This window comes from Hippopotamus amphibius, chromosome 2 (genome assembly GCF_030028045.1).
Source record: "Hippopotamus amphibius kiboko isolate mHipAmp2 chromosome 2, mHipAmp2.hap2, whole genome shotgun sequence".
Taxonomy (NCBI): domain Eukaryota; kingdom Metazoa; phylum Chordata; class Mammalia; order Artiodactyla; family Hippopotamidae; genus Hippopotamus; species Hippopotamus amphibius.
In genome coordinates this window covers 207,866,356-207,990,168 of record NC_080187.1, presented here as the reverse complement: position 1 = coordinate 207,990,168, position 123,813 = coordinate 207,866,356, and the positions used below count along the sequence as shown (strand labels likewise).

Below are 123,813 nucleotides of genomic sequence, written 5' to 3'. Positions count from 1 at the left end.
TCTCTGTAAACAGGCCTCCGAGTCCCAGAGGGTGACCAACACCAGACCGCAGCTGCGAACTGTCTCCAAGAGTTTGCCCAAGCTGCTCACAATTCTATCATATGTCTCCCCATCACCACCAAAACCAGGAAAAAAGTTAGCCCAAAGTTTTCACTCTAAGTCAGAGAGAGACCAAATCTTCACATGAAGAAAACTGAGGTCTTCCCAGGGATCTCACAGACCATTCATTCGAGCAAACACATATGCCCAAGTTGGGGCTTGCTGCATGTCAGTGTTACCTCACTGACACCACACACAAGCCTGTGAGGAACATGCCATTACTTTCCCCATCTGACAGATGGAAGAACTACCCCTCAGAGAGGTTAAGTGACTTGCGTAAGGTCACACAGCTGGGAGTAGCAGGGCCAGGATTTAAAACCAGGTCTGTCTGACTCTACATCTGCTCTTTATGCTTCCTTCCTGTGGACTGAGGGAGAAAGGGGAGTATTTTGTGCTTCAGGAACCCAGGAACCTGAGAGATGGAGTCTGCCAACAAGCGGTGGGCAGGGGAGCAAGGGCCTTTGCACCTGCTGTTTGCTTTATCTAAAAAGCCTTCCCCTGGAAAATTGCCCTGCTCACTCCCACACTGCACTCAGCTCTCAGTTCAGAGGGCACTTGACCAAGAAGGCCTTCCTTCAAGGACCCCTGAGTCTATATAGAACAACTCCTCCCACGCTCCTTAGCCCATCATAGTCACACCTGTCACTGCCTGAAGCACTATCTTATCTGATGTGAATATTCATTTATTGTTTGCTTGTTTGTCTCCTCCGAGAATGTAAGATTTTATCTGTCTTAATCATGACTCTAACCCAAAGCCTAACACAGCACGAGTAGGTGTTCAATCCGTATTTGCTGAGGGAAGGCACGAGCCACTGAGTGCCTTTTCCCCTAATAAATGAAAGAAAACGGAGCAGCTCTTATCTGCTAGGCATAGAGGAGAGTGGCCCCGCGCACAACGCAGTCACCCCTAGCTGCTGACCCATTTCACGGATGGGGGAACTGAGGCTCCCTCCAGCATCAAGGACCCACGGAGGACGGAAGGATGAGGCATGGCAGTTGAAGGAGTCCGTTGGGGTGGGGATGCCCGACCCCAGGAGTCTGGCTTCGAGCCCAGTGCTCTTTGTGAGAGTGGGGACAGCGCCCAGAAAGGGGAAGGGGTGACGACGCCCCCCCCCCCCCCCCCCCCCCCAGCTCTCGCAGCGCACTCTGGGCTGGGCCATGCGCCCGGGGCCCTGGCCTGGCGTTGGGGCCGCACCCTGGGCCGAGCCGCCCGCATTCCTCCCCTCCCACCCCCTCGCTGGCGCCTCCCGCCGCCCCCCGCCCCCCCCCCTCCGCGAGCCCCCGCTCCTTCCCCCCCGGCCGGGCGGCGGGTGGTGAGGATGGGCCAACCCGGCCGGGGCGCTCGTGCTCCCCCAGGGTCCCCCGGCCGGCCCGCCCCGGGCCCCCAGACTCGGGGCGCCCGCAGGCCCCGCGGGTCAGCGGGAACCGGCAATTTCCCGGCCGCCCGCCCCGCCGCCCGCTCTGTACTTAGGCTGATGACGGGTTCCCGCGGCCCTGGTGGCGGGGCGGGCGGCGGGTTCAGGGCGGGCGAAGCCGGCCCAGCCGGTCCCGTGCTCGGCTCTCAGGCGGCCGCCGGGCCTGTGTCATCCACCAGGAATTTCTGTTTTCCCCTCCGCGGGGCTGGAAGAAAAAACAATAATTAGGTCACTGGGCAGGCGGCAGAGAGGGTGTGGGACAGGCCAGTGGCGCCCTGTTGGGCAGGGAAAGGGTCTGGGAGGATGACGGGGACGGAGAGGCCCCCGCAGTGCTCCCTTCCCCCTTCCTGCCCTCCCCAGGATGCTGGCTGATGGAGGCGAAGGCATCCCGCACGACGGCCACCCGTTCCCGCGTGGGCCCATTCGTTCCCTGAGCATTTATTGGGCACCGCTTGTTCGCCAAATTCTGCGCTAGATGCTGGGGACCGAGCACTGAACAAAAGAGAAGGAAGACCTTGGTAGAAAAGACCCACAAGCAGCCACGCAAAAATACACAGCCATTGCTCCTGTGCGGGGGGCTGGGGGGTTGGTTCCAGGACCCCCACTGACACCAAAATGCAGGGGTGCTCAAGGCCCTTATATAAGATGGGATAGTAGTTACATATAACCAAAGCACATCCTCCCCTATACTTTAAATCATCTCTAGATTACTCATAATACCTAATACAACCCCATGTAAATGCCATGTAAATGGTTGTAAATACAATGTAAATGCTATGTAAGTAGTTGCCGGGCCAGCAGCAAATTCAGGTTGTGCTTTTTAGAACTTTCTGGATTTTTTTTCTGAACATTTTCCATCCTGGGTTAATTGAATTGCAGGGACGGGGAAGGGCTGACTGTACAGTGGAAGGCCCGCTGCTACACTGACAGAGGAGCTTCAGGGGAGCCTGCTTGCTCAGAAAAGGGGGGTGGGAGTTAGGGAAGGCTTCCCTGAAGAAGTGGTACCTGCACAGAGACCTGAAAGAGGAAGGAGGATGGGCCAAGCCAATGGGAGCGGGAGGTAGGAAGGGTAGGGGCTTGGTGGCGAAAGGAACAGCATGTGCAAAGGCTTGGAGGTAGGAGGCAGTTACAAGGACTGGGAGTACAGGAGAGAAGAATCAATGAACATTTCACTCTGAATGTGATACTGATGAAAGACACATACTTTTGGTCCCATGAGGCCCCTAAACACAAGCTATTTTATCTGGTGCTCAACTGAAGATATAGCCACCTGTTTCTACACTGGAGGAAACCTGTTTTGGACTTGCCTGAGAGGTACTAGGTCTGGATACTGTACCTACGGGCAGTTTGAGGGATTTTCAAGGGTCATTTGGACTTACTACATTTCTCACTTATTTTTAACTCTGTTTTTTTTTTCTCACCTTCTACTCTGACCTTAGGACAAGTCCCTGGGAAAGACGGAATGCCAGAGTAACTGGCTGTATAGTTCAAAGCCTGAGCGATAAGACTAGGGAGGTGGTCAGGACTGAAGCATGAAGGGTCCTAGGGAGGTTAGATGTTATCTTAAGGGAATTCAGGAGCAATGGTTTAAAGCAGGATGGGAGGGGACAGGACCTGATTTCTGAAAACTTATAGCTGATAATATCCACCATTTATTTAGCTCCTATTAGGTGTACAGGGCTAAGTGTACAAAGCTTTCTGAGAACCTTTTGAGAATGTTTGTTAGCCCTATCTTATAGAACAGGCAACAGGCCAGGGAGGTCATCGCCCCAGGTCACCTGCTACTGAGGGGCAGAACCAGAACTGAAATGTGCTAGGCCCTGTTCTGGGAGCTGTAGGAAGAAAGAGGGAAGCTCTGGCCCTACTTTCAAGGAGCTTGTTATCTGCTTGGGGACACGTGCGTGTGATGTATTGGAGCCGTGGCAGAGTGGAGTTTACTTCTTTCTTCTATGATGACCTAGGGGTAGATTGTCTAGGACTGGAACAGTGATCCTAGCCCATGAGCTTGTCCAGGCACTCAGGCCCCTGCCACCTTGCTGCTCTGCCCTCTTGATATGTCCAAGTTAGCTCCCCCACCCCCTACATCCACATTCTGGGCAGAGGGAAGAGGAGGGAGGGAGCATGTCCTTTCTCCTTAGGGAACATCACTGCTACATCTTCATCTGTATCTATACCTGCAGCTATATCTATTCAAATCCACATCCACATGTGAATCTATATCTACATTGATAGATTCACCAGTTACCTAGTATCCAAAGCATTAGGTTTAAGACGTTTTAGTGCCAAAAAGGTAAAATACAATGATGGATAAAGCCAGCCCCTAGTGGCAAAGCATGGAAACAGAAAACATTACAGCACAGAGAATGATTTCATTTCCTATGGATGTCCTATTGGTAGTTTCCTTAACAAAACTATTTCTGCATATAATACTTGATCATCTGAACAAAATAAAATACTTTTTGGTATGGTTTTGATAAAAGGAAATTAATTTTTCCCCTAAATGTTACCTTATAAAATTGTGGAATGTCATAGTATCTGTGGGTTTTAGAGGTCCGAAATAGTTGCAAAGATGAACTCGACAGGGCACTGCCCTCTGTGGTTCTTTCAACCACACCCCACTCCCTCAGAAGAAATGGTGCCTAGATAAGCACTCAGGATGTGGCGAATTGCCCTTGGTCTATGCTTTGGGGGCCCATCAGGAGAGTGATGTGGGAGACAGAGAGTCTAGAGCACTGGTTCCCAAAGTGTGGTCCTCCGCGAGCCACATCTGGCACCACCTGAAACTTGTCAGAAATGCACATTCTCAGGCCCCACCCAGGCCTACAGAATTGGAAACCCCGAGGGTGGGGCCCGGCCGTCTGGGTTTTGACAAGCCCTCCAGATGATTCTGATGCAAACTAAAGTTTGAGAACCACTGGTCTAGGGCCCTGCACACTGGGCTGAGAGTTGGAAAACCTGGTTCTAATCCTGGACCTGGCAGTCCCAAGTGACCTTGGGCAAGTCAGTTTCTGTGGGTCAGGAGCCTGGGCAGAGCCTAGCTGGCCCTCTGCCTTGTGGTCTCTCACAGGCTGCAGTCAAGCTGACCGTCAAGCCTGCAGTCCTCTGAGCTCAACTGGGGATGGCTCCGTGTCCAAGCTCACTCACGTGCTTGCTGGCAGGATTTGGTGCCTCGTGGGTTGCTGGACTGCAGACCTCAGTCCCTTGCTGGCCTCGCTGGTCCTGCGGGCTGCTGGCTGCAGCCCTGCTGCATGGGCCTCTCTGTGGGGCAGCTCACAATATGGCAGCGGGCTTCCGTGAGAGAAAGCAAAAGTATGTCCCACGTGAAAGGCGTGGTCCTTTTGTAAACTGAGATCAGAAGTGACACTCCATTACTTTGCTGTCCTCTGTCAGGAGCGGTCACTCGGTCTAGCCCACACTGAAGGAGAGGGGATTATACAGGCCACTGGTGCCAGGGGTCGGGGTCATCTTAGTAGCCTCTACCGCATCTGCAAAGGCTTGTTCCAAGCAAGCCCTAAGATGGAGGGAACTCCAAATGGAGGAGATCCTGGGAGAGGCCAGAGCAATGTGCCTGGTAGGGGAGGGCTCCCAAGACAGGGTCCCCCCTGCCTGCCCACCCTGATTTTTATCTTCACTGCAGGGCCCGTCTGATGGTGGGGGGTATTTGCCGCCAGCAGGAGCCGCATTCCAGGGCTGGGTACTTAACATTCCAGAGGAGCTCTCAGCTAATTATTGCCTTGCCCGTCCCAGGCCTGGACCACCCGGCTACCCTGAGCTCCCATGGCTTGGCCAGAGGACTCTGGTGGCTTTGTTCTTGGGTCACATTGACCAGAGATGGGCCAGCCTAAACCAGGGGCACACAGCAATGAGTTGGCAGCCACAACAGGGCTGGAGCTCAGGCCCTTTGACCCACAGCTGGTGGGCCAGGGGCTGATGCAGCCGGAATCTTGGGGCTGAGCCGCCTGGGGGTGAAGTGGATTAAAGCAGACCTCAGGCAAATGACTGCTCTGAGCCTCCATTTCCTTACCTGTGAAACGGGGAATTGTCCCAAGATCCCATAACATGTGACAAAGTCTCTCCTTGACCAAACTTCAGACAGGCTCCTCTGAGCCCTCTTTTCAACAAGGCCTTGTCCTTGGGCCTTGTCTTTGGCCTGCCTCACCCAGTTTTAGCAAGAATCCTGCTAAATCAGCTTACTGAGAATCCTCAACCCCCCCCCCCCCATATCTGATCACCCTGGCCTGTCTTCAGCAAGAATCCTGTTACGTTGGTTTAGTAAGAATTGCCCCCACCCTTGGTGTCTCCTCTTAGTAATTTTCCATCCACTGACCCCTCGTTCTGCTTGTTGGCTATAAACCCTGGCTTCTTTGCTGTATCCAGAGTTGATTCTCATCTGTCCCCACTACTGTGATAGTCTTGACACCTATTGCAATGGTCCTAAATAAAGCCTACCTTCCTTACTGTTTCAACCCTTTTAGCAAGTGGCAGAATAACTTTCCTTTAACCATGCATCCTACTATATACATGTTCCAGTCCCTTCCCCATGCAAACGGGTCCCAGGAGGCATGAAATTCCCACTGCTTCTCGGGTAGTACAAGGGGAGCGTGGGCTTGGGGTGGGCAGCCCTTTGTCCCAACAAAGGAACAAGCAAAGGGCTTGGGCAGCAGGAAGCCTTGGGCCTGAGAAAGGCCAGCGGGGCCAAAATCTCTAGATGCCCTTCCCTCCTTTTCCTGCTCTCACAGTTGGGCCGGCTCAGCCCTGAGGCCTTTGGCACAAACACTGAGGGCCTCAGGGAGCAAGATGGCGAGAGGGAGGCCTCTGACCGGGGATCAGGAGAACACTGGGGCAGAGGCAGGGATTGGGCAGGTGCAGGACACCACACCTGAAAAAGGGGGCAGGGCGTTTCCAGTGAAGTGGGTGGCGTGAGATGCTGCAGGGCCCAGAGGATGTGACATTGAATAAGTGAGAGATGCCTGTGCTGCTGAGGATTCTGGGAGGCAGCTGTCCCCCTCTGCTGCCACAGGGCTCAAGGTCAGGGTCCTCCAGCAAGAGTTGCAGGCAGGCGGCCCAGACTCCTCCTCCACCCAGGGGCAATGTTCCCCTGCTTCTCCCCTCTTTCCTCAGCACCCAACTCCTGAGATTTCCTCAATCTCCTCCAAAGACTGGGTGCTCTATTATAAATCTAAATCAAGTAATTTGTTAAATAGAGTCACATATGCAAGGCACAAACTCAAAAACTCTCCCTCCCTCTCCGTCCCCCCAGCTTTCCCTTCCTCTCTCCTGAGGCAACCTTTGCTACTACAAGTATACATGCTTTTTTTCTTACACAAATAGTAAGGAGCTCACTGCATTCACTTATTGTTATACTTGGATTATTTCGTACCAACCCAAGTCATTCTTTTGATACCTGCAGAGTGTTCTATTATATGAACATACCAACGTGTATTTAACTAGTCTCCACAGTGGCAGCGGACCCATACTGGCACCTAACCCTTTGGCAGTAAACACATGAAGAATGTCTACTATGGCTCAGGCCCTTGAAATGTCCTAGAGACACAGGGATGGTTGCAACCTGGTCCCTGTGAACTGGAGCTCCCAGGCTCATCAACTCCATCGGTTGTTGGGAGACACAACATCCGATGTTGTATCTCATCGCAGAGTGGGATAACAGCCCCAGGGCCATTCCAGGAAAGCATGCTTCTTCCTTGGGCTGTGATAGAGGTAGGCCTTTGAGCACATAGTGGGCTTTCTTTGAAGGATAAGTTGGATTTTACTGACAGGAAAGGGCGAGGTGGCTTTCTAGGTCAAGGGAACTGTGTGAGCAGATTGGAGGATGGGGGTGACCCATGTATGTCTGTAATGAATGAGGGTCCAGGGAGTGTGGGCAGAGGTGGAACGAGGCTGTTTGCAGCATGCGTCTGGGGAAGCCTTGAACCTCAGGGAGACGGCTGTGGCCTGATTCCTGCCGTTGTCCCAGAGCCTCCCTGCGGCCACCTCCTCTGGGAAAGGAGGCTTAGGGGAGGGGGTGGAAGGAAAAGGAGACAGGGCAGAGGCAGCTCTAGGCCGGGTGGAGTAGTGGTTTGGCAGGATTGAGATCTGCCCTGTGCTGGACATTGTATTTAATTCAATTTTGCTACATTTGAGAGTTAGCTGAAGACATCATCATATTCTCCCCTAAGTATTTCAGCAACTATCTCTTCAGAATGAGGACATTTCCCTACAACATCCCTATATGGTGATGACACTAGGAAATTTAACATTGCCATACTATTACCTAACGTAATCTCCACATGCAAATTCGTCCGGCTGTCTCAGTAATGCCCTTCGTAGCTTCCCCATCCTACTCACGATCCAATCAAGGATCACCTTTTGCTTCTCCTTTAATCTAGAATAGTTCTCCAGACTTTTTCATTCTTCCTTCTTTTCATGCCACTGGAATTTTTTGAAAAGTCCAGGCCAGGTGCCATGCAGCGTGTCACCCTATTTGATGTGTCTGACGTTTCCTCAAGACTAAATCCAGGGTCAGGGTTTCCAGCAGGAACCTTGGTGCTGTGTGCTTCTCGGGTGGGTTTGCCCCATTACTGGTTGTATTAAATTTGATCACTGGGTGGCGACCACCAGGTTTTTCCATTGTAATACGTTAGGCTCTTAATGTTCACTTCCTCTTCATCTTGTAGATGACTAGCCTGAAGCTCAGAGACGGCAAGTGACCTGCCTCCTACACGCACGCGCACACGCACGCACGCACGCACACGCACACGCGCGCGCGCACACACACACACAGGCACACACGGCTAAAATGAGGGAGGGCTAGGATGGGAACCCCGTTCTGACTCACAAACACTGCACCATGCGGCCTCTCCACAAGCAATACATAAGGATGATAGAAAAATTAGCACAGAAAAGCTGAAAGAAAAAAGAAGAAATCCACTAGGATTCTATTACCTGGAGATTGCTTTTGTTAACTTTTTAGGTGTCTATCTTTGTAGATTTCCCCTCGTGTGAATACACACATATCAATTCATATTTATTTTTACAAAAAGGGGGTCATCTTGTTGTCTAAGCTGCTGTTCTCATTTAATGATACAACCTGGGTGGGGAAGGCACACGGCCATGTTTATCGTCTCTTCTCCCTGTCACCCCCCTCAAGGCTGCCGCAGAAGTGACAGAAACTCAACGTGGCTTAAAGGACCCAGGGAGGGAGAGGACTTGGGAGATTGGGCTTGTCCAGAGGGTGGCTCCCAGGACGCTTGGCTACAGGGACCCTAAGGGGACAGCGAGCGGAGGGTCGGGAACACAGGGCCAGCCCCACAGCCCCGTGCCCTGGGCGGCCTGGGTATCTTCCCTCAGTTGTCTCTCTCTAGTTACCCAACGTCACAACTCAACACTCTTCATGCTTCCAGCACCTCCTGGATGCCATAAGGCAAAACCCAGGCTAAGCTGTCACCTGGGGAGGTGGGAAGGGCCCCACACAGGGTGAGTAGAGACCTGGGCTCTGGTCTCGGCTCTGCCACTGACCTCAGAGTGGCCTTGGACAGGTCAGCTCCTCTGCTTTCCTCATTCATTCACTCCACAACCTATTCTGCACACCCGGCCAGGACTGGGCTAGGTGCTGGGGACTCACAGTGGCGTGGTGACTAAAATCTGGAAGGGAAGAGCTGAGCTGGCGTCAGAAGAGGGTTCAGGGGTGGGGGCCTGAGGCTTCTACAGCTCAAGGGCTGTTTTAAGAACAAGATTACCAGGCTTCCCTGGTGGCGCAGTGGTTAAGAATCCGCCCGCCAATGCAGGGGACACGGGTTCGATCCCTGGTTCGGGAAGATCCCACATGACACGGAGCAACTAAGCCCGAGAGCTACAACTACCGAGCCCACACATCGCAACTACTGAAGCCCGCGCACCTAAAGCCCATGCTCCACGACAAGAGAAGCCACCAAAATAAGAAGCCTGCGCACTGCAATGAAGAGTAGCCCCCGCTCTCTGCAACTACAGAAAGCCCGCACACAGCAATGAAAACCCAACGCAGCCAATATATAAAATAAATAAATAAAATTAAAAAAAAAAAGAACAAGAATACCAAATTAGGAATATAGACTTGGCTACAGAGTCTTGGAAGGGCTGCTGTGAGTGAGGAGCCCTGAGGTTGAAACTGCTTTAGCTTTGGGGTAAATTCACCTCTGGCAGAAGGGACTCCAGAGAGAGGAAGGCCCAGAGGCCACTGGCACGAGCTCCTCCACCACTGCCCTTGGGCCCCACTCACCTCCACTCTACCTGGGCTTCTAGTTGGGACACCATGGAGAACAGTTGTGGGCTGGACCCTGAAGCTTTGTCTGCTGTGGACTTAAACGAGGATGCCTTTAATACACCTGCCCCTCTGTTTGCTGTTGGGGTCTGGTAAATACTTCTGGCCGTGTTTAGGATTCTTTCTCACTGCTTTATCAGGAAGGGCTGCCAGTCAACACGCGAACCTTTTCTACTATCTGCTGAGAGAATCACACGGTTTCCCTCCACTATCCATCAGTGTCATGGACACTGTTGGCAGAGTTCCCAATAGTGACCATTCTTGCATCCCCGAAATAAACTCCTAGTGGGTCACAAGGTATTATTCTTTTAATTGGCTATAGTGCTAGATTTCTTTTGCTAATATTTCACTTAGAATTCTTTTATCTACTTTCACAATGAAACCAGTTTTGAGTTTTCTTCAAGCTGTCCATTCTATAACAGGAATGATATAGACCTCTGTTCATTTGTAAAGATGTCCATTATCTACTGATAGATAGATGGATATAAAACATATTGTATGATCCCATTTCCTTTGAAAACTATACATTTACAGAATTCAAATGAGCAAGTTTTAAAGATTTTTAAAGGGTGGGAGCAGCTGGTCTTTTTCTCTGTCTCCACCTGCCTGCACACAGTCAGGTCCATCCCTGAGCCTCCTGGAGCTGCCAGGTCCCCTGCTGTTTCTTCCAGGACCCCGTGGCTTCCCATGGCCCAGCCAGTGCTGGGTCTTCTCTCTCTGTCTCCAAGGACAATCATCCCTCCCCCACCCCCGGGTGGGGGCAGGGGCCAAAATTATCCCAGGTGTCAGCTTTGACTCTTCAGCAGGAGAACCCAGCCAAGGGCTCCAGAGTCCTGAGATGGGACCCCGGCAAAATGAGAGTCAGAGAGAATGGAGGAGAGAAGGTCATAGCCACCTGGGCCCTGGAAGGCCTCCTGGAGGGCGTGACTTAGGTTTGGGGTCTAGGGGAAGACCATCCGCCCCAGGCTGGCCGGCCCACCACTCAGAGGCGGGACTCAAAGCTGCGGCAAGACATGGTATCAGAATCCTCAGCAGGCCTGGTCCAGGGGCTCCCCAAGGAGGCCACCTCCAGCCTAGTACTGAAAACTTAAAGCCCAACCAGCTCGGCCCTTTCTCAAGATGCACAAAACCTATTTAACAGAACAGAGTCGAATAAGCCCAGAGAAACACAGGCTCGGCAGGAGGCCCAACAAAACCCCCAGCCCAGTGACTTTCAAATGCAACCTCCTCCAGCAGGGAGGATAAGAGCACGGGAGGACTCCTACTCAGCCTCTAGAATCAGCTGGCCCAGATTCATTCCTATCAGCTGTTTGACTCTGGGCACGTTGCTTAGGTTCTCTGGGCCTCAGTGTTCTCATCTGCCAAATGGAAATAATAACAATACCTACCTCACAGAGTCATAAGGATTTAATGAAATAATGCAGGTGAAGCAGCTGACTCAGTGAGTGGCAGTCATAGAAAAACAGGTCTTATTGTACTTTTCTTTATATCAGGTGGGATTATTTTAGTAAAAGCACAAACTCACCTAAACTAGCTACAGCAAGAAAAGGAAGATACTGAGGCGGGGCGTGGAAGTTATTGAAAGGAGCCTGGGGTACTTCCTGGAATCCCAGACTAGGACCCAGTCGATCTCAGGAAAGGGTGCAGTCAGAGCTGAGAGCCCTGTGGGTGCCCAGTGGGGCTCCCCTCTTCTCCCACCTTGCTGCTCTCGGCCGTCTTCATCCTCCTCACAGCTCCGGCTCCATCCACCTCTCCAGCCAGGAGTAGAAAGCACGGCTCTCAACAGCCCCTAGGGCCTCTAGATGTGAAGACAGCCAGCCTTAGCTGAAGTCTTTTGGTTCTGATTCCAAGTTCTCCGCAGAAGTCAGACATTGGCTCAGCGTGGGTCAGGAGATCCCCACCCGGGGAAAATCAATCCGGCAGATCCCGCTGGAAACCTGTGGTCAGTGAGGACGGGGAGCAGCTCCCGCAAGGGGGCAACACTGAGCAAAGAAAACAATAGGCATCTCTTACATGCTCTGGGTTCTACCCCCCCACTCAGACGCAGGACCCCCAGCCCACCTCCATCACAGAAGCAAAGCAGGTGGGCACTGCTCTCTTCCAGGTTGGCTCATGTTACTGGTTTTTTGTTTTTTGTTTTTTGTTTTTTGTTTTTTTTTTAAAAAAGGCCTCGCTGTTCCCTAATATATACAGAGCAGACATTTGTGATTGGGAATCCAGATCCCAAAGCCTCTGACCTGCAGTGCTGCCTTTTAGTGCTGGTGCTTTGAGTACAGTGTATAAAAACACTTCCTTTGAGCTGGGTGGGCACACCCTCCCCCAATTTCAAACAAGCTGCCTGCCACCCCCCTAAGCCACTTTCCACATGGGTTGCCTGCCTAGTCCCTGTGGGCATGTGAGCGATGAGTCCTCGCTGCATATTCACTCTAGTACCGGGGTTTTCTAGCCACCAGGCCTGAGTCTCCAGGCTCTTGGAAGATGGCCTGGGAGCGGGGCCTGGGCTGCGGGCTCCAGTCTGGTTTAGAGCCCTGACCCGAGGCCTGCTGGAGCCAGAGGTTATGAAAGGCTAGGAGGTGAGGGCACAGGCGGTCAAGGGCAACTCCCTGAGAAGCCGAGGCCCCAGCTGGGCCCTGGAGGCCAGGCAATCCTGCCTTGTTGAAAGCCCAGGCCTGTGGGAGGCCCTTTTTCCAGAAGTCTCCATGGTAACGGGTACTGTGCACAGCCCCTGAGCTCTCACACAGGCCTTTTCCATCCATCATCTGGAACCCTCATCCTGCCCTGGAGGAGCAGGCTGCCACTTTACAGATGGGACAACTGAGGTTTCAAGTCGCCCAGTGTGTCCAAGGCAGAACTGGAGTTCCACGCCAAGACCTGTGCAGGGTGGATCTCCCAGACCTCCAAGACCAGAGGGGACTTGGTGAGGGAGGGGAGCTGTGTTTCCCTTCGTCCACTCCCAGATCCCATCCTCTGTGGCTCCCAATCTTCTCCAACAGCAATGACTCCACAACCCCAGCCTGCCACAGCCAGCATATCTGTGTAATGTGACCTATAGGTGCACAAGCTCTCGTCCCTCAAGCATCCAGCCCATCAGGCCTCAAGCCCCCAGGACTAGCAGGAAAGCTCTCCTTAAGGCCCCCCTAAGTGCCTTAAGAGCCACCTCTTGGCCTTTCTTTACAGCATTCCCCTGGCCAGGGGCCCTTCAGCTATCCATCCCAGCTGTCCAGACCTAGGTCAGAAGCACGAGGAGAGGTTGGGCTCTTCTCCCTGTGGCCCCTCCATTCACAGCTTCACCTCCTCAGTGACTACAAGCTTCTCCAGGTATCTCAGTTTCTCCTGTGGACACACTGGGTAGGAGGGAGCCGGCTGAGCAACAGGAGAGCTGGGAGTGCGACGTGTCTGCCTGGCAAGAAGCTGATCTAAAGGCAAGTCCATGGAAGTGGCCATGGTGGAGCAGTGAATGCCTCAGGAGAGGCGTGAAGATCCTTGAAGGTCCTATGGAGACAGTACCAGTCATGTGCTTCATGTACACAGGCCTTACATATGCTGTTCCTTCTAGTAGGAATCCTTTCCTATCATCTGCCCTCTATGTGGCAGACTTGGCCAGTTATGACCTCCGGTGTCTGTTCCCCAAGTCTGCCTTAGTAATGGAACCCCCAAGTCTTAGCTAGCTGGGCACGTGGCCACTCAGAATAAAGAATGTTTCTCCCTTGCAGTTAGATTGGCCATGGGATGAGGCTTGGACAACGGTTTCTAAGTGCAATGTACAACTTCCAGGAACGTCCTTAAACAGACACAGTTGCTGGAGCTCCGGCAGCCACCTTGCACCAGGAGGAGAGCATGGGCTAGAGGCCAAGCATGTGGAAAAAGAAGATAGGAGCAACCTGGGTGCCTGTCACCGTGGAGCACCCTATGAACCTTGGGCCTCCCACCACCAGATTTCTATTTGAGTCAGACATAAGCTTCTATCTGGTTTAAGCCACTGTTATTTTTCTCTTTTTGTTTTTATTCAGAGCCAAGTGTAAACCTATTTTCTGATAAAGCCAGAAAACTTGTCAGTCTTTAAAACCCAGCTCAAATGTCACCTCCTTCAGGAAGACTTCCTAATTCTCAGGTACCATAAACCCCTCCCAGACTTGACCATGTTCCTATTTTTATTTTTATCCCTCTGTATTACAACTTTCCTGTTTAGGTGTCAGCTATGTTTCTCCAGAACACTGAAATATCCAGCTCAGAATCCCTGGAACTTAGTAACACTGATAGTAGTGAAACAATAGGTATTTATTGAGGGCTTACAACCAGTCAGGCACTATTTTAAGAGTTTGTGTACATTATCTCATTTAATCCTCGTCGGAACTCTATGAGATAGGCATGAGCATTAACCTCATTTTACAGATGAAAAAACTAAGGCACAGAGAGGGTAGGTAAATTGCCCGAGGTCGCACAGCTAGAAATTGGCAGAGCTGGGACTTAAATCTCAGGAGTCTGACCGCAGAGTTCAAGTTCTTAGCCTGTCATTCTTGTCATAGGAGCTCCATTATCTTGTCATAGGCACGCCTTAGGTGACCTCAGATGGGATGTTGGGAACCACATGACTCCCCTTACCTTCCTTAGAAAGAGTAAAACGGAGGAAAGCCCTCACCATTTGCCAGCAAACCATGGCAACCAGGGCTCAGGGCTCTGGAGAGGGTTAGAAGTCCCAGGGACTCATAGAACCCAGGCATCCACCAGGCCACCTGGTTCAGTTATCTCTGCTGTGTAACAAACCACCCCATAGCTTAGTGGCTTGAAATAGTAATTTACTAATTCGCACAGTCTGTGGGGCAGCTGGGTGGATGCCATGCCCACATGGGGTCAGCACGGCTGTGTCCAGCTGGGAGCTCAGCTGGGCTGAAACGTTCACGAGGCTTCCCTCGTCCACCTGTGCTGGGGCACCTCAGCTGCCCTCCACGTGGCCTTTCTTCCCACATGGCTCCCGTCACTCTCCAGTTTTTCTAGGCTGCTGTGCGTGGCAGCTGGTCTCCGAAAGGGAGAGAAAGAGGAAGGCCTAGGACATTTAAGGCTAGATCTGGAAGTCTCAGAGTCACTTCTGCCATTTTCTCTCTCTTTCTTTCTATCTCTTTTTTTTCTTTGGCTGCGTTGGGTCTTCGTGGCTGCATGTGGGCCTTTCTATAGTTGCAGCGAGCAGGGGCTGCTCTTCATTGTGGTGCACAGGCTTCTCATTGTGGTGGCTTCTCTTGTTGCGGAGCATGGGCTCTGGGCATGTGGTCTTCAATAGTTGCAGCATGCAGGCTCAGCAGTTGTGGCACACGGGCTTAGTTGCTCCGTGGCATGTGGGATCTTCCTGGGCCAGGGATTGAACCCGTGTCCCCTGCATTAGCAGGCAGATTCTTAACCACTGTGCAACAAGGGAAGTCCCATATTCTGTTTGTCAAAGAAAGTCACAGGGCCAGTGGAGATTCAAGGCATGGGGGGAACAGGCCCTCATCTTTCTGGGAGGAGCATCCTATGTTGTCAGGTAGGGAGCAATTCTTGGCAACTGGTTTGAGAAAATGTACCGTCCTACCTCATAGGATTTTAGGAAGGGGTCCCAGAAGGGCATGGCACCTTGGACTGAAAGACATTCTAGCTCTGTGACCCTGAGAAGGTCACCCCATCTCTCTGAGCCTCTAAGTCTCAGGGATACGAGCTTCCCAGGGTGTAGTGAGGATTGAAGGCAGTGAGGGCTAGGAGAGCTTTGAGAGGGAGCATGACTTCCTCAGTACCTGGCAACATGGCTTTGGAACTCAGGTAGTCTCAGGCTCCAAAAGTCATGCCCTCCCCAGCTGCAAAGGCCTGTCCTAGAGGAGCTTCAAAAACGAGTTCCTTGACTTTGATGCTAGGAAAGGCTCTAGTGAAATGCAAGTTCTAATTATCCTTTTTCTAGGGAAGGACTGTTGGGGTCGGTCTTGGGGAGGATGAGCAAGAGCCCCACTGAGAAGGTCAGAATCAGGGCAGGGAGGTGGGGGTGGGGCACAAAGGATGGACCAAACATGCAGGACTTGGCACCTGAATAGAGGGGCAAAACAAAGGAACAAGTGTCAACCTCCCTGTCTGAGTTCGAGCTGCTGTAACAAAGTATCACAGATGGGGTGATTTACAAACAACAGAGAAGTTTATGTCTCTCAGTTCTAGGGGGTGGAAGATCTGGGTGCTAGCATGACCCAGTTCTGGTGACAGCCTTCTTCAGGGTTGCAGATGGCCAACTTCTCATTGTGTCCCCATACGGCAGAAAGACAGCGAGAGTTCTCTGCTGCAGTCTTTTGTAAGGCACCAATCCCATTCATGAGGGCTCATCTGTCATGACATAATCACCTCCCCAATGTTCTACCTCCTAATATGATCATGTTGGGGGGCTAGGATTTCAACATATGAATTTTGAGGGGACACAAACATTCAGTCCATTGCACTCCCTCACAGCTTGTCAACCTTCCTTGGCTCCCTATTGTCCACTTAGAGACTTTGGCATTCAGTGTTTGCCACCATTGGGCTCTTTGATGGAGCAGTCCAGGCTCACTTCCCACATTGCCCTACATGTGCCAACCACACTGGGTGACTTGCCCTTCCCCAAACACATCTTGTAGTTCTACACCTTGTGTCTGTGCCTGTTTTATCTGCCTGTGCCACCTTCTTACTTCTTCAAGATTCAGCTTTGTGTTACTCTTCTATGACTTGTGCCCTGACCCCTCAGCTCAGAATTCATCATTCCTCCCCTGCTTTTTGCAGACTCCGCAGGGCCCTTAGCACCTGCATCTACAGTCAAACTTGCCGCATACACGTCTGCATCTGTCAGTGACTGCCACAGTAATGCCGCATAACAAACAACCCAGAACCTCAGTGGCAAACATTCTCTCAGCTCATGAGTTAGTTCATTCATTTAGCTCAGTTGATCCTGGCCTGGGTCAGCTGCTGACCTACAATGGCCTTGGTTGGGATGATGGGGTGACTTGGCCCAGGGCCACACGTCTTAGTCACTCAGCAAGCTAGCTGGCATGTTCTCATGACCACGTAGATGAGAAAGAGCAAAAGAGGAAACTTGCGAGTGCTTTGTCAAGCCTCTGCATCAAGTGGGCTAACATCCTATCAGTCAAAGCAAGTCACAGAGCTGAGCCCAGCATCAAAGATTGGGCAGAACATTCTATCCCTGATTGAAGGGCATTGCGGAGTTACTGGGTGAAGGATGTGGATACGGGGAGGGGTGAAGAATGGTGGGACCATGAATACAGTTGATCTTCCACAATGTCCATCTTCCCTACTAGACCATGCGTTCATCCCTAAAGGGATAATTTCTCTTCACTGGGCTAAAAATTCTGTCCTAGGTTGATTGGACTTTGGTAGAATGAGAAGGACCAGGGAGCTCAGCTATTGTATCTGTGACCTTGAGAAAAACATTTGACTCTGGCAAAATCTCAGTTTCCTCATTTGTGGAAAAGGAAGAGGGAAGCCTGCCCTCCTAGGGCACAGAATTAGGGGGAACAATTGAGATCCGGGCTCTGCCCAGGTTCCTCTTCTGTAAATGGAGGTAATGATGGCTCCCACCCCATAGGGATATGGCAAGGACCCAGTAAGTCAACATCAAGGGCTTAGGGCCCTGCCAGGAATGTAGTGAGTACGAGCCTTCAGGAGGAGTTGGTCTTTGCTATGCAGTTGCAATATCCTGTCTCTTCCTTCCTGGCACCTGTTAAGTGCTGTAACTTTGTACTGATGCATGTGGCTATTTGTTTAAGGTCTTTCTCCCCCACGTGGAGTGGGACTCCATGAGGGCAGGCACCATGCTCAGTGCTGTATCCCAGCGCAGGACACGGAGGGAGTGCCGCAGAAGCATTTGTGGAATGAGTAGCTGCGTGAATGAAGAGATGGATGAGGACAAGGATGAGGAAGGGCATGGTTTAGCAGGGGTAGAAAAGCCTGCATGAAGGGGCCCAGGTGGCCTATTTCAAGGTCCATTACCACCTCCAATCTCTATCCTTCCACAAATCTCAGATTTACCGAGAACCTGCCCCACCCACTCCTAGACCCTGTGCTGGGGCGGCACCCTTCCCCTAGGGGGTAATTCCTGAGGGTAGTTGCCTGCTCTGCATTCCCATTCCTTGGTGCCCTGAAGCCTGAGGTGCCCCCTGCCCGGTGGGAAGGATCACATAACCAAACCCACTGACAGCTCTCCCTATCCCTCACAATACCCCGCCAGGAAGACGCCATGCCTGCTGTTCCCATTTCACAGAGGAGGAAACCGACGTTGCCAAGTGACCTAGCAAGTCAGTTCTGCACCACACAGAAAAAGGCAAGTAACCAGCCCAGAGCACCCCAGGTGAGTGGACACTGAGCAGAAGCAAAGCCTGGGGACCCATGCCCTGCCTGAGCTTCCACCCCTGGAAAGAGCCTCAGGCTGGAAGGGCCGGCAGAGCTGATCTCAGCCCTGGTTTCTGCCCTTAAGAGTCAGGATGGCCAAGCATCCACAGCGTTCAAAGTGTCTGCCCTGGACCATCATTCCAACTGGGAGGTGCTACGCTCAGGCCACCAACTGGCTTCCTCAGCCCGGACCATCGCCACCCTCAGAGGGTGTCTCAGTTATCTTTCCTGACTACAGTGCCGATGGGCAGTTAGGATGGTCTCGGATTATTTAGCTATGGGAAAGGAGGATTGAATCAATGTCATTTGGGAGTAACACCAACCTGCCTCTATGAGCCTCTGCTAGCACATTTCATGCACATCTTAGAGCTCCTCTGAGGTGAGGCTCAGTATTTCTCCTGAGCAAATGAGAATCTGAGGCTGGAGATATTAAATTATTGGCCCAAAGTTACCCAACTAGTGGTGGAAGCTGGGGTGTCTTAACGGGCAGTGACTTTGGAATCATTTCCCACTCATTTGTGCAAACTCAGTTGCTTGGTCTGCCCTGTGGGAGGGGGAGCGGGGATCATTCCCTTTCAATGGAATTTTTCTTCAACGATTTGTACGGCAAACATAAAGCTTTGAAAATATGTGATCGCACTGGGGTGGGGGATGTAGAATGGTTCCTTGGTGGATGTCCAGCTCTCATTCAGGGCTCGTCTCCCCTCTAAGGGGCCCTGGCCTTTGCTCCATCTTCTCGTATCAGGGAGCCCACCACCTCCGAGGTCACACCAGGATGGTCTGGCCGAGCACGCTGGACTTGCCCTCCCTGGGGCTCCCAGACACCGTCCTAAGTGTCCTCCAGAGCTAGTGACCTCCAACTTGTCTCCTTTCTAAGGCCGGTCGCCTCTCTTCTCCCAGGGAGATCATATGTGCTCACGTAATGGAGCTGTGGTTTCCACTCCAGGCTCTGAAGCCAAACTCCACGGAGTTTCAAATATCCCCAAGGCCTCAGAGGAGGAAGGCCACCAAGCATGGCCCAGGAAAGGGCTGCATCTGGTCTGCGTTACCCAGTAGCCGCCACTGCCTTGAACCCTGTCGAGGAGCAGGGCCGGATGGTGCGGGGGGCCTGCAAGAGAGGGCTCAGCTCCCTGCCAGCTTCCCCTCCATCCGTCCCAGCCCTTCCCTTAGGACCACAGAGCTAGAAGGCCCTTCGCAACATTTAGGCCAGAAGCCCCATTTCAGAGGGTGGGAGCTGAGGACTGCGGCGGCACAGGCAGCTCCGTGGCAGGACCGCGAGGCATTCGGGGCTTCTGATCAAATCAAGGGTTCTTTCCACTGGACCCGCCAGCTGCTTAACACCTGGCAAGCCCAGGGCAAGGCCTGCTCCCGGGAGGCGGACACCGGCCCGCAGGCTCCTCGTCTCACGCTCACGCTGCCTCAAGACGGCACAGACAGGCGGCTACTGGCGGCCAGCCCAGGGGGAAGCAGCAAGGGGCACTAGGGGTTCATGTGACTTTGACACGAGGTGAGGAAAACACCAATGCCGCAAGAAGTGATTCACTGGGGCGTGAGATCCCCAAGCTGAGACCAGAACAAGGGGTTCTCAAAACACATGCTTTTTGACTTGCAAAAATTCCCCCCGACTCAGGCCATCTTCGCAGGCTGGGTTCAGCCCACACTGCCCGAGCTCCTGGCCCAGCCTGGTCCTCCCTCCCACTGGGCCCCTGTGTCCTCCCACTGGGTTCTCACAGCAGCCCCCTCTCACAGAGGCGGGAACTGGCGGCCTCCCCTCTCTGAGCACAGACCCTCTGCTGGGCTGCGGGGAACCTGGCTACTCACTCAAACGGCTTCTCCCCGCTTCTGAGCCTGAGCAGGGCATGTGGGGCCTCCCTCCTGGGGTGCCCTGGCTCTGCTTCCTGGTGCCCCCCAGACCGTTGTTCTGGTGCTCCACCCAGGGCCCAGCTGGGCCAGGGGCAGACAGCAGAATGGTTATGACCTGATTTTGTTCGTGTGCTTATTTTTTGGCCCCTGAGAAGCCTTCAGAACAAAGTTTCATATAAATAAGAAAGAAAGGAGGTGTATTTTTGGAGCTGAGTTTTCTCCTACCTCCCTATTCACATGCCAACAACCTAATAATTTAACCTTTTCTAAGTGCAAAATGTCGAAGTCGTGCTAGAAAAATGTCAAAAATGCTTATTCTTTATCCTAAATTTCTGGCAAGGAAGGAAGGAAGGAAGGAAGAGAGAGAGAGAGAAAGAGAAAGAAAGAAGAAAGAAAGAAAGAAAGAAAGAAAGAAAGAAAGAAAGAAAGAAAGAAAGAAAGAAAGAAAGAAAGAAAGAAAAGAAAGAAAGAGAAAAAGAAAAAGAGAAAAAGAAAGAAAGAAAGAAAGAAAGAAAGAAAGAAAAAGAAAGGAAGGAAGAAAGGGAAAGAAAGGGAGAGAGGAAGGAAAAAGGGGGGGGGGGAGGAAAAAACAAACGAAAACACCCCCAAATCATGAGCGCACAGATTAGAGAATAGGGGATCAGGAAATCTTGACATTACAAGGTTCAGATCACATCTCAGGAGCACAGAATGATGTGAGTTTCCTGCTCCACCACAGAATCTTTAAGAAAATGAAATCTTCAGTGGTGGGTTTTCTTTATCTCGTCTTTCCATGCTTTAAAATAAACTGAAAATAACTGTCTTGCCAAAAAAAGAAAAAAAAAGAAAATGAAGACTTCAGGGCACATAGCCCAGCCTAACATTAATTCTCTAAATCTTTGGCTATATATTTAAAATTTTTCCCCATTACGCTTCTGAAACAAAATTAGAAATACTGAGAAAATTAGAAAAGTCAATTGCCAATATTCCTACCATCATAGGGCAACTAAACACGCACACTTACACACACACACACACACACACACACACACATGCTCCCATACACAATCATACATGTACAATTCAATATATATATTTTTTCACTTTGCTGAAGACCCGCAGGCTCGCATTTAAACCCCAGCTCTGGACACGTCACTTTAGCCCTCTGCACCTCGGTTTCCTTATCTATAAAGAAGACTGGTGATCCCACAGAGAGCATAGGAGACAGCGTGTGGGGAGGCTCTGACGGATGATCGCTGTTAGTATTGCCAATGTCCTGGGCGCGGCCTCCCCAGGTCCCCTCGGGAGCTCCAGGGGACTCAGAGAACTCCCACACCTTTATTTATCCCACAGCCACTCAGAGGGTGTGGGTGCTAGGCCAGGCCCTGTGCGGGATGACAAGGGCACAGAAACGAATGTACCAGGGCTTGCCCTCGGTCGGGAGCTCAGTCCAGGAAAGGGGGCAGATATATAAGCTGACACAGGAGAACTTGGGTGATGAGAGTGATGGTGGCCACCCAGACTGGGGCTTCTGGGTGCAGAAGGTGATGGAGCCGCTGGTTCAGAAGAGAAGAGGGGGTGTGTGTAAAATCGGCACACGGGAGGGCACCTCCAGCAGAAGCAGCAGCAAATGCAAAGACCTGGAGGCCCCAGAGAACATGGCCCATCCTGGGATTAGCCAGTCTTCAATTCTGGCTAGAACACAAGATGCTGGCAAGAAACAGGGCTGCTGGGTGTCTGAGTCTTGAATGACATTCGAAGAGGTTTGGGGTTCATCCTTGCACCAACAAAAATGCTTTCTGCTGCAAGGAGCAGAAAACACTGATGAATCAGCTTTGCAAATAAGAGATGTAAGCTCTCATGTGTCAAGGAGATGAGAAGAAGGGCATCTTGGGTTAGTTAATTCAGTAGCTCATCTACACCTTCAAGAACCCCATTAATACCTGCCTCTGCTGTGCCATCTTGTGTGTCAGACTAGTCTCAGATTCGTCCCCTCATGGACCTAAGGTGGCTGCCATAGTTCCAACATCACATGCAGACACCACAACGTCCAGAGGTAGAAGAGGGGCCATTGTATGTTCCATGAGTCTCTCTCTCTCTCTCTCTCACAATCAAAGAACTCCTTTCAGAATTCCCCTAACTTCCCTTCACTTCTAACAGGACAGAAAGCATCCCATGCTTGTCCCTGAACCAATCTCTCGCAAGAGGAGTGGACCATCATAAGTGGCTGAGGCCAGTGCAGAGCCTCCCCTGGAGCAGGCCTCTCCTGAAGCTGCAGTTATGGGATGGGGGACAGAGGAACAGTGCAGCTGCTCTGCCAGCAACGGAGAAATGCCGGGGCGGATGTGGACGAGGCAGTGAGTGGTGTCTGCTAAAACCCTGAAAGCGCTGAGGAGGCGTTAGTAACCTCTCTGTGCCTCAGTTTCCTCAACTATAAAATGGAAATAATAGTTCCTACCTCATAGGGCTACTTGTGAGGATAAAATCACATATTCCCTGTAAAACCCTTATAGCGGTGCCTGGCACATATTCACCAGTCAATAAATATCGGTCCCACATCATCAATAACTTACCCTTCTTTCTAATCAAAATTCTCACTCTCTAAGTTCAGTGACATCCGAGGATGGAAGCAAATCTAGCAGTGTGACAACTAGGAGGTCTCTTCTTCCCTCTCTGGCCCTCAGTTTCCTCATCTCTAAAGCAAGATGACTGGGCCAAGTGACCTCTGCACCCTAACCATCTCTGGGGCCCATGATCCATGCCAGGCTGCTCACCAGGCATGGGACGTACAGTGCCTTCCCCACCCTCCAAGCCTCGCTCAGGGCACGTCCTCAGCTTGGAATGGACCCCATCTTTGGGACCTTCTTCAAATGCTCCATTTCGGGAACCCTTCCCGCCCTGAGCCCCTGAATTCAGCTGAGCTAAGCCCTCCTCACACTGTGCTCCCACCGGTCGGAAGTGGGTGGCACCTGCTCCCTGAGGGTGGTGAGTGTGACGCATCTCCAGGACTAAAGGGGAGCCCAAGTTTGGGGTCTGAGTCTCCCAAGACCAGCAGGGGATGGTGCACAGATTGTGCACAGGGACTCAGACTGTGTTCCTTCTCTCTTACTAACACCACAAGTGAGCAGGGAATGTTTATTAAGGTCTTACCTTGAGCCAGGGAGGGTTTAAGTCACTTTCCGTGGGGTGTCTTATTTCATGCTTGTAACATCTACCCACGAGGCGGTTACTATTATTGTCCGCACTCTGCAGATGAAGAGATTAAATCACTGGCCCAAGGTCACAGAGCAGGTGAGTCATGGGCCTAGGATTGTACCCCGAGGTACAATCTAGGTATGGACGTAGCACGTCTGTCAGGCTTCAGGGGCCCTGCTCCCTGAACAAACTTGGTCTCTCGGGAAACAGATCCAAAGGCCCATCCTCCAGATGTTGTTCTTTTCAGTTTGTTAAGGTGGGTTACACGGCCCAGTATGTGGTCTATGTTGGGGAATGTTCCATGTGAACTGGAGAAGATTGTGTGTTCATTCTGCTGTTGTTGGATGGTGTATTCTGTAAGTTAGGTCCAGTTGATTGATGGTGCTGTTTGGTGCAATGATACCCTTACTGATTTTTCTGCCTACTGGATTTGTCCATGACCAATGGAGGGGTGTTGAAGTCTCCAAATAGAATAATGCTTTTGTCTATTTCTCTTTGCATTTCTATCAGTATTTGGTCTCATGTACTTTGATGTTCTCTTGTTAGGTTCATATACATTAAGGATTGTTATACCTTCTTGGAGAATTGATCCCTTTATCATTATGTGATGCCCCACTTTAACCCTGGCCACTTCTTATTCTGAAGTCTGCTTTGTCTGAAATAACTGTATCTACTCCAGTTTTCTCTGATTAGTGTTAGCATGGTATATCTTTCTCTATCCCTTCACTTTATTTTATTTTATTTTTTTAAGCTCTTTATTGGAATATAATTGCTTTACACTCTTGTACCAGTTTTTGAGGTACACCAAAGTCAATCAGCTGCATTTATACACATATGCCTATATTCCCTCCCTCCTGCCACTTCCCCCAACCCTCCCCATCCTGGCCCTCTAAAGCATCACCCATCATCGATTTGATCTCCCTTTGTTATACAGCAACTTCCCGCTTATCCCTTCACTTTTAATCTATCTGTGTCTTTATTTTTAAAGTGGGCTTCTTGTAGACAACAGATAGTTGAGTCCTATTTTGTTATGCCTCTGATGGTCTTTGTTTTTTAATTGGTATATTTATACCATCCATATTTAAGGTGATTACTAATATAGTCGGATTAATGCTTACCATGTTTCCTATTTGTTTTCTTATTGTTGTTTTTGTTTTTTTAATCTTCCCTTCCTCTCCTGCCTTATCTGGTCTTTTTAAAATTAATTTATTAATTATTTTTTTATTTTTATTTTTGGCTGTGTTGGGTCTTTGTTGCTGCATGCAGGCTTTCTCTAGTTGCAGCAAGTGGGGGCTACTCTTGCAATGCACAGGCTTCTCATTGCGGTGGCTTCACTTGTTGCAGAGCATGGGCTCTGGGCATGAGGGCTTCAGTAGTTGCAGCATGCAGGCTCAGTAGTTGTGGCACACGGGTTTAGTTGCTCCGCGGCATGCGGGATCTTCCCAGACACCCTGTGTCCCCTGCATTGGCAGGCAGATTCTTAACCACTGCACCACCAGGGAATTCCCCTTACCTGGTTTTATATTGTTCCATTTTCTCCCTGCTTTTAGCACATCAATTAAATTTCTTAAAAAAATTTTTTTAGTTGTTGCCCTAGAGTTTACAATATACATTTACAACTAATCTAAGTCCACTTTCAACAACTATATTGTACCTTATAGAAAAGTATTCCCAATTTTCCTTTCATCCCTTATAATATTGCTGGTATTCATTTACCTATACACATACTATAATCACCCAATACTCATGTTACTGGTTTTTTGCTATTATTTTTGCTATTTTTACTTTGAACAGTTGTCTATTAGATTGATTAAGAATAAGAAAAATAAAGGATTTTATTTTATCTTCATTACTCCTTCTCTGATATTCTTCCTTTCCTTAGGTAGATCTGAGTTTCTGACCTATGCAATTTTCTTTCTCTCTGAAGAACTTCTTTTAATATACCTTGGAGGGCAGGCCTACTGGTGACAAATTTCCTTAGTCTTTGTTTGTCTGAGAAATTTTTACTTCTCTTTCACTTTTGAAATATAATTTTGCTGGGTACAGAATTCTAGGTTGATTTTCCCCCCCAATACTTTAAAATCTTCACTCCATTCTTTTCTTGTTTGCATGGTTTCTAATGAGAAGCCTGGTGTAATTCTTATCCTTATCCCTCTGTGGGTAAAGTGTATTTTTCCTCTGGCTTCTTTCAGGATTTTATCTTTGTCTTTGGTTTTCTGCAGTTTGAACAGGATATGCTTAGGTGTAGATATTTTTATATTTTGCCTACTCGGTATTCTCTAAGCTTCTTAAATCTATGGTTTGATGTCTGACATTAATTTTGGAAAATTCCCAACTATTATTACTTCAAATATTTCTTTTGCTTCTTCTCTTTCTTCTCTTTCTGGTATTCGCATCATGCATATATTACACCTTTTGTAGTTGTTCCACAGTTCTTTTTTTTCCATTCTTTTTTCTCTTTGCGTTTCAGTTTGGGAAGTTTCTAACCACATATCTTCATGTTCAGTGATTCTTGCCTTGGCCATATCCAGTCTTCCAATGAGCCCATTCAAGACATTCTTCATTTTGGTACAATGTTTTTGATTTCTCACATTTCCTTTTTTTTTTTTTTTTTCCCTCAGATCTCTATTGGAGTATAATTGTTTTAACACATTTCATTTTGATCTCTTATTAGAGTTTCCATCTCTTTATTTACTTTCCCCATGTATTCTTGCATATTTGCTTTTTCCACTGGAATACTAACCAAAGTTATTTTAAATCCTCTATCTGTTTAATTCCATATACTTTTGTAATATCTGAGTCTGGTTCTAACACTTGCTTTGTCTCTTCAGACTGCTTTTTCTTGTCTTTTAGCATGCTGTTTAATTTTTTGTTGAAAACCAGACATGATATATCATGTTATAGGAACTGAGGTAATGAGGCTTTTAGTGCAAGGCTTTATGTTAACCTGGCTAGGAGCTGACATATGCTTAAAGTTTGCTGTAGTTGTAGGTGCCAGAGGCTTCAGTTCCCTAACATTTCCTTATTTGTTTGTTTTTTCCTCCCTTGTTATCTTTGGGCATTCCTATCTTTGGGTTTTTCCTCCTTAAAAAGAGACTGTGTCTTGCAGCTCTTTCAGTTGTGATCCACTGTTATTATACTGAAGATCTACTGTATTCGGGGTAAGATGTTGGGAAGCAGAAGCATTCTATATTCTTATCATTAAATCTCAGATTTTAAGTTATCCTTAGTCTTTGGGCTTCAGAAGCATATCTTAGCCCTTGTTGTTTCTCCCCTTGAATGAGACAGTAAGGCTAAAGAGGGCTGCAATTTTTTAACTGCCCTTCCTACAGGTCAGACAAGGCTCTGCTAAATAGTTTCTCCTAAGGGGTAGGGCTTCGTTATGCAAAAAGCTCTGGACATATTTCAAAGTGTTTATTTCTTCTGCCCAAAATAGAGGGGATTTTTCTCTGATCTTTACCATGTGAACCTGGTAGGGTTCCTGAGGGTAAAACTCATGAATATATGGTAGGCCTCAAACTGGGCCCCCATTAGTTTTTTTTAAATTAATTAATTTATTTATTTATTTATTTATTTATTTTATTGGCTGTGTTGGGTCTTTTTTGCTGTGCGCAGGCTTTCTTTAGTTGCGGTAAGTGGGGGCTACTCTTTGTTGTGGTGCGTGGGCTCCTCATTGCCATGGCTTCTCTTGTTGCGGAGCACGGGCTCTAGGCGCATGGGCTTCAGTAGTTGCAGCACATGGGCTCAATAGTTGTGGTGCATGGGCTCTAAAGCACAGGCTCAATAGTTGTGGTGCACAGGCTTAGTTGCTCCATGGCATGTGGGATCTTCCTGGAGCAGGGATCAAACCTGTGTCCCCTGCATTGGCAGGCGGATTCTTTTTTTTTTTTTTTTTTCAATTTTTAATTTTTAATTTTTTACTATAAACTGCAAATATTTAGAGTGTAAAATTTGGTATCCCAATCTCCCAATTCATTGCCCCCCAACTCTCCCCGCTTTCCCCACTTGGTGTTATATGTTTGTTCTCTACATCTGTTGTCTCTGTTTCTGGCAGGTGGATTCTTAACCACTGAGCCACCTAGGAAGCCCCCCATTAGTTTTTAACTTTCAAGCTAGTCCACACACAGCTTCCAGCAGTTCATCAAAATTACCATTCAATAATAATAATAATAATTAATAAAGAGGAAGGGAGGAAACTAGGAGGTGATGGATATGTTTATGGCATAGATTGTAAGGGGTAAGATGTATATACATACATGCAAACTCATCAAGTTATATACATTAAATATGTACAGTTTTTTGTAGGTCAATCATACCTCAAAAAAGCAGTTTTAAAAATTACCATTTGGGACTTCCCTGGTGGCGCAGTGGTTAAGAATCTACCTGCCAATGCAGGAGACATGGGTTCAATCCCTGGGCAGAGAAGATCCCACATGCCATGGAACAACTAAGCCCGTGCACCACAATTACTGAACCTGTACTCTAGAGCCTGCGAGCCACAACTACTGAATCCATGTGCCACAACTACTGAAGCCCATGTGCCTAGAGCCCCTGCTCCACAACAAGAGAAGCCACCACACCGCAACAAACAAAGAGTAGCCCCCACTCGCTGCAACTAGAGAAAAGCCTGTGCGCAGTAACAAAGACCCGAAGCAGCCAATAAATGAATGAATGAATGAATGAATGAATAAATAAATTACCATTTAATGCAACTGACAAGGACTTAATCTCAAAAACATACAAACAGCTCATGCAACTCAGCAACAAAAAAACCAAACAACCCAATTGAAAAATGGGCAGAAGATCTAAACAGACATTTCTTGAAAGAGGACATACAGATGGCCAAATAGCACATGAAAAGATGCTCAACATCACCAATTATTAGAGAAATCCAAATCGAAACTACAATGAGGTACCACCTCACACCAGTCAGAAAGGCCATCATTAAAAAGTCTACAAATAACAAATGCTGGAGAGGGTGTGGAGAAAAAGGGAACCCTTCTGTACTGTGGATGGGAATGTAAGTTGGTGCAGCCACTATGGAAAACAGTATGGAGGTGCCTCAGAAAACTAAAAATAGAATTACCATATGATCTAGCAATCCCACTCCTGGGCATATATCCAGACAAAATTATCATTCAAAAGGATGCATGCATCCCTATGCTTGTAGCAGCACTATTCACAATAGCCAAGGTATGGAAACAACCTAAATGTCCATCAACCAATGAATGGATAAAGAAGATGTGGTACATATATAGAATGGAATACTACTCAGCCATAAAAAAGAATGAAATAATGCTGTTTGCAGCAACATGGATGGACCTAGAGATTATCATACTAAGTGAAGTAAGTCAGAGAAAGACAACTACCATATATCACTTGTATGTGGAATCTAAAATATAATACAAATGAATTTATCTATGAAACAGAAACAGACTTCCAGATATAGAGAACAGGCCTGTGGTTGCCAAGGGAGAGGAGGGGTTGGGGAGGGAAGGATTTGGAGCGTGGAATTACCAGATATAAACTAGTATATATAGGATGGATAAACAACAAGGCCCTACTGTATAGCACAGGGAACTATATTCAACATCCTGTGATAAACCATAATGGAAAAGAATATTAAAAAAAGAATGTATATATATGTGTAACTGAGTCACTTTACTGTACAGCAGAACTTAACACAACACTATAAATCAACTATATTTGAATAAAATTTTAAAGATTAAAAAAACAGAAAAGGGAATATGAAAAAGAATACGTGTTACTTTGCTATACACCAGAAAATAACACATTGTAAATCAACTATACTTCAATTTAAAAAATTGTTTTAATTAAAAAAAATTACCATTTAAGTATTCCTAACAGTTACTGGCTTTGGTGGCTTCTGCTTTAGGTAAGCTGATCTTAGCTGTGATTCTCTGTATTCACCCACCTCTCCAGATTTCAGAGTGGCAGTCTGCCCTGGGACCTTAATTCTGTGATGGACCTAAAAGTTGTTGACTTTCAGTTTGTTCAGATTTTTCTGGTTGTGAGGGTGGAAGGGACAATTTCTAAGCCCTTTATACATGGGTGCTGAGACCAGAAGCCCCCCTGCTAGGGTCTTAACACATCTGCCAAAGGCCTGCCTTCCAGTCATGGAACAGAAGGAAGGGCAAACTGTGTTGCAGGGGGCAAAGCCAGGAGCAGCTAACTCACTACAGGTCCACTCAGAAGACCCTCCCTGCTCCTCGCAAGAGTGAGGTACCACCAGGAGAAACTGAGGTTCTGGGGAAAGAGCCATGAACCACATCCCCAGGACCCATCCGCCTCCCCGTCTCTCTGCCAGCTCTGACCTTCTGGATCCCCCTGTCTCCTCGAGGGACCAGCTCGAGCTGTAGTGGAGGTGGAAGCATGGGGTCGTGTGAAGGGGGTGTGGGACTGAGGTCAGGCTGGCCAGGCAGACCCACTAAGCACCAGCTCTGTCCTTCACTAACTGTGACCTTGGCTTGGTCACTGTATTTCTGGGGCCCCATTCCTTTCTGTAAGCTAATTAACAGTACTTCCCTGGTACAACTGTGGAGAGGAGGGAAATGCCTGCCACTGAGCCTGGCATATCACCGGTATCATACAAACACATTTCCTTCCTTTCCCCACAGGAGACCTGTCACCTCCGGAATCCAATCCAGTAGCCCTGCCTTGGCACTGACGCCTCACAGGTCAGCCTCGCCTTTCCTCCATCCCACCCTATTTTACAGAAAAGGAAAATCGAGGCACTGAAAAGTTTACAACAATAATCACAGTAAGTGGTGGGGCCTGGGTTTGAACTCAGAGTGCACATTCCAGGAAGAGAAGGTAAAGGAATGAAGATCCTCGACCTTGGGAAGAGGGCTCATCAGAGGAAGAGTTCCTCCCACCATATTATCAATAGTTTGGCTGTGGGTTTTAAGGACTGGAGGCTCCCTCCAGGGTCCTCCAAGGATGCTTGTGCTAACACAGGAGCCAGAGCCCCACGGGAGCTGGGCTGAGGCTGGTACAGTTCCCGGATCCTGTTATCCTGTCCCTTGATGTGGCAGGAAGAAGCTGGGGAACGTGCCTGTGTGCCCTACCTCATGCGTCTCCAAGCTGAATGCGCACACAGACCTGGAGGGATCTTATTAAAATCTAGATTTGGATTCAGCAGGTCTGGGGCAAGGCCCTAAATTCTGAATTTCTAACAGTCTCCTGGGTAATGTTGATGCTGCTGGTCCAGGGACCACATTTGGAGAAACAAGATTCTATAGGACCTTGCATCTCAGGCCCAGCTTCTTTCATCATTCTGATTTCTCTCACTCCACCTGCCTGCTTCCCCCTGTACTCCCAGTTCTGGAGTGAGAATTCTCCCCACTGCCACCTCTTATGAGGCAGCGCAGCCTCTGAAGGGCATTTAAGAAAAAGTTACCCAGGGAAACATCAGCCCCGTAAAGCAGTTAATAACATGGGCCAATGCTGAGTTGGGCCCAGCATCTCCCATCACCTCCGGGGACCCAGAACGCTGGCTTCTGGCTGGAAAGCAGCGCTTATGTCACCTGTAAGGTGGAGAAGTGCTCACAGCACCTGACCTCACAGGGTTGACATGGGGATTAAATGAGTTAGCACGTGTAAAGCAGGTAGCCTGGGATCTGGCACACAGCAGGCACTCCTTAAGCATTACCTCTTAATTTTGTCAATAAATAAGCAGCAAATGTGGGATGGAAGCTGACTTACGGAAGCGCAGCGGTCCTCAAATTTGAGCACGCATCAGACTCGCCTGGAGGGCTTCTCTGGACTCCACCCCCAGAGTTTCTGATTTAGTAGGGCTGGTGGGGTGGGGGCCCGAGAATCTGCATTTCAGTCCCCAGGTGACGCTGATCCAGGGACCAAGTTGAGACCCTCTGATCTAGGGGAACCCCGGTCCCTGCCCCGTGAGGAGGCGCCTAGAGGCCAGGCCAGAGCTAGCAGTGCCAGGGCAGGTCACGCCGAGAGGTAGGAGCCCTCCCTGGAACTTGGTCTCCAAGGACACCAGAGAGGGGCTCGCCTGAGGCCCGAGGCCCCTCCGCAGGCCTCTCCTCCAGGCCCCTCCTCCAGGCCCGTTCCCTCCTCTGGCCCAGAGCCCTGGCCCTCAGAAGGCCCCTCCACCCAGCTTTGTTTGCATTCCTGGAGCCTGCGTCAGCCTGGGCAGCGGGCATGTCTATGCGGGCAGGCCTGGCGCGGTCCTGATGGTTGGCCCTGTGCTCCAGGCCTCCCGGGCAGGCGCTGCAGTGGCCACGCAGGGCTCGCTTAGCAGGCCCAGTGACTCACGCTTCCTCCCAGATTCCGGGAAATGCTTTCCTCCTGTTGTTGCTGCTGCTTTTTTCTTGCTTAATGAGAAGTTCTCTGCAGACTTCCATGGCAACCTCAGGATGGGGAGGCAGGGGGAGAAGATGGACAAATCCATTCCCAAGAGAGGCCCCAAGAATTCCCATCTCACACACACACACACACACACACACACACACACACTTTTGCCAGCCCCGGCCTGAGCCCCCAACCCACCATGGAGCTTTGGTCCAGGAGGGCCAGCCCCAGAAATGCTTGCTTTTATTAAAAAGGAATGGCCTCACAAAGGCACAACTGTAGGAAAGGTTGTAATTTGCCCAAATAAAACTTAATTTGATCCATGAAATAGCTGTGGTTTATTGTGTAATAGATGTGCTATGTGTTTCAATTTAATAGAAGCCAGTATAATAGGGGGCCAGTTGGGGCCTCTTTCCCACCACGCACAGTAGGGCCACACAGCCCGCCCTGATGGCGGGACCCTCCACGGGGAGAGGATGGAGAAGGGCTGGCCACAGACTCCTGGCCGAGACCACAGAGGCCCGTGGGAGAGAGAGCCCAGGGACAAACAAGTAAGAGTGCTTGAAGGAAAAAAAAAAAGAAAAAGAAAGGAAAGAAATGAAAACCACCCTTTTTCCAAAGCAAGGCTGCGAGTGTGTGAGTCTGAGGAGGGGGTTGTGGGGGCTGAGTCACTTTCCTGTCCCCTGCTGGAGAGGGAAGGCCCCTTCCAGGGCTGTGGGAGAAAGAAGGATGGGTCTGTTACCTACACCTGTCATGTGTAGGGAAGGAACCCTCTGGAGACGCCTTCAGGGATGGTCCCTGGGGAATGGGTAGCTGGCTCGGCCCCCAGAGCCTTCATGTGCAAGGTTAGAGCAAAGGCGGTACAGGCTGGAGAAGAGAAGCCAGAGGGGTAAGGGGCTCATTCAAGTACAGTGGGGCCCCCAGAGATGGTCCATTCAGCACCCCCCTGCCCAGAGCTCACCCTGGCAGCCCAGACTGAGGCTCAGAGAGGGTAAATGAGCTGCACAAGCTCCAAAAGCCAGGGAGCAGCTCAGCTGGCTCTCGTTCCATAAACCCTCATGACACACTGGTGCTGGGTCCAGGGCAGGGAAAGGTAGGGTGGGATGCCGGGCTGGTCTTACAGATGCCAGGAATGTTGAGTAACTGCCAGAGCCCAGTAGAGAAGGGGAAGTGGGGAGGAGTCGCAGGATCTCACATTTGTCAGCTGTTCCCGGTGAGCTCGGCATTGCTCTGAGCACGTCATGTGCATTATCTCATTTAATCCTCTTGACAACCCTGTACGGTAGGTATTGGTGGCTCCATTTTTCAGGTGAGGAAATTGAGGCTGGGGTGGCTTGTCCAAAATCATAGTTACCCCTGGACCCTCTGCTGCCTCTTGTGGGTGGAGACAGCATCCAATTAGCAGCCCCTACACCCACCCCCATTCCCTAGTTCTTTCTGGGTCCTGGGCTCTGATCATTCTCCCCAGGAGTGTTTCCCTAAAAAGATCTTTATTTGGCTCAGTGTGACCTTGGACAAACCTCTGAGCCTCAGTTTTCTCATTCGTAAAATGGGAATAATTACACATACACCACAAAGGCTGTTCTGGAGATTGAGAGACCATATAAAAAGCACCTGAGCACTTGGCATTCAGCAGATACTCCTTAAATCCATCTATTTCAAACAACTCCCATTGAGAACACCATATGCCAAGTAAGTTCTGGACATTAGTGTAGGAGGGAGAACCACCTAGCTTTGAATTCCAACTCTGCCATTTACTTGCTAAGTATCTGGACAGGTTATTTCACCTCCCTGAGTCTCAGTTTCACCATCTGTAAATTGGACACAACATTACCTATTTCACAGGATGCTGGGAAAATTAAATGAGATGATAGAAGGCACCTAATAGATGGTGCTCAATAAATGATAGTTATTTCACCATCACCACCATCATTATTCTCTTTCTAAACTCTCTTCTACAGCATAGCCTCCAGCAGGTAGGAACAACATGTCTAGTGCAATGCTGCCCCATAGCCTTGCTTGAGCTGTGTTCCCTCTCCCCTAAAGATGTCTTAGTTTATCTGTGAACTAGGGTTTATGCACTGAGGCTCTGAGAACCCTCTGTATCCCAAGCACCCCAGAAACAAATCACACATGAATCCAATGACTAAAAGAACGGAAAGCAGTTACCCTGGAAGCATCTGCAGCACACGGTCTTCTGTTTTCCCAAGGAAATGTCCCCTCTTTGGCAAACCCACATTGGGCTGAGAAGGGTGAGTCTGTGGGGCATCCAGAGGGATAGGAGCCTCGTTCATCAGGGTGGGGTCTTCCAGGGACAGCAGCCAGGAGGTCTTCTCTGAAAGTCAAATGAGAGGGGAGATGTACCCTATCACCTCCCTGGGAACTGTGGGCATGCTCCTCTCCTCCCCTCCTGCCCTGCCAGCTCTGACCTGTGCCTGCCAGATGGCAGCAAGACCAGGAAGCCCAGTTAAAAGCCATGCTGTGGCCTCGTCATCTAAAGCCACAGCATGGGGTTTATATGAGATTGGAGCCCTCGAGGCTGTGACTCACCCAAGGTCATAGCGGATGTGTGTGTGTGTGTACACTTTTCCCATTATGTCTTGAGTTCCCTTAATCCCAGGACCTTGCAGAGGTGCTACAGGAGTCAAGGGAGCCAGCTGAGCCAGTGGAAGTACACTATACAAATGTAAGGTTCATTTATTGTCATTTAATACAGGCAAACCTCAACTAAGCAGAACACTGGCAGATAGAAATGTTTAATTAAGACTTAACACCAAATCCCTTTTGGCTCAACATTTATAGTGGAGAGTCTCTTTTTATAATTATAACTTATAATAAAGTTTAATATAATAAAGAGAATGCATGCTCATTGTAGAAAATTTGAAAAACTTGAGAAAGCATTAAAAAAAGATGCAGAAACCATCCCTACGTCCACAATCCAGAAATATTCACTGGTTATATTTTATATACATGTATATGCATTAATATCACAATATTGATATATATTATGTAGTCAGCAGTTTATACGTGAATTCAGTGCTTACTGTATTATTTATGTATATATGTAAATGAAGTACTTTACATATATGTACGTTTATCGCCTGCTTTTTTCCAATCAGCATTATATCATAACTTTTCCAAATAATTGAAAATATTCTAAAACATGATAATTTTTCTTTATAAAAATAACACATGCTTATGGTAGGGTAAAATAGCTCAGAAAAACAGAAAGTGGAAAGAAAAAACTCTCCAAGTGCACTTTGATCTTGCCTCCTGTTTTCTCAGGCACAAGTGCCATCAACAATTAAACATGACTTTTAAAGGCTGCATAATATTTTGTCACATAGACGTGCCATCACTTCTGTCATTCCTCATTATTAGACAGTTAGACTGTTTCAGAATTTTTGCTGCCATAAAAAGTGAGTATTTTTCAGGAAAGATCCCCAGAGGCAGAAATGCTGGAACAGAGGGCATAAACATTTTTAAGGCTTTCGATCCATATTGAGAAAGTGATTTCCTGAAAACTACCCCTGTTTGTAGGTCCATCAGCAAAGAAGGAGAATATTCATCTCATTCATCTCACTTCACCTCAGCCCCATCAAGCACTATTTTTTTTTTATAGTCTGGCCAAGGTGATAAGTGAAAAATAATGTCTCGCAGTTTTAATTGAGGTTTTGTTTTCTAAAGAGGTTAAACATATTCTTAGTCACTCACTTTTAAACATAAACAGAAACTTAGTCACAGTTTTTCCTTTTGTTAATTTTCTTTTCGTGTCTTTTCTGCTCTTTTTTTCTTCTGAGGTCCTTAAATTTTTTTCTTTTTGATTTGCAAGTGCTCTTTACATATGTGTTGTTATTTTAATTCTATTTATGAGATGTTTTGATGTACATAAGTTTCCAATTTTAAGCACACAAATATATACGTCATTTTCTTTATTATTTCTTACATTACTGCTGAGCTTAAAAAGACCCTTCCAAAAAAAAAAAAAAAAACCCTTTCCATCCAGATCAAAATCATGAACTTCTTTATTCTAGTTATTTCATGGTTTCATTGTTTTCACATTTGGCAGCCTCATCCATCTGCAGTTTATTCTGCTCTATAGTGTGAGGTGAAGATGGAGCTATTCTCTCTCCTCTCCTCCCCACCTCCTCTATCTCCTTGCTCTCTCCAACACCATTCTTGAAACAAATTTTACTTTCTAGGGGATTTTGTGAACTATAGCACCCCCAGGCACTGTGCCATTACCACTTGAAGACACTCGCAGTCCTCCAGCAACACCTTTAAGGTATATACACCAGGCACCAGGGCCCTCTGTCCCCCACTGGGGACACAGAAACCACCATAGTACAGTTACCACCCTCAAGCAGCTCACAAGCTAGAGAGAAAACAGGCCAATTAATAGACAGGGACAGACATCTGGGTGCTGTGTGAGTCAGCGGGTGGGGTTTACTGGGCCAGGTGCAGGGATGGCTATTAAGGGATGGGTCCCAGAGGAACCGACAGATAAGCTAGAGCACTGAGAAGTGAAGATATTAAAGGACACAGGGACTTCCCTGGTGGCTCAGTGGTTAAGAGTCCACCTGCCAATGCAGGGGACACGGGTTCTATTCCTGGTCCAGGAAGATCCCACCTGCCGAGGAGCAACTAAGCTCATGCGCCACAACTACTGAAGCCCATGTGCTGCAACTACTGAAGCCCAAGCGCCTAGAGCCCGTGCTTTGCAACAAGAGAAGCCACTGCACTCAGAAGCCCTTGTACCGCTCGCCACAACTAGAGAAAGCCCGTGTGCAGCAACGAAGACCCAACACAGCCAATAAATAAATAAATAAAATAAAGGACACAAAGGCACTCAACAAAGAGGTGACCCAAGGGGGCCTGGGTGGGAGATGATTCTCACCATGACATTTGTAACACGTGTGTGTATTTCCTAATACATACATTAAATACTCATAAGGTTACTACTACTCTAAATGAAAGGAAAGGAGTTCGACAATTAAACAGTGGAGTGGGTGAAGGGCATCTAGGAAAAGGGAACAGCATAAGCAAAGTCTTGGAGTCACGAATCAGTTTGGCCTATTTCGGGAATGTTGTTGGTTCAGACTTGGGAGGGTGAGGGGACCAAGAAGGGCTCGATACATCCCATAAGGGGCTTGGACTTTGATGGGCAGCCAACGAATGGCTTTATGCAGCGAAATGACTAGCCAAACTGCATTAAGAAGATCCATCTGGCCACAGGGTAGAGAGGGGAACAAAAGGAGCTTCTGGAGGCCTGTGGAGGGACCTGTTATGAGGCAGCTGTGGAGATGTCACAGCAAAATTATTCTGTGCCAGAGCCACGGTGGTCTGGCACTGCCCCTTCCAGCCCGGACGTCCGTCCTTGAACAAGCTCAGCCTGTGAGCACCTGACCTTCAGTCACTATGAGATCCCAACCACCAGGGAGGATTCTGGGCCCCCTCTGCCCTGGCACCAGCCTCAGCATGCTTGCCTTCTCTGGAGGTGAAAGTCAAGGACATAAAAATCACGGAGGACTTCCCTGGTGACGCAGTGGTTAAGAATCCACCTGCCAATGCAGGGGACATGGGTTTGAGTCCTGGTCTGGGAAGATCCCACATGCCGAGAAGCAACTAAGCCCATGCGCCACAACTACTGAGCCTGCACTCTAGAGCCCCCGAGCCACAACTATTGAGCCCGCATGCCATAACTACTGAAGCCCGTGCACCTAGAGCCTGTGCTCTGCAACAAGAGAAGCCATCGCAATGAGAAGTCCTTGCACCGCAATGAAGGGTAGCCTCCGCTCACCACAACTAGAGAAAGCCCGCACGCAGCAACGAAGACCCAGTGCAGCCAAAAATAAAAAATAAATAAATAAAAATTTAAAGAAAATAAAGTTACGTCTTTTTAAAAAAATAAATAAAAATAAAAACCACAGAGCCCGAAGGCAATCAGATTCTGAAGCAAGAGCAATTTCAACCCAGCCCTAACTCTATCCCTTACCTCCCATGAGACCTTAGGCAAAGTCCTGAGCTCTTCCAAGCCTCATTCTTCCACATCTGAAAATGGGAGCGCCATATCTGTAAAAAGCATTTGTGTGAGAGTCCCGTGTATCCATTAGACAGTGCGTATAAGGTTCTGGCATGTGGGAGAGGCTCAGTTTATGTCAATACAATACCACCGCCCTGAAGAGGACAAGTGCTTTAAAAGGAGAGTCTAGAAAAGGCCCTGCTTAACCCAAAGAAACGTCCAGGATTTCAGGCATAGGAAGGCAGGTGGCATCAGAGCTGACAAACAACAGCTTATGAAAGAACACTGGCCCAGTCTCTGTGTCTGACTGGCCCTTTCCACTCTGCTTTCTTTCCATCCCAGGCCCTCTGTCAAGCCCTTATTCTCTCCTAGGTCATGTCTCAGACCACATCAGTGCTCCCATCAGTACCTCTAGTTTTGCAAAGCACTTTCCTGCTCCTGAGCTCATTTGTTCCCTGCAACCACTCTGTCAAAGCAGGTCTTAGACCCATTTCACAGATGAAGAAATTGAGACCATCCCCATATGGGGAGGAGGTGGCAGTGAGCCCTTTGACTGCTCTATGCTCCACTAGACTTCTCAGCCTCCCAAGCATGGTGTCCAGAGCCAGGGCACAGGCTGAGAGGCATGAAATGCTATGAGCCAGGGTCTGTGAAGCACATGAAAGAATCCCAGTACCTCGAATGAGGGCAAGCTAGTGAGCAATGGCACAAGAGTCAGACAGACCCAGTTACAACCCAGCGCCACCACTTGGCTGTGTGACCTTTAGAAAATCGCTTGATCTCTCAGAGCTTTTGCTTCTCATCTATAAAGCAGGCATCTTCCCACAGATGCTGAAATATTGCTGAGAGCATGAAACGTGAGAACTGGTGGTGTATTATTTACTGCTGCATAACAAATGGCCTTATTTTTAGAGAGACTCTCTCCCCAAACTAGTCAGTCTAACCTGTCCTGTTTGTCAACACCACCAGTTAGATGGTATTTATCAGCCTCACCAGATGCTTGAGGGATGGGAGTGGGATGGAGCAGATCTTAGAGATCCTGACAGGTCTTTTGCATGGGAGGTGCAGGAGTTGGGGCTATCTCATGCTGTTTCTCATAACTTCTTGATTTGGGAAGGTTAAGGGAAATGGCGATCAAATCATGGTCATAGCTCTCTGGCCGGGGATGGCTAACCAAGCGGTAAATTTAAGGCATGCGCATTAGCGTGGGAGGGCTGTACAGGGCGCTGTCCGTTGCGAAGAAGGTCCTGATGTCCAAGGGGTTCCCTTCCCAGGTGCTGGGTTGCTGCTCTTCCTCCACCCCTGCAAACGCTGTGTGTTCTCTCCCAGTGTCTATAATTTCATCTTTTCCCCACTCACCCCCTACTTGTACCCAGACCTTTCTCCCAGAAAGGCCAGGTACACGAGTGACAGGGCATTTTAATAAAATTTAACCAGAATTCCATTTGAATCCCCTTTGGTCAGGCTACCAAGCACAGGTTACATTAACTAAGCCGGTCATTCAGGGAAAGTAAGAAGTAGGTGGCCTAGGAACGGTTAGGGCAGAATCTCTATATAACATCTCCACCCTCTTCATCCTGGTTATCACCCAGGAGGTGGCCCAGAGTGGATGATCCCTTTCTGGGGACAGCCACAATCAGTGACCAAACTGCCTTACTCAAGGGTATGGACCAAGAGAAGAGGAGGGAAATAAAGTTGGGAACATTGACCTGGCAAGACACCATCCCTGTGGATGACAGGGAGCAGGGGTGGTCATGAACACCTTGACCATCAGCCCATTGTTCAGTGCCTTCTGCAATAACGCTGCACCATTGTTAAATTGTAAATGGTCCCCAGCGCTGAAAACATGACCCAGATCAGTTTCAGGGGCCACGATGTTAGGGCTGGAACTGGCTGATCAGACTGGAACAGCAACACCATAACCTGAAAATGTGTCAACAGCAGGGAGGCCCCCACCTACAGCCCCAAGATGGGGTCAAAGGTCCGAGACAGTCAATCTCCCATAAGCAATCAGGGCCCGCGCCCACTGCAAGACAGCCAGGTCAGCTTTGGGCAGCAGTCACATGTCTGCTATGCAGATCTGTGGGAACATGGCCTCCTTTACTTGCTCAGGTCTCTGAGGGTGGTCACATCTGCTAGGATGATAGGTCCAGGCAGCAATGGGGGCAGGCTGGGTAGGGTAGGCATGCCTGTTGGTCTCATCAGAAAACAGACCCTTTCCATAGGCGTCTGCAGGAGTGACCCACCAAGTTCAGTTGACAGCTTCAATTTGTCTTCATAGTTTGTGACCCTATAGAGGGGTGTCTTTAATCTGCCAGCTTGTAGTTTTCCAAGCAGCAGATGAAACAGCTAGGTCATGGGCTAGATCCAAGAGACAATAAAACTACAACAAGCTCCATCAAGAGGAGTGTTGGCTGGAGCTGTGAGAACAGTCTTGAGATCTGCCCACTGAGCAGAGTGACTGTGCCCATTTTCGGTCTGCAGAGCTGGAGGAGTAGCTGCGGCCTCCCAGTGGACGTCACTGGGACAAACCCAACCTGCAGCAGTAAGAGCCCTGATACCAGTCCATTCTCCACCTATGGCTTCCTCTGGGAGTGTGTCTGTCTCAGGGAAATTTCCCCAAGAAGGTCAAAACTCCCTTAGAGCAGCCAGGACTCACTTACAAACCTATGGCTATCGTCTCTGCCTGGATCTAAAGCTGGTATGACGGGCTGCATGAGGGGCGAGTCATCGTTCTTCCCCAGCGAGTGTGACCTGTCCCACCCTCTTGTCTCCAAGTGAAACAGCCAAAGTTCTAAGGACCCCTCTGGTTCCTGCCCAGTGCAGTGGTGAATTTCCCTCCTTTCTCAGTGCAAGTGCTCATCTCCCTAACTGCTATCTGAAAGGCAAGAGTGACCTCAGCCCACGCAGGAGAAATCCTAGTGGTGGCTGTTCTCAATGGGGAGGAATGGAGGCCGAGCACTAGACTCACAGAAGGAGGGTTAGCCATGACCTGGGCAGCATTTTGGCAGCTGTCTTTGAACCTCCTTCCTAGCACGCGGCCTGCAACCACCTCCCCACTCCTCCTCATTAAAAGGCAATAAAATAGATGGCCATCTATTGCCCACTTGGCCATACAATTTGGTCAACATGTTTGCTACTGGTTTCCATGGACTTCCTCAAAAACCCCATTGATTGGCTTGTAAGGCCCTCATCTTTTCTCTTTCAGAAAGTCATGTCTTTCTCAGCATGCCATCCTCATCACTGTCAAGATCTATGAAGGATCTGAGATTTTACCTTATTTGTAAGACAACAAGTTAGCTTGCCCTGTTTCCTGGTTGCAGGCAGAAGACATGGGACTCCTGGGTCAGAGACAACAGACTTTCATCACTCACGGCACCACTGACAGCATGAGCGGCATGTCTGTTTTGGTTTTCTTGTGGTGCAAAGAGAGACAGGTGACAACTGCACACTCAGTGGGGTGCTTTATAGGAGAGGAATCCTGAGCTTAGGGAACCCAAGTCTTTTATAATGGGCAGTAAAATGCCTGTGCTTTGCACCAGAGGGAGACATGATCTCTATCTTCTAAGAGTGTTGGCTATCATATATCCTTGAAGACAGAGTCTAGAAGGCAGTCAGTGCCTTTGCTTACAAGATTCTAAGAGAGGGCTTCCTAGGTGGCGCAGTGGTTGAGAATCCGCCTGCCAATGCAGGGGACACGGGTTCGAGCCCTGCTCCAGGAAGATCCCACATGCCGCGGAGCAACTAATGAGCCCGCGCACCACAGCTATTGAGCCTAAACTCTAGAGCCTGTGAGCCACAACTATTGAGCCCATGTGCTGCAACTACTGAAGCCCACGCGCCTAGAGCCCATGCTCTGCAACAAGAGAAGCCACGGCAATGAGGAGACTGTGCACCACAACAAAGAGTAGCCCCCGCTCACCGCAGCTAAAAAGAAGGCCCGCGCACAGCAAAAAAGACCCAACACAGCCAATAAAATACATAAATTAATTAATTAAAAAAAAAAGATTCTAAGAGAGACCCATGGAGAATTGTCTCCCAACACTACAAATTTTCTCATTTGATCCCTACATGGTAGAGGATATCATCTGTGGTTGACGTACGAGAAAACCATGGCCCAGAGGAAACACATGAAAAGACCAAGTTCACAGAGACTGGAAAATGGTGGAGCCAAGTTTCAAACATCCACAGGCTTTCACTTTTCTCCAAAGTTGGCCCTGCATCCTCTGCTGCAGCAGCGCAGGCATAAGGCTTGATGGAGAAGGTGCGAAATCTCTCTGTTCAAAGATGGTTTTCAGTGGTTCTGCGTCTCCTCTCTCCCCAGCCATGGCACGTTCCAGAACAGACTCACCTCAAAGGCCTTTGGCTTCTCTTGGTCACTTGGGAGCCCACCCCTGGAGCCTAGAAACTGTCACAGAAGATGTCGATACCATTGCCTGCTTAGGCTAGAGCCAGGCTGGCCAGAACCCTCCCCTAGCAGAGCACCCCTGGGAATCTCCAGCCTCAGACTCAGACAGAATGGGATCCCAACTATGCAGACCGTTCTTCAATTTAAACCTTGTGTGGCTCAAGCTGGTTCTTCTTTCCTGCGAGTTGTGGCAGGGACACCCCTCAGCGCAGCCAGGGCCTGGCAGAGATCCTGGCTGTGGGCCCATGTGGGGCCAAGTGGCCCCAAGGGTCAGACCTCAGCCCCCTGGAGCCCCAGAGTGAGGAGAGCCCAGGAGCCAGCCAAGGCCTGTCACCAAGGCGCCACTCGGCTTTCTGGGGATCTCATGTGGTTTTTGACGTGTCTTGACATTATGTGTTGGACAGCACAAAGCAGGGAATTCTTAAAGAGTCAAAACAGTTGTCCTCAGGGCCAGGGAGAGCAACCATCCTTGCTCCATGGGTGGACAAGGAAAGGGAAGACAGAGCAGGGGTGGGGGTGGGGTCCCTGTTGCCAAAGGGTCTGCTTCCAATAGACACACTTAGAAAGCACCAAAATGCTGCCCATCTGAGACAATGTAAGGAACTTGGCCAACATTCTATGGCCTGTGGAGAAAATTTTTTCCCCCTCCTCTACAAAAACTCATGAATAGGTGTGTTTCTGTTGAAATGTCAAGGGAAGCACATCTTGGACTGCTCGCATGTAGGCAGTGTTGTTTATGTGTGTGTTTTTCTAGGCATTCCTAAAGCTCCATTTTGTTCATCGCTCAAAGATGAGAACTAGAAAGCGAAACTATTACAAATAAACATTTCCAATTAATTTGCTGGTTCAAACAAAACTGACCCCAAAAATCTGGCAATAAACGTAGTATTTTCAAAATTCAACAAATGCTAAATGTGACTATAAGCAGGCCCTATTCTAACGGCTTCATAAGTATAAACCCATTTAATTTCATCTTCCTAATCAACCTAGGAGGAGTCCATTCTAACAAATGAGGAAACTGAGGCTCAGAGACCTTAAGTAACTTACCCAAGGTCACTTAGCTGGAGGCAGAGCTCAGCCTGGAGCCCTGGGAGTTGCCTCCAAAGCTTGTGAGCTCAAAGTCAAGTTCAGAAGTGCTGCCATTCATTAGCCGGGGCGGGGGAGAAGAGGAGGGAGGCGGTTAGGAACACCAGCTCTGGAACCAGAGAGATCTGGGTGGGAATCCTCCATCTGATGCTTACTAGCTGTGTGACCTCGGGCAACTTGCTTAACTTTCCTGAGCCTCATCTGTAAAACAGAAATAAGCATTAAATGAGATGATACAAAGTGCCTAGTACATAACAAGTCCCTCAGTAAATGATAACTATTAGGATTATTGCTAAACACAGTAAGGGTTCTGGTATTAGCAATTGTCCCAGCTTCTCTTAGCAGATCTAATAGGGAAGTCCACCCCAGATTTTGGGGTGAGCAGCAGGGGCTCTCTAGAGCCTCTGGGCTCCCCCAGAAGGCACCATCAAGCCATCTGGTTGAGACCTTTCATTTTTGAAGGGAAATTAAAACCCAGTAAAGGAAGGGCCTCTCTCAGCATCACTCAGCCAGGTCTCCCGTGGTGCCCCTAAGGAGTCCAAGGAGGTCACATTAAAAACCATCTGCATCCTCTGCTCATCCCATGAGCTCCCGGTCTCACGCTCAGAAATTCTAGGCATCTCATCTATACGCCACGAGCCTCACTGTGACCTGCGCTGAAAACAGAAAGGCTGAGAGGATGTTCCGGCCTGTATTCCTGGTGACAGTCAGCCTAGACTGGGCACCCCCTTACCCAGCATCCTCCACCAAGCCCCCGACCAGGCCAAGATGACACACAGCTTCCTCTGGGTTATCCAAGTTGCCAGAAGTCGGCAAAGGCCTCATAACCCTAGGGTGAAGAATTGTAAAACTGTGCCTTCATTTGCCTTTTATTAAAAAGCATAGGGAACACAATGAGAACGTATTTAATGCCACAGCACCGCACACTGAAAAATGGTTAAAATGGCAAATTTTATGTTATGTGTATTTTAACATGATAACAACACTACCAACGAAAGCATAGAGAAGATGAAAAAGTTCTAGGGATGGATGGTGGTGACGGTTGTACAACAATGCAAATGTACTCAATGCCACTGAGTTGAACACTTAAAAATGGTTAAACTGGGACTTCCCTGGTGGCACAGCGGTTAAGAATCCACGTGCCAATGCATGGGACACAGGTTCGAGCCCTGGTCTGGGAAGATCCCATATGCCATGGAGCAGGTAAACCCATGCACCACAACTACTAAGCCCGTATGCCACAACTACTGAGCCCACATGCTGCAACTACTGAAGCCCATGTGCCTAGAGCCCGTGCTCCGCAGCAAGAGAAGCCACCACACTGAGAAGCCCTCGCACTACAACAAAGAGTAGCCCCCACTCATCACAACTAGAGAAAGCCTGCACACAGCAACGAAGACCCATCGCAGCCAAAAAGAAAAAGGAAAAAGGTTAAAATGGTCAATTTTATGCTAGATATGTTTTCGTTTTGTTTTGTTTTTACCACAATTAAAAACAAACAAAACCAAAACATGATCTGCGCCCCTACCCTTCTTGCCTCCCCACTGCTTTGCTTAGGCTGATGCTATCTTCACAGAAGCCTTTGCAGCATGTCTGAGAGGTCAGCTCTGGAAGGAGCCCCAGGTCAAGGGATTGGCCCCCATTGGCTACTGCCTTGGTGTGTGACCCTGGTCAGCACTCTGACCCTTCTGAGCCTCAGTTCTACGACAGTGATGGAACTAGATGCCCTCTAAGGGCCCTCCCAGCTTGGATGTGCTCTGAGTCTGCGTTCTAAATCATCAAAGGAACAACCCCCCTCCCAAATCAGGAATTCTTGCTACCACAATCCCAAGAGGGTAGAATAAGACTAAAGGACCTGGTGCCCGAGGCTAGGGGAGGGGATAAGGGTTCTTAGGGGCCTGTAAGGAGAAGCCAGCTGGGGTTGTCATGGAGACACATGATACTAATAAACACACTCCCCTCTGGATGCTTGCTCGTTCCTTCAGAGTTTATAAAACACGCCCACATCTATTACCTCCGTGACCTTTCCATTCCACAAACATCCAGGGAGCCCATCCTCTGCCCGGCACTGGGCTGGACCAGGGCCAGGGTGGCCAACGGGACATAAGACATCTCTGGCTTCTAGGAGACTCCCAGGGAGGAGAGAGGGGACAGCGGCGCGGTCAGATCTCGGATTGGGCAGGCGGGGGGGCGTGGTCAGGGGTAGGGGCCAGTTTGGGCAAAGGCCCAGGGTAGAGAGAGATCTGCAGTGTGGCATTTGAAGGTGTTTGGCCAAGCAGACTCGGGGCAGGTCCTCTCAGAGGCCGTTCTGTATCCTGAGAGCACAGGCGGTCATCAGAGAGGTCACTGTCACAGGGAGGAGGTACACTGTCAGATTTGGGTGTGGACTGTGACTCTGGGTAAAGAGTGGATTGGAGGGGGCGGGAGAGGGAAGGAAGCCCAGTAAGAGGCCACAGCAGCTGTCAGGGGGAGGCCCTAGGGTCCCCAACTATGGAAGTCCCAGTGGGTCACTGACTCTGTTCCTGCTAGGGAAACTGAGGTTCACACAGGTCAGCGGATAGCCCCAAGCCAACAGCGACTTAGGAGATCCTGATCTGAGTCCTCATTCCTGCTGAGACTCCAACCCAAGCTTTCTTCACCAACCTGAGCTACCTGCCAAGCCCCAAGATAATACTAGCGAGCGCTTGCTGAGAGTTTAATACTTACGTGCCAGTTGTGAGTGCTTAATAGGCATTAATTCATTTAATCCTCCTGACAACCCTAGGATGTAAATACTCTTATTGTTTTTGCTTTTTTTTAAGATTTTTTTTTTTTTTTGGATGTGGACCATTTTTAAAGTCTTTATTGAATTTGTTACAATATTGCTTCCGTTTTTTACGTTTTGGTTTTTCGGCCAGAGGCATGTGGGATCTTAGCTCCCCAGCCAGGGATCTAGCCCCCGCCCCCTGCATTGGGAGGTGAAGTCTTAACCACTGGACCACCAGGGAAGTCCCAAATACTCTTACTGTTACTCCAATGAGGAAGCTCAGGCACAGAGAGATCAAGTAACTTGCCTCAGATCACCTATCTGGTAAGTGGCAGAGTCTGGATTAGAAGAAGGCAGCTGTAGCCAGAGGCAGCTGGAACATGAAGTCGCCAGAAATGTGCGTGGGGGATGGGAGCTTCTGGGACAGGTAGTGGGGCGGATGGGGGGGGAATTCGCAGACTTGAACAGAGGTGTGTGGACACCCTCCAGAGCACTGAGGGAATCTATGCCCAGGCACAGAGGAAGGAGCCAGACCAGGAGTCCTGAGACATGGGTTTTAGGCTCAGCTCTGCCCTGAAGTTGCTGTGTGACCTTGGGCTCCTCATAACCCTCTCTGAGCCTTGGGGTTTCTCACCTGAAGCATGAACACAAGATCTCCAGGCCCCCACCCCACCCCGCCGCCAGCTGTGCTTCTCTCACTCATAGATCCATCCCTCCCACTCCCACCCCACCCACCCCCAGACTCTCCCAGAGATTAAGACAGGGAAGGGACTGGACATGGGGTACGCTGTGAAGCAGAGAGCAACAGGCAATGGAGGGACTGGCCCCTCTTCAAAAACCTAGTCAATGGCAGGAAATCCATTCCCTCTCCACCCCCACCCCAGGCCTGGGCTTGGCTTTGGGGGCAGTAAGCCCCACCCACCTCGCTTCCCAGGGCCTGAAGGGACCAGGCTCCCACCACGCTCTCCAGAGACAGGGCCTTGTTTAGAAAGTGTCTTCTTTGGAGCCTGAGTCACCGGATCCCTGGGTGGTCTGGGGGAAACCACAGAGTTTCTGCCGGCACCATGACTGGGAAAGGGGGAGGACAGCAGGTCCTGCCGCCACTTGTGACCTCAGCAATGCAGCCTATTCTGTCTGGGACTGCGTTTCCCTCTGTGAACGGAGGGGCTAGAACTGGAGTCTCGGACCCGCACAAAGAAAGGCAGCCACGAGGCCTCTCCACGACACCCGAGGCCACCCAGGGACCTCAGGGAGGTCCTCAGCCTCAGGACAGGGCGGGCCTTGGTGCAAGATTGCTGTGAGGTTGAGGCCCCTGGGCCCCCAGAGGTCAGCCCTTCAGGCTCACAGACCCTCGCGGAGGGGCAGGCCCACGCCAGCAAAGCCCATGCGAGGACCCCCAGCCCACATCTGAGACAGGTTTGTTCCCTCCCCCAGGGAGCCTGGGCAAATGACAGCATTCGTGTAAGCGTCCATGTCTCCATCTGGAAAAGGGAACAGCCGGGAACACCCCCGCAGAGGTTCTCATGAAGATTCAACGCATCAAAGTCACTTCGCGTGCAGTGCGGACTCACCGTGAGCGCGCGTCAGTAGTCACTGACTTGACAAGGAGGCAGACGCAGTGACCCCCCAGCCCATCCTCACACAGCCCAGCCCAGCTGTCCTCACTGCTCCCCAGCAGGTCCGAGGCCTGGACAGTGGGGACAGCTGCGGGAACGCGGCCTCCTGGGACGCCTCGCCGAGGGTGGCAGAGTGGCGTGAGAGGGTCTGGGCGGGCTGGCTGGCCTGGGTGTGGGGACAGACTTAGCAGGGTGGGGAAGGAGTCCGCTGGCACGTAACTTCGGGAAACAAAGTGAAACAGTGCAGTTCTTGGAGGATGTGGGGGCCCTGTGAATGCCCTCCTGGCATTCACACGTGTGTAGCGCCCCCTGCCCGCCCCGCCCCACCCCCACCGCGGCAGCAAGAATAGTTGGTGTGATCAACAGAATACGGCCGAAGGGATGGCGGGATGCTTCTGAGACAAGGTTAGGAAAGACGGCAGCTTCCTCCTTGGTCTCTCTCTTCTGGGTCAGTTGCTCTGGGGGGAAGCCACGTCACGAGTAGTCCAATGGAGAGGACGACGTGGCGAGGAACCGAGACCTCCAGCCAACAGCCACGTGAGCGAGCTTGGAAGTGGGTCCTCCAGCCCCAGTTAAGCCTCAAATGACTGCAACCCTGGCCGACAGCTTGACTGCAGCCTCGTGAGACCCTGAACCAGAACCACCCAGCTAAGCTGCTCCTGCATTCCTGAACACAGAAACTGTGTGATAATAAATGTTAGTTGTTTCAAGCTGCCAAGTTTTAGGATAATTTATTATGCAGCAATAGATAATACACAGGACTTCTCAGAGCATTTAATAAGCTAATGTAAATCTCCAAGAAAGAAGATATACAATGTAACATTCCCCTTAGTTATTTGGCCAAGAAGGCCTTCTTTTTTGAGTTTTCTCAAGAAAGGAAACTGATATAATATGGCTCTGGTCCCACAATTAGATGTAACTTCTAACCTTGACCTGTCTCACGAGCTAGTCATTTACCCTTCCAGAACCTTAACTTTTCCCTTTTATAGAGTAGAAAGAAACCACCTGCCTTTGCATCAATCATGGCTGCAGTCCCAGATGGGCAGGTTCTGAGCTACTTGGTAGGGGGATGGGAGGGTGGCTTATCTAGGTCCTAAAAGGAGTTTCACCCTGGGGCTCAGGTGGCTTCTATACGGTGGTAGGTGGGTCCAAGACCCACCATCTCAATCTTTCTTCCACAGGCCACTTCCCCAGAGTGGTAAGAATTAATGTCTTCTAGCTTGTAGACAGCTCAGAGATGAAAGGCATGGACCCAAGTCTTCCCCATCAGACTGAGAGCTCCTCTAGGCCAGAGCACGCGCCTCCCCCATCAGACTGGAAGAGCTTACCTGGGATGCCTGGCCCACGTCCTCTCCCTCCCTGCCCTGAATCCTGTGGACACACCACGGCCACGGACGGGAAGGCACAACAGAACCTTCTCTGGCCTTAAGAGCAAACATAGGTCCTTCCTCCCTTTTCATTGTAATTCCCTCTACTCTTTAACCAGTAAAAGATTGAAATCAAGTTTCAGGATGCCTGATGAGTCAGAAGCCCACGGAAGCCCTGCATGTCCCTCTCTGTAAAAAGAAGACAATTTAAAAAAAAAAAAAAAAAAAAACTATAATGAGAATACTTTATTATCAATGAGTGACTGGTATTAGCTTTTTGTCTGGGCGTTAATATTTCAAAAACCATACACCAAACCCAGGCTTTTCCACCTAGCTCTGCTGTATCATTTTCTTAAAAACCAAAAACAAAACATAAAGAAGAGAAAGGAGGAAAAGAAAGAAAATATATCTGTATTATAAGCCAAAGTGCGTCTTTCTTGTTTTGTCCATATACACACATTGCACCATACATAAATAATTACATTGTAAAAATGACTCCATAATTACAAGTATAATATATATTTCCATATAATATATAAAACTTTATATTAAATCTAGGTAGATGATATCTGGGGGGGAGGTTCGTCCGGGGGGGCTGCGTCTCTGGGCACGGGGCCCCCGGCGGCGGGGCAGGTGGGGGGCCGCTATCTGTGGCTGTTGAGGAGGATCTCGAGCCAGCAGGGGCAGGAGGTGATGAACTGCCGGGAGTAGCAGGGCCCCCAGCCCTTGGCGAAGCTGATGCGCACGCTGTTGGGGTCGTAGGGGCCGTCGGCGGCATCGGGCTCGGGCCCGTGCTGGAGCAGGCCGGAGCGCTCGAAGTCGAACACCTTGATGGAGTAGCCGGGGGGCACCTTGCGGACCACCAGGGCGCGGCCACCGGGCGCGTCCAGCGTGGGGGAGTTGACGAAGATGGGGTGCTCGCCGCGGTTGTAGGCCCACACGCCGTCGGGCTCCTTGCTGAGCTGGATGCCGAAGCCGATCTTGCTGCGCGTGCGCCGCACCGACTCGCTGCGCTGCTCCAGGTTGAGCTGGCCCAGGCAGAAGCCGCTGCCCTGAGGTAGGTCGTAGAAGATGCTGACGGCCTGGTCGTACACCGCATAGAGGCGGCCCACCCGTGTCCGGTGCTCCCAGTAGGCCACGCTGCACCAGTGGCTCGGCTTGGTGGCATCCGGAGACATGCTGGCGTCTACGGGGCAAGCACAGGGCACGTGGGTGTTACTCCAGGGCGGCAGAGGTGGCACTGCTGCCTGGCCAGTGGGTTACTGGGTGGGGTTTCTAGTAGCCAACAGACATGGGGGGCACCTACCTACTGCGAGCCGCTGTCCTTGAATTTAACCCACAGCAGGACCCCATCCCCACCCCCCCCACCCAAAGACACACAGGAAGGCAAGGCAGCTACTGTGCCAGATGCCATGGGTACCCAAACACGAAGCACACCCCGCTCCTGCCTACAGAATTTTACAAGCCAACAGGAGAGGGACACACGCCCACACACCCAAGGGAGGGACTGAACAGTGAGCACCTACATTGTTCCGGGCACTCTGCTCTGCACGCCTCACTCCACACGTGACTCTCTGGGTCCTCCCATATGTGAGGAGGCCACCTTCTCATTTCACAGATGAGGATCCCAGACTTGGCAGCCAACCAGCAGCCTGCCCAAGGCCGCCCAGCCGGCAAGTGGCACCACCAGGATCTGAACCCGGTTAGTCCAAGCCTCAACCTGAACAAAGCAGGGTGAAGCTATCAGGGGGCACAGGTCACCTCTCGCAGGGGACTCAGGCATAGGAAGGCGGGGTGGGGTGGGGACGTGGCCCCCAGGATCTCTTCCAGCCCAGAAGCGTGGCTGCCCGAGGGCTCCCGGCCTCGGCCTTGAGCCTTACCCAGAGTCTCCCAGTAACCCCCACCCCTGGCCCCTCGAGGGGGCTCTCTTGGCAGGAAGTGCAGGTTTTCGCCGGGACCGCAGTTGCCTCTGCGAGACTGAGAAACAGAGGTTCTCTAAGTGCTAAAGGAAATCGCTCCTCAAGGGCTCCGGTTTGCCAGCTGCGCCTCTCTGGGCCTCAGTTTCCCCACAGACAGCAAAGGGGTGGCCTGGATGACTGGAATCCCTTCTCACTCCAGCTTGGGGCACTTCTGCATGTCTGCACACATTTAACAATTTTCTGAGACCAGGCCTAAGAGCAGGTACAGGCAAGGGACCCATCTTGAAGGGCAGCCCCCTCCTCACTGCCCTCGGGTGCGGCCAGCCTCTCAGGCTCTGAAGCGTTTTGACATCTGGCCTCTCCTTTGAGCTCACGGCTCTGACGAGCAGGTGGGCACCCATGACTGCCCGGTGAGCTGACGTGTCCTCACACAGGCCCTGGCTGGGGCTCGGCAGAGGGAGAAGGTCTGCTGGAGGCCTGATGAGGACACAGCGAGTGAGGCCCTTTACAGCTCTGCTCCTCCAAGAGAAGCGGATCAGAGTCCACGCAAACCTAAGAGCACTGCCAACAACTTCATTCAGCAGCCCGGGTGAGGTCAGCTCCAGTCCGCCCCGCCCCGCCGAGAAGCCCCAGAGCAGCAGGGTGCCAGGGCTCCTGGCAGTCTCTTAGGTGCCGGGAGCCCCACCTCGCAGGAAAGCATCTTCCTGAGGGGCCTCCTGTCGGCTGCCCACTCTGCTGTGGCCTGGGGCTGGGCACAGTCCCAAAGGGCAGGCCCCCTGCCCTCTGCCTGGCATTGCGGTCCCAGACACAGGTCCCCAGTCCAGCCCCTGAGGACATATCATTTTGTCTCACAGTCCCCAGGACTCTCATGGTTCTAGCTGATGGTCGAGATGGGGGAAGGAGGCCCTGCTGCCTGCCCTCAGCTGACGTGCCCTTTAGCCAGTGGGCAGAGAGACAGCTCCAGCCCGTGGTAGGTGACGCAGCTGTGGGCACTAGGCCAGTCCCAGCAGGTGGGCAGCCAGGAACACCCCAAGCCATTGTCCCTTTCTCTATCCATCCATCTGGCACTGGTCTGAGAGTTCCCAAGAGCCAAGAGCACAGCACCATCCCAACCTGGCCATGAAACTCCGACACCAACCTTCGCACCAAGCAATGAGAGCTCCACTAGTGCACCAGGCACAGAGAGGCAGGGAGTCACAGCAGCTGAGCCTGGTGAATGCTGGGTGACAAGACAGGCAACAGGCATCCCGGAGTGCCTTCCACGTGCCAGACGCCTTCTTCACAATGGCCTTGGTCGCACCTGTTATCACCCCAGTTCACAGCTGTGGAAACTGAGGCCCAGGGAGGTGCCATGACTGGTCACGGGCACACACCAGTGAGTGCTGAAACCGGCATCCGTGCCGGGCCACACTCCCGAGGGGAGCTCGCCTCCATACTCTGGACAGGCACCCCCCGAAACCCATGCACCAAGCAAGTGCCCCCCTTCTCAAAGCCTCAGTTTCCTATCTGTAACCATGACTGCTCTCGTGGTCTGTGAGTCCTAGAGGTGCTAACCCACAAGCCAGTGAGTCACTCCCTGCTCCACAAATGGAAGGTCTTCATTCCCTGAAGACTCACACAGTCCCACTAAGTGAGGGATAACTGCTACCCCCTCAACAGATAAGCTCGGAGAGGGCCACCCTAGTCATAAAGTGTCAGCTTTGCCCCAGGGGTAGCCACTCTTGTAAAAGGCAAAGAAGCAGTTTAAGAGTCAGACAGTGTGGGAGTAATGGGATGGAGGGGGTGCGGTAACTCCTCCCTCCCAGCTCCTAAAAGGCTTTCAGTTTAAGGCCAGGTGGGCCTTCCTGTGCCCCTCCTCTCAGTACCTCCCACCCCAGCTGAGCCAAAGGTGCCGTCATCCTCTACCCCCACCTCATCGACACCTGTGTCCCCAGCCTTACCCAGTCAGTGCTCCTCACAGGGATGCTGCCCTGTGCGTGGGACGACGACCCCCCCCCCCTCACCGGCCCCGTGCCAAAGGCTGCCCTAGGGCCCAGCCTGCCACAACTGTGGTGCTCAGGGACACTGCCTGGACCAGGCCTCACCTCCTGCGGCCTCCTTGGTTGAGCAGACTGGGTAACACCTCATCAGGCCTGGGCTGTGGGCCAGGTCTTCCAAATTCCAGGGGATGGAGTGCCGCCTCTGAGAAGCCCTCTCTGACCTCTCTCTCCTGTGCGCCTAGAGCCTTAAAGGCAGCCCCTCCCTTGGCCTGAGCAGGTGTCTGTGCTGTTGATCAGTGCCCCTGGCTGGCCTGGACTCTCAAGGAGGAAGGGGTGGGTCTTAGTCCTCCCTGCATCCGTCCCAAGTCTGCATGTATCCCCAGGGTGCTCCTGGAACACCCTACAAGGGAAGGAGGAAGAAAATAAAATGTGTCCCAAGTGTCGGCACAGTGCCCTCATCCCTACCTCCCCACCCCCTGCAACTGGAATCCTGCTTGGCAGGTGGGACCAATGGCCTCAGCCCCAAGGGGTGCTGGGCAAGAACTAGGGTCTCAGGTCTGATCCTGAGAGAGCAGGCCGGCAGGTGAGCCCATCACCTTGTTTGGGGCCTCCCCATCCCCACCTAGCTCTTAGGGTCTCTGGGCTCCAGAGCTTGAGGGTCCCCCCGGCATCATCCCGTCCAGGGAACCCTGATGCTTTGGGCTTTCACAAACTAATATGCTGTTTAATGGAGGGGATGGGAATGTTACATGGTTACCATGATTTTGTCACATACAGACTTATTAAAAACCCCAAGACCATCTACTATCTACAAAAGAAAGGGCAACTTGACACTCACAAAATATGTAGGACCTAAATCAGAAAATTTAAAATTAATACATTTAGACTGTAAGAGATTTTCTTATTTCTTTCGCCATGGGCCAATGAAAACTTAGTCCTGAGACTGGCCTGCGGGAACCATCCATTGAGTCCAACGTCCTTGTGCCCCAAAGATGGTGCTCCGCGGGTACCGGGTGACTTGCCCAGGACACACAGCATTGGGTGGCAGAAGTGGGACCAGAACTAGAGACCCCAGAATTCTAATCTCATGCTTGTCACATGATCCAAAAGGTTTCCGAGTGAGACAGACCTAAGCTCTTACCACTGACTGGATATGTGGCCAAGAACAAGCCGCTGAATGTCCCCAAGCCTCAGTCTCCCCACCTGTAAAATGGACTTATTCATAACTGAGTGCCTCACTTACACAGTCCATCTTTGGATTTTCTGGCAGCAGGTCGATTGGGAGCAGAAAGAAGCAGCTGTCTGTTTACAGCCCTGGCATAGCTCTAAGGCCAGGGCTCCTTACGGGTGTGGGGGGTCATGTCCAGGGTCACCACCAAGGGAGGTCACAATAGGACAATGGACACAATGCCCTTTGCAAACTGTAAAGCACTTTACAAACGTTAAGGTTTAGCTTCCAGCCTGGTACCTGAGGTGCAAAGAGGTGCTCAGTAAGTGAAGGAATGAAAGGTGAAGCAATGAATAAGTGAACACGGGGGAAACAGATGAGTGCTCCTGGCGGTTCTATTTACACAAACACGCGTGCGAGCACACACACGTACGTACGTATTCAGATCTCATGCTGTATGTTCAACACAAGCTGACCTGCTCTCTATGAGTCAGAAGACAGGCACCCCTAAACCCAGGGTCCCCTCTCCACTCCCCACAGACGCAGGGCCCCACTCCACCCACCACGCCTCTTGTCTGCAGCCTGGGCTGCCACTCTGGGCGCGAGGGGACAGTCTCTTGCAGAAGATCTTTTTCTTCTCGTGGCTCCAAGGCTGTGGTCCCGCCATCAGCCTAATTAGGAACCAGCTCCTTAATTGCAAATAAATACCGGGGAGTCAGACCCGAGTGAACAACATCAAAGATGACCGCGCTCTGACCGAAACTCCTGCTCGCTACCCCCTGCTCAGGGCCTGGCCTAGTTCCCAGCCGGACTCTGGGTCCCGGCTGGAAGGGTTCCGGGGGGGAGGGGGAGAAGAGAGGCGTGGTCTGGCGCGATGTCTGGGGCAGATCTGGCAGGGCGGCACCAGGCCGGGGGTCAGGAGTCCTGCAGCTGGGTGTCCAGCCTCCTGGCCTCAGTCTTCCCCTCTGAACAGTGAGCTCTACATTTCTGTGATTTCATGAATATTCACGGCAGCTCTACTTGGAATCACCCAAACTTGGAAAGCAGCTCAGATGTCCATCACCAGGAGGAGGAGTGTTAATGGACTAAATGTTTTGTGTGTGTCCCTTCCGAACTGATGTTGGAAATCCTAACCCCCGATATGAAAAGAGACCCCCAAGAGCTCCCTCATTCCACTGTGGGAGGACACAGCAAGAATACAGCCATTTATGAACCAGGAAATGGCTCTCACTAGACACCAGATCTACCGGCACCTTGATCTTGGACTTCCCAGACTCCAGAACTGTAAAAAATAAAAATGTATTATTTAAGTCACCCAATTTATGGTGTCGTGGTTACAGTAGCCCAGACTACGATAACGGAGAAACAAAAAGAAGGCACGTCCGTACCATGGACCACGACTCACCAATAAAAGAGAAAAAACTACTGAAACACACCACAATGTGGGTGAATCTCAGATGTATTCGTCTGAGTGAAAGAAGCCAGACACAGAGGATGTGCTGTTTGTTTCCACTGAGGTGACATTCTGGAGTAGACGAAACTAACCTATAGTGACAGAAATCAGAACCTGTGGATTACCTGTGGGGAGTGGGGATGAGGGAACTTTCCGGGGTGCTGGAAATGTTTGATATCTTGACGGGTACAGTGGGAACTTGGGTGTACACATTGTCAAAAATCATGACCTGTGCATTTCACGGTAGGTGTGATGCCTTGAAAGAATTACAACGAAGATAGTCATTACAACGAAAGTAGTGGAAATGTGCTGCTAGACCAGCCCTCCGTGGCTGTCCTGGAGCGGTCCCAGCAGGGCTCCCAGGTGACCCAGGGGCAAGCCCTGTGTTTTCAGGCTGGACAGGGGTGGCCTGGCCTCCGGGTGGCGCCCACATTCCTGCCACCAGAGGGTGGTGGATGCCTGCGGTGGGCAGGAGGAGACTGGCCTGACACTAGGTCCTCTCCCCTGCACCGGAGCCAGCCTCTCCGCTGGCTGGCATTCCTTCCTCTTGGCCTCTCTGCCCAGTGAGGGTGCTGCGAGCACAACATGTAATTTTGTGGGGGTTCTGGGGCACCAAGAGGGCCAACTGCAGTCTGGGGGAGGCGAGGAGAGCTGAAATCCCAAGAAAAGCCTTTAGCTTCTTCGAATCAGCAGTTTTCTGTCAAAACAAAGGGCAGGAACGTTCCTGTGTGCTCCCCCGCGGGCCGCACGCTCCAAAAGCCTGAGCATACGCAATGCAGCTTGTTTTCCTCCTGACTCCCCCCTTTCCACTGGGCCAGACTGCCTTGGACTCGCCCATCCTGGGAGGCGAAGCAGAGATGTGCCCAGATTAAAGTCTCCAATCCCTCAGACGCTAAGGAAGCTAGATGTGAAGGCTCAGAGCGTTTTCAGGAAGCTGGGCCCTGAGTCGCGTCGTGTCCCCCCACCCCCGCCAGGACCTTGCTGGGCCGCTCATGTTCCTCCGTGTTTAAAGCTTTTGCTGCTGCTGCCTCCCTGCCTCTCCTGGGGCTGGTCCAGCCACACCTCCATGAGCACTGAAACAAGGGCAGACCCCACTGAGGGCTGGGAAGGGAGACTCAGAGGCTCAGAGAAGTTACGTGCCTTGTCCAGGGTCACCCAGCAAGTTGGTGGCAGAGCCGGAGAGGAGCCCAGGGCTGGCTTTTCCAATCCCCTTTGTATAAGGCCCCACTAGGGCCTCCTGCCCTCCTGGAAAACTCCTTTCTTCTGTCCCATGTCATGCCTGTGGCTTTAAGTTCCCATCCAACCAGCAGCTTTTTCATCTGAGGCTCCCAGGCCTGGGAGTAATTACGTGGCCCTGAATCTGGTTAACCTAACACCCCTTTAAAAGCCTTGTTTGCCCATTAGATAAGTAGTTTTTGTTATCAAACTAAGAGGGAAAAAGAAGTTTCCACTTAACCTTCCTTTGTCATTTTAAGCTACAGAAATGGCTTCAGGTTTTGCAGCAAGTCCAGAGATGCAGCATTAATTAGAGGCTCTTTTTTTTTTTTTCCGTTGTTAAGGGAGGGGGAGACCAGTCCTTTATCCACTGGGATCCGGCAGTAAAAGCAGAGAAGGAATGTGCACAGGGCTATGTGAATGGTCAACAGCTTAGAACGAGCCTCTCCGCTGAACGCTTTCCAAAAGCAGGGCCCAGCTGACAGGAGTTTCCTCTTACTCGCTCCCACCCGCCCCTCCCCACCCCCACCTCAACTCCAGCACCTTTGGCCCCTGGAGGAAGCCAGACTTCCAAGAGGAAGTTCCTAATCGGTCATTACATCACGGGCGGTCTGGCCACCGCCGCCGCCTGCACGGGGTCCACCTCAGGGGATCTTTCAGCCGCTGGTCTCTGGGGCCAAGGACTGTGCTTTGCTACCCCTTTCCAGACAGTCGACCAGCCGCTCTGCTGGGGGTGGGGGGAGTGGGGTGGCGGGAGTGGTTTTACCCCCAGGGAGTGCCAAGGGAGAGTGAAAGCAAGGGGAGGAGGGAGGCCAGGAAATGCGTGGTCCATGTGGCCAAAATTCACGATTCTGCAGATGCAAAAACTGAGGCCCAAAGAGGGAAAGGAACTTGCCAAGGTTACCGGGGAAATTTGCAATACGGTCAGCTAGGACCAGCTGGGTGTCTCCTGCGCGGCCCAGGAGCTGAGCTGCCTGCATGTGAATCTCAGCTCTGTCACTCACCAGCGGTGAAATCACCCGTAAGTGACTTCACCCCCTGGGCCTCAGCTTCCTAATCTGTAAAATGGGGGTGCAATCAGAGCTTACTGCCTCGGGCTACTGGGATTAATTTCAAATGCATCAAATAATGCCTGATTCAAAATAAGCAGTCCATAAGTAACAGCTGTTATTTTTTACCAGTATTACCACCGTAAGTCTTATCTCTATACGTTATTTGTATAAATTATTTAATAGACTGACTCAGCCTCTATAGTTCATAAGGGCATTCATATTAGGTAACAATACCTGATATGTGCCAATGGAATTGAGAATCAAGGGGAAATAAGAGGAGGAGTATCAGTAGTAGAAGTAATAATATCAATGAAATAAACCAGCCAGCAGTAGAAATCATAATAATGGTGATGATATAATATACCAGCCAACATTTAATGAATCTTTACCGAATGCCAAGCAGAGTATGAAGCACTTTAAATGCACTGCCTCAACATACTGTTCATCCTCTCAGTAATTCCCATTTTAAGATGCAGCTGAGGCCTGAAAGTCAGGTCCACAGTCCTCAGCTGGGAAGCTGGGAAGCAGGGATTTAAGCATTCATCTATCTAGAGATGAGGGACTTTGCATTACTCTCGTGGTTGCAACCTATGGGCTGCAAACCCCCAGAGGCCTGTAGGGCAATGGCACGGGGACTGTGCTGTCATAGCCCCTTTGTGTCCACTCCAAGCCGGCACATGGAGGCTCTATAAAGACTGGATGTTAAAAGTGGCCCTGGGATGTGGCCATGTGGGGACCCCACCACACGCTGCCCACCTTCTGGAAAGACTACAGGTTTTCAAAAACCATGTCTTATCCATGCCAGCTATCTATGGCCCCCAGGCAGCCCTACAAACACATACTTTTCTGGTTTTTATGCATAGCTTCTCCCAGGCACTCCCACCACCTGTCCTCAACACAATGAGCATCTTCTAAACGCACTTCAGTGAGGGAGGGTGGACTCGGGAAGGGCTGCTGACCCTGGCTGAGCAGCTGGAGTGTGGGAGGTGCTGGGTGCTCTGTGCTCTGCACCAAGTCCAGGAGGCAGAATCACCCCCATTCTTAGAGCACAGACCCTAAGGTTAGAGGCCATACAGCAATGCAGCACGGGAAGCCTGACCAGGTGGCCTGACTCTGAGCCCAGCTTCCCTCTGCTGTGCCCTTCGTGCTGCCTCATCTGCTCCCTCTGCTCCTCTGGGGTCTGTGGAGCCCCTGCCTGGAGGGGTTTAGAGGGATGTGACTATAAGGGTAGCTCGTGGCCGCCCAGCTGAGTCGTAACCGGCCTTCTCTAGGGAGGGGCCTGCTGGGCCCGGCAGGAAGGCCTTTCTTTTGGCCTTGGCGCCCTGACCCCAGCCTGCTCGGCCCCATGTCTCCGGTGGAACAAAGTGGTGGCCTGGGCTGAGGTGGGTAAGGTTTCTATTCTTTTATCTCGTGCAGTATTCAAACAGATCCTGAAAAGATGAACTCCTCTTGCATGCCACCGTGACATAAAACAAGCTTTCACCTGGGCCCGAACTCCCAGGCCTGCTCAGAGTCCCTCCGCAAGTAGCTTCCCAGGCATCTACCAGGACCTACCACTTCCATCAGTATCCTACTCGCCCTGCCGCCCCAGCAAGATTGTTCTAGGTTCCCTGGGCTCAGGGGGCAGTGGCTTTTCTCCCCAAACTTCGGTGCTCTGTGGTCCAAGCTCCCTTCTTAAAAACACTCTGCAGGCAGCTCCAGCTTCTGAGGGCCACACTGAGGCCGCCATCAGATCACTCTCCATCAGAGCTGAGCACGGAGACCCTACCCCAGAAACACTGGCGTGCCCGCCTGGCCTGGCCCAACGCTCCTAAAGGAAAGCACAACACCCTAAGCCAGAAAAGACAAGACCCCAAGGAGGCAGGGCAGGGGAACCGCTCAGACTTCTGGCAGGAAATCGGAAATCGAGTCCGGGTGGGAGAATTCTGGTTCCCTGTGCCCTGGAGGGAAGGATGGTGAAAAGAGGCTGTCGGCAAGGGGAGGGGAGAGCCAGCGATAAGCACCTTATAAAATCAGCCCCGCATTTTCCAGAAGGGACCAGTTTCTGCAACAAAAGTCTCTGAACTTTGCTCCCATTCCAGGGCCTCTTTTGTTTTATCCCAAAGCCAGACTCTGAGGGTGTTTGTTTGTTTTCTTAGCCAGAGACCCCCTGAGGTGGGAAAGCCTGGCTTTTCACATTGCCCCGGAAAGATTCTAAAAAAACACTGTGCACGATAATGAAGCTGGGTACCTCGGTCCCCAAGAAAGAGGCGGCAGGGGGCCCCTCAATCCTCCCTGCCTGCGGGTCTGCCCTGCCAACCCTGCCAATGGTGACGGCTGAACTCCTGAATTCACACAGGAACCAGGCCGCCGGCCGCTCTTGTGGGTTCCTGTCTTGGCTGAGTGTGGGTTTTCACCTTAGGCTTCAAGCGCCAGAGTTCACAGACTCAACTCAACCTTGACTTCCCTGTTGAGTCCGAGACCACAGAGAACAAAGTCGGTCCTCTGGGGGTTCAGATGAGGACGGCCTGGGCATGTGTCAGAGGTGTGGCGTGGGACAGGGGGCAGGGGAGCAGTCCATGGCCGTTGGCGGTGGGCTTTAAAGAAGCCCACGTGGGGGGCACATTCCTGCCCCGCAGGCTCCCAGAGCTGGGGGAGTTCGGGGCACCTCCATTTCTCTTTTATTTCCCAAAATACAGCTGGAGTTTTATTGGCAAACCTCCTGCCTCAGACTTCTACTTGGACCCAATGTAAAGCCATAAAAGCAAAGTACCTTAAAATTGGCCTCAGTCAGCCTGTCTCAGCAGCTCTCCGGGGCAGGAATCTGAACTGGTACAGAAACATCCCAGCGGGTCATCAGGGGAGGCCCCCACGGCCCGAGCCCCTCAAATCCCTGGTCCCGCCACCCCTTGCTGTTGGAACCTCCTAGCTCCCTGTGCCTTGAACACCTCACTCTGTGTGCACTTTGTCCATCCCACTCTCGTTTGATTGGGAAGATCTGCTGAGACCACAGGCAGCAGAGAGGTGAACTGGTGCAGATCCTAACAGCTGGGTTACTGTGAGCAGGTAACTCTCTCTCTGAGTGCCAGGACCAGCTACAGAATGGGGGGGGCAGTGCAAAGTGAAAACGCAGGGCTCCTGGTTCACAAAGTATGCAGAATTTCAGTGGTGAAAGCACAGCCTTACACTGAGTGGAGGCCCCTTCTGAGCACGGGCCCTGAGCGGGGCACACACTGGGCACCCATGAAGCCAGCATAATAACTCACTCAAAGGGCTCAAGGTCAGGGGGCAGGTTCATGACCAGCCTAACCACAGTATCTGGCACTTGGTGAACGTGAGTTTCCTCCTCCATTCCCCAAAGTTTGTCAAACTCTTAACCAACAAGACCCTGATGTCACCTCCTTTGAACAACCTTCCTCAGTCCCCGAGGACTGAGGTCTGAACTGCTCGGACCCTCCCCCGTGACATTCTTTGATGCTGTCATCGAGGGGGCGTGGTCTCCACCGCACCCACCTTCTAGCAGGCTGGCCTGGGAGGAGGCATCACACTCTTCTCTGCCCCTCCCCCCCGGGACCTGGCACCCTGCCGCTAACCAGGGCACGCGCACCAACAGAAGCTCAATGGAATTTCACATCCAAGAGCTGCAAGCGCACTTGGGAAATCATCGGGTTTTCCCCGGTTTGAAAAAGATGCAGCCGTGGTACCACTCCCATTGAACAGATGACACCACTGAGGCTCAGAGGCCAGGATACTGAGCCAGGGAGGGAGAAGCAGTATCCCTACTTGCTGATCCTCATGATGCAGCCCCGCCAGTGGAATGCCAGATGAGCTTGTTATGTGCCACGTTTGTTTCAGTGGCTCCCCTGCCCCCCAAAATTGCCTAAAGCCTACAGTCATCTTGTCTGGCAGGGGGGGTGGATTTAATTTCTCAGGGAGCACGGCTCTCAATGGAAGAGCCAAAGAACAGGATGGGGAGCTGGTTTTCTTATTCGCAAAGCTCTCAAAAACAAGCCTCATCTAACACCAGCCTGTTGTTATTTACCAATGAGCCAGTATCATGTGACCTTTGCAAGTCAAATACACCCGCCTTAGTTACATTAAAGATGCACTTTGGGATAAACGCCCCCAAATTAAAGTCCCGGGGTGGGGGCATTCAAATTAAATCCTTGCATTAAATCCTTCCCTTTAAAATATCCTTTTGTAACACAAAGGTACATAATCCACACCTCTTTAGTAAATGCAGGGTCCTACATACTGGATTTTCTTAAAGTGAGGGTTGCCTGGATCATTCTTATACATTTCTGGAACAAACAAGAGTGCTTTATAATAAGCAAAAAGCTAATATTGACTGGAGAGATCATTAAGCCACAATTAAATACTAATATTTGCTGTAAAGAACACAGTAACATGAGATTTAAAGGTTTCCTGCAAAAATGTTGCAAAATGACCTAGCGCTTGGCAGAAGCTCACCCTTGCAAGCTGGTCTCCTGTTTGTGGCCGTGCTACTGTGTGCGGCTGAAGCCGCTGAAGCCGCTCAGCGCCGTGCATGCCCAAGCTCCAAGTAGCCTGGAAAGGGATGGCTTGTTTGATATGGGGCTGGAGAAGCAGAGGAGGGAGCGAGCCAGGCGGTCTGTCCATCACATCAGGCCGGCAGGTGGACACAGCCCTACAGACTTGCGCCTCATGCCTCAACCCCAAGACCCATTTCCAACCATTTCCAAAGCAAAAAGAGGCCGAGCTTGGTTCTCATAGCCCCTGTAGTCCAAGCCAAGAACGGGGCTCTACCCACCATCAGCGGTGATGGTGGGATGCTGTTTCTCACAGTGGAGGGTTTTCCAATTCTCCAAGCCCGTTCAAGCCCGTTTTAGGTTATGGAATATAAAGCTCGGACAGGTTGGGGGACTGCCCACAGGTGGTTAACGAGCAAGGAACACCAGGGCTCATCCATGTCTTCAGAGGCCAAAGGTGCTCCTTCCACTGTCCTCCCCCCCACCCCCACCCACCGCCAAGCATCTTGGGAAAATAAGCCATCCGCTCAGCAACAGTTTCTCAGAGCAGTTCTTTAGTCTGTGTCCAAATACACATGGACACACGCTGCATGACAAGTCAACGCAGCAATAATGCCCGGGCCACTGTCACAACTGTCAACTGTGCATCTGTTTGGTCTCCAATTCCCAAGGCTAACCTTTCAGCCAGGAGGAGCACAAGGCTTGTTTGCCATGATCCAATTCATACCCCTTAATGTCTTCTAGGAAAGACAAGGGGACCAGGGAGACATATGGGCAAGAACCCAACCGACGGCAATGCCCAAGTGCCTTCTAGAACGGCCTCCCCTCTCCAGAGGGCTGTTTGCAGTCGCAGGGACCTGTGTGACAAGGGGAGGAAGGAGTGCCTTTCCTGACCCACGGGGAAGCCTGAAGGGGCTCTTCGGGAAGGGACCTGAAAAGCCGCGTCCACCTTAGCAAGCAGCACACACCTGGCACGTGTGGGCCGAGCAAACGTCAGCAGCTTTGCTAAGCGGGGACACTGCCCATTGCTGGGTCGCTACTGAGGCCTCATCTCCAGTCAGCCTACAGGAATCCAGCTGCTACTGGCCACTGTCCACATACCCCGTCTCATTTAACTCTGAGAACAACCCTAGGAGGTGGGTAGACTCTTACGGAGGAGGAAATGGAGGTTCAGTCCTCTGCCCAAGGTCACAGAGCCAATTAGACAGAATCTGAACCCAGGGTAACCAGACTCCACACCCTTTCTTCCTTCCATCCCTCCTTGCAGAGTGTGACCTGATGTGCACTCAACTTCCAGCCTACAGCAGTTCCACCAGATAGCCAGTGCAGTCTCTCTCCCAGCCCTCTCCTACAGGTGTGACCTGCACCTCCTCCTCCAAGGCTGGTGCCCGCCCCACTGCCTGTGCCACCCCCCCCCCCACCTCCACCGCCTCCCTTCCCCGTGGGCACAAATGACCCTGCGGGCCGCCAGCGTCTGCATTCCTGAAGCACATGCCCAAGTTGGGCCCACTAAGGAGGATCCGAAGTAATTCAGCCCATAAATCACGGCTATTGTGAATTTCCCTTTTAGCCACAGGCAAAGTCAAGCTTTTCCTTCCCCCACTGTAGTTAACCACTCTTGGTTCACTGTATCTTTCGCGGCTCGGCCTGGCCAGGGGCCAGTGCTCAATTATTAATTAATCTGGGAGGTGCAGGTTGCATTCTTGGCCACCTAACCACTTCCTCCTCGGTCAGGAACTCACAGGCCAGGCCCTTTTAGTTACATCAAGCGTCTCACAACATCCCGGCCCTATCTTGTGGCCATAGCTGCAAGAAAAGCACGCTTAAAACCAGCGTTAAAAATAACAGCAGAAAACCCGAACACCCAGAAGTCCCCTCTGCCAACTCCATCCCACAGCGCCAACCCAACCCGTGTGCAAAAGCACAGCATGCCTCAGTTTCTCATGTGTGAAATGGGGCCACGTTCCCCCCCAGCATGCAAGCTGCCGCTGCGTGTGTGTGTGTGTGTGTGTGTGTGTGTGTGTGTAAAAAGAGGGTAGCTGGTGAGCCCTCCTCTCTGAGAATTCTCACGCGCTGCAGAGAGAGATACCAAGACTTAAAGCTAAGAGGCAGTCTAGAGGCTCGGCTGGGGAAGGTGCTGCCTTTAACGTCACCTGCCGGCTTTATCCTTGCTGGATGATGAAAGATGATAAGCAGCTGGCGGAGCAGAGGGCCGCAGCGGCCACAGCTGAGTTTAGGTTTATTTACATGGTTCAGGCGACCTCGGGTGTGAAGACGTCTGGGTCACGTCTTTGGGAGGTCTTTGCATGGACAAACACCCCAAGAAATGTGGGGATCAACAGAACAAGGTGACCACCTTGGTTTGAAATGTAGCCCCCTGTGAGAGTGAGGTCCAGCTGTGAAATCAGAGCACATCTCTTGAGATCGGTGCCAAAGCCTTGGGCCAAGTGGGACCATTAATTCCTGATTAGAAGTAATACTGAAGGGTTGACGCCAATGCTAGCGGGATGAATGTGTAAAGTAAGCTGTAAGACCCGTGAAGAACAAAAACGATAGAGGGAACATATCAGGTCATAAAAAAGGATAAACATCTGTCATTGCTGGAAACTGCTGTCAAGTATCCTTTGGGCACCTCCTCTCCTCCATCCTCCACTGGGACCACACACACCCCACAGTGTGTCAACCTCACCCACAGTGTCCCAGTCAAGCTCTGGGGACTCAACCCCTTAGGGTACAGTCTAGGAAAGCTCTTTGAAGTCTCATGCTTTATCCACTCCATGACATGTCTGCTTCTGATTAGACAAGACAAACGATTTGTCCCCCAAGCCTTCCTATAACACTGACACTCTGGGGAGGAAGGGACACTTTTGGCTTCCCTTATCCTGAGCACTGAGGCTCCTGGATAAGGCGCACAGGATAAATTATCCTGCACATACATAAAGTACCATTAATCAGGACCCATAAATCCAGAGTTTGTAATAATTCCGAAAGCAGCTGGGTTGAAGTTAAAAAAAAAAAAAAGTTTTGATAAACAAATGCAAAATATAAATAAGGTTCAGGAGAACTGTTTATCCTACTAGCACTGTATAAACAACTGGCATACCAATTACAAATCGCTCTTATCTGTGCAGTAAAGCAGATCTCCGAGTGACCTCTAACGGGAAATATTATCCAGTTAGCATCACCCTCTATGGTATTTGAACATCACAAAATTCGGTTTCTAGACAGTAACCTTTCCAATCACCCACCACCCAATCGCATGAATTGGCGAGTCCCAGAGTTGTCAGTGTTCCCTTTCTGTGCGCCTGGAAAGGAAGTCATTTGGGCGGCTGCACCTCCAGCACCCCCGGGTCCCTCAGCGGCCACCCAAGAAGGAGAGGTAGCCCTTGGCTCCCGCAGGCCAGCATGCCACCCAGTTATCTCCGTGCCCGTCTGAAAGAAGCAGCGTTTCCTAGGGCGTTATGGCCAGGGGACCTGGCCAACGGGGGTGTTTCCATTAGAGAGCGGGTGGGGAGGGGAGGGGAGGGGAGAGGAGGGGAGGGGAGGGGAGGGGAGGGGCCCCACCCCGTGTGGAAACCCCTCAGGTGGCAACGGCAGTAGGGGAACCCGGGATGTTTACGGCCTCCTTGGTGATTTCTAAATGAGCCAGGTCCCGTGTTTTCTCCCCGGGAGGAAGCACATCCCCTTCTGGGGGCGGGGTGGAATGGCCACGGATGTTTTCTGAGAAGCAGGCACGGTGAGGGGACCGCAGACTCGGCGTAGGGAGCCTGGGGTGGCAGGAAGAGGCCCGGGCAAGGCTGGCGAGCCGTCCCGCTGAGAGGGCAGGTGTGTTGGTCCTGGCCCGGGAGGACAGACTGCGAGGCCCCAGAGAGGCAGGCAGAGGGCCAGGCTGGAAGTACCGAGGGCTGCTCCAGCTCGAGGGGGTGGCCCTGCCAAGTCGGGGAGGCGGCACTGACAGGGGAACGGCAGGTTCCGGCTGGGCGGGTCCCCAAGGCCACCGAGTCAGGAGCAACTGCCTGCGTCTCTGGGCACGTGGGGGCTGGAGCCACGCCAGGGAGACCCGGAGCCGCCAGCCTCCCCGGGGTGCCCCTGTCCTGGCGCTACCTCGCAGCCTGCCCGCCTACGGAGCCCCGAGGAAGGCAGAACCCCTCCGAGGGGCACTGACCTCGGGCTCAGCCTTGAGGCCGGAAGACTGTTCTTCTCCCTCCACCGTCCATCTCCTAGCTCCGGAGTTGCCCCGCAGAGCCCCCTTACCCGCCCCGAGACCACCACCCTGCGGGCCCTGCCCTCTGCGCATTCCAGACATCTCCTGGAGCACCAAGACCCTGTGGCGCCCACTGGGTGATGGAGCTGGCCTCAGAGGTGCTCCCTAGGCTAGCAGGGGCCTCTCTGCTGTGTCCCGTGTCTTGAGTCTTGGGCAGGGAAGCCAGGTGTGTTGGCAGATGCTTTTTCTGCCTCTCCCTGCCAATTCCTCTGCACCCTCTCCTCGGGCTTCACATATTGCTATCAGGTAAGACCAACAAAAACATGAAGGCTGGGGCTTGCCATATGCCTGCATCTACCCCCAGATGGACGTCCTGCCACGGACACCATGGGTTCTGCAGTTGACCTGCAGTCTGACCAGAAGGATCTTCACCCATGTTTGGGATCTGGGCGTCCACTTGGTTTAACCCTCTCCCTCCCCGTGGCCTTTACCATAAAACAGGCAGACCGACTCACCGATAAAGACCCACTAGGAACCACATCCTAGCAGGTCACTCAAGCCAGTCTGACCATCTCTACCTGCCCCAGGCGCCCCCTCCTGACCACTCCCACCCAGCCACTGAGAGCTGCCCTGCCCAGGCCTGGAACACGTAGGGCCCCACCCTGAAACCCTGAAAGCAAATTCCCTGAGGGGAAAGAGTGGGAAGGATGTTTTCAAGAACCACTCATTGTGGGTTTGGGGTCCGGCCAACAGAAGTGCCACGGAGAGGCAAAAGCTGCATTTGCTTAGGAGGTGGGGCTCCTCTCTCACGCTCACCAAGTGCCTACTGTGTGCAAGGGCACAGCAACTCGGGCCCCTGGGAAGGAGGATTAATCAGTCCTGCGGCGAGGGGCGTGCTGGAGGCTGGAGGGAGGAGAGAATAACAGCAATGTCCAAGGAAACCAGAGAGGCTCTTGTTTCTGTAAACATCACTCCTTCTGGTCAGTTCCAAGTTATTCAGTGGGCTGTACACACATGTTTCTTCCCTCAAACCAAAAGAGCCCTCCCCAAGACTCCAGTCTGAGGGGAAGAAAAGAAACAGCATAAACATTCTTTGCAGCTGGCCCCTAGGAGGCGAGCACTGGCCTGGGCGTGTACCTAACTGCAGGCCTGCAGAAAGCCCCACTCCCTGTGAGTTCTGAGATGTACCTCCCTGCTCCCCACTCAAAAGGGAACCTGTCACTTAGGAAGTCCATCCACCACCCCGGCGGCTCACGTGAATGACTGAGAGTTGGGGGGGGGGGGTGCCACTCTTGGATTGGTGGAAACCCGGAAAGTTACAGGGTGCTCTGGAACATACTGTCTAACAGCAAAAGCACACTGATTTCAAAGAGAAACTTGGAGAAGGTAGGGGAATCTAACACTCACTGCCGGCATTAGAACTTATTCAGCCCAACCTCCTCCCTTTACAGAAGAGGAAACTGAGGCTCAGAGAGCAGAAATCACTTGCTGGCGGTCCGACAGCAGGGCCAGGCCTCACCGCTAGCACTCCTGTCTCTAAGGGATGACTTGGTCTTCACGACCACTGGGCTCAAGGAACAAATACTCCTGATGAGTCTGGCCAACATGAATTATTTTTGCAAAAGGGTCTGTTTGTTTGTTCTTGTGGGTCGCAGGGAGAGAGTCCTTCCTCGCATGGCTGTCAGAACAACTCCCCGCCTCTGCCTGAGAAGTGACCCGCCCCGGCTGGCCGGCACCACCACAGACTCTCAGGCAAAGGATGTGCGTTGCAAAAATGGGGCAAAGTTTCCTATTCTGAAGATAACATTGTAAGACACAGGAAGTCTCTGAGCAGAGCCTGAGTTTCCAGAAGGTCTCTGCACACCCATTCGCAACCACTTCCATTGTACAGGGTTCCTAGAGATTCGAGGCTGGGGGGAATGGGGGGGGATGGGGGCCAGTGCTGGGAAGGGGCAGTAGCTGTGGCCCAGGTAAGAGTCCAGAGAGGGCTTTTCAGGCTCACTGGGCCTCCCTGTGATGCCGCAGACCCCTCTCCGAAGCCCGGCTTCTTCAACCAAAAAATAAAAGGGTTAAAAGAGACAGTGTTTCCCCTGCTTTGGGCCCTTATGTCCAGATTCCCAGGCCCCGCCCCTGGAGATTCTGATTCATGGGTCCTGGGTGGAGCCCAGGAATCTATGTTTTCCACAAGATTTAAGAGGCCCCCTTTCTGGCTGATATGTCATGATCTCACGAGTAGAGGGTTCAGCAGCCTGGCACAGTAGTGAGAGAGCTGGCTTCCCCGAGGGAGAGATGACACGGGCAGGAAGGAGACCAAACCAAATTGACTTCCTAGCATTAGACGGACGCGGCGGTCCCAGCGCCAGGCTGGGAGACCGGCAGGGAAGGCGACACTCTGGAGCCACCGCGGATGGCCCTGACTCAGTGCGTCTGGGCATGTTTGAGGACAGGTCCTTGGGACAGCGTACACCTCACTGTGGGATCCGGTATCAAGTGCCTCAGCTTAAATCCCAGCTCTGCCACTTCCCAGCTGTGTGTCAGGGACGAATGGCCTCAGCCTCTCTGGGCCTTGGGTTCCCCATCTGTGAAATGAGATTAAGAGCACCCAGGACAAAGAATCGTGGGACAGGGAATGACTGTGCTAGGAGCTGACATGTCCTGCCAGCTCACCACGTGCCGGGCACCTATTTCCCACAACAACCTGGGGGGGGGGGGGGGGGTAAATATTACTAATTTATTACTAATTGCCCGTTTGATGGACAAGGAGAAAACTGAGGCCTCCTGACCCATCCAAGGTCACCCCCAGGTTGAAGGGGTGGTGCCAGGATTCACAAATACACAGTACAAGCTCTGCTCCCGGGAGGTGTTCAGCAGGCAGGGAGGCTCTCTCTCCGCCGATGCCCCCTTCCACACACAGGCACTGCCCAGAGCCCCCACAGGGCACAATGCTAGCCTCCTGGGGGGCCAGGGGACCAGGCACACCTCTGCCCTCAGAGCGCCAAGCCAGGGGAAGAGAGGACGCAACCACCAAAAACATCGTACATGAGGGGCAGCGAGGCAAAGAAGGGTGGGCCACCAAATCCACCTGGGGAGAAGCATGCTGAGGGGGACCCCGGAGGCGAGGAAGGGGTGGGGAGGGACAGCCTGGGTGAAGGCACACGGGCAGAAGTCAAGGTGAATGCCGTCTCCTGAGGCCAGATCACAGAACACAGGAGGACTTGTGGAGAAAAAGAGTCTACAGGGGTCAGCTGGGGCTGAGCACTGGGGGTGTGCTGTGGGCACGGGTAGCCACAGGAAGGTGGTGGGCAAGCAGGGTCGGGGCCTGACTGGTTCTCCACTGTTTCATGGGTGTACATCCCTATACCCCACAGACCATTAGCTCCTTCAGGGAGGGGACCCCGCCTACAACTGGGGGTGATGACTACTGAGAGACAGGTGGACTTTATAAGGGGGAACTCTAGGACTGCAGGAAGCACCCAACGCTGAAGATGCAGAGCTTTTTTTTTTTTAACCTCATCTTGGTTCTTTGAGCCCATTTAGAGACAAGACAGACCACTCTAGTTTAAAAAATCCAAGGGGTGAACAGGGACCTGGCATGGTACAATGAGACAAGCACCTGTAAATACACAAATATACATATCACAACATGTTGGCAATGTTGTTCATAAAATTCTCTCTCTCTCTCTCTCTCTCCGTCTACTGGATCTGCCAACTTCTGAAAGCACAGTGTTTTAAAATCCCATTCTCCTGCGGGTTTGTCAAATTCCCTTTTTATTTCTATCCGTCTTTCGATTTAGAGATTTCAGAGCTATGTTGTTAGGGGCATAAAGAGTCTTGATTATTATATCTCACTGACCATTTTCGCTTTGATTTATGTCAGGGGTCAGCAAACACCACATGTGGCCCGCCCCTTGTTCTGGGCACTAAAGGTTAACTGGAACACAGTCACAGGCAGTGTGTTATATGTTGTCTGCGTATACCACAGCGGCAGAGGTGAGCAGCGGGACAGAGACTGAACAGCCTACAAAGCCGATAACGTCTATCTGGCCCTTTACGGAAAAGTCTGCCAACCCTTGATCTTTGTAAAAGTTGCCTCTTTGTTCTTTCTGTTGCTTTTTTGCCTGGAATTATGTTACCTCATATTAATACTGCTGCACTTGCTTTCTCTCTGTTTAGCACTGACTTAGTATATCTTTTCTCCTCCAATTCTCTTTGGTTTCAACCTTCCTATATGATTTTGTTTAGATGTGCCTCTCCTGGAACTCCAGCACGTGGCTGGGTTTATAAAAACAGTCTGAGAGCTTTGGTGACATTTTTTGTCACCGGCGTTCGGACTTGCCGTGTTGTTGTTTGTTAACCTACCCTGTTTCATTGCTGCTTTCATCCTGCTGAGCTTAAGACTAGTTAACTCTTAGGAGGAAAGTGGGATGGGGAAGAAAGGGAGACTTCTGCTTTACCAGTGTTGTTTCCAATGTTTTATAAAGAGGCTGTGACTATACTGCTCGTGTGATGACGTGCGACTTTATATGTGGTAATAAAAAGGAGGGTGTTAAGGAACCAAGGCTCATGAGTATACAAGGATCCGTGTGATGAATTCTTCAGGCAACAGAAGTTCCAGTCACACCTTCCTCCCCACCGCCTCCACCCGCAGACATACACAAAGACACCCACTTCACATAAATGCAATTTGCGTATTGTGGAGTTGGCTTCAAGGAGGGTCCCCGGTCCTCTTCCTCAGCCTAACCAGAAACCAGCCCCTCGGAGCCATGAGAAACGGCTCCCTGAGGCCACCGGGGCTGCCGAGGCGGCCGTCCCTCCCTCCCTGGCCCCAGCCTGGCTATCTCCACGTCTGCAGAGGGCCTGTTCCCCAGTGCCCTGGCCCATCGCGTTCTGCCCGCCCTCGGCTCTGTTGTCCTGCCAGCACGTCCCTCGCAGCTCAGTGGACATTCCAGCATCCAGGGCGTGTGTGCGGAATGTGGCGATCGAAGCAGGCCCAGCCCAGCGCCCTCCAGCACTGAACCACTGCCCCCGTGCTCCCGGCTGGCCCTACCGCTAGAATTTCCTTTCGCCTACTCCAGGACGCTCCAGAACGCTGGAGCCAGGCGAGCCCTCCAAGCGACTGAGAGTGAGGCTCTGAAAGGGGCCGGGATCAAGATGCACCAGCCCCCAACCTGGGGACTCAGGGAAAGACCCACCCTCAGGGGGCCGGACTTGCCCTCAGGAGCCATCAGGAGTGATGCCCCGGGTTCAGGCTCTGCCCCTGGCAAGTCCCCTGCCAGGCTGGGCCTCTGCCCCACTCAGGGAAGTCATCTGCCTGCTCTCTCCGGACTCCGTGGGAGTCCCTGTCATTCTGGGCGACTCCTCATTAAAGAAGGGGTGGCTGGCGGAGGGCCCCCATCGAAGGGTGTCCTGCTATGTCTGACCCTGCTCCTGGTACCCCCAGACACCAGGTTCACTTGCACGTCACACCTCTCCTCCCGTGGGGACCGGGGTTGACAGTGTGTGAGGATGTTATAAAAGCATTCCCTGAACACCTGCTGGGCTTCAGGCCAGACCTTCTCACGCCGGCCTTCTCAAATCAACAGTAGAGGAGACGAGGACTCTCACCTACACTGTGCAGATGGGGAAACTGAGGCTTGGGAAGAGGAAACAATTTACTCAGGTCACAGAAGAGAGTCAAGCAGCAGAAGCCCCTCCCCACAAGTCCAAGTCTCAGAACTCTGGGTGGGGTTTTTCTCCACGAGCCACAGCTGCCTCAGGTAGACATGAGGCAGAATTTTTGTCCCAGAACATGAAGGTCAAGCCCAAAGCTCCCGGGGTGGGGGGGATCCTCTGGGGAGAAGAATCTACCAAAATAGCCACAAGGCAAGAGCGCCCTGACCCCCACCCTCACCTCTGTCCAAATACCTCAAGCCACCATTCTCCTAATTTGCTGTGTGACTTCAGGCAAGTCACTTCCCCACTCTGAGTCTCCATCCCCTCAAAACAAGGGGGTTGGACTAAAAGAAACTCTGGCGTCCCTTCAGTTCAATTCCACCCACTACTAAACCTCACTGAGTCTCTTCTGGAAGAATCTGCCGTGTATGGGCCCCTCCCCTTTGTGCGTATGTGGGATGGAGGGGAGGGCAGACAAGCGATGGAAAACAAATATTTTCAAGGGATGGGAGTAAACACCACTGCTGGCACGGCAGAGCCGGTGGAGCTGCTGAACTAGAACCCTGAAACCGTTAAAAATAGGAAAAGAAACGGTACAGTTCACATATTTTGCAAAGCTAAGTTAAATCAACATCTGCAAAAAATATCCCCGTTAAACGGAATAGCAGGATTTCATTAAGTAAATTGCAAGTTGGCAAAAATTCTGAAAGAAAGGGGAAAAGCCACGGGCTGGCCTGTAATTTAAACCTTATTTTAACTGTGACAGCATGACTGCAAAGGGCTCCATTTCCAAAGGAAAGGAAAAAAATAAAATAAAGCCTTAAAAAAATTTTTTTTCTTTTTCTTTTTTTTTAAAAAAAAAGGGCCTCCTGCACGCCCAGGCACACCCCTCCCCCTCGCTTCAACAGACCTACAATATTTTCAGTAATTATAACGTTACCTAGTTTTCCCATGGATATAACAAATGAGGGACAGAGAGAAGGGGGAGGTGTGGGGCAGAGGGAGGAAAAAGTGAGCACACAGACAAAGTCACCATTGTCACCTCTAATTAGGTTTTTTTTTTTTTTACCAAAATGGCTTGAAGCACAGAACTCTGGGAATCTTTTCCTTCCTCCAGGAGGCCTTTCTGTTTCACCCCACTGTGGGGTCCCCTGGCTGGAAGCCCCATGCAGAGGTGGGGGCCAGGCCCAGCCCTGCCCAGGGAGGGGACGATTCCCACCCAGCCCCCACCGTGATGGCCCTGCCACTCACCTGGGCAGGCTCCTCCCGCCCCGAGCCTCAGTCTCCTCATCCCTAAAATGGGACGTGCCCTGCCCGGGCTAGTGCTGGGAGATGAGTGGTGAGCACCTCGTAAGCCGCAGAGGACCCACGAAGCCCAGGGTCACGCCGTGGGCGCTTCCATCTGGAGCCCAAGTAGGGCCATTCCTGCAGGTAAGCAGAAGGCTGCAGTGGCAAATTCATGGCCCTGGGGTATCATCCAGGGATGACCTTGGCATAATAATATTCTCATCACAAGAGACCTGAGTACGAAGGAATCATCTACTTGGCTCTTAACATTTGTTTTCTTATGTAGCAGTGGAACACCCCCTGCCCTTTCTCCCCCACAGAGAATCTTACTATGAATCCCAGGATCTAAAACAGGTAAAAGTACAGTGACTCCATCCCTCATGTTTTGGAGCAACACCTGGAAGAGTTTGAAAAGCACAGATCCAAGCTGTCTCCTCTCCTCTCCTGGTACAAAAGGGGGAACTGAGGCCCAGCAACAGTCAGTGACCATGGTTTGTCGATTTCAGGGCAGGTGGGGACTCTGGGAAGCATGGCACTACATGGACGCTGACGGGGCCTGTGAATCCATGAGGGCGTGCTTGGGACCTTCCTGTGAGCGAACAGGAATTTCTGACAGCTTGCCTAGTGGTGACTACTCAACATGAAGGGCTAACCCCTCACAGCTGGGCCAGGACCCCCACAGTCCTAAGGAGTTTTTGAAGAGTAAGGACAGCACTGGAACCAACAGAGACGGCGCCTTTCTGAACAATCTGATTGACGGCCGGAGTTTCCAGAAAATCCGAAGACTGACCATATGTGTGCAGTAGTCCTTATAGGCCCAGAGAGGGAAAGGGACTTCCCTAAGGTCACACAGCAAGCAAACAGCAGAAGGGGGACTAAGGACAAGAACAAAGCAGCCTATCCCTAGTTCTAACAAAAGTCTTATCTCTTTGGTGAGGTAAGACACACTGTACCCCCAAACTACAGAACTCCCGCTTCCCTCCCCCAGCTCCTCACTGCTGCCTCTGAAGGGAGCCATAAGGCTCATCTTGTCCTTTGCGCCCTCTTGTCTTAAAAGGACTTTTTTTTTTATGAGATGATTTTTTTAAGACATGAGTTTCTTTTTTGTTTTTAATTGAAGTACAGTTGATTTACAATGTTTCAGGTGTACAGCAAAGTGATTCATGTATATACACATACTCTTTTTCAGATTCTTTTCCATTATAGCTTATTCCAAGATATTGAATATAGTTCCCTGTGCTATAGAGTAGGTCCTTGTTGTTCACCTATTCTACATATAGTAGTGTGTATCTGTTAATACCAAATTCCCAACGTGTCCCCCCCACTTCCCCTTTGGTAACTGTAAGTTGAGTCTATTTCTGTTTTGTAAATAAGTGTATTTGTATCATTAAATGGACCTTTAACCTCTGTGCTGTTACCTTACGTTAACACATGCCTTTTTTCTGAGACTCAGTGAACTTATCTGTAAAATGGCGATTATAATGAAGTATACTCCCCCACCCCCAATGGTTATAAGGATGATGGGAGACACTATGAAAATGCCCAAATTTGTGCTGAACAGCTGGTAGGCACTCACTCTGCACAACCCTATAATGCCCAGCACAGAAGGTACCCACCTGGTAACTTCACTGAGGGACAGAAAATAAAATAGGCACATGTATTTACGGAGCTCCTGCCAAGTACCACCACTTGTGCTTCACATGAGGATTTGGGTGAAGTGTGTGTGTGTGTGTGTGTGTGTGTGTGTGTGTGTGTGTGTGTGTGTGTTCGTGTGCCAGTGGAAGACAGGGAAGAAGTGAGTGTGAACCGCTGTCTATTGCAAACTGCAGCCAAATCTTTCAGCAGTGCAATGAGGCAATGACCCAGGCAGTATCACCTGGAGCCCGGCAAACTCTGACCTTTTTGCAAGTATGAGTTTGAGCTCGACCCCTGCCTTGATTTACAGAGAGCACGAGCAAGGGGCCGCTCCGTAAGAATGACTGAGCGAGTCCGGAGAACACAAGAGAGTCAGATGGAGAGAGAGGAGAGATGAGAAATGCCCCCTTGTCTCCGAGGACCAGATAACAATATCACCCATTCATGGAGCACTTCCTACATGCCTGTTATTAACTCAGGCCCCTGAGGTAGGGCTCCCATTATCTCCACTCTTACAGAGGAGGACAAATGAGCCCGTGACCACCCACGGTGAGCATGGCGGGGCTGACATTTGACCCCAGAGCTTGAATCCCCAAGCACCTCACATGCTGCCTTTGGGGCCCTCTGATGGTGAAGGCAGGCAGTGCCAGGGAGCTGGGCCATGAAATAGAGCCACAGCATCACCTGGCTGCGGCTCTTTCCCTCAGCGAGACATGTCCATACACATCTCCAAAAGACTACATGAAGCCCTTGCAGCAAGAGGAGACAAAAATTCTAAGTTTTCTTCTCGAGTTCACGAGGCTCTTTGGGGTAGAGGGCCCGAGTTGTGCAAGGCAGAGAGCACGTACGGGATCCCATCAGCCATCCTATCATGGCAGAGGGCTACAGTCACTCCCTCTCAGGGACCACCAGGCGTTCTGGCCCAGCCCCTACCGCAGTGTGACTTTGAGCAAGTTGCTTCCCTTCTCACAGCCTCAGCAACCCCAACTGTGCAATGAAATCTTGAGCTGAGTGACCCCTGGTGTTTCACACCCATGAAGCAGGACCCTTAAAAAAGGCCACCCAGGGACTTCCTAGGTGGCGCAGTGGTGAGGAATCCGCCTGCCAGTGCAGGGGACACGGGTTCGAGCCCTGCCCTGGGGAGATTCCACATGCCATGGAGCGGCTAGGCCCGTGCGCCACAACTATTGAGCCTGTGCTCTATAGCCCATGAGCCACGGATACTGAGCCCATGTGCCGCAACTATTGAAGCTCATGCGCCTAGGGCCCAAGCACCACAGTGAAGAGTAGCCCCCGCTCGCAGCAACTAGAGAAAGCCCGTGTGCAGCAACGAAGACCCAATGCAGCCAATAAATAAATTAAATTAAAAAAAAAAAAAAAAAAAAAAGGCCACCCAGAAAACTGGGAGGGGAGTAGAAATGTGGAGGCCACCGTGGCCATACTTGCTTGCCCCTGGTGGAGGCCGGAGGCCTCTCAAGGAAGCCGAGGCAGGAGGAGGGCAGAGGTGGAGAGATGGTGCTCTAGGGGCAGTGCTGAGGGGTCCAGGAGAAGGGAGGAACCCTGGGGGCTCCTTGAAGACACCTGATTCACAGAAGGCCCAACTCTGCCCAGATCCCACGGCTGGCATGATCCACGGGCAGGCTCGGGGACGAGGCTGCTGGCACCGAGGTGGGCACTGGCATTGCCACTCCCAGCCTGGGCACACCATCTGACAGGACCACTCAGCCTCAGCACCCTTTGCAGGTCTCACATCCCAAAAGTGATGGGAAAGTCTGATCAGGCCTCAGGGATTTTGTGGCAGCAGCGTGGGAGGCTTCAGAGAGGTGGAAGGAAGACAAGGGGCTTTAAAACCTGCTTCATGGGGCCCTGAACAAGCTACCTCCCCTCTCTGGGGCCCAATGACCTCATCTGCCAAATGGCAATAATTAAACAACCTTCCTAGGGTGGTCTGTTGTGAGAATCCAACCAGACAATACGTGTAAAGCTCGGTGCACGTGGTACCTGTCTGGCAAACGCTGTTGTCATCCCTCTGCACCTTCCCCCCGGGGTGTCCTTCACTGTGCCCTACCAGGGCTAAAGGCCTTCCCAGACTCACCTCGGCAACCCCCACTGGGATCCAGCCTGTTCAGAGCTTGATCACACAGATTCTGCACGTAATTTTGAAATTAGGTAAGTGCTTCCATCAAGTTGTGAGCATTGAGGGAAGAAGCAGGGTGACAGAGCCATCTAGCCTAGTGAAAGAACTCAAAGCACAGAGGGGATGGGACTCCCCATGGTGACACAGCAAGCCAGGGCCAGAGGTGGCCTTGAACCCCAGCCTTCAGAGCACCAGCCTGGGGCTCTCTCCCCAGAAGCCCTCCCCCCCAAAATGTCTACGGTCTGTCAGAAAGTGGGGAGGGTACCTCCCACCCTGGCCGTCCTGACCCACTAAAGTCCACGTATGGCAGAAAGATCACTGCCCTGGGGGTCTCAAGACCCAGGTAAGCTTCCCGAGCCTCAGTTACTGCAGCTTGAAAATGGGCAAATGCCTGTTTGCCCCTCAACGGGTTTCCTAAGGAGCAAGTGAAAAGCTGGCTTGTAAACAGCTTTTTTCTTAAAAGGCACTATTAAATGTAAGGGATCTTTATTATGTTTATAAGCAACTATAATAAAACATACTTTACATAGCAGCTTCCTACGGAAGGAGTAGGAAGAAGGCACGCCAGCCATCCGGGGCCTGGCTGCAGTCTGGTCGTCAATAAGTCACTGTGACTCGGGGAAGTCACTGGTGTCTCTGGGACTGTTTCCTCTTTCCAACAAAACAAAGGTTTCGGCTGGCTGACCGCCAAAGCCCCTCTGGCACTAATAACCTGCTCCATGCCCTGCATGATCAAGGCGCTAAGGATGCAGCGTGCACAGCTCAGGGGCTTGAGTCCCAGGGAGCCTTAAATATCTTGATGCCAGGACCTGCTCGAGACAGGTGAGTGCCGCAGCCAAAGCATGTGGCCGGCCTATCTCTGCCCTGCTCCCAAGGCTGGCTTTGTGACTTGCTTTGACCTCGACACACACCTGTCATGTCAGGAAAACAGTGTGGCCGAGGGGGCTCAGGAGACCCAGGTTCGGTCTTAGTTCCTATGAGCCTCAGTTTCCTATTGTGAAAGTGGCAGTGACAGAACCCTTCCCGCCAGCCACCGCACAGTGTGTGGGAAGGGCTGCAGAAGGGCACGTGCTGACAGCCTGTGAGGGATGGGAGTGGGAGTGACCTTTTCCTGAGCATCTTTGTGCCAGGCAGCAGGCTGAGCGCTGTACCTGGCTACCATTTAAGGCTCACAGTAAGCGGGTAAGATGGGTTTCAGTAGCTTCCCCAAGGCCATAGGATGGCCCTGTCTTCTGATCCTGGAGTAAGATGGTCTGAGCCCTTTATGCAGAGCTGCGATCACACCATCACCCTCTCACCACCATCATCCTCCGACCGCCCACAGAACAGAACTCAACAAGGTACAGAGCACTTTCACCCAGAGACTCTCAAACACAGAGCCTGTCTCAGCGCTCGCTCTCCAAAGGGCAGGGGCTTGTTGGGCTCTCCTTTTCTGAGAACAAACCTTGGCCAAGGGCAAGGTCTTGGGGCCACCACCGGCCTGACACATGGAGGGTGCCCGAAAAACACTGTTGGTGTTCTGCCCACGTCCCCTCAGCCTGCACCAGTTCAGTGCACGACCCAGCTTCCAAATGCTAGTGCCTGCTCTTGTGCCAGGACGTGCCAGAGAGGTTGCTAGGGGCTTACTCTGCTTGCAAGCTGGAAGTATCAGAAACGAACACCCCAGGAGTGCTGGATTGGTACCCTAGCTCTCTTGCTCCTCGGGTGGGATGACTCTGAGGTGAGCTCCATATTATTTTCCAAAGTCCCCAGCAGGATTCCGCTCCAGGTGCCCACAGAGGTAAGTGGCTTCATATAATACTCCCTGCCCCGGCCTTCCCGCCGCCGTCCCTTCCTCACTCTCCACTGCCGTTTCCCAGGTCAACCCCTTCCCCAATAAACCATGCACTCGAATTTCTGTCTCCGGATCTGCTTCTGGGAACCCCCAAACTAAGAAAACCTTGCCCTGGCACCAAACAAATGGTAGCTGCAGTAGCTGTTCCCAGGCCCAGGTTCCTAGAGAGACGGCAGGTGCAACAGGAAGAAGCGGTTGAGTCTTCTCTGCTTTGTGCCCTCACACCTGGCCCAGGCTGGGCGGCAGGGAGGTGCCCGTGAACGCAGCAAAATGAACATGAGCCGGTGCGTCCACCGGGTCATCATGTGGCCCACTCGTCCCTGTCCCGAGGAGGCCCCAGTCTAGCTGGCAAATAAGACATAAGACAGTTCATGAAGATGCTCACGCAAAAGGAATGTGGTACCAGGAGGTTTGCCTAGGTGTCTACATAAAGGTCATGAGTATTACCGTGAGCTGACTTACCCAAGGTCACGCAGCTCTTCTGTCTTAGTGTGAAATCAGATTACAAGCTCCCCGAGGGCAGGGTTGACAGAAGCCCTGTATCCCCCACGGCAGCTCAGACAGTGCCCCGGACGCGGCAGGCAATCAATAAAGGGCCACTGGTTAATCTTTAAGGAAAGACCGGGCTCCTGGCCGCGGTGAACATTCGAGGACGTGCCCGTATGTGTGTCCCATGTGTACACATTAACCTCGAATGACAGCACCTGGCCAAGTCTGGAAGGTGTGCTGCAGACCCACGGTCCCCTCGCTCTCTTGGACGCCAAACCCAATCTGTCAGCAGGCCCTGGCCGGTTCCACTGTCCCGGCACCTCAGAACCACTGTCCACACACACAGACTCGACTCCAGGATGTGGCCTAGGGCCAGGCCTCCTGGGGCAGGTTATCAGCCTAGCCCACCTCCTGCCATTAAGACAGCGAAGTCTCTAGACCCAAGAGGATTGAGTAGGGCAGCATGCAGCAGGCACGGAGCACACAGCCTGGCCTCAGGAGGTGCCCAGCGGTCACTGCGTCCCTGCCCACTGGTCTCCTAGATCCAGAAGGGCCCTCAAGAGCTCCTATCCCAGGAATTCTCAACCAGGAAGGCACGATGGGAGCAGCTGGGGAACCCGCCGAATCAGACTGGGCACCAGGCACATGTACTGTGACAAAGTCCTCCAATCAGAGACTCTAATCCAAGCCCCTCATTAAACAGAGGGGAAACTGAGTCTCCAGGAGGGGCCGTGACTGACCCAGGGCTCCAAAGCTAAGACCAAGTCCCGGTGAATAAAGCTTTGAGGAAAGCACATCCCACATAGGCCTCTCCCTATAGCTTTGCAAGGAAACTCCCATCCAGTCTCCTCTTCCCAAAAGTGAGTTAGGGCGCAGCAGGGAAGGGGGAAAACCTGGAGAGGGGCGGGAGCGTGACCCCTCCCCCAAGGAGCCTTGCCATCTAATGAAGCGAAGAGAAAGATTCAGGTGGCAGTTCAAACGCTCGCGTTTTAAAGATGAAAGTATGCGATTCAATTAAATGTTTAAGTAGTGTTTTCTCATACTAAATCACTGAATCGTTGGTGCATTCCTTGAATTTCTCAGGGCACTGTTCATTTTTATTTATTGTTGTAACCCAATGCCCTTAGCTGCGTGAATGGTGCTATTCGAAGGAAACTTGTTTTGCAACGGGGAAAGTTGTCCCAGGTCTCTTAAAAGGTTCATTATGTGCCTGGTAACTCCGTTCTATTAATAATCCTGGACTATATAGGCAGGGCTTACTTTCCATGTAGCATTATATTTTCCACAATTCTGTAAACAGCTCCTCCACACAAACCCTTTTGATATTCAATTCCTCCCTGTTTTTTTTTCCTAACCACTCTTCTCTCCCGGCCTACTCCTTATGAGAAAAAAAAAAGAAAAAAAAAAAAAAAAAGATGGAAAGAAATCACCAAGCACACATATTTTTTCAATGAAGCCATGCTTGGTGCCAAAATATATGGATTCCACGAATAGCCATAAGTAATCTTAAGGTCTTTTCCCCAAATATTTTGATTATTTTACAAACCCCCCAGGGAATGTGCTCTTAGGGTGATTTACGGAGCGCAGGCAGGAGTCACGATCCGGGGAGGGGCTGGCTGCAGTGGGGCAAATTAGGATACGGGGGTAGCCGGGTGTGCCCCCCCCAAACACCACCTTGTAACGGGGTAGAGGTGCGGGAACCAAGGGGCTCTCAGGGCGAAACTTTAGGCCATTTCTGCAGGGGAAAAGGTTGAGTTAGTGGTTCCTACACAGGACAGGTGGCTGTGGTCAGCCCTCTGAGAAAATGGTGGCTGGAGCCGAAGCAGCCTCTGCAGAGAACCCGACGTCTGATGGTCCCTACGTCACCTGCGTTTGCCTTGCATTCTAAGGTGGGGTGTTTTGTTCAACCTCTATCAAATTTACACTGCTCACTTTCCAACTTCTACTAAGTGTAAATGACTAAGGGGGAAACCACGGTGTCAAGGGAAAGCTAATGTGGAATTAAGAACTACCTGTGAATAATCTTCAGATGAAGAAGCAACGCTGGTGGACAGATGAGGAGGTACCATTGGCCTGGCAGGCTCTGTCAACAGCATCTCCAGCCCCCGACAATGAAACCCCTCTACTCCCAAGGAACAGCCAAAAAGATGGGGCCGGGGACCCTCAAAGGCCAGCTGGGATGGGCAGGCTGAGATGCCCCTGGGGGAGCTGAGGAGTCTGGCCAGAACTTCCCACTGACCAAAGAGGCCCAAATCAAGGATGAGCTTGTTCGCAGGGACATATGAGGCTCTCAAATGAAGGGCAGGTGTGGTGGCAAGGGCCAGGCCTTGGCAGCCGAGGCCCAGGACCCATCCAAACCCCACTGGCTGGCTGCGTGCCCTCAGCAAATGGTGCAACTCCTGCCAAGCCTCAGTCTCCCCATCTGCCAAGTGGAGCTAAGAAGTTCTGTCCTCCTGGCTGGATCCCCTTGTGGAAGATCTACTGGATCAGTTGGGTTGCTCTCTGTAAACTGAAAATCAGGGCAGAAGGAATTTTGTATTAGTCCTGCTACACAAATAACTGACATAATAAATGTCCAACTGCACAGCATTCCCTGAAAGTAGCTTAAATACCCCTTTCCCTTCCTTATGCGTTAAAACAAAATTAACCCTACAGAGACAATGTCTTTGCATTCTGAGATCATCCTCCCAGTTCTGGAGAAGTCAATTCTTCACACTGACCTCTGACTCGAATGTCCCATGAAGCCACACCGGGGGGACTTGCTGGATTCACTAGTGGGTCATCGTAACCATTCACAAACAGGAGTGAGCCCTCTCTGCAAGGCCTCCATCAGCTACCGTCAAACCGAACCTTGTCCTTGACTGGCTACCTGAGCAGGTTAATTATCATGCCCACCAAAGGCACAAAATTGGCCACAGCCAGAAGTGACCAAGCCTCAGTTTGACAAAACTCAAGATACAAAAAGCCTGGCAGTCACTGTCTCAGTCTCCCACACACCAAGAGGGTGTCCCCAAATGACATCTTCCCTGAATGAACGGATGACTTTTCATAAGCAGGTATGCAGAGATCCCAACCACCAGCCCGCCCCCCTCCACCAACACCAGGAACCCCCCACCCCAGTGCAAGTACGGAGAGGAACTTGGAGCCTCTGTGTCAGCAGCAGGAACAATAGGCTGAAGTCAGGGTCCTTGAGGATGTGGAACAAAGAGCTGGCTCGCCGGGAAGGGAGACCTTTAACTTCCAGAAACCACATCCCACGTCCCATCCCACACATTGTCCCACGACCAGGAGAGCCCCAGGGTCACGTGGCCTTTTGAAGATCCCAGGTTTGTTGGGGCCAGAAAACCCTCAGGCTTGCAAACACAAAATAGGACAAGAGTCACCACAGCTGCACAGCTGCTGGGGTCCCTTTCTCTCTGCATGTGCCCTGAAACCTTCACCTGTATGAGGCCCCAGAGGGTGCGGGCAGAGGCTGGCGAGACCGGTGCCAGCCTGCCCTATCTCCCCCCACCCCCAACACCTCCAGCTGATTCACGGGGAGCCTCAGCCTCTTATCAGGGCCCGCCAGCCAGGCACCAGCACACATCCCCACTGGCCGCACCTTCCGCCCAGAGCACGCCTTTGTCTCTGGCTCCAAACTGGCTGCGGGAAGTGGGGCGCAAGGGAGGGGTGGGGGTGCCACAAGGCCCCAGAGGCACTCCAAGGGGCCCCCCACCTGATGTCACGTGATCCTCACCTAGAGACAGAGAAGCAGAGGTAGAAAAGAACTTAAGAGACCATCCACTCACAGTGTCGGAGCAAGCTGAGGCCCAGAGAGGGAATGATACTTGTCCAAGGTCACAGAGCAAGCTGGAGGCAGAGGCTGGGCTGCAGTCCCAGCTTGCTTAGCCAGACTCTCTGTCCCATGCTAGGCGGCTGATGGGCCATGTGCCCTGAGTAAGGGGGCTTCACTTTTCTTACTGTCCTTACCAACAAAATGGATTCAGCAATCAGACCCTGAAGATACAAAGTCCAAGATGGGAAAGGGTTTTGCCAAAATAAAAGTGCCCTCCCGGAGCAGGAAGCTCTTGTCTTAGCCTGAGCAAAGGGGAAGTTTAGGGAAAAGGGAGCCAGCAAGAGCTGTCACACGGAGGGACCCAGGAACAGAGATGAGAGGTGAGGGGGTCGGGGAGGGATGGGGAAGTCAAGCTGAGGGGCAGAAGGCATGCCAGCCCAGGTGCTACAAGAGGGGCCTCCCCGGTGGGGGTGGGGCTGTACGGGCCCGGGGGCGGAGCTCCAGACTTTAAAAGCAGGATGTTTGGCTGGGGCCTCTCCTCTCTCAAATAAACAATCCACAATCTTATTCAAAACAGAGGGGCACACTGGGGAAGGGCCTGATCACCCTATTTCCATATCCCCCCCCAAAGGGGTGCCACCAGCTACCTGGAGAGCCCTGCAGGCCTGTGGGGTGGGAGGCACTGGCAGGAACCAGAGCTGGGCAGCAGCTGCCCTCTGTCCAGAGGCCACCTAGGGAACCCCCATTTTGCTGGACGTGTGGGAACAGAGGCTTGCCAACTGACACCCTCCTTGCCCCCATCCTGACCATGGGCATCCAAATTCCTGGCCTGAGAGCCAGAAAGGGGCCCTGAGAACAAAGTCTAGTCCCTTAAGGAACTGAGGCTCAGCCAGTGAGGCAACTGCCCCTGGTCACACAGGAGCAAGGGCATGAAACTGGCACCTAGGCTCCCCGTCCAGCACTTTTCAGCACCTACAAGAGGGCTGGGGGATGTATGGGCAGAGATTTGGACCACTCCTCCACCACATTCTCAGATTCACTTGTCCCCTGGAGACTTCGTTCACCCAGCCAGTATTTATGGTTTATGGAGAAGGGACATGGTTCTAGGCTCGGGGCGTAGCCAACTGTGAACAAGCCTGAAACCCTACTTCAAAGAGCTCACATCAGCTTCCGCTGCTAACAAGCTGCTTTTGGTTATTCAACAAACATTTACCATAGGTCTAGTCCACGGGAGCCCCCAGCCAGACGCCAGGGATGGCCAAGGTGCTGTGGCCCCACCCTTAGCCTGAACCTGTCCTTCGTCCTGGGCTCACGCTCCTGTGGCCTTTCAGGTGGTCATCATTTTCCCTGTGCAGGTGGATGGGAAGCTGCCTGAGACACGGACCAGGTCTCTGCTCCTTCTCTGCTCCCAAATGGCCCAGCCGGAGCGAGGCAGGCTGCAGAGCATCCACTCAAAAAACTGGGAGTGGACTATTTACCAAGTGCCTCCCTTCCTCTGGCAGGAAGTCGCTCCCAGCACGGTGGGTTTTTTTTTTTTTTTTTCAACTTTTTCTGGGCTCGTGGTTTGGAAATAGCAAAGGGTTGTGAGTTACAAGATCCCGGCCCTCTCTTCCACGGCTGCTGGGAGAAAAAACGGATACAGCCTTTCCGGAGAGCACTCTGACCTTAAATGTGCATGGCCTTTGACCTAGCAGTCCCACTTCTAGGAATTTATCCTAAGGAAACAGCCAGTGATGCGCGCAAAGACGTACGCACGAGGACACTTACCAGGAGTTAATGGTCCTAAGTTTAAAAAAAAAAAAAAAATCACTGCAACAACCTAGATGTCCATACTCGGGAGACTGCTAAGTAAATATGCAACGGAATGCCAAGCAAAATTAAAAAGCACACAGAATACATGTTAAATTAAGCAAGCGTTCTCAATGTTGCTAACAGCAAAACAGAGCACGACAAACTTTCAATAACTCCCTTCTTTTCATTTGGCAATATATATATACATATACAACAGATTCCTACTTCCTATTTTTTGCTAAGAAAGAGGATGACAAGAAAAATAATATTCTGAACCAGTTAAATAATAATTTCATTTCAGGGTGGTAGAGTTAAGGGTAATTTGTTTTTCCTTTGCGCTCTTCTTATTTTCTAAATGTTCTGCATTAATCATGTATTACTTTAAAAAAGGAAGAAAGAGGAAATGCTCTTGGGTCTGGGCTTGGGCCCAGCTCATTCACTAACAAGCCATCTAACGACTGTAGGAGCCTCCCCTGCTCGTCTAACAAGGACATCAGTGACATTGATAGCCAGAAAGACAATACCTGCACAGGTGTTGTACATCATTCCCATTCCACACTCACAAAAGCCCTTTTAGGTAGATACCCACTTGACAGAGACAGAAACTGATTCCATGCCAGCCCAGGGGTCTCTGCTCACCATCCAAGCCCCATCACCAGCCATCCCAAGAGAACACAGCCCACATCAACCTTGTGGGAGTGGTTGGGAGTGCGGGGTTGGGTGGGAAGCTGGGAGAAACCTGCCCCACCACAGAGCCACCAACCCCTCTAAGAAAGCAAAACTCTCAGCTGCTACGTTCTCACTGCACACGGCAGGGGACTCTCAAAATCCCACGGGAATAGGCCCTGCAGGGTCTCTGCCTGGTGGGTGCGTCCATCCATTCGCTCAGCCTTCCCTGGGCAGATGCCACGGCCAGGGCAGGAGTGACTCACGGAAGGGCAGGGCATGTTATGTCCCGATGTGGAAACTGAGGCCCACAGAGGGAAAAGTCACACTGTCAGGGCGTGGCCTACCACATGCTGACCATGGAGGGGGCAGCCGCTCTGGAATGTAGGACCTGGGGCGGGGATGTCCAGGGAAGAGAATTTCAGGGCTGAGGATCAGGCAAGAACTCAGTAAATGCACTCACCCAAGGCCAATAGCAGAGCCAGGTCTCGGGCCAGAGAGCTGAGCGGGTAGCCTGGAGGAAAGGCCATGTCCACCGACCCACTGGGCTTCCTTAAGTAAGGCTGGGGCTCTGGAAGGGGCACCAACGGTGGACAGGGTCAGAAAGGCCAGGCGTGACCTGAGAACCACCAGCTGCATCAGGGAGGAGGCACAGAGCCAACCAGCGACTCCTCCCCAGGAAGTGTCACCCAGCAAGAGCATCATGACCAAACCCCATTCTTGGGACGACCAATCACTGCCCAGGGGGCTGGCGGGACACCCCGTGGGGCGCTGAGACCACAGATATTGGGGCTGCAGAGGGCCCTGTGCAGGATCCTTTCCTGTCTGACTACCCCACACAGAGTTCACAGGGCAAAGGCATCCACCATCTCCCCACCTGGACCCAAAGGAACCAGAAGGCCACAGGAGAAGGAGATTTTTTTTTATTATTGTTATTTTTTAAATACGAATTATTTCCAGCCGGAAGGCAGAGGGGTGAGGGCCACTGGAGGCCTCCGGCTGCCGGCACCCAGCCAGCCTCGTAAATGTCTGGCAGCTGGAGGGAGGCTCAGCTCACTGCTATCGAAATGAGCTCGTTACTGCTAATTTCCCTGGCTCACCAACTGATGCATCCAGTGTGCCCCTGAATCTCCAAAGACGTTTCCTATGCCACCCTCACGGGATCTGCCAAGAGTCACAGAGTGTAGGCGGAACTTCAGGGTGGCCTCAGTTTCCCCAACCAAAGTGTGGGCAGAAGAAAAGGGAACAAAGGCAGTTCATTCAACAGTAGCTGAGGCACCCATAGTCCAGGTCAACCATTCCCCACTGGGCTGCTCACTCCTGTGGGTGAAGGGAGAGCCAGCAGGACAGTACAACCTCATGGTGTCATTCAGAACAACCCCCACCACTTGTCAAGCACCTAGCAGGCCGCAGACAATACTAGGCACTGGCATATATTACCTCTTTTCATTTATACAACAACCAGGCAAACAGAACCTCATTACCAGATGAAGAAACCAAGACTCAGAGAGGTTAAGGAACTTGCCCCAAAGTACGCAGCTAGTGAATACTAAGGCCCTCTCTAAAGCCAGTACTTTGCAAAGCAGGCAAGAAAAGAGGCCAGGGGACTTCCCTAGTGATCCAGTGGTTAAAATTCTGTGCTTCCACCGCAGAGGGCACAGGTTCGATCCCTGGTCAGGGGACAAAGATTCCGCATGCTGCACAGCGCGGCCAACAAAAAAGAAAAGAGGGCAAACATGCCAGGGGCAGTGCCCACCCTGTAAGCACACACAGCCTAGGCAGGATGTGCAACATCTCCTCCTTCCTGGGCGTTGACAGAGGAGGGCAAACACCCACTGGCCACCCCAAGGTGGGGTGGCCCGAGAAGGCGTCCAAGAAGGCGACCTGGGAGAGCCACGCCATTCGTGCCCAGGGCTCAAAGGACGGGGTCGTTAGCGCCACCCACTCGGGGTATCCACCTCCCTGGGCCGGGCCAGGCCCGGGCAGGGAGCAACACAGCCCAGAGGAGCGGTGGGGGAAGGAGCACATGCCTCTGCAGGCCTGGGGTTCCTCTTCCCACCTGGAGGCCAGGTGTCCAGCTTACGAGTGAGTGAATCAGCCCTGGGACATCTATAGGCTGGAATAGAACGCAGCCATCAAAAACAATGTTTATGAAAAGTGTTAACGACGCCGGGAAATATTCGCCGGGAAATATTTACGTCATGCTGAGGGGGAAAAGGCAGGATACAACGTTGTATTTTTTAACAGAAAAACAATTTAAACTGACTAAGCCAAAACGTTCCCAGGGGTTATCTCTGGTGGGGGACGATTACCTCTTGGCGCTTTTCTATGCTTTCCACATTTTCCATTAACGAGCCACATGCTTCTTTGAAAAACAAAAGCAAATGGACGTGTTTTAAGTGAACCCAAATGATGCCACTGCTGACCCCCGACGCCCTGTCCCCTATCCTCTGTGCGGAGGACGAGGGAGCCACACTGGGAGACAGACAGCCTGGGTGAGGCTCTCTCCTCCTGGAGGCCCTGCGAGTGACAACCCAAGGCCCCGGGAAGATGGACACATAATGTTGTACGTTCCCCGGCCACCTCTAGTGTCTGGAAGGCTGCTGGGTTGAGCCATACACACCTGGGTTCTGTGTGCAGCCAGACGGGGGCCTTAGCTCCCCACAGGTGATGCAGGACCAGGAGAGGGATGCCTGAGAGTGCAATGCATGGACTCAAAGATGCTGTATAAATAGTCCCAGCGTCCACTGACGAGCTTGCTCAAGAACGAAGGTGCCCCACAAGCTGCCAAAGTGCCTGGGCTACTCCTTGTACACTTCAGACCCTCCATCCAGAACCTGTTCTCTGGCCCCAAATGGAACCGGTACCCCCATCCCCACCCCGCCCCTTGGAAGAGGGGAACGGTAGAACTGCTCCCTGGAGAAAAGCAGGGTTGTTCATAAACATTTGGAAGCCTGGGGGGTGCGACATTGGAAAAGTGGTTCTAAGACGACGTTAGGTGAGGAGGGCAGAAAGGAAAACGTTCTCTTCTTTGCTACTGCACGGTGACAGCGTGAAAATATACCTGGGAGACAAGATACTGAAGGAGAGAGGGGAAACGGAGCATGGCAACTGTGTAAGGGCGATTTTTTTTCTATTTCTGAACTTCTTGGATTATTGTGACACTCGTTTCATGCACCACCACACCCGATTTTCAAAGGGATGACATGAACAGATATACTTATGAGTGGTCCATGTGCACCATCACCCAGTGTCCCATTCAGAGCCCCAAACCAGCAATGTCCTCCCCGCCACACACATTCAGCCGCGCCCTCACCACTTCTTGTGCCCACCTCCCTTGGCTCCTTGGTCCTATCTGTCCCACAAGAGAGTTCCCACAGGGCCAGTGGCTGTTTTATGTATCTGTGTGCCCAGACAGCGATGTGAAAATAGCCTCTCAGTGTATTTTCAATAGAATATATTTCACACAAGGCTTGAAAAAGCCATTCTCCTTCTGCGAGACAAAGAGAGTCTGTGGATGCATGGGGATGGTAGCACAACAATGTGAATGTATTTGATGCCACTGAATGGGACACTTAAAAATGGTTAAAATGGTAAATTTTATATTCTGTGTATTTTGCAACAATTTTTTTTCTTTAAAAAGCCATTCTTTTAATGCCAGAAGAGCAAGTGCCTTAGGGCTCCCTCTCCTAAATGGGGTCCTGGCTCCGCCTCCTCCTCCCCAGCTCCTCAACCCCTTTCGGGGCCATGGCCCAACTCAAAAAGGGGGGAGGCTGCACTCCGTACTTCCATGTTTATCCAGAGTGGAGTTCTGGGAAGCGGAGGCTTAGCCCAGGCTGGCTGGGGCCTGGCGCCAAGGCTCCAGGTTTGCCATAGGGGCTTTTTTCCACCTACCCAGGACCAGAGCTGGCACTGCATAACTTCCTGGCTCACTTGTACTTTTTTTTTTCCTCCCTCAAGTCATTTAAACCTGTTTACCCTTGGGCTGCATAGGTCCTAGGCTCCAGGCAAACGAACTTAGGTACCAGCCTATAAGAGGAAGTGGCAGGAAATGGGGGCCCTCCAGGGGGCAATGGGGTGAGAAGGAAAGATGGAACCCCACTCTTTGAACAAAATCCTTCCTTCTCTTTTCAATTCAACACCCATTTACCAAGTTCCTCCCCATGCCAGGCACTACCCTTGGTCATGGAGAAGTACCGAGCTAGCAGTGAAAAGGACCAGCAGACCCCTCGCTCATTCCTGCTAAGACGTGAACTGCTATCACTGAGTCTGTGCCATGAGTCGATTAAGGATGGGATGACCAGCTCTGCCGTGGCGGCCAGGGCAGGCTCCAGAGAGGAAGTGACATGAATTGGCCCTTTGGAAGGAACAGGAGGAGTTGGCAAGATGGACAAAAACAGCCGGGCAGTGCATTCCAAGTGGAGGGAGCAGCAAAGGCTTGGGGGCTGTGAAAGAGCTGAGCGTGCTGCCAGTTTGGGGCAGGACCTGTGTGCCAGGCTGAACTTCCGCCTGCGGGTGGCAGGGAGCTGCGGGAGGATGCTGAACTGGGGAGGTGATGAACAGGGGCCCAGACTACCTGCCTCACCCCAGCACATTCCTGGGCCCAAGCCAGGGCAGGGACCCTGGGTACTTTCCAGGTACCGGACCAAGGTTCCCTCTTGGTCTCATGTATTCCTTTCCACATTCATGAACAATGAAAGCGCTGTAGCCCAGGCATCAACATTTTTCAAAGGTGACCAGATTGATTCTAACTGGGCTCTGCTGTCAGGCAAGACCTTTTTGAGGCCCTAACAAGATACTGCCTCCAAAAACCTTTTGTTAGTGCTGTACCCATCTGGGTTAAAAAACATAAGCTTTGGCGTCTGCGCCACTTAAGTATGAATCTTAGCTCCACCAGTTATAAGATATGTGCCCTACGTAGGGTTGTGTAAAATAACAATACAAGGTTCCCACTTAAAATCTGAATTTCAGATAAACCACAAATAACTTTTAGTATGTCCCAAATCAACTTCTCCATTTGCATCAGGGAAATAACTCAGGTGAAAGGAAGCAGCATATGCTTGGCAGAAAGCCAGCACTCACTGGGTGAAAGTTACCCTTTTCTTCTTAGAAACTTGTCTCAGTATAGAGATTTTTTTTTTCATTATGAAACATTTCAAGCATACAACAAAAGTAGAAAGAAGAGTAACAACAAACTCCTACACACCATGCAGTGGATGCTGTTACATGCCCCGCCCTGATCCCCTTCATCCCCAGCTACTGGGAGGTTTGGGCTGCTAATGGTTCACAGATGCTCCTTACTGGGAGAATTGTCCTGGTCAGGCAATTATAGTCCCCCCCCCCCACCAGTGCCTGTGCACGCAGGCGTGTGCATGTGTGTGCACGCCCACCCACAGTCAATGACTAGCTGACATGGGAACAAAAGGCCGACCCTTGCCTCAAGGTGTGACCAACTCTGAGGTGCAGTTCCTGCTCCAGAGCTCCCCGTGGACCAGGCTGAGGCTGGACGCCAGCTGAGCCCGCCGTCTCGCTGCCCCATCCTGCTTCCTCATTCCCTTCTCCCGAGAACAAGCCCCCCAATCAGCTGCATGCGTTCAAACCCCCGTCTCAGGCTCTGCTTCTCAGAACCCAACCTAAGCTGACGCTCACTCAGATTCGATGATTATTAAGACTGCTTCATTTAGCCTCTTACTTATTTGCTTGTTTGTTTTGGCTAAAGTACCTCCTATCATTTCCCCCTATATCCTTCATTATGCATCTCTAAAAAAATGTGAGCAGTTAAAGTTTTGACTTCTTTCCCTGATTTCCCTCCCAAAGGGGAAGGCCCTTATGGGGGAAAGAGTCATAACTCCCAGCAGAGCCAAGGGACAGAGACCAGAGGCCAACCAGGCAGGCACCAGACCATCTACTCTGGCTCCGGCCCAGCCCTGGACTGTGGCGTGGCTTTGGTGGCCAGCAGGCCGTGGTCACCTCAGGTCCCACATCTTTTGTGTGGATCAAGAGCTCTGGGACAGTGTCCCAGCATCTTCTTGGGGATGCTGCCAGGGTTTAAGTGTCTTTCTATTCTTAAAGAAGGGGATGGCATGGAAAGGCCAACCCAGCCACAGCTATCCACTGCCCGAAGCCCCCACCTGCCCTTCTGCCTGGACCCTGGGCAGTCCCATCAACCAGAAGGCACAGCAGCAAGGGTCCACACTCTTCCATGCCAAGGAGTCTGCTATGCCGGAGGTTGCACGGCTGGGGGAAAGGGCACACCAGGGTTTATTTTTTTAATTGTGGCAACATACACATAATAAAAGTTAACCATTTTAAGCATTCTGAAACGTACAATTCAGTGGCATTAGGAACACTCACAATGCTGTGCAGCCATCACCACTATCTAGTTCTAGAATTTCATCACCCCAACGGAAACCTTGTGCCCGTGAACAGCCCCTCCCCTCACACCAGCTTCTGAGTTCAGAGAAAATGTGGGTTTGAGTCACATCTCCTTCATTCGCTCCCTGTGTGACCCTGGCAGGTAAGTGAACCCTCTCCGAGCCTCAGTTTCTTCATCTGTAAAATGGGATGAGAACTCAGAGAGGTGCCGTGAAAATCAAAGCTGATGGGGATAAAGTGCTGAGCTGCTCCTGGCACTGTTAAATCCAGGCCAGGCTGGGGCCTCTGTGGGCGAGGATGCTCTCTTCCCCTCCGTGGCCCTCTCCTCCCTGCTTCTACCCTTTAGGTTCCCGGGCTGTCTGCAGTGATGAAAGGAGAGGAGGTTGCTTTCTTCTCCCAGAGGCAGAGCAACTGAAACGAGTCCTCACGGGCTCCAGTGTTTTCCCTTCACCATGCCCGGACCCGCTTCCAAACCAAAGAGTTACAAAGGCCTTTAAACTGCACACTCGGGGCGAGGTCAGCCAAAACCCGCATTTCCAAGCACGGTGCTTTTATACTCTGAAAACAGCCAAACGTGAACTGGCCACTTCTGAGGGTCATGGCTCCCGGCGGCCTCTCGGCTGCTGGTGCCAACAGCCGCCTCGCCAGCCTCCCCCTCCCTCCCGGCGGTGCAGTCACCTCCCCGTCACCACACAGGGCTGTCTCTCCCCGTCCAAATCGCAGGTGAGGGCCTGGGTTTGAGAAGAGGAGACTTGTCCTTTCATCAGCTACTGTGCAACCCCAGGCGAGTCCCCTGCCCTGTCCGTTCTGTGAAATCAGGAGAGCGTTCCCTGAGGTAAGGACTCAGCTCTCTTCCAAATCTCCCACGCTGTGGTTTCTGTGAGCTGCAGGCTCAGAGCTGGAAGGGATCTCACCAGGTCATGCAATCCAGTTCTCGCCACTGCCTTCCATTTTACAGACAGGAAGCTGACACCCTGAGGCAACTCACCCAAAATGTCACATCTGTCTTGGTAGGATAAATTCACACTCGACTACCTCAGGGAATGTCATGGGGCAGAGGGGATGTTCCTGAGAGTCCAGGAGAAAACAAGTCTCCACTTTGCCACTCTTCCTTTAAAACGTGGCACCCAGCACCAAAGCCATTAAAATCCTATGCATACCAGGTCAACATATAAAAATTAATTGTATTTCTAGATACTAGTAATAAACAATTAGAAAATGTTTCACAATTTATAATAGTACCAAGAAATGTGAACTACGTTGCTATAAATTTAACAGTAATGCATAGGACCCGTACTTTGAAAGCTACAAAACACCTTTGCAACAAATCAGAGACCCAAATATATGGAGAGATGTATCCTATTCAGACTAGAAGACTCAATATTGTCAAGATGTCAGTTCTGCCCGAACTGATTTATAGATTCGATGCAATCCCAATCAAAATCCCAGCGGGATTTTGTAGAAATCAACAGCTGATTCTAAAATTAATATGGAAATGCAAATGCTTGGAATAGCCAAAACAACTCTGAAAAAGAATGAAGCTGGAGGACTCATGCTATCCAATTTCAAAACTTACTATGAAGCTACAATAATCAAGACAGCGCAGGGACTTCCCTGGTGGTCCAGTGGTTAAGAATCTGCCTTCCAATGCAGGGTACACGGGTTTGATCTCTGGTCCGGGAACTAAGATCCCACGTGCTGTGGAGCAACTAAGCCTGTGTGCCAAAACTACTGAGCCCGCATGCCTCAACTAGGGAGCCTGCATGCCACAAACTACAGAGCCCACATGCTCTGAAGCTCGCACACCACAGCTTAGAGAGAAGCCCGCGTGCCGCAATGAAGAGCCCACGGGCCGCAATTAAGACCAGAAGCAGCAATAAATAAATAAATGAATGAATGAATAACGCGGTGCAGTATTGGTAAAAGGATAGACACACAGACAATGAAATAGAATAGGGTCCAGAAAGAGAATACACATAAATGATGGATTGGTTTTTGACAAAAGGGCCAATATAATTTGAAAGAGAAAGGGTACTCTTTTCAACAAATGGTACTAGAACAATTGTACCTCCACAGGTTAAAAAAAAAGGAAGGAAGGAGGGAAGGAAGGAAGAAACTGGACCCTATCTAACACCTTATACAAAAATTACCTCAACATAGATTATAAACCTAAATGTAAAACCGAAAACTATAAAACTTTTAGATGAAAATATAGAAGAAAATCTTCGTGACCTTAGGTCTGGCAGAGTTCTTCACATGGCACAAAAACATGAAAAAAACAAACAAATGATCAACTAGACTTCAGCAAAGATTAAAAACTTCTATTTTTCAAAAGACTCTATTATGAAAAGGAAAAGATAAGCCACAGACCAGGAGAAAACATTTACAAAACAGTCCTTTTAAAGGACTGATAACCAATATATAAAGAACTCTCAAAACTCAATAAAGGACTTCCTAGGTGGAGCAGTGGTTAAGAATCTGTCTGCCAATGCAGGGGACATGGGTTTGAGCCCTACTCTGGGAAGATTCCACATGCCACACAGCAACGAAGCCCGTGCACCACAACTATTGAGCCTGTGCTCTAGAGCCCGTGAGCCACAACTACTGAGCCCATGTGCCACAACTATTGAAGCCCTTGCACCTAGAGCCTGTGCTCTGAAACAAGAGAAACCACTAAAATGAGGAGCCCGCGCACCACAATGAAGAGTAGCCCCCACTCACAGCAACTAGAGAGAGCCCATGTGCAGCAACGAAGACCCAACGCAGCCAATAAGTAAATTAAATTAATTTAAAAAAAAACAATAAAAAAGCAATCAACCCAATATAAAAAATATGCAAAGATCTGAACAGATACTTCACCACAGATATAGATGGCAAATAACCACATGAAAAGAAGTTCAACATCACTAGTCATTAGGAAAATGTGGATTAAAACCACAATGAGATACCACTACACTTCTATCAGAATAACTCAAAAGTAAACTGACCACACCAAGGGCTGGTGAGGATGTGGAGTAACTGGAACTCTCATACACTGCTGGTGAGATGACAAAATGGTATAAACTTTGGAAAACAGTTTGGCAATTTTTTATAAAGTTAAACATATCTTTAGACATATGCCAAATAATCAAAAACACTGGAAATAACCCAAACGTCCATCCATGTGATGTCATGAACAAATCTCAAAGCATTATTCTGAGTTAAAGAAAAAGGTACAAAAGGCTACTTGCTATATGACTACGTTTGTAGGATGTTCTGGAAAAGGCAAAACTACAGAGAAAGAAACTACATGGGTGGTTGCCAGCAGCTGGGGAATAGGGTAAGGGCTGAGCACATAGGAGCATCAAGGAACTTTTGGGGGTGATGGAAACGTTCTGTATCTTGATTATGTGATAATGTTATGAAACCGTCAAAATTCACAGGACAGTACACTTTCAAACAGTTTTACTGTATGTAGATTGTATCTTAATAAACCAAAACAAGCAAACCCTATGCAACCTCATGAGTTTGTCTTGTTTCTCCAGTCTGATAAATGTGGGGGTTTTTCTGGCCCGGAGAGGTAAAGTGACTTGTCCAAGGACACAAGTTCTGGAGTCAGGTGGATGTGTGTTTAAACCCCATTCTGTTACCTATTAGTTTGTTGCCACAGGGCAGATTGCTTCTTCCATCTGAGCCTCAGTTTTCTCATCTGAAAAATGAGGGCAAGTAATAACAGAACCTACCTTATTGGGACTGAATGAACTTAGAGCTTAAGGAGTAAGAAACACGCATTTTGCAGTACTCAAATTTTAGCCATTATTACTTCTCCTACTGCTATTGTCACCATTATTGTCAAAGAGCAAGGACTGAGTTGCAGGGAATGACTTCAATCCACATCTTCCTGAATGAGGTGGGCAATGCCAGGCACTAGGACCACCAGTTTCCCTAAGGGGCAGAGGTAGGCCCAGGCCCTACCCAGAAGGCATTCACAGTCTGGCTGGGGACAGCAAATTAACCCAGTGCAAAATCATCCCACAGCAAGAGACTGGTGTAGAGATGAAAACCACTGAAAGTTCAGAAAAGACAGAAGCCACTCTGGACTACGCAATCCCTGAAGGCTTCCTGGAAAAGACAGGCTTTTGCTGAACCTCAAAGGATAAATCAGATATAATTAAATCAAAGGAGAGGCACCATTAGGAAGGGGGAGAGCCAGAAAATCCCTCTATCCCTAACTTCTTCCCCACCCATCCCTGGCGAAAGGCAGCAGGGAGCCCACAGCCTCGGCATTTCCTCCCACGGACCGGCCCGGGGCCAAGGGGAGGTGCAGGCATGACAGCAGAAAGGCCGGGTATCATGCGTCAGCTGGGTACCCACATGTGTCCCCACATCTGGGCAGGAGGGCCCAACGGAGGGCTGTCTTGGGGTGCTGGGCCTTCACTTTCCCCCCACTGTTTTTTCCAGGGACCTGAATTTGGGTTTGTCTGGGGAGTGTTTGCTTTAGCCCAAGTGTTTTTCCCCCCGCAGCCCAGGTCCGCCCCCTCCCTGCCCCTCCTGGCCCGCGTCTGGAGCTCCGGGCCAGCGCGGGCTGCCTGGCGGGGCCGCGGGTGCCTTTGATGCACACCCCTCTCCAGACTTCAATGTCGCTGTGTGCACGGCCCCTTTAATAAGTTATTTCCGTGGAAAACCCTGGTAACTCGGTCGTGAATCAAGCCTATAAACACCTCCAACCCATCAAAGCACCCAAGCAAGGGAGGGGGCGGGCAGGGGAGGAAAATCTCATACGGTAACTCACACACTGCTCCCTCAGAAGGGCCCGGCTGCCTGGCTGTCAGGGGCCCCACGGGGGCCAGCCAGCTCGCTGAAAAGGCGACATGTGTCCCCCCGCCCCAAGCCCAGGGATCCAAAGCCCCCAGGGACCCTGCCTGTCTGTGTGTCCCCGGACGAGGTGAGAGTCCCCAACCCAGCACCCGCAAGATTTACAGCCCAGAGAGGCAGACCCGACCGGCTGCTCCCAGGGTACAGGAATGTAATGTTTTGGCTACCGGTGAAAGGCCCGGTTTATTGGAAACACACTTCTTTTCCAATGTTTGGTTTCCTTTCACTCTTTTCTCCTTTTTGTTTTTCCCAGAGTGCAATGCCCAGGGCCTCCAAAAAGGATATAGAGCTAGAATCCTGTCTATGGGGGAAGCGGGGAGATGGGGAATGGGACCTGAAGTCAGATATCTGAGTTCCGGGCTGAGCACCACCTCCACGTGGCCAGAGGCCTGGATACAGAGTGGGAAGACCCCAGGTCTGGACCATGCTCTCCCACCTGGGAGCTGCGGGGCCCAGGACAGGCACTGCCCCTCTCTCTGGTCTCATCTGTAAAGTGGGTGGGATGAACCAAAACCCCCTTAAAAGTGTTTCTGTTGTGGTCTTGGACAACAGTCTGGCAAAACTGGAATAAAGCATCAACCACATGTTCAGTGGAGAGCCCAGCGATGCCGCTCCCAGGTATCTACCTAAGAGAAGCGTGTCCTTATGTCCACAGAAAGACTTGTCCAAGAATATTTCTTAGTAACATCACAGGTAGCAGCCAGAAACTGCGAACTGCCCAAGTGCCCAGCAGGAGTAAAATGGATACATCAGCCTAGGAGAACCATGGTTGTGCCCACAGAGTATTAGCCAGCAGTGAATGAGTGATCACAGATGTTCACAACAGTAATGGGTGAGGCTCACAAACATTCTGTTGCGTTGAAGAAGAGCCCACAGGCTTGGCGGCTGCCAAGGGTGGGGGTGGGGAAGAGTGGATGAAGGGGCTCAAAAGGTCCAAACTTCCAGCTATACGATAAATGAGTCCTGGAGATGGAACGCATAGCCTGGTGGCTGTAGTTATTAACAAACACAGTATTGTATATTTGAAAGTTCCTAAAAGTAATCTTAAAAGTTCTCATCACAAGAAAATAAAAAACACTGGTCACTATGTAAGGTGATGGGTGTTAACTAAATTTATGTGGGAATCATTTCATAATACACAGACACACATATGAAATCACTACCTTGTGCACCTAAAGCTAATACAATGTTATATGCCAATTATATCTCAATAAAAAAAGAAAAAAGAAAAAGGAAGGGCCCTCCAGTGTATGCTTCCGTTTGCAGCAACGTCAAAAACAGGAAAACTAGTCAATGGTGTTCCAAATCAAGATAGAGCCGTACAAACCTATTCTCTAAAGCAACAGTCAATCCACCTATCGATCAAAAGTATTTCTGGGGGCTTCCTAGGTGGCGCAGTGGTTGAGAATCTGCCTGCCAATGCAGGGGACACAGGTTAGATCCCTGCTCCAGGAAGATACCACATGCCGCAGAGCAACTGAGCCCGTGAGCCACAACTACTGAGCCTGCGCTTTACAGTCCATAAGCCACAACTATTGAGCCCATGTGTTGCAACTGCTGAGGCCCACGTGCCCAGAGCCCGTGCTCCGCAATTGGAGAAGCCACAGCAATGAGGAACCCGTGCACCACAACGAAGAGTAGCCCCCACTCACTGCAACTAAAAAGAAAGCCCGCGCACAGCAAGAAAGACCCAACACAGCCAATAAAATAAATAAATAAATAAATTTATAAAAAATTAAAAAAAAAAAGTATTTCTGGGATGTGCAGCCATGGCTCACCATAGAGAAAAGCATGGTCTTCCCTGAAGTGGCACTCAAGGCCCTCCCCGTGGGCCTCACTTCTCACTGCCCTGCCAGGATTGCTCCTCTTCCCAGAGCAAGCATCTTCACATATCTTTGCCTTTGCCCAGCCATGTCCCTGGGCCTGGGGTGCCCCTTCCCCCTCAGCCTGGCGACACACCCTCTGCCTCCTCCCCCAGCCCCACTCCCAGCATGCCCTGCCGCCGCCCTGGACAACGGCCGTCTCCCAGCCCACACTATGCCCCAGGAAACAGCATTTTCCCCGCCTCTCTAGGAAGCAATTTTCCCCCCAGTCTTTCCAATGAGATACTAAGTTTCTTGGGAAGGCCCTACCTTGAGTATCTGCTTCACACAGTCCTCATGCTAATACGTGGTTACCAATTCACTTAATGACCATTTACAGAAAAGGAAATGTGCCCCAGCTACCTTGCTACCTGTGGTACATATGGGATCTCCATGGCATCCGTGAGGCGCTGCCAAGCCCACTTGGCAGAAGTGGAGTGAAGTGGGGCTGCAAAAGGGAGGCTAAGTGATTTAAATCGCAGGTCTGTCTGGCTCCAAGGCCTGGGCTTTTCACCCCTGCCCTCCTGGGTCCATGATCATCCTCTTTCATTTATACCCCTCAGTCCACATCCTGCTCCAAGGTCTAGAAGCAGACCCGGGCAGGGCTAAGTGGCTTACTTTTTTTTTAGTAAAGCTGTTCAGACCCAAGGGAGGCATCAGGGCAACAAGGAGAGGGACTCAGGGCTCAGGTGGGGCTGCCCGCCCCCCACTTTCCTGAGCAACCACAGAGAGCACTTTCCTGCAGAAGATGAAAATGGCAACCTCCTCATGCAGGCGCTGGTCAGACATCTGCCTTTAGCTGAGTGTCTCTGGGCATCACTTTAACCATCTCCTGGACTCAGTTTTCTCTTCTGAAAACTGGAGGTCACAACACCCACTTCACCGGGCTGTGTCGAAATTCAAATGTGTAGTCACCTGGTGACTTCCAGAGGGAGGGTCAGACCTGACCTCAATGGTGCTCTCCCACCACTAACCCCCAGAACACACACGACAGCTGACGGGACTAGAGCCGGGCAGCCAACAAACGGATCTGCCTGCTTTAAGATGCCAGGCACGCCCATCCCAGAAGTGATCAAGTGATCTAGTAAAGGCTCCTGCCTTGAGAGGATGATGGCCCAGATGCTCTAGATCCCTTCTAGGTCCATTGAGATCTGGGTTCTTAGTCCTGGTTGCCTATGAGAATCACCTGGGAAATTTTTAAAACCCCTGATGCCCAGTCCCTCCCCAACCATTTCTAGAGTGGGGTCTGAGCTTTTTAAAAACCCTTCAGGGGACTCTAATGTGCAAAGAGGGTTGAGAACCAATGAGTGAGACCAAGTGACCCATTTTACAGATAAAGAAGCCGAGTGGAAGCAGCTGAGACCACCAAGAGATGTGGGACAGAGCCAGGACCGGGACCTGGGTCTCCTGGCCCCCAGGCCTGATGCGACACCAACTTTCGACTCAAAGGAAGTCCCCAGGGCTCTGTGTGGCTTTGCCCTGTGAGGAAGAGGGCAGGGAGCTAAGACACAGCTCAGCAGCCAAGGTGGAGGAGGTGGGGTCTGTCTCCCCACGTGCATGGACCCTCTCCTACCCTCTTCGGCCCCTCTTCCAGGTCCCAGAAGCAAGGCTCCCCCCAACCCACATAGGGTCTCCATGGACCCAAGACAGACAACATGAGCTGAGGGTGCAGGGATATGCAGACGCCACAGCCTCTCTGTGAAATCTGTTCCGTTTGGTTTTAAACCCTTTGAGGGGAAGGGGGAAGGCGGCTTCTGTGAATCACAAAACAGTCCCAACATTTACCGCGTGCCAAGCCAAGCCCCCAGCTGGGTGCCAGGTGGGGATGACCCCGGCCCCGCCCTCACAGCCAAGCCCCCCAAACCCCATGCCTAACATGTGCCCTCTGAGCGCAGCCTTGTTTTAGAAACCCTGTCCCCTGTTTTCCTGTGACCCTGCAGGTAGCCCTGGGCGTGACCCTGCACATCCCTCGGCCCCGCACAGCAGAACCTGAGGCCCAGGGCAGATGTGCAGTTTGTGGAAGACCACACAGCTGCCGAGCGGAAGGCTGGGACCTCACACGGGGCTGGGGAGCACGTCCCCTCAGTGCCGGCCATGAGGCGGTGGACAGGAGGGCTGGGGAATGTGTACAGAGACGGGCAGAGGGGTGGGGGGAGACACAGCCTGGGACTTGCTGGGTGCCCCATCTTCCCCCAGGAGGCCGGAGGCCACAGCTGGAGCCAGAGGGGATGCCCTCTGTCCCCATCCCTCTCCCAGCACACCCCACTCACCACGTCTGCCCCCAGCAAAGCCTCCTTCCCCGTCTTAGCTGCTTCCCAGGGCCGCTCAGGAGGCATGCACCCCCGGCTCTGGCCGCTCCCCCCCCCCCACCACGCCCCTTCCCTTCCTGATTTCAGGCTGTGTGACTGGGTAACAGAGCCCACCTCTCCACCTTCTCCCCCCACCTGGCACAAAAGGCCTGGCAGCCCAGCTCCTCCCTGCTCTGTCCAGAGCTGGCACTGCCCGGGACGACTCAGAGATGAAAACGGCTTCCGGGCTCCTATCTCTGAGTTTCCCCCCTCTCCTTTTAAAGATCAATTAAAGCCTGGGTGATGATTCACCTTGCAGTCTGGGACAGTGCCTTTGATGTCTGCTCCAGACATGAGACCTCTGTTTTTCCAAAGACTTCTACCACGGGGTGAGGGTAGCATCCCTCCCTCGGGCCAGGGCCGTCCCTGCTTTGCAGAGGTGCCAGCCCCCCAGGCCTTGCCCTCTCAGGCTGGGGGGTGCCAGGCCCTGACTGGGGAGGAGGGGAAGGTATAGGGAAAGGGCCCGTACACACCAGGAATTCTTTCCACAAAGGATAACTGGAAACGCGATGCATCTCCGCTTCCCTTGGCGGCCAAGGGCCACGGAGGGAGAATATTTAATGTAAAAACATCTGACAAAGTACCTTCAGGATATATTTTCTGCATCAAAGAAGGAGCTCTTGGCAACAGGCGCTCTACCCTGACAAGGAAATTTTCGAGCACGGCTCCCGATTGCTACAGACTCCCAGGGAAAGCGTGCCAGCGGGGACAGGAGGAGGGCGCGCCATGGGGCCCGGCAGACAGATGGTTGTGATTAGGCTGGATGCAACCAAGTGCATTTTCTGGAATTTCAGGTCTCCTCAGAAAACCTGCCGGTTCCCCCAGTGATGTAGGCCACCCGAGGTGGAGTGAGCTCGGAGGCACACAGCCCTGGATGGGCACAGGAACCCTCCTCGGCCCAGCAGCCTCCGCTCAGAAGCACATCCACCCACCATCTCACTGATTTACTCATTTATTCGTCCAGCAACCATCCGAGGAGCAGAGTCTCTCTAGCACCTGGGGACAGTTGTTAATGCCGAATCTCGGGTACCCAGGAACACAGAAGCCCCAGGAGAGCAAGAACGATAGGAGTCCTGACTCTTCCAGGGGGCAGAGAGGGCACAGTGCCAGACCCTGGGGAACCCAACAAGAGCCAGACTGCCTGGGTTCTGATCCTAGTTCCACTGCTTTCAAGATAGGTGACCTTAGGAAGTTACTTAACCTCTCTGAGCCACAGTTACTTCTCCTTTAACTTGGCTAATAAAAGTGGCTACTTCATAGAGTTGCTGGGAGGATTCATAAATGTGATTATTAAATGTGCTATGATCTGTCTTTATTTACTTTTATAAATTTGTTTTTTTATTTTATTGGCTGAGCTGGGTCTTCGTGCTGCACACAGGCTTTCCCTAGTTGCGGCGAGCGGGAGCTACTCTTCATTGTGGTGCGTGGGCTTCTCACTGCAGTGGCCTCTCTTGTTGCAGAGCACGGGCTCCAGAAGCATGGGCTTCAGTAGTTGTGGCACATGGGCTCAACAGTTGTGGCTCATGGGCTCTAGAGCACAGGCTCAATAGTTGTGGCGCACGGGCTTAGTTGCTCCACGGCATGTGGGATCTTCCTGGAGCAGGGATGGAACCCGAGTCCCCTGCATTGGCAGGCGGATTCTTACTCACTGCGCCACCTAGGAAGTTCCTGTCTTTATTTTTATGTGTCCTCTCTTTTTCTAGATCGCTTTGTCCCAGGCAAAAATCCATTCATTCATTCATTGATGCCACGATGATCTCCAGCTATTGGCTAGGCCCTGGGCTGGATGCTAGGCAAGGCCCAGTGCCCCTTCAGTACCAAACATATCCCAGAGGTCCTCTGGCCCCCCAGTAACCACTACATCTCTGCCTCAGCCCATTCCTCTGGATTCAGGACAACATCTCTGGATTCATCTTACCCTATTTCCCATCTCTCATGTATTAACCGTCTAGCCACAAATAAACTCAGAACACACAGTGCTATTTGCATACCTCTCTGCTTCTGCACAAGCTAGTCATTCCTTCTCTCTGACAGGCTGTCTATGTCCTGTTGTCCTTCTGGAGAATTCCGAGTCATCCTACAAAACCGACTCAGAATCACTTTCTCCTTGAAGCTTTCCCTGAACACCTCTTTCTCACCCCAACAGAGTCCCCTGCTGTTGCTTCTGCGCTGGTGCTAAGGCTTGCCCACACCTCCACGGCACTTAGCACAAGCATTCACCACTCTTTGCTTGCTGTCTGCCTCTCCTTCTAGACCATCAGCTCCTAAAGGCAAAGGTCATGCCTGGCTTTCTTCACTTTATAGCACCTGCACTGGCACCCAGTATGCCAACTTGTCACCCCAAAGCCTACAGTCAGGAAACACACCAGCCCTGGGGTCCTTTGTCAGGGCCCCTGCAGGTTGTAAAAGCTGTGTGATCTCTGGCGAATCAGTTGCCTTCTCGGGGCCTTGGATTTGTTATGGGTTAAGTATACCCCCACTCTAGTCCCCAAGTTTTCATACTCTGGGACCAGGGCTGCTGGGGGGGGTGGGCGAGTCCAGGGCACCAACCCCCTTCCTCCACATGGCCTTGTCCCAGGCTGTAATTTTGCTTTGGGACAACGATGAGAAGCTAAGATGCTGCAGGCCAGAAGCCCCAGCTCTCGGCACAACCACTCAGGGCCCAGGAGCTGGTACCCTCTGTCCGGAACATATCAGCATCAAGGGGCCCCTGAGATCAGGGGCCCAATGGCCCCAATGTACAGCTGAGCAAACTGAGCCTAGGGAGTGAAGAGCTTACCCGAGGTGACGCTACAGGGTGAAGGGGAAGGTCAAGCCTGGAACCCACATAGGTGCGCTGCTCACCACCCCACGTGCTTCTTGGCAAACTATACTGGCCAGGCCACCTCCACAACTGCATGGTCCTCCCAGAACTGCTGGAGCCACCTTTGTCACTCCTGCCCTCAACCCCCTATCCACTTCTCCTCTAGCCCCAACAACCAGCCCAGGAAGAATGGGTCACTCTGTGAGATACCGGGGAGCTTTTAGGGAGGAAAGACTTTTTTTTTTTCTTTTGTTGATCAAAGCTAAAACAAAAACAAAAACACATGGCAGAGATATGATGCAAGATGCAAATGCTGCCAATTTTGGAACCAGAGGTGAGTGTGCCTTCTCCCTCACCCCAAGAGGAGGCAAGGGGTCTGGGGCCATTTCGTAATTGGAAATGGCAAGCCGGTCCCCGGCCCGGGAGCTCAGCGTCAGTCCCGGAGTACATCCACAAACATCCAAGCTGGAGCCTGACCCGGGGTGGGGGTGGGGTGGGGGAAGAGCAGGAGCGGGCCACACCCGAGGCCACCTCTTAACCCACCGGGGACTGATCTAGGTTCAAGGCAAATTGTGTCAGGGCATCATCTGCCCCAAACTCCAGGTAAAATGTCCTTCTTGCTCTCCAAAGCCAAATGAAATCCTCTTTTCAGCTAAAACTCAATCCCCCTGCCCTTCCACTCTCTCTTCTAAACCAGTCACTCAACCCGTGGCACCCCTAGACCCACAAGCACGGAGCACGACCACATGTCGGGACTGAGCACAGTCATGTGACAGCAATGTTATCCAGGCCTGCCTGTCACGCAGATGCGATCAGTTAGTAAAAACTCACCACACTGGACACCTACCTGTGCACTCCATATATTAATGAAGGAAGTTTTTCTAGAAAACATTACCCAGGCCCTGGCCTCCTCATGTCTCATCTCCCGCTAATATCTGGTGCTTTGCTTCCCAAGCCCTCTATCCTCCTCTCATTTCTCAATATCAGGCTGTTTTCATACCTCTGGGCCTTTGTACTTGATATTCCTTCTACCTAGGCCACATCTCCCACCCCTCAAATCTTTTCTCTTTGGTAGACTCCTATTTACCCTACAAAACCCAACTTGGATATCACCTCCTCCAGGGAGTCTTCCTGGGCTACCTCCCCACCACCCCAAGAGTCAGGCACTAAGCCCTTCTTCCTTTTTACTGCCTCTTATGCCACTTCTCATTATTACTATTTGTGTCTTCACCTGTCTGCGAGTACCTTGAGGACAGAGATGATGTAATTTTTCTCTCTGTGCCTCTAGCCCAAGCACAGTGCCTGGAACACCGTAATGGCCACACCTACCACACGTGTGCCAAGCCTTGGCTGATTCACTTAGCATCATCTCATTTCACCCTCACCATAAGGTGAAATGTTGTTATTTTCATCCCCATTTTAAAGCTGAGAAAACATAAGGTCAGAGTGGTTAAGCGGCTGCCTCAAAGTCCCACAGCGAGGAAATGGCAGAGCCGGGACTTGAACCCAGGGCTCACTGGTGCGCAGTCCATGTTCTTCAGCCCACCTTGCTTCAGAGGCTCAGCAGACACTGACGGAGCTGAACTGAGGACTTCGGAGAACGAGGAACTCTGGGTCTGTGTTGGACCAGGGCCTCTGAGGCAAGCATGCTTGGGCCCTAGAATCAGGTAGCAGCAGGAAATGATACTGCACTAACTCAGTCCCCTCCTGGCTTCTGTGGGCACTGACCCACACCAGAGAGCACCAACCCCAGAGGGGAACCTCCTCAGGGACCACTGAAAGGAAAGGTGGCAGGAGGGCAGGCAGCACGGACGCATCTAGGTTATGACCTGGCTCTACCTGCTATGCTTGCTGTGTGGCCCTCGGCCACTCTCCTAACCTCTCTGAGCCTCTGTTCCCAAACTCTGCCAATCCACAGAATGCACGAACCCTAGAGAATGATCTGTGCCCTTGAGGAGCTTACAGTTTGGTTGGTGGAGGAAAGACACCCACATCCAGCTGAGTCCCCAACTCTCCACATGGTCCTGCGTAGCTCCTTTCCTTCCCGGGCCTTCTCTTCAAAATGAGGGGCTTGACCTCATTGATGCTTTACAGAAATCAGTACGTTCCAAAGACTGAGATACTGGTAGACAACAGCCAAGATCGGACAAAGGGCCTGGCCCCGAGACATGCAGCTTGCATCGTGCCTTGCATACAGTGGGTGCTTAGTAAAGCACTTGAACAGTTATCTAATAGGCACCAGAACAGGATATTAGAGGGGAGTCACTGATTCCTACGGAAGCCCACCCAGAGTTCCGTCCTCCAGCCCCACAGCACTGGAGTCAGGCAGGCCTGGCTTCTAACACAACCCATCACCTCCGGCCCTGGGCAACGCCCAGAACTCACTCAGCACCCACCTCTGAGCCTGGCCGGGCTGCTCCTTCTCTTACTCAGGGCAAAAAGCTCCTTGGGTCACGCGCATTCTGTTCTCCTAGCCTAGAGCCAAGGGTACCCAGCCCTCAGAATGGTCACTCCCAATGTGGCCCTCCATCCTGCAATTTCTTTGAATTACTGCATATCCTGTCTTTAAGTTGCCAAGGAGAGTTGCCTACCAGCCACTCACACCTTAGTATGAATTTAACTAGCTAATCTTGCTTTCCTCTTCAAACTAAATCAAATTCAAGGGAATGGGAGAGGGGTGGAGATGTTGCAGAGAGGAAGAGGATGCAGCAGTTAGGCAAGGAAACCAGAGTGTCAAGGACATGAAGGCACCCCAGAAAGGGACTTCTAGGCTTTCAATTTTCCCCAAATCTCACTGAAGACTCCAGATGTAAGGGTCTTTACTCAGTGGAAGCTCCACATTCTGGCCCCCTACTGGGTGACGCTGGTAAAGTCACTTGCCCCCATGAGCTTGGGTTTTCTTGTCTGTTTCGTGGGGATCACATGTCGACATGTGGCACTGGTATACAGATCAGGTGAGAGGGTGTCAAGCATTCAGCAGAAGCTGAAACAAGACAGTCTCCTGTCTTGCTGCCCCCGACCCTGCCCACTGATGCAACCTCAACTGCCCTGGCTGTCACTGAGCCTCAAACCTCCCTCCATTCCCCCTAAAGCAGCCTCAACAACAGGACAGGAACGTGAAGCGGAGACCTTGGAGCTGGATAAAAATAGCCAGCCTCAGGCCGTGTGCTGGGACGGTCATTGTGCGAGACAAACAAGGGCGGTCTCCGGGGCCCGCAGACACCCTGCGCCAGCGACACCCACCCATCCCAAAACACTGAGAGAGGCCAGGCTCCCAGGGACAGCACCCCCCCGCCCCGCCCCCCCACACTGGGATGCAGAGAGACACAGGGGGCTGGGGTGGGCTGGGGTGGGCTCTGGATGGTTGGCAAGGTTCAACAGTGGGGAGGTGAAGGAGCACAGAGCCCTGCGCCTCTTGCCAGGCCCCAGCCCTGTCCCTGGTACTTCACTCAGGACAGGCTGTCCCCGGGCCCAAGGCCTTCTACCTGCCTGTGCCTCTCACCTTTCTGACCTCACCTCCCGCCCTGCCCCTGGGCACCACCCTGCCTCCCGTCTCTGCAGGATAATGAGTCTTGCTCACCATTCACTGAGACCCCCCGGGGCCATCCGCTCACCCTGCAGGGGCTCCCTCCCTGAGCCTGTCCTCCAGGGCGACAGCCCCCCACAGCCCCAACTCTACACGCTCCCAGGAGGCAGAGGCAGTGCCAACCCCATCGATCCTGGGATCCCCACGGCACAAGGAAGCGGGGAAAGCTGAACCGTGAGCCCCCAGGATGGAAGGAGACCCGCGCCATCCCTGGGAGGGGCCTGGATGACCACAATGGGAATGCTCTACTTGCCTACCAAGACCACCTGCAACGCAGACCAATCAGCCCCAAAAGGTAATCCCAAACTTCCTCCCCAGTTCCTTCAGGCCCTTAGAATCCCAAGGCACTGGACGCCAGGCGTTTTCACGAGAGCCCTGCAACCCTCAGCCACAGGGCCTTCTCACCAGTCAGCACCACAGACCGCTCTGCGATAGCTGGGTGGGAATCCCAAAACAGGCTCACTGGGCCCCCCGAAGCAGCCCAATCTAATGGCCTCAGGGTCTCCGGAGACCCCCGCCCCCCGCCTCCAGAGGGTGCTTGCTCCAGTGAACTGAATGAAGGGAGGGGCCTCCTGCAGGTGCTCTGGGGTCGGCTCCTTCCAGCCTGAGTCGCAGGCCAGGCCGGCTCTGGGATGACAGAGATCAAAAGAGACCACGTCCGCGAACAGATCGGGAACCTGCAAGGCACCTCCACACATGGCAGTTTCCGCCATTAACAGTGAGGGGAAGGGGCACTGAAGAACCAACCGTCCGTCCGTACAACCACGACCAGCGCAATCCATCCAAATTAAACGCACTCCTGATGGTCGGCAGGAATCACGCATGGAATCACGCATTCAGAAATATATACTTTTAAGCCTCTTGCTTCAAAAATTGTATGTGGCTTCCATCCACATAGGCACAGAGGGAAGACAACGGGTTAAAACGTCAACTTCTTGTGCTCATCTGGTTAGGTCCTTCAGGAAGAGACATTTTAACAAGCAGGGTCCAAAGGCAAGGATGAAAACAAAGTGGCCCAATGAGAGGGGCCACCAGGGACCAGAAGGCAAGTGGGACCCAGAAGCCCTGGGCCCCAGTACCAACCATGCCACGAGCTCCACTGTGCCCCTGGGCAAGTCGCTTCCCGCTCCAGCTTCTAGTTTCTCTGTCTTCCAAACAGACACACTCTTGTGATCTCCCATGGTTATGACGGAACACAGAACGGACGGGAAAGGGCTCTGGATATGGGCACTGATCGTGCAACCCTGAGCAGCCAACATCCTGACACCCTTAGAGTCATGGGGAGGGTAACGCAGGAATGACAGAACTTCATGTGAAATAAGTTCATCAGAGGTACATCCAGCCCTTGCAGGGAAGTGGGGGACATGGCAGTGGTGGAAGCACAGTGGCATGGTGGCAAATGGCTCTGTTCCGATGTGACCCTGAGCAAGTCACTTTACTGCTATTCTGAGATGATGATTGTAAAGGGGCCTGAGTACAGGACGTGGCCCAAAGTAAACACTCAATAAATAGCTACAATGACAGCTGCTGCCCTCACAACAGGGTGTGCGGTCGGAGAAGGACAGCTCGGACGCAGGCAAACACAGGCCTTCACAAAGAGATCCAGCCATGCCTGCTGGGGAAGCATCTCCAGCCCGAGGGGCTGTCACCCAACACAGCACCAAGCCAGGCCCCAGGCCCCAGCTGTCCTCACAGTGCATCCCTCCTGCCATGCTCCCAAAGGGCCCCAACAGACCTTGTCACTTGAGTCCCTCCTGGCCCTCGAAGCCCCCGTGTCACCACCAACCTGTCATTTCTCAAGGAAAGCTTGATTGAGGTATTCCCTGGAATGTGATGGTCCCTATGGCCAACTCTTAAATGCTGGGGTTGGGGGGAGGCGCCAAGTCAGGGCTGTCTCTGCTTCCTGGCCCAGCATCCACTGCTCAGGGAGAGACATGGAAACCACCGGCCTCTGGAAAACTCCTCACTTGCCAGACTCTCCCCCACGATCGTCCTACCCACTCCATGTCCCCCTCTTCTGACCCTTCGCATCGGTCCTTCCCCAGAGCGGGGACAGAAGGAGAAACCTACAAAGACAAATGTAAACAAACACATCCATTTTGCTGCCTCTTAGCAGCTGGGGGGGGGGGGGGGGGGGGAGGATCCCTTGCAAAATCGGGATGGAGAGTCAGGCAGGTTTTTATCATTTCCATAACAGACAACTGGTTAGAGCGTGAATTGCCAGGCACTTGAAAAGTTCTCATCCTTAGGCGTCATTCACACAGATTGTTCTTAACCCCAAGAACACCCGTGATGAAGACACTGGCAGCCTTCTCCTCGATGAGTGGGAGGCCCAGGCAAAGAAGAGGGGGGACGTCAACAAGACCTCCGTCAGGCCTCCTGTGAAGTTCAACACAACGGCAACGTGCAAGGAAAAAGGAATTGCCAACCTGAGAATTCACCCGGAGCCGCGATGAGGGAGTTGGTGGCCTCCGTTTCAGTGTAAGACAATGTGGAATCAGACAGATCTACGGGAGGAAAGAGAAAGAGAACTTAGTTGGCTGTGGGGTGTTCCTCTCTTCTTTCTCAAGCGTGCGCACGTGCGGGCGTGCAAGCACTTGCAAAGGGCAGCAGGTCCCTCGCAACTTCCTGCTGCCACTCCCCGTCCCACGATTGCACGAGACCAGGCCAGCCAACCCTGGAACTCTTCTGGAAAATGCTGACTGCTGCAGCCCTGGCACCTGAAAAAGTTTCAATTGCTCTGACCACAGAAATAACCCAAGTTCACGGGACCGAGCAAGTAGTAACTTGGAGCCTCCTTGGGTAAGGTTAAATTAAGCCCCTAAACAATTCATAGCTGCTGTACTTAATTACAACCATTAAAATTCTTGAAGTTGTTCCTTCTTGCTTCCTTCCTTCCTTCCTTCCTTCCTTCCTCCCACTGGAGCTGGGGAAACTCTGTTTTAACAAGTTATCAGCCATCCTCACTCTGTCCCGCTTACACCCCTCTAATTAAGGGCTCAAGCATCTGCTCCCAGATTAACTTTTTCTCTCTCCCTGCCCCCACTCCTGCACATCCAAACCCACTCCCAGAGCAACTTTCAATGTCTGGACTGTTTTTTTTTTCTTTCTCTCTCTCTCTCTGTCTTTCTTGGCGTTCATTGTTGTTTAAGTGGTTTTAAGTACCTCATATGGCGTGTGCTATTTGCTTACCCCGGTCTGCAGTGCACTTAGATGGGGAAGGGAAATTCTTTTGCACGTTTTCTCTTGAATGCAGAGCTGCTAGCGGGACAAGCCAATGCCTTTCAGGGCAGGCCAACTTGGAAAGTTTTTCCTGGGCCTGTGCCTCTGCTACCAGCAATGGGGTGTTGTCCCTGTTAAGGGACAGGTCTGTCCAGGAGTCAGAGGCATGTTCTTTCCGGGAGGCCTGTAGCATCTTTCATCTTCTCACCCAGCACACACAACCCACATGTGGCTCGGCTGGTCTCACCTGGCTCAGGAAAGCTACTCCAAGCTGGGGGAATCCTGGGACAAAACCCGTTAGCCTAGGCCCTCGCTAGCTAGAATTCTATTCAATCCTGCAGGAATTTTTCCCTTTTACCACATGGCCTGGGGAGCAGGAAGATGAAACATTAACCAATTTGGCCTTTTTCTTTCTTTTTTTTTTCTTTCTTGTTTCCCACTTGCCAGATGCTGACTGGGTGTTCTGGGTTTTATTTTGTTTTTTGGTTTCATGTGATCACAGTGGCTTAGAAGTAACTGACTTTTTGTTTATGAAAAACTTAACAATGCAAGGAAAAGAAAATAATACAAAGAATAACTCCAACTATTTAACAGGGCCTGAAAAAGTTATCTGCTGGTCAAATGTGTTTGGAGGAAAATAGGGACAGATGGAAAATCTCTTTTAAAAAAAGATAATAACCTCAATGCCTTAGTGGGAACCTCTTAAAAGACTTTTGCTTTTCATACGTAATCTCCCCAAAGTGTTCAAGCCCCGAGTCTTGCTGCCACTTTTTGTTTGAAGTAGCAACATCCCAGGCTGAACCCTGTTTCTTAGTGAACCGCTGTAGAGCCAACACAGACAGCTTTGTGAACTTTCCAGGAGTGGCGGTGATGGGTGTTTTCCATCCTTTGCAGCTATAAGTCCCTGCCATGCACTCTCCAAACCCTCGTATCGAGTGCTTCTAGTGAGGCCCTCCAAGGCTGCTGTAGAAAAAGAACACTCCCAACCTCAGTTACTGCTTGAGCCCCAAGGAGGGACCCCATCTGGAAGCTGGAGCCCCAGGTTCGAGTCCCACCTCCACTTTTAGACAGCAAAATCAGGGGTCACCAGCTTTGCCTGCAAAGGGCCCCATGGTGAATATTTTCAGCTTTGTGATGTACAATCCCCACTGCAACTACCCACCTTTGCTGCTGTCCTGTGGAAGCAGCCACAGACCCCTCAGCTGGGTTCCAGCAGAACTTTGTTGTGAACACTGAAATCTGAATTTCATATAGTTTTCACATGTCACAAAAGAGTCTTCTGCTTTTGGTGTGGTTTTTTTTTTTTCTTAACCATTTTAAAAAGTAAAAACCATTCTTAGCTCAAGAGCCACACCAAAACAAATGGTGGGCTGTCGTCTTCAGACCCCTGAGCTGTATGCCCGCCAGCAAGGGTCACTTCCTCTTTCAGTTGTCCATTTGTAAAATAACCGAGACACCTGTTGACTTCCAAATGGTCACGCTGCCCCACTGGATGGAGTCCTGATTTTTGTGGCTTTACCACCACTGACCCGCAGTTCCTCGGGGGCAACGATCCTCAACATTCACACTCAGGTGCTACATTTACTAAGAACGCGTGAGTGCTGGAGGGGGATGAACTGGGAGATTCGGATACCAAACTGCACACTCTAAACATGTGCAGTTTATTGTATGTTAAAGGCATCTCAATAAAAATTCTTTAAAAAAATAAAACAAAAAACGCTTGAGGGGTTTTTCCTCCTCTATTAGAATGAGGGATCTTCTAGGCAACAAGTGCAATTATGTTAACCTAGGCAATGCTGAGACAGGCCTGGGCGGGAAGGATGGGGAACGTCTGAGCTGAACAGGGGCTGCTCAGGGTTTCCGCCTCAGCCCCACTGCTCATCTGCTGCGCGGCCCTCCGTGCCCCTCAGCCTGATTCCTTGCCTGTCAAGTGACAGGGTCTCACCAGATGACTGCTCCAGTTCCCCGGAAAACTAAATAAAGCTTCGCCATCCACGGGATGACCATACTTCAGGACAAACAACGAGGAAGTTGCCACTATTTAAGCCACTGACTCATACCCCATCATGGGACAGCCTCTGTCCTCCTAGACTGAGGAGGACAAACTCCTGAAGGGACCCGGTGGGCACTTCTTGCTCCACAGAGGGGCCTGGAAGGAAAACTGGACTGGATGCCTGAGAGTTTATAACACTTAGAAGTGAACTCTCAGATGATGCTGACACACGCTACCGGGAAGAGGCCTTTACCAAAAACAAAACAAAACCCACTTTTTGTGGTCACTGGTGGAATGTGTTAGTATCACTGCCACGCCATCTGACTTTTAAAGCTCGAGTCCCGAGGGAGCTGCCTGGGTCACAAAGTCGCTCTCCCAGTGCTATTTAGGCCATACTCACACTCACTCACCCCACCACTGGGATTCTCCACCGGAGGAACCAGGAGGGCCAGGAAACAAGCCATCTCTATTTTTATTTTACTTTATTTTTTTATTGGAGTATAATTGCCTTACAATGTCATGTTCGTTTCTGCCATACAACAAAGTGAATCAGCTATATGTATATATAGATCCCCTCCCTCGTGGACCTCCCTCCCCCCCGCATCCCACCCATCTAGGTCACCAGAGAGCACCGAGCTGAGTTCCCTGTGCTATACAGCAGCTTCCCACTAGCTCTCTGTTTTACACATGGTAGTGTATATAGGCCCTCTCTACTTTTAAAAGCACGCGCATCTATCCCAGCATACGGGCTGCTCATTTAGCCCCAAGGCTTTACAGAAAACACATTCTACCTCTGAATGGGACCTGCCAACAGTGACACTACCACTGAGAGGTACCCTCCATGCCAGGGTCTTGGTGTACCAAGACACTTGCTTTCTAAACGTTCCAGCTGATCTGTCTGCCCAGGTGAACTTCTTGGCTTAAAAGGTGGGGGGGTGGGGGGAGGGGAGAGACGGACACACAGCTCCTCCCAGTAGTGACTTTGTGCTCAGCCTACATGTCACAGTGCTAATTAATACACACCAAAGGAGAACCACCTAAGGCTGGGAGGGAAGGAGAGGGAGAGAGACAGAAACACCAACCCACCTCCAACGAGATGCGATGTGAAACCCATTCGTCTCCCACAGGCCCATGTTTAAAGGTCACACAGAGGTTAATGATGAGTAAGGAATTTCAAGATGTAAATAACCCGCCGCAGAGGCTGGGTGGCTCTGGCCCAGCTAGGGGTGTGTTTGTAAAACTTCACCCACCCCCTTTCAAAGGCAACCAGGCTGGGAATCCCTCCCTCCCCTCCCTCCCCGGCCCTTCAGCACTGAGGCAGGGCCCTGGGGGAGCCTGGGATAGACGCGCCTCCCCCAAGGGTCGGAAGGAGGACACACTTACCCAGTGGCTTGTACTCGTCGCGAGGAGACAGCCGAGAGTAGGGGGGTGGCGGTGATTCTAGAAGACAGGAGACAACATGTCACTGCTGGGATGGGAGAGTTTACACGTGGGGGCTTTTGATTATCAGTTTCCTCAAATAATAAACCCAGCTCCTGGGAAACCAGCCCCTCTGCGGCTCAAGTTCCCTGCAACAGCACTGCGCAACAGGGAAAGCCACAAACTTGGGGTATAGTCCTGGGCTCAGTCCCTGCTCTGTCACCTTTGGCTGTGTGACCTTAGGCAAGTTACCTCACCTCTCTGAGCCTGTTTCCTCAGCTCTAAAATGGGGACAATAGAGACCTTCCAGGTTTGCCAGGAGGGTGAAAGGAAATAATGTTATGTAAAATGGTCAGGATGGCTCTTGCTACTGTGGAAAAATACCTCCACAAACAGTAACTATTATTACTATAACGAGAGAAACACAGGTACAGGGAAAGTCAGAGCTAGGGTGGCCTGCTAAATTACAGGATGCCAGGTTAAATAGCACACTTTTAGTAAAAGTATGTCCCTTGCAATATCTGGGACATACTTACACTAAAATGTTATGTGTTGTTTACCTGAAATTCAAATTTAACTGGGCATTCTGAAATTTTCTTTGCTGAGTTTGGCAACTCCGGTCAGAACTGAGTGAGTGCATTAGGCCCACATGGACACAGAAGCTGACTTCCAAAAAGCGACATCAGAGTTCCTCAGGGCAAGTAGGAGGACACGGGTGGTTGGAAGCCAGGAGGCCAAACCCAGCTCCCCAGATGGGAGACCTTAAACCAGTCACGACCAGCTCTGGGCCTCAGTCGGCCCCTCTGCAGAGAGAAGGGGTGGAACACAAAATCTCAGACCCTCTGTGATTCCTTACTGTCCATGGTATTTTTCTTTGGGTTTCCTTTCATTTGCCTAAAATACTTCTCCTTAAAAACATATACTTTGTCTTCAGAAGAATTCCTTAGCCTCTTGCTTTCTGGGAAGTAACAATTTGCTAAACTAAGTAACAATCTGCATGAATGAAATGACCCTTCATTTTCCCTAAATGAAACTAAACACCATCAAATCACAAACTAAAACAATCGCTCAGTGGTAGTAAAGTGGTAATAACTATTATTAGGCAGGTATCAGGAATGACACAAGGGGTAATAAGTGTTTTTCGCAATTATAATAGGGCACAATTAGTCGTCGGCGCAGGCAGCTTCACCTCTTCCCTACCCCGGCTTTTCCAGCTAGAAATGACTTCAACAAAGTGAAGGCGCTGAGGTCTAGAAACAGGGAATCTTTTGTGGACTGGAGTTAGGGAGAAGGAAAATGAATCACGGATTAGCCACTGGGAGCGAAGCAAACATTTGCTGAATGCCTACCCTGTGTCTCTCTCTGTGCTGGGATCTTTCAGTTTCATTCACTGTATCTTATTCTTTTGGACCTCAGGTACAGTGGTTAATCACGCTCATTGGGCGCCGACTGTCATTTCATCCTTTCTCAAAAATAAATAAGATGACCATCATCATTCCCATTTCACGGATGAGAAAACTGACTTGCCCAGTGTCCCCCAGCCAATCATGGTGGAGCAGGGATTTGAGCCTTGGCCTGACTCTGCTCTATACCCCAAGGAGACAGGCGATCAAGAGGCACCCTATCTTCCGCCCCTTCATCCCAGCTGGGTCTGGTACATCACACGCGCAGAAAGTGTTCAGTAAACATATGTGGACAAAGAAAATGGTGGTGAAGATGATGGCAAAGTTGGGGGCATCGGCGGACAAAGGTGTGGAGAAAGAAGACCTATGGGGCCAAAAGGGTGACCCAAGGGAGACCTCAAACAAGACTCAAGGAGGGGAGCTATATGCCTTCAGTAGGAGCCCCCTTATCCACCGGCTTTTGAGGGGCTAGAAATCCACTGGCCTTCGAGGGTCTAAAGACCAGACTCAAGTGAAGACCAGACTCTTGGGACAAGAGGTAAAACACAGGTAGGGCTAGAGCTCCATGGGGAAGGAGAATTGTAGCCAGTGCTCCCACTGTACAGAGGAGAAGACTGAGGCCTGAACAGTAGAAGTGACTCCCTCAGGGCCAGACAGGGCGCTGGTGTAGAGGCAGAACCAGAAGCCAGGTCTCCTGACCCCCAGCCTCAAGCCCTTTCCACTACCCCACTAACGTATCAGAAGGCCTGCAACTCCTCTGTCAGGATTCCTCTTGCAAACATCTGACTGGCTGAGGCCCAGGCCACACATGGTAGGGAGCTCTGGACATCTGCCCCCAGATCTGTCCCCCAAAGTGAAACCTGGCAGCAACAGGCTGTGGTGGCTGGAGCCAAGCCACTGTAATCAACCCCAGCATCTCTGCCAGGGGCTGCTTACCTGCTCACGAAGATCCCCCTCACAGGAGCTGCCTGGGCCTTGAGTCATGATACCCACCCCCCATGGCCACACCTGGGCTGGGGGTCTAATGCCTGAGGGAGACAGAGAGCAAATCTACAGACGCGGGACGTCAGACACACCAGCCAATGAGGAACCGCAAAGCCTCCAGGAAGGACTTTACCGACTATACCCCCACCCCACGCCTCCTTCGTTCCAGCAAAAAGATCTGCACAGAGTGGAAGCACATCACCAACTTCCATCCTAGGCACGTAAAAGAGAGTGCACCCCAAGACATGGGGATTTAGAATGTCAGAGGTCCCCCCCCACCCAACTCAACTTCTTCTTTTAACGGATGGGGCAAGTGGGGTGGAGGTAGGTAAAGGGCCCCCCCAAGGCCACACAGGAAGGCAGATGTTATTCTGCTTCAACTAAACAAAGGGGGATGCCAGTGCAGGAACAACACCAAGTTACCTTTTTTTAAAAAAAGAGTTATCATTCACATACCCTAAGATCCACTCTTTTAAAATATACAATTCAGTGGTTCTTACTACATTCAGAGTTGTGAGACCAACACCACCATCTAATTACAGAACACTTTCATCACCCCAAAAGGAGCCCTGCCCAATGTGCAGTCAGCCTCTATTCCCCCAACCCCCAAACCTCAGGCAACCACAAATCTCCTTTCCATCCTCATGGGTTTGCCCATTCCGGAAGTTTCACACAAATGGATTCCTATAACACATGGCCTTTGGTGTCTTCTGGCTTCTTTCACTTAGCATACTGGCTTCCAGGCCTTTCCATACTGTCGCTTTGTACTTCATTCTTGTTTCTGGCTGACTGATATTCCACTGGGTGGCTAGAGCACATTTTGTTTACCCATCTGCCAGCTAATGGACATTCAGATTGTTTCCACTTTTTGCTCTTAGGAATAACACTAGCGAGGAACCTTCCACTCTAACACATCCACCCTCCCCCCAGGGATCTGGGAGGATGGAGTCCCAGGATGTGAACTCAGGTGGGACAAAAAGTCAGAAGAGAAAGCATAAGCAGCCTGCAGGCCCTCAATCCACATTCCCCTCTTAGAAGCTGTCTTAGTTACAGAAGTTGTGTTGATTTCTAAATAATAACTTAAGTGCTCTAAACTTAAGGGGAGAACTCTCAGAGTCCTGCAGGCCCCTTGGGATGGTGAGCAGGAGGGAGGGAGGGAGAAGGAAGAGGAGAGAGAGAAAGAGAGATCAGAAACTCCAGCCCCCTCAGACAGCCAGCCTCAGGCATCAACTTCAGGAATCTCCTCCAACTTCCTTCAGAAGTGAGAGCAGTCAGCCAGGGGCCGTGTGTACCAGAAGGCTAGCTCAGCTCAGCTCAGCCCAGACGAGCCTCTGGTTAGCCCCCAGGGGGTACTTGGCCTTTCAGGGATCTAGACCCTAAGTCTAGTGCCAGAAGAGTTCACAGCCTCTCCCACTGCCTGGTAGTGTTTCAGCTGGAGACATTACCTTCCACCCTGATCGGTGCAGCCTAAGCATCCTGCTTAGGAAAGGTCCACCGTCCTCCCTGGGCCTCCCAGTTTCCACCCTCCCGAGGGGGTGGCCTCCCGGGTGCCTGTCCCCTCCACCCCCAGCACCTGAAGGCTCAACCCCCAGACCCGGGGTGGGAGACGCAGAAAAGACGCTCCTGGCGCTTTAAGGCCGGCAGAGCCTAATTGCCCAGATTCCCCCGGCAGCCAGATAAACAGCGCGGCCGGCTGGCGCCAGCAAGAGGCAAACTGCACATTATCACCCCTTCCTCACCTCCGAGGAGGAGGCTCAGAGGAGCAGGGCGGGCAGGCCGAGGGGCCGCCGGAGGGGCGGCGCGGGGGCTTGGAAGCCCAACTTGAAATTGATCTCATTTCAAAGGGATAATGCCAGGCCAAATAAAAGGAAAACTTTCTAGCCCATTCTAATTCCTATAGTCCTGGCCTGGGAACCCTGTGTTTTCCTAGGCGGCCTCCTCCAGTCGTTTAAAAGTTCTCTCTCTAGCTCTGTCTCTCTTTCCCTGGCGCAATTTGGATAATAGTAATTTACTGAATATAATTACAGAAAAAAAAAAGTGGTGAAGCAAAGAGCAGGAGATTTATTCCAAAGTTAATGGATACTTTCGGGAGAAAGGAGCTCTATAAACACAGGTTAGAACTGTGATTAAAGTATTTCTCCACATTTCCATCCACATAGGCACCAAGCTAGAGAACTGGCTTTTCCCTGGGATAGAAAGATACACCAAGCGGGGGGGGGGGGGGGGGGGGGGGGGGGGGGGGGGGGGTAGCTAGGGCCTGACTCCCACGAGAGCAGGAAGCCCAGGGACAGAGCTGGGCACAGAGGACCCCACTTTCTGAGACAAGCACGGGGGGGGGGGGGGGGGGGGGGGGAGGGCAGGCCTGTGTCACCTGGAATCTGCCTATCAGATCCTTAGGGATTCTGTTCACTCCCCTCGCTTTACAGATGAGAGAAGAGACCCAAAGAGGGGACCTGGCCCCGATGCCCCACAGAAAACTGAAGGGTGGGGCAGGGTTTGCTCTGCGCAGCAGGGGGCCGCACTGCCCAGAAAGTGGCTGTCTGTCACTAGGGATCCCTGTGGGGGGTCAGGGGGGGCACTGGGGGCTGGTGGATGTCCCTCGATTGGCCTGCTGGGTGTTCCAGCCTGCTCTCTAGCTGTGCCTGCTCTGTGTGTGGGTCTGTCTGTCTGTCTGCCCCAGCGCCCCGGCCCTCTCCCCCAGAGCCCTGGAAGGAGCAGTCTCCTTATCAGGATGCGCACGGTTGAGCTCCAGCTATGCACCCGCCCAGCTCGGGAGCCAGGCTGGCGGCCTGGAGGCGGGGTGGGGTGGGCAGCAAAGGGCTCCCCCAGTTCTCAGTCCTGGCGACCCAAGCCATCAGGTAGGGGATGGAGCAAGAGAGTCAACCTGGTGCCTATCAGAAACTCTTCCCAGATCACCAGTCCTCCCAACGGCCCCTGGGGTGGCTTGAATGGGGGGGCGAGGGGGGGTGCTTGGGCTAGTGAAGTGGCAGGAGAACAGGCACAGCCCCCGCAATAGCGCCTCCTTCTGGAAGGAGAAGAGCAGTCAGGTGCCAATGCTTCTCTGGAATTTGATGTAGAGAACATTTCTAGAGCCACCCCCACTGACCCATAGAGAGACTGAGAGGTTACTCCTCCAAGGTCAAGTTGTCTATACTGGCAGGGCAGAGCCTGAGACCAGGTCTTTGGGTCAGAACCATTCCACTGCAGTTTGCCCATTAACTTAAAACTGCTCAAGTCCACCACACTCAAAACAAGTCCCAAGCTGACTTATCCAAGTAGTACAGGCAGGGTGGGTTTTTTCACCCTACCCCTTCCCATCCAATCCCTGAGCCTGCCTGGCACCTTGACTCTCAGTGGGCCCTCTCCTCCTCCCCCTTGACACCCACCTCCTCTTACCCATCCATCCTCCAAGGCCCAGCTTCAGGTTAGAGCTTTGAGGTTCCTAGAGGTGCTCCTATTACATGCAGGCCCCCCCCCACCCCCCCACAGTACTCTCAGAGTTCAGACCCTCCGGCCTGGCCCTGCTTCCCCCATTTCTGTCCCATCTCTCACCCCACCCCGAAGATTCTGTTTCTTGAGGGCATGGATCCTACTCGTATTTCCACTCTGCCCACTAGAGCACCCGGCATGGTGCCTGGCACAGAATAAGTGCTCAACAAATATTCGCTAGCAGACTAATGTGGTGAGAGAGACAATGCCTTTCTTTTAGAAAGCCCCACCAATTCTCTCCCACTAACAAAGGGACCAGGGATAGGGCAGCAACAGGGCCCTCCTCCCCAGAGGCAGGGAGGAGTCAGGGTGGAAGAGGGGAGAAAGCCATTTCCAGGGGGAGCTGTCAGAAGAGGAACAAGGGGCACAGAAAGCCTGCAGTGGGCCACAGGTCAGGGACAGCCCAAAGCCCCTGAGAATCAGTCCTGGAGGGACCATGCTGGGAGCAGGACAGCCAGATCAATGCTGTCTGTCCTCACCCCCACCTCCCCATCAGTGCTCTCTCCTCAGGAACCACCACTGAGGCACCGTCCTTCCCCTCCAGCCACCATCCCAGACACAAGCAAGACACCTGGGACAAATCCATGCTTCTGGTCCTACCCTCCCCGCCCGCACTGGGAGTCAGGAGACCCATGTGATCTGACCCTCTTAAATGCCCCCAGGCTGGGTGCTGACTCTCTCCAGAGGAGCCAGATTGGAGGAACTCAGAGCCTGCCCAGCCTATAAGCCTCTGAGAGTCCCATCCGTGCAGAACCCCAGTGCCATCTAAGATGCATACACCCAGAAGATGCTACAAGCTAAAATGTGTGATGCCTTCAGTGCAAAGGAAGCATGGGGAGGGTCGGGGTGAGGATACAATCTTCTGGCCTGTCAGGAGTCTCCATCTGTCCTCACCTCTGCTCCAGCAACCAAGGCCTGCTTAGGTAAGGAGGACTGGGTAGACAGTGTGTGCAGAAGATGCCAGGAAGAGAACAGAGAAGGGGGGCAGTTCTCAAAGCTACTAAAATATCCGGCTTCCTTTCCTAGACACCTCCAGAGCCCTCAACTCGCTAGTAAAGCTGGACATAGACTTGAGAACGATGACAGAAAGCGCTGGCATTTGACACCCAAGGGATGAGGGCAGCAATCAGGGCAAGAGGGTGCTCTCCACTCTGAGAAGGGTTAACCCTGCAAAAGCTTTGCTCCAAGATAGAGACAGGAACACGTGGAACAGTTTTCAAACACTTCCGACCCTAGCCGCGAACTGTCTACACCCAGTTTCACCACTTGTATCTACTTGGATACAACCAAGCATAACACACCGTAGGTATAGGCACATACACACAGACGCTACAGGCCCGGGCACGGACTGAGGGTAAATGGGGGTGAAGGGGTGGCACTCGTGTCTTTGGCCTCTCCTAGACCTGCCCTCCTCTTCCACTGTCTGAAAAGTTGGAGCCTGCCTTAGGTCCCTGAAGCTGCGGTGAGAAAACTCCAACGCGCAACCTTCTGAGTTTGCCGGAGCCTTGAGATGAAGTTGCCATTGGATGTGTGAGCCCGCGTCCCCCACTGCCCGGCTTTTCCGCCAGGGTGAGGCGCCTCCACCGGGAGCTCCCACGCTCCAGGGGCACCCGGGGGAGCACCCGCAGCTCCACGCGCGCGCGCGCGCGAGGTGTCAAGGAGAGAGAGGAGGCCACGGGAGGGGAACCCCGAGGGCCCGCCGGGAGCGGCGCGCTCACCTGGCCCGCAGAGCCGGCTGAAGTGGTAGGGGTTGCAGCACACGGTGGGGCCGTCGGCGGCGGCGGCGAAGCTGTGGCAGCCGCACAGGGGCTTGAGCTCCACGGCGTGCTGCAGGTCGGGCCAGCGGAAGAGGCGGCCGAGCAGCAGCTGCGGCGGCGCGGGCTGGCCGCCCAGGCGGAGGTCGGCGCGCGGCACCAGCACGCAGCCGCCCGGCACGCCGCCCCGGGACTCCACCGCCTCCAGCAGCGTGTCCAGCGAGCGCTCCTTGAGCCGCTTGAGCAGCGAGTACGTGACCGTCTTGAGTTCCTGCTCGAGCAGCAGCAGCCGCGAGCGGGCTTCGCGACTCCGCCCGCCGCCCGCCGGCTCCAGAGCTGCCCCGGCCAGGGGGTCGCCGGCGTCCCGGGGCGCACCGGCGGCGTCCCGCTCCGAGAAGAGACAACAGGTCACCGTCTCGCAGTCACTTTCGGGCAGCCAGCCCCGGCCTCCCGGCTCCGCCACGTCCAGCGGGGAGCCCCCAGGGCCGGCCCCCGGCTCCGACATGGGCCTCGGGGGGCCCCCTGCGCGCCGGCGCCTCCCAGCGCCCAGGGCGCCTCGCTGTCCCACCGCGTCCCGGGGCCGCCGCAGGGCTACCGGGCGGACTTCGGGGCGGCCGCAGCCTCCTCCTTCTCGTGTCCGCGGGGCCGGCTCAGCTCGGCTGCCCACGCTGCCATCCTCGTCGCCGCCGCCGCCGCCGCCGCCGCCGCCGCTGCCGCCGCCTTCCTCCCGGTCGGGGACCACACGACTTCGCCAAAGTCGCCGCACCAGCCCCGAGCGTTTGGACCTGAACATACGATATCCTTTGGCGCCGGGGGTGGGGCGGTGGGGAGGCGGTCTCCGGTTACCGGGGGTCCGTTTCCTCAGCGAGGCGCCGGCTGCGCGGGCCGCAGCCCCACATGAAGCTCTGCCGCCGGGCGCCGTGCAGACCGCGCACAGCCTGTCGTCGAAGGGGCGCCGCAAGGCTGCAACATGAGGGAGCTCGCCGGGGCGGGACGGCGGGGAACGCACGCACGCCCAGCCGCGGTCCGCGCCCGGCCCGCGGCTACATGGACCCCAGCGCCCGGGCCGCTCAGCAACTCCAGCCCCGGAGCTTTAGAGGGACTGCAGGCGGCGCGCCGCCGGAAAGACCCCGCATGGGCCGGCGAGCCCTCAAAAGTCGCGCGGCTGGTCCATGAGCACAAAGCGCTCGCGCCGAACCCTTCAAATGTGTCTGGGAAGCCCTGCCTTTAAAACCCAAGCGCTTCACTACATGGGCTCTTCCTGCAGGATCCGAAAGGCAGGCTTGTTGATACCCTCGGCTTCCTTCTTACTCCCTGCAGAAAAGGAAAAAAAAAAAAAAAAAAGGAAAGAAAGAAAAAGCCCAAACAAAACTAAAATCCCTGGAATTGCATGCACGAAAGGCCAACTCCGTCTCAGGTCCCAGGCGCTAGATGCACTTGGAGCGAATTTCTCCTGAACGCGGGTGTCAACACATGGGTGGAAACTGTAAAAATCCCAAAGAGCTGCTGGGAACCCTTAATTAAAAATGCAATCCACCGAGGCAGAGGTCGTAGCCCGCCCCACGCTGCGCTCGGACGCCTCGGACGCTGCGGCTGCAGAGGTCGTCCCCCTCCCCCCTCCACAAAAAGTGCCTCCCGGTGGCCCCGCGGTCCCGGCGAGGTCTGGCGAGGCAGCGCCCGGCGGCTCTTTCTCTCGGCTCGGCTCCCTCGCTCGCTCCCCCGCTCGGCTCTCTCTTTTTTGTTCTCCTCAAACGCACACTGAGGGCCCCCGGAGGAGCGCCGCGGAGTCATTGGCTGCCTCCCATCATATGCCAGTCTAGACACTTTGGCGGCTCCGCGGCGCTGATTGTTGCGCAAACAAGGTTTCAAGTTTCTTAACTCTTAAAGGAGAACACGTCCCATTGCAGGGCCCGAGGCTCCGAGGGGCCGGCTCCCGGGGCGGGCCGAGCCCCGGCCCCCGCCCCATGCTTGCCCCAGCACCCCCCCCACCCCCGCCCCGGGCCTGACAGCGCCCACGGCCCGCTCTCTGGCTCGCGTGCGCCGCGGGCACGGATGCGAGCGCGCGCGCACACACACACGCGCGCGCGCGCGCGCACACACAAAGTTACACAAACCACGGCCGGGCTGCGCGAGGGCTTGGTGGACCCACTGAGACTTGGATGCAAAC

The 123,813-nt window shown here is 51.9% G+C and overlaps 1 protein-coding gene across 2 annotated transcripts; it reads right to left on the bottom strand.

The window, feature by feature from the left end:
• Nucleotides 1-49,080: 49,080 nt before the first annotated feature.
• On the bottom strand, nucleotides 49,081-123,471 carry SMAD6 (SMAD family member 6). Of its 2 annotated transcripts, XM_057719851.1 has the most exons (4): nucleotides 121,611-123,471; nucleotides 113,981-114,037; nucleotides 109,812-109,889; nucleotides 49,081-49,997 (listed from the first exon to the last, which is right to left on the bottom strand). In XM_057719851.1, the coding sequence occupies exons 1-4, from the start codon at nucleotides 122,437-122,439 to the stop codon at nucleotides 49,456-49,458; spliced, it is 1,506 nt and encodes a 501-aa protein (XP_057575834.1). In that variant the 5' UTR covers nucleotides 122,440-123,471; the 3' UTR covers nucleotides 49,081-49,455. The 2 variants fall into 2 exon arrangements, with proteins under 2 accessions (XP_057575834.1, XP_057575835.1); XM_057719852.1 differs by lacking the exon at nucleotides 113,981-114,037.
• Between the last annotated feature and the right edge of the window lie 342 nt (nucleotides 123,472-123,813).

What these genes read in the sequence shown, in the direction of transcription:
- SMAD6 (XM_057719851.1), bottom strand. Translation starts at nt 122,439, where the DNA reads ATGTTCAGGTCCAAACGCTCGGGGCTGGTGCGGCGACTTTGGCGAAGT. An exon ending in CAGCCGGCTCTGCGGGCCAG is followed by an intron (nt 114,038 to 121,610) that starts GTGAGCGCGCCG and finishes CCTGTCTTCTAG; the next exon opens with AATCACCGCCACCCCCCTAC. An exon ending in CGACGAGTACAAGCCACTGG is followed by an intron (nt 109,890 to 113,980) that starts GTAAGTGTGTCC and finishes TTCCTCCCGTAG; the next exon opens with ATCTGTCTGATTCCACATTG.